Raw genomic sequence first — 124,846 nt, 5'->3', positions numbered from 1 at the left:
TTTACATTTCATTCAAAGTTCAAAGTTGCGTTGAGATTACGTTGATACAGTGTAACAATGTCCGTCGGCGCCGGTGTGCAACGTAGCCAAAATAAAAGGCATAATCATTTAAACACTGCTATCACAAGACTGGTATGAGGTAATAAAGTTGGCGCGAAAGTATTCAAAAAAACAGTTTCTGACTGTTGCCATGGTAGCTGTGGGCCAGGATTGTTTTTTCCAATTAGTGACGGTACAACCTGCCTGTCATGTATGAACAAAATTAGCTAAGAGAGGAGTTAGAAGCTGTTGCTGGTGAAAAGTTACCCCAACGTTGGGGTCCATTTTCTCGGTAATGAAAATAGACATAAAAAACAGTAAATTGTTGCCTACACTCAAGCTGAGTAGAATGAGCTATGTCCGTGCTTTTTAATTAAAGAAATGTAAGATGTGATACATTTGGCGTGAAGGTATTAAAAGAATCAGTTTTTGGATGTTGCCATGGAAACGGTGGTCAGAATTTGTTTTCGGATTTTACAAAAAGTAACTTTGTGCCCACACTCAAGCTAAGTAAAATAAGCTATGTCTGGGGTGTTGTATCCTAAATTTGTAGCAGGAGATAAGTTTAGTGAGAAGTTATCAACGGCTTGGACGTTTAGTTGTGAGACATGACAAAATAAACGGTGCCAGCGATAGATTTCGAGTATGAAAAAACAAAATAAACGCAATCAAAGGCGCCGACCACGCGCGTTGGAAATAAATAGAACGCGTTGCGACGAGTAATCTCGCCTGCATCTTTCACTCACGCAAACGCACACACATGCTATTTCCGTATATTGAATACGTTGGCAACGGAAGGGACAAGTTTAAATCATCTTTGTATTAACACAACTTGAAAGCAACAGTTTCACACTGAATATATGTTTATAAATTATCAAACTAAACATTCAATGAAGCGGACTGCGACGGTTAAGACGAAAAGACAAGGCTAAGACGAAAAACATGTGACAGTACGATTATGTTCGTCCACTACATGCCCCGGGACTACACGTTCAAGTATCCAACTTCCCAATACAAATTTTTTTTTAGTATCAGCAATAATTTCTAGTACTGCCTGGATTATTACGTATTATTAGTTTACATCAGACATAACCCTGTACAGGATTTCTTAACAATGTCTCAAATTTCCGAAAGAATATTCAAATAAGTTGAGTGAATATGAATTGAATGTCCATCTTTTACAAATCAGCTATTAAAACAGTTCACCACCACGATTATGGTGAATTGGCGAGTTATCAACGAAGACGACGGGACGTCTCCGATCATGAGCTGGCTGGTTCGAATTTATCCACTTTTACAGTGATGAATATTGCGTTCGAGTAGAGTTACTTGTAATTACAAGCTTGATTTACATTTTTCTTGGGGTGTTTTTTGTCAATGTATTAAATATAAGTGCGTTGGGAAATAGCATAATTATATTGCGTCAGTGAAAGAGGCTGGTGAGACTGTGTCACAACGCGTTCTATTTATTGCCAACGCGCGTGGTCGGCGCCTCTGATTGCGTTTATTTTGTATTTTTATTTTCAAAATGTATCACTGGCTGCGTTTTTTTTGTTACGTCTCGCAACTGAACGTCCAAGCTGACTTTGTATTGGCTGTAAGAGCAATCCCAGTGGAGCGGATCGCCAATACCATGTTCATTTGCATATCGACCGTGAAAATACCGAAAACATTATTGCATGGGTGATATGCAAATTTAATAGTTTTAGTCAAAATAAGTGACTGCCTAGAAGTACCATTATTCTTGTTCAAATTTCATTTCATTCGGCAAGTATATCCATGTCTCCAAGCGTAAAATATCGTACTTCTAAATATTGTTTATTTCTGCTATGTTTCGAAAAACGCTACTCTTGAAAGGACTAATTTGTTTGCTCCAAGACCTCATTTGCATATGTGGTGTGGAAATACCGATTTTGATTTCAGGGACGAATCAAAATAAACTGCAGTACATATGTAATAATGTGAAATACTTCATTTTCACTGTAAACATTTTTCCGCTAAAATAAATTCCAGTGAAAATGCCATTTCCTACATACCCCATTGAGACTTGACACAGCACAGTGAAAATTGGATTCACACGTGATGCTTGAAAACGAAAATAATTAAGTGAAATTCTATGTGACTTCATGAGAGTTGGAAATGAACAAATTATATGACACCCAACCCTGCCATTCCATACACAGTGTAAACTACACCCCCAAAACATCCATTCACCGATGTATTCTATTTGACTTCTCAGGAGAAATTGAAATAAACACATTATATGACAACGAACTTAATTATAATTTCAGCTTCTAGTTCAGCACTGGTTAAATAAACTATCTCGTCTCTATGCCAACTTGAAGTTATCCATTGCTTACACCATTGACTTCAAAGTCTACGTTTCAATCCGAGGATTAATTGCATTGGAGTGCCAGTCTTTTATTTTTCTATTGTAATGTCAATTTCTTGCGATTACTCGGAACATGAAGCTGTAACCACAGACTGTCTATGTTCTGTAGCTAAATCCTGGTATAAGTACCGGTTAGGCACACAGTCACTTGGGGGCTGAAAATCAATAAATACTAATTTAAAAAAAAAAAATCATCCGCTATACGTATATAAATAAACAAGTTGTGAAACACGGCACCTAGTAAATCGACACCCTGTCGGTTTCAAATGTCGATTTCTTACCTTAAAATGCGAAACAAAAAGTGCAGAGGGGGTCAGGTGTTACGTTAATAACAATTGTTCATAATCGCTAACTTGGTTTTATTCAAAACTGCACAAATCGCGAGTTTTCTGGTGATATCCGACAATTTCATGATCGAAAATGGCCAGCAGCCAGAATCAAGGGGGATTCGCACAGAGTTCTGGGTAAATCAAGTGCGCATACTCATTTTCAGCCAATCAGGCGTGCCGTAACAGCGAGTATTTCCTTGATTTACCCAGAACTCTATGCGAATCCCCCTTGATTCTGGCTGCTGGCCATTTTCGATCATGAAATCGTCGGATATCACCAGAAAACTCGCGATTTGTGCAGTTTTGAATAAAACCAAGTTAGCGATTATGAACAATGGTTATTAACGTAACACCTGACCCCCTCTGCACTTTTTGTTTCGCATTTTAAGGTAAGAAATCGACATTTGAAACCGACAGGGTGTCGATTTACTAGGTGCCGTGTTTCACAACTTGTTTATTTATATACGTATAGCGGATGATTTTTTAAAAAAAAATTAGTATTTATTGATTTTCAGCCCCCAAGTGACTGTGGTTAGGCAGGCTTGAACTATGTATTTGAAGTCAGCTGAGAGGTAAATCCAATCCAATAGATTTCTCATTGTTTGGTAACTATTTGCTGCAAATGCAGCAAAAATCAATATAACAATATTACCCACACAGCATTCTACAGGTTACTTGTATTTTATTGTAGTCGACGAGAAACAAATCACGCAACAAGTGATTAGTCATGGTTTACATGAAATGTGTTCGACGCGTCGTTGTTCGGCATCGTCGTGAAAAGTTCTTTTTCACCAAACTTAAAAATGGCATCCACATACTCTTTGAAAACTCTGTTCATATAGTTTGCCCTTGACGGAATCAATCTTTCGCAGAAGGCAACGTGACCACCATGTGACGTAATAGCTAATACAATATTTGAGTACTGGCTGGCTTCCTTTTTAGGGAAAGCTGAAAATGTAAATATTTAGATTAAATGTTATAGTGTGTCCGACGCTATTCGCCATTCTCAAAGACGGAGCTACGTTATGATCCCCCAAACGCTGACGGACCAATCACAAACAAGAATAGACATTGATTTTTCGGACTAACATCTCTGTTTTCCCCACGCTAACCAACTATCCCATACGCTAACGATAACATCTTTTGTCGTCAACTGACTTCCTGTTCCGATCCATCTTTTAAAATTGGAAACAACGCGTTCTGGAATTTCTGTTGTTAAATGTCATGAAACAAGTAGGCAAGGTATATGAGAACACAGTACTGAGATAGCAGCCGGCATTTGATATGGTACAAAATTAATCATATTCATGTGTTGGTTACGGCATATAAATCACGATTACGTAACCAAAACGTGACACGATATATCATATGCACATAAAATGTAGTCGTTTGGCGATTAAAGGGCCGCGGTGCTCAGTATGATAGAAGGCCAAGTTACGTGTAGAACGTTCCAAATTGTTCACGGACAATGACATGAGAAAACACGGTCAATAACCACCTCAGTTATGAATGAATGCGCCTCCGATTACGCTCAATCACGTGTCGACAGGTAATCAAAACAATAACGTTCTGCACCTTGTTCGCCGTGACTAAATAGGGCGGACAGATATTATGCTGATCCCGCACAATAAGTGAAATACAGTTTGCAATTTTAACAAGGGGAAACAAATAGTCTGATAAATGACGCAAAATTAAACATAATCATGATTGAATTGAATGCATCTATGATTCACGAGATGACGATTGACCAATCGTGCAGTTTCATTTACCGTATTACAATAATCAATATAGGCGCGTTCACATACCCCATAATGCCATGCGCTAGTGACGTCATTGTACAAGTGTGCTGAAATATCTTGCTCTATAGCATCACGATGCTTACCACATTTAGGTGATATGGGATCGTTATCTGCGTTCAAACACAAAACAGGAATCTTAACAGAAGATATCTTTTGATGTATACAGCAGTCGTTGTAATATTCCTCTACATTACAATATCCAAACATCTGCACAAGGACCCTCTCTTCAAACTCACGAATTGTGGCGGACTAAAATGACAATTACGAACTATTAATTAATTAGTGATTATTGCGTCGGAGTCCTGTATAACGAATAGATGTACGGCATTCATGCCGACGATATTGACCGACCGTCATTAAAAATAATGTGTTTAAGAGATACACTCCATTTTAAATGACGAACGAATACATGAGCATACATAGTTGACTTTTCAAACGAAAATGTTTATATCAGATGTGATTCACCCCTAGAGATTTTTGGCATTGAATTTTGAGAAGAATGTGCCGTATATAGAAAGTGAGGCACAATCACACAATTCTAAAGACACTATTATGCAGGAACGCAAATTTAAGGTCAAACTATGTTGTTTGTTTCACGATTGAGAGATTCATGTTTTAACGCCGTTTGATCTGAGTAAAATTGTTTGCTACTAAGCATGTTACTCATCGTGCATAATGAGAGAGAACTTTCCATGATATAAAATGGAAAACTGACTACATGATAAATGTATAAATAAATAGTTTAACAAAATAATGATTCTTATTAATTAATATATGACTTTTTTCATCTCATGTCACCGATAAAAATGTTGTTATAAGAAGAAATAAATTCACCATAAAAACACTGGGCGGAAAAATACAAATTTACTATGGTATTTCAAACACTTGCATCTCGAAAAATAGTCCGGTGACATCATCAATAGCAAGAGCCCGTACAATTCAAAGCAAGACAAACACTACATGTTCTCTTCAGTGCAACCCCCGACAACATTACTGACAATTAGTCTGCACATTCACAGTGAGTCACTCACCTTTAATATATATTCAACATCATAGTCCCTCTGCAATAAGTGAGAATTCCTGAAATAATAACAATGTTATGACTGTCATAATGTCATACACAGTTATCATAAATTATTTAACAATCTAGCTCTAGGACCTTTATAATGTGAACTTTACATACTTGTCAACTATATCTTTGAGTTTTCCAAGGATGTGTTTATTAAAAATAAATCTGCTGACAGTGTTCTCCAACACGTTGTTAACTGATATCATGTCCCAGGCTGTTGAAACTACCAGTGCTGCCTTAAACCAGCAATCATGCCCAGTTTTTGCCAGGTAGTTAAATAGTACGGTCCTGTAAGTAATCATTAAGGCGAGAAATTCCGGTCACCAGATGGTAGTTGTTCTCATGGCCCCGTGTTTGGTGAACCCCAAGTTAAATTGTGGATAAAAAACAACAAAGGTTTATTCACGAGCGGATAAATATTCGAGGATTAGATCGACTTGTTCATATTCAGTCGTAATTGGTTGACACCGGAATATATATCGCATTAAAGAAACATATGATATCAAAAATAGCAACCTTTCATATTCAAGCGATAGGAAAGCAGTTTTTTTTATTTTGTGTATTGCTACTCACGCTCCCATAGATACTGCCACGCAAACCATAACAGCATGTGGATGATTTGTTTTTAGATGTTCCATTACAAATTCAAGGTCACCAGTGTACGGAGGACAGTGACCCTTCGCAGTCTGCAATAATCAGCAAAGAACAAGTATATAAATATTCTTCAAGACAACAAGACAACAAGAATAAAATGAAAATTTGTTGCATAATGCATAATGTGTAATATAACGTCTTAGATAATTTGAGTGTTTTTGTGTGAAGAATAACACTTCGACAATTTCAAGGAAAATTGGTTAAACTGACATTTAAAGTGGGGGAGTCGTCACCTACGCATTCGTCGGGTCGCCATAGCGTGTCATTGTTTACAAACAAGCGTCTACCCATGAGTCTTTGCGTTCTAAGTATGTGTTGTTATCATCGCTTGAGACTCAATTCCCGCGCGTGCGCAGATGACGACCCTCCCGCTTTAAAATGGTATAGAATTGTGTTTTCAATATTCTGTTAAAATTGGGATCAGTAACATTGTACGACTGACAGCAGTGTATCTTGAATCTGAGTATTCAAATGTGTCTGCTATAATACAACTTACTTTAAAAATGGCCCCTCCTTTGCCTCTGTAGTTCATAACCACCGATCTATATCCAAGATTCGATGCAATATTTACTAGTTCCAAAATGTATCCATCATCAGAATTACCTGACAACAAAATAGAAGAAAAACAATAAACTTACAAGAAGTATTATCATAAAAATGGTAATTGTCTTTACTAATGCCACCCATTATTTGTCAAACTGAAAATGTTCATTGAACTGTTGGCATATTACAACAATTAATCGCAATCATTTGCGTCTCACGATTCATTTATAAACATGCACAGCTAAATGATTTAATTTGTAAATTTCTCCAATCAAATTAAAGATGTCTGAGCTCAATTCAAACCTACAACAATTTTCATACTTTTTTATAATCAGGGGTAAATACCATCAGTATATAGACTACAATAAAAATCAACATTTTCTGAGAGTGCGAAATGTCACGAAAAATAGTCGTAATTTGCATTTGTGCAAATGGTGAATGATTTCTGAAAACTTCAATTATAATTATTGAATCATAATATTGTTAAAAGACCAATTTTGTGTGATGATAGATGTGCAAATACGAATGGGAAGATATCTCCCATAATGTAATGCATATATTACACATTAACATGCTCATTTGGCTGCTAGACAACAACTTGAATTCGAACTTTTTAGTATTGACACAACCTGTTACGCCATATAAAAATAGAATGATGGGCTTCGGATTCATGTCCTTGGAGTCTCGTTGTTTATAACCGGTGTCCGCCCATTGTAGACAAATTTCACCCCCATCAGAAGCTGTCAACATTTCACTAGAAAACAAAAACATATTTCCAGGAATTAAACGAATTTATTGTATCGTTTACAATGCAAATTTACATACTTTTCACCATGGGTTTGGAATGAGAATTTACACACGATGGAGTTTATGGGAACAAATCTTCAGGTTGGCACACTGACAAAGATGTATTTGGCAAACCTTAGAGTACAAGAAGGCGCTTCACTGTTAAATCTACCATTCGGAATCAAATTGAAATCAAATGTGGTTGCAGAGATTCCAGAACAATTAAGTTTGAATATAATAGGTGCGTGGAATTATATAGTGATATAATGGTTTGCAAACACACTGTGGGACCATTTAAAAATGCACGCGACTATTTCCCAAGAGAGTTGCAATTTTAAAATATGCAGTTATGCAATGTTGAGGCTAGATCTAAAACACACGCATACCTTCAAATACAATTCCTAGCCATAACGTACATGTTATTAGAGGTTACAATAACGAAAAACGATTTATTTATTTTTTAATTATATTTTTGGAATTCAATATTGAAATATGTCAAATATAGACAATATATACACAACCTTGGCTGTTTGTCAAGAACAAATTCTTTTGAATGTGTGAATGTTACATGTATGACTAGATTTTACCTTATATAGTTAACCCCAGTTACACGAAATATAGTCGCATGAAGAAATACTCTCATTAACGACATCATTGTGCCTTCGATACACCAAAATGTTGGCCAGTATGTCTCATTTAAGACTGGACAGTGTTTATTGAGAAACAACTTGAATCTGGCATCTTTTCCGATGAGTACTGGTTTCTGTTCAAAATAATTAATAATTACGCATGGTTATGTTATTTATTCTATCGTATGTTCTGTTGTTACAGTATGTTATATGTTTAGCGGAGGTCGATTACTTAACCACCCGCAAACGCCTACACAAATACACAATATACGTATTAACATACAAATTTCCCTAATACTGACATAAATAGAACCAAAATACAACCATATTTTATGAGTCGGTCACAGTAATAAACAAATACTGAAAAATAAACTATTTTATAAAAAAGATGCAAAACAAGGACACAACCAGTGAAGTAAAAATGCTAGCTCTAGTGGGCTAAATACTATATGGTGTTGATACGTGTAATATGAATGAACACCGCGACAATCAAAACATAACATATATCAATGGTATTCGATATACATATTTATCACATACTTAATACGAAAAAACATAAATATTGTACACAGTACTGTAGTAAAATGGTTAATTATTCACTGGGTTTTATTTTGGCTTATTTCGCTGACTGGAAAATGCGCTAAATTAAAACCCAGTTAATATGTAAAATTTAACATAAAACATATTATCTAAATGATAAAACCGTGAATTTAAAACCCACTGAATATGCCTGAAATGGTAAATCAGTGAAATTTAAACCCAGTGAAAATTAGTCTTTTTAGTAATTCAAAAAGATATCATACTTACATTAACCACACAGTAGAAGTAGTTGATAGTATAAATGATTGAAAATAGCAGAAATATCAAGAACATTGAGTTATTGGAAAGATAATAACACAAATCCATTATATATATATGGGAATATAGAGAACTATTTAAGCAATTTCCAGGGGATGATATCTGTGCACTCCCTTCCCAGGGGATACCCGCTACTGACTGGACAGTGAAATTTAATTAAACATTCAAAATGGCGCACACCATGCGCTGATACGTAAACTGTGCTTATCCTCGAGAGACAGCGCCGCTTAGTGACCGTCCGATTAGGACGGGCCAACTATACAATTATAAAAAGCTGTCCTTGGATATATATATATTTATTCCTATCATGGCGGGTCATTGAAATAAAGCAGTGTAATCAATATAAACAGCATATCAATAGTTTAGGCGTCACAGTCTTCGTACCTTTGTGACGTATACAACGCCTGTAAAATGCAGAGTTTATCCGACGTATACTGACGGCGATTTAACTACGTCATACAGACATTATCACTCTGCGTTCAGCGGCATTTATGTTTTCAATTAGATCGGCGCCTCGTTTGTATTTTTTCAGTTAAAATAAAAAAAATAGGTTTATCCATATTTTTATTGTAGATTGCGCTGTAATATACAGTGACAATGTTTTTTTTTTATGGCGCTATCATTTATCGAATACCCGACCATATACCGGTTATACATTTATTACTATATATATACGCGTACTAAATGCGTCAAAATATTGCTGTGTTTAGTCTTCAATTATCACAATTATGGCAAGCCAATAGATGCACTATTATTTACATTTGTTTTCTATTTTCTAATTTGTATTTGTATTTCATTGATTTGTAAAAAAAAATATCTGTAAGGACAATAAAGTCGTTCAGTGGCTTGTTTACAATAAATGGTAAACTATTCATGTAATCTGTTTATTTCGATAAAAAGCATGGTGTTGCATCATTCCTGAAAATTAGCTAAAATGTATGCCGATGATCAGTTTTATGGACTTGGCTGCGGTCACGGTTGCAGACAAAATGAATTATAATAACCAATCAACCATTAACAAGAGTGTGATTCGTCAACTGGCGAATGTAAGATCCTGATGTCCGTTGGAATAAAGGACAAACTTGATGTGCCATCGTCGAAACGGAACGCAATGCGTGAGTTAACAATGCCGAGACTGTGCTCCTGACCAATTGATGAATATTGTCAATGGGTTTCTCCGAACATTGCTGGAAGCGTGCTGACTAATGACAATACAATGGCTGCTATAGGGATATGATATTGTTGCTGCTTTGTCAATTCAAAGGGCTGATTTCCGTATATATGTCTTTGGTTTGGCGTCACTGCAATAACGATAATTACGTGACACATTGTATCATATTAATGCATGTTTAAAGGAGAGTGAAGCAAAACCAAATGTGTATAGAGAGTTGGTTGAAGAATATCACATTCAATATAAATTGTGTTGCATGAGGTAGCAAACGTATTGTTCTATGTATATTCCCAGTGTGATTTCAACAGAAAGATACACAAATAGTTTTGTCTGTTTAGGCAAGTTAGAAAAAGACATCACTTATGTCAATACATATGGTCATTTAACTCGCGGGATTGCACTGTTCTGACACCCTGCATCAGTCGTATCAGTGTTGCACCATTTAGCTGACCAATTTAGTTAGATTTCAAACACGAAGTATATTTGACATCTGTCACCGTAACGCCATAGATTACAGCGCGCCGTAATTTTGCGGTATTTTACAGGGTATTTTCATTCTACCATATAAGGAAATGCGAATTCCAAATATGGAATGATAACGCGCGTAAGCGTCCTCTAATAATAATAACAAAAAACATGGCTGCCATTAGGGTTTGGCCGGACTCCACACAAAGAAGTTTGCTGATTCTGTTTTAAACTTTTTGGATTTCGGCATTCCCATGATGTATCATAGGAAGGAAAAATGTATAACAATAAGGTTATTACGAGAATACCTCAAAGTATGCACTCAGACAGTACGCCGCGCATCGACCGACGCGCACTCCAGCTGTACTGTCTTCGTGCATACTTTGAGGCATTCTCGTAATAGCCTCATATTATATTAATTGCAAAAACAGAGTATTTATTTATTTATTTATTTATTTGTACCGTCACATGCATGATGTATTTCTAATTATTTAGTTTGAAATCGTACTTTGTAAGTACGGCTTAAAGCGGAAATAGCTGTAATTATCGTTACGTTACGAACAAATTTCTACCCACCCGGTCATGAACAAAACACTTTCCAGGGGTGCTAAATTGATGCGTCCATGTATCTTTGAATCCAGGAGATTGGCAGATTATAATATTGTCAGTTAATAATTGTAAATATATAAACGATTAAGAATGTGGAGGTGAAATCGGGAAAACGAAGCCTAGGTAGAGTACAATGGTTGTCAAACAAGGACTGCTTGAGAGCGCCCGACTTATGAAAGGGGTCTATACAGTGTGGTAATAATTTTAATTGGTATAATGAAGGAAATAGTTAAAATGATCGCAGGTGGAATTATGTCCGGGCAGTTATAACAGCACCTACAAACGAATAATTGATATGAACGCGTATGAACGAACAATTCACAGAAATATGAGTATTTCATGCACTAGTAGGGTGCGGTGATACAAACAGCTTTGTCAACATTGGAAAAACCAAAGCCTGTAAGGTAGTCAACTCCTTTTTTTTGGCACTGGGTCATCAATAAATCACGTTCAGAAAGAGATGACATTCTGTAGTGATGCATCACGACACAAAGTCTGGCAATATGAGTATCAATCAACCACTCAAATATTCTGTTCTGTCGGAAGCAAGCTCGAAATAAGAGTCTGCCAACTACAATCGAATGTTTATCTGAACATAGCAACCGTGCAAACTACTAAATGTACAATTGACGACAGACGGTGGTAGCACAATTAACAATCCCATCACCAGTTGAACATAAATGGCACTAAAATAATGGTGAGTTCCAGCTCTTGTTACAAATGATTCAGCTCCACAGCCACTAATGCAACTTGTAACTTGTGGTTGTAGTAAATTAGCGTCGGGAAAATTGTATCTCATGTGCATGTATGTTCAGTGGAGTGTCAAAAAACATGAAATTAGTTCTCGTTTGAGTAATTCTGGCGAGAATATTATGTTTCGCGCATGTACATCGCTACAAAGGGCAATCTGAATATTAACATGATACTTACTGCAATTGCAGGCACTGATTACCAAACGCTTCAGCGTGGTATTAAGAGTTTGTTTTCAGGGGTGGGTGATACCAAGGTGGGAAATGGATGTACATATGGGGTTAATTCCTTGAATTGCAATATAGGGTTCAGGCTGAAATACAATATATAGTGTTTTCATGTTTCGTCTGATATTTCTGTGATATTCTGCTGCTGTAAGTGATGCACGATTTGTTCCGAAATTCAGTATATTGTATGTATTCCAGGGTTATTCGTTTTTTGCTGAAAACACCCCTATTTTTTAGTGGCAGAGTCGAACTAAGTTCACTCCCACTGGGAAATCTGCATTGTTTCTTGAATGTGAGCTAATTAAACACATTTTCCAGACCGGCGAAAAAGTATGCAACAGCCAATTTGAACAGCCTGTCACATGATTTTACTCTGAATGTCAACATGAAACAGGCTAGTCCATTTTACGCAGGAGTAATTGGGAGTAGAATATGTGAGGGATAGTATCAACAGAGATGTGTATAGTGAAAAGTAATATCTATCCTTCATTAGCATCTCTGAGCATTTCTGTTTTAGTATATTGGTTTGAAAATGTTGAACTTGCATGATTTGCAATGTGTTTTTTTTAATGGGACTCCCCTATTGATCGAATCCCGGATTTGAACGAGAACGGCACACCACGTGATTCGTTTGAATACAATGCTGATGGCAAACATGCCGTGTTACTGCGGTACTCCACTGACGGGATGACTTACTAGTGCTGCATGCTACAACTTTGCTTGTGATGTTGCTTGTTAGCCATGGATTACATGAATCTTGATTACCAGTCAAATGTTGCTCATTTTACGTTGGTAATCTTTATTTGGAACTGAGTAACTTCCTGGTACTTCGTACTATGATAAAAATCAGTCAACATACATCCAGAGTTAGCGGGACCAGCGCAATACAAACGTGACCTTGATAATAGGATTGTGTTCAAATAATAGAAGCTGACATTTTTGGACTAACATTATGTAATTGAAACACAAAATATAAGTATTAGAGGGATTACAAAAGAGGCTATAGTTAATATGGGCAGATGATTTGCTGGAGCTGTTGGTAAATTTATGTAATTGATTTTGCTGTGACAATGTATACATGTAATGTATGAACAATTATGTGAATATGGTGTTGTGTGTTATAGGAAGTAGGTGATGTCTTACGTCTTTTGGTTATGTCGCTTGAATTAAGAGGGTTAAAGTACTTGATCGGAAAGAATGATTATATTTGTTCTTTGACAGTGAATGGCTTATTTGTACTTGACTGTGACCCACCCACCACTCGATTGTAATTTGGCCAGCTGCTATTAGACATCACTCAGCATGACTAGTTGGAAGACAACCATGTAAAAATAGTGTGAATAAAATAAACGTCTGTAATGAACAAGGAAAAATTTTTTATTTTTATTTTTTATCTTAACCATCAATATACAACAAGTTTACAAAAAAATTCGAGTAAGAATAAAGTAAAAAGTTGAACCAATAGGAGATACAGGTGATGGTTGAATTATCTCGCCTGGAAGAAAATAATAAAACAAGTGGTAAGGATTATATATTGTAATGAATGATTTGAGTAAGGTGTTGAGTAGAGGAATGTTCAATAGGAAGAACATTGTTGAAATGCTTTGGATATGATTGGACTTTCCATAAATTAAATCTTGAGGCACATTGTAAATAACTAGTGAGAGGATGCTGAAAGCACTACCGTGCATTCAAGCATTCTCTCAATGAAAACACAGGTTATACACATTATAATGAGGTAAATTAGTGTTGTAAACAGAGTGTCATGATTAAATCTGGTATGATGTGCATGGAACGACTCATGGTGCAAAAGCAGATAAGTGTCGACGGAAGATCCAAATGATAGGTATCACCACCGACCAATTTGGTAGTAGTCATATTGCCGAAAATACTATATCTTGTTGTTTTCAATAAGTATATGTGTAGCAACAATAAACTGTACAAAACCAGTAGTTAACTGTTTACAAGACAGTATTATAGACCCATATCATGCAAAGTTACAGGGTGTTGTACAAATATACCCCCTTACTTTTAGGCTATTGTATGTTCATCCAACTGTCCATTCAGAATGAATAAGCAATAAAGTAGGTGCAAAGAGACTATATGGAATGTAATTGTACTTCATAGAGTTATCAATGATGATATCAATTCCATCAGACTGATAGAACCGGTAAAAGTAATGAATTTATCGCATGGCAATGGTAATGTGTCAACTGACATATAACCAGAGTGAATTGACCATGTGCAAAAACAGCATTGTTGGTTTGCATAAGACAGACCACACACATGCTATAAGGAGTAAACTTCTTGTATCACCAATGACAGGGCTGTAAATGAGTCAACATCAAACCAGAAACATAGAATGTAAATGCATGGACCTGTTTGTACAGAATCCCAGTTCATCCCTCATTATTTATGTGGATCATGTTAAAAAGATCTCAAACCATTATGAGGCCAATGAAAAACAAATTTGGTGTTTCCAGTATTAGGGTAAAAACTATTGGGTAGTTAGGCAGGGATTTTATTATTTTAGATTTATTTTTTCCCCAACATGTTCAGTCTATATATAACAATTTTTTTTATACATGATGATATTACTATCAAATTTTGTTTATTTTAGAAAAAGGTAACTCATTTCCATAGTAATAAAAATAATAACAAATGACAACACATGTCATTGTTTAAGGTTGAGATGAGTGGCATGAACTGTTGATCGGTGGCACCATTTCAAAAATGGCAGCTGGCAACAGAAAAACCTTCACTGATGTACATGTGTGTGTAGTGAGCACAAGGAATTGGCCCCTATCAGTTTCTGCCTAATAAATGACAGTTATGTACATTCCTGCTGTGGCCATTTACCTACAATAGCAACATCACAAGCATGATAAAAGCCCCCTGATGTACACATTGCAGCCTTCGCTGTTTCTTCCATGTGACAAAAATCCGCCTAAATCACAAGAAACTTGTAGTGAACCAAACAATGATCATGAAAAAGTAAGAATAAATACAGCCAGCCATGCCAATGTGATGAATCAAATGCAATTTCTTGCATGACTTTCTGCTCAATATTATAGTGTGTGGTAGCCGATGCCGAATAATCAATGGTGTGGTCACAAATGATCATGAAGATTAATCATGATCACATACTTCATATACATTATAACATTACATTAATGGGCAAAGACTATAAATCATATCCATGCCCCTAGACATGGCTACATCCGAGGTTATCATTTTGCCAATGCCATTCTTGCATGTCGTTATTGCTGGTTGCATAGACTAGACTATTAATGTACAAGTATTTACACATATCGGCCTTAATTGGTTTTAGATGCTATTTTATTGAGATGCATCGTGACAACTGTGGCCGTGCATGACCGGTAGGTTAGGTAATTGTTACTAGTCGCACCGTGCACACACATCATATGAGTTCACAGGCCATAGGCCTAGTAAATCGCTGTCATCATTTATATACAATGCAATATTTATTTTTGGTCAATGGTCATTAGTTTCTCTGATTCATGACATCATGTGCCAATAAATCCTGAAAATTGCCTTTGCTAAGCGATGAGTCGTTTAGTACAAAACACTGAATGATCATAGCATGGTGTGCAGAGTTTTAGAGGTAAAGCAATTGTTAAGAATATATTAAAATTTGTGGAAAAGGGCAAAGGCTCTTACCTTAGTACAATGTCTGTACGGCGTCCTAGGCAGGCTGGCAAAATAATCACGTCATCGAAAGATGCGTGTACGTGTACTGTAGACAATTTCCATGACGCTGCATTGCATGCGTAGAGTCAACGTCACGATTTCTGCGTATCAATTTTTCTCCGCCTTTTTCAACAAATAATTCACTTTTTTCTCATGGGAAAATGTCGTCAATCATATTTTATTAGCCTGAACTTTGTCTTGACAGCGCAAATTATACCCAAATAAACGTCTTTGGATGATTTCTGGCACCCAAAATTGATTCTCGACTCAGTCCTAATTACGCGTTTAGGAATGACCTGGTGATCCAAAATTGACCTCGAATGAAAATAATGCCGCCTACGGCGGGTCCCGGGACCATTGCGTCAAGTTCTCTCAATCGTAGTATTCCATGTGATGTACACCTAATATGCCAACAATGTTGCTGAACGATTTGAACTGAATAAAAATAGCAGACGAAAATTTGTTTACAAAATAAAAATACTTCGGTTGCCAATGAAAACCGATAAAAAACAAGCAATATGTTTTCGGCTGTTATCATGGAAGGGACATGAACGTGAAGCTAACGTCTGTTTATAACTAAAACCGGGCACCTTATACGAGGTTCGCAAAATAACATGGCAGTCATTAGAAGTCACTTTATTTTATTGTTAGGACGTATTCAGCCGTTAAATGTATTATTTCCAACCGTTTTGCGATAGTATTTTCTAGATTGGAGGCAGCATTTACATTTTATTCAAAGTTCAAAGCTGCGTTGGGATTACGTTGACAGTGGTAACAATGTCGGCGCCGGTGATCTCTTACCAGTGGGCAACGTAGCCAAAATAAAAGGCATGATCATGTGGGCACTGCTATTACAAGACTTTGGCTGTTGCCATGGTAGCGGTGGGTCAGGATTGTTTTTCCAATTAGTGATGGTACGACCTGCCTGTCAAGTATGAACAAAATCAGCCAAGCCAAAAAAAATCACAGAAGAGTTAAAAAGCCATTCCTGCTGAACAGTTACTTCTAACTTCGGGGTCAACTTTCTCATTAATGAAAAAAAATATAAAAAATTCAAATAGTAATTTTTTGCCCACACTCAAGCCGAGTACAATGAGCTATGTCTGAGGTGTTGTATCACAGGGAGTTGGACAAACTTATGTATTTTAATAAATTATTGAATAATAAAATGTTATATAACTTTTCTTTTACCCCCTCCCCTTCCTGGTATCTATTTCAAGTATTTTTGTCAGGTTCAAATCGTTCACCAGCATTTTTGGCATGTTCGATGCACATCACATAGAATACTAGGATTGGGAGAACTTAATGTTTGTTGACCACCTGGAATCTGAGTTTCATAAATCTTGAAGGGCTCTCGCAAGATCCACCCGCTGCCTGGACCCGCAGTAAAATCTCCGATTAATATGGAGCCGCAACCATCAACATCGATATATACCTAGAGGTTTCTGCTGGCGACGTTGCGGCGTTACTCAGTTCCAAATAAAGATTACCAACGCCAAATTAGCAAAATTTAACCGGTAACCAAGACTCAGTCTATCCACGACAAGCAAGCAACATCACAAACGAGGTTGTAGTGTGCAGCTCACGAGTCAGCGACGACCGATTTCAACGAAAGTCATTCCGTCAGTGGAGTACCGCAGTTGCATGGCATGTTTGCTAATGCACAGATCTGTGGAGGAACTTTTAACTTCAACATCAACCGTGTATTGTAGTCGCCCAGTTTAAGTTCTGGTTCTGTCGTGGTTCCAACTAAAGGGCGACAGTCGTCGTGTCGCGTCCTGTTCGATATGGGACTCATAGCGACGTATACAACGCGTGTAAAATACATTGTTTATTTACATGAAATTCGAACACGCGCTGCGCTACGACCACCACGCTTAAACATCCACGAGTTATTTATTCGGACAATGACTCAAATTAGACGTCTGATTATTTTATTTTCACACGTACAGCGACACGCGTTCTTCTGACACTGACAAGCGTTGCTAGGTCGCAGCACTGTCTTGGAGCATATTAATGGACAATTGGGTTCCCCGATCTAAATTTCTATCCCGGTTTGTTGCACGTTCTTTTTTTAATATGAAATAATCAAATATGGGACATATGTATAATAACAGAACCCCACACCCTCCCCGTGGCTTCGCTCGTGAAAGTACGGCAGCAGGATACACCGCATCACTCGTGAAAATAACTTCCATACGCAATGAAAGCCACGGGGAGGGTATCTGTCATAATACTTCATTATCACTGAAAACATTTTCCCCCTGAAATAAATTCCAGTGAATATGCCATTTCCCTCATACTCTATTGAGACACAGCGCAGTGAAAATTGGATTCACGTGTAATGCTTGAAAACATGTCAGCAAAAATAAATTAAGTGAAATTCTACGTGACTTCATAATAGTTGGAAATGAATACATCACACGCGACCCAATCTGATTAAAATAAGATCCTAGTTTGGGCTTTTTTTTTTTTTTTTTTTTTTTTTTTTTTTTTTTTTTTTTTTGTTAAAATAATATCATTCATATTTTTTTCATATATTCTATTATTTTTTTTTCAAAATTTATTTGCTGGTATTTTTTTAAAGTTTTGGTAATCGCGAAAGCCCACAAGGATCTGACCAACTACCTATACAAATCGCGTTCAAGTCTCATAGAATCAGCAACCAATCAGAACTCGTGTTACAAATCACTTTCTAGAGCAGGAGAAGCGACACAACAAACAAACACATGAACAATGGTGGACTTCTTTTTCTGCTGTATTTTTTCAGAAGACGTATACTATGCTACATTGAACAGTGCAAATACGTAAGTTATCGCTATCGATTTTCAGTAACCATTCACGTGCCTTGGTTTTTGAGCTGCCATTCACTAATTAGTTTAGCTTAGAAAATGATTAACGTTATGCATTATTGATTTGATTGTAAGATTTCCGTGCCGTAACGAAACAATCATAGGCGATTTTAGTATGTGGTTGGTTGCACAGGCGCTCGGAACGTTTCCTGGATAATAAAAAAATGACCTAAACTGGGATCGGCATAGTTAGTCAGTCGCCGGTTGGTTGCCGAAATCATTAGAACTAAAAAGACAAAAGGTCTCTGCTGAAATCTAGCAGGAAACAAGTAACCTGTAGAATGCTGTGTGGGTAATATTTTTATATTGATTTTTGCTGTATTTGCAGCAAATAGTTACCAAACAATGAGAAATCTATTGGATTGAATATACCTCTCAGGTGGCTTCACATGCATAGTTCAAGCCTGCCTAACCGATGCTTATACCAGGATTTAGTTACAGCTTCATGTTCCCAGTAATCGCAAGAAATTGACATGACAATAGAAATTCATGAAAGACTGGCACTCCCATGCAATTAACAGCGAGTTAAATTCTTAGGATTGAAACATATATTTTGAAGTCACTGATGTAGGCAATGAATAACTTAAAGTTGACATAAAGACGAGGTAGTTTATGATTTAATCAGTGCTCAACTAGAGGCTGAAATTATAATTAATTTGTTTATTTCAATTTCTCCTGAAGTCAAATAGAATACACTGGTGAAACACGATAGTACCCATGGGCGAAAGGGTGTTTTGGGGTGTAGTTTACATTGTGTATGGAGTGGTAGGGTCGGGTGTAATTTGTTCATTTCCAACTCTTATGAAGTACGTAAAATTTCACTTAATTAATTTTTGCTGACATGTTTTCAAGCATTACATGTGAATCCAATTTTCACTGTGCTGTGTCTCAATAGAGTGTAAGGGAAATGGCATTTTCACTGGAATTTATTTCAGGGGGAAAATGTTTTCAGTGATAATGAAGTATTATGACAGAACCCCATACCCTCCCCGTGGCTTTCATTGCGTATGGAAGTTATTTTCACGAGTGATGCGGTGTATCCTGCTGCCGTACTTTCACGAGCGAGGCCACTGGGAGGGTATGGGGTTCTGTTATTATTACATATGTCCCATATTTGATTATTTCATATTCGAAAGAACGTGCAACAAATCGGGATAGAAATTTAGGTCGGGGAACCCAATTGCCCATTAATATGCTCCAGACAGTGCTGCGACCTAGCAACGCGTGTCAGTGTAGAACGCGTGTCACTGTACGTGTGAAAATAAAATAATCAGACGTCTAAACTTGAGTCATTGTCCGAATAAATACTGCTCAAATTGACTAAGTGTTCAAAACGTCATAAAAAAGACGCCGCCGACGATGCGCGTCGCACAATCTTTTTGCTAGCTGTCAAACAACTTGTCAAGTCAAAAGATCTACGCGCCAAAGTGAAAAGGCTGATTTTACTGCGGGTCCAGGCTGCGGGTGGATGTTCAGAGAGCCCTTAAAGATTGATAAAACTCAGTTTCCAGGTGGTCAACATACATTAAGTTCTCCCAATCCTAGTATTCTATGTGATGTACATCTAACATGCCAAAAATGAACGATTGGTGAACGATTTGAACCTGACAAAAATAGCAGACGGAAATGTGTTTACAAAATAAAAATAGTGATTACTTGATTTAGATACCAGGAAGGGGAGGGGGGTAAAAGAAAAGTTATATAACATTTTATTATTCAATAATTTATTAAAATACATAAGTTTGTCCAACTCCCTGTGATACAGCACCTCAGACATAGCTCATTGTACTCGGTTTGAGTGTGGGTACAAAGTTACTATTTGAATTTTTTATATCTTTTTTCATTAATGAGAAATTTGACCCCAAAGTTAGAGTAACTGTTCACCAGGAATGGCTTTTTAACTCTTCTGTGATTTTTTTTGGCTTGGCTGATTTTGTTCAAACTTGATAGGCAGATCGTACCATCACTAATTGGAAAAACAATCCTGACCCACCGCTACCATGGCAACAGCCAAAATCTGTTTTTTGAATACTTTCGCCCCAAATTTATTACCTCCTACCAGTCTTGTAATAGCAGTGGCCAAATGATCATTCCTTTTATTCTGTCTACGTTGCGCACTGGTAAGAGATCACTGGCGCCGACATTGTTACACTGTCAACGTAATCCCAATTGAACTTTGAATAAAATCTAAATGCTGCCTCCAATCTAGAAAATACTATCGCAAAACGGTTGGAAATAATACATTTAACGGCTGAATACGTCCTAGCAATAAAATAAAGTGACTTCTAAAGACTGAATGTTATTTTGCGAACCTCGTATAAGGTGCCTGGTTTTAGTTATAAACCGACGTTAGCTTCACGTTCATGTCCTACCATGGTAACAGCCGAAAACATATTGCTTGTTTTTTACCGGCTTGTTTTCATTGGCAACCGAAGTATTTTTATTTTGTAAATAAATGTTCGTCTGCTATTTTTATCCAGTTTAGCAACATTTTTTGCATATTAAGTGTACATCACATGGAATACTACGATTGACAGAACTTGGTGTATGTTGACTGAGTTTTATCATAGTACGAAGTACCAGGAGGTTTCTGCTGGCAACGTTGCGGCGTTATCCAGTTCGAAATAAAGATTACCAACGCCAAATGAGCAACATTTTAACCGGTAATCAAGATTCATTCAATCCACGGCTAGCAAGCAACATCAAAAGCGAAGTTGTAGCATGCAGTACTAGTAAGTCATCCCGTCAGTGGCGTACCACAGTAGCACGGCATGCTTGCCTTCAGCATTGTATTCAAATGAATCACGTGGTGTGTCGTTCTCGTTCAAACCCTGAATTCGATCAATAGGGGAGTTTCAGTAAAAAAAACACATTGCAAATCATGCAAGTTCAACATTTTCAAACCAATATACCAGAACAGGAATGCTCAGAGTGCAAAAGTATGATAGTTATTACTTTCCAGTATACACATCTCTGTTAATACTATCCCTCACATATTCTACTCCCAATTACTCCTGCGTATAATGGACTAGCCTCTTTTCTTGTTGACTTTCAGACTAAAATCATGTGACAGGCTGTTAAAATTGGCTGTTGCATACTCTTTCGCCGGTCTGGGAAATGTGTTTAATTAGCTCTCATTCAAGCAACAATGCAGATTTCCCAGTGGGAGTGAGACTATTCGACTCTGCCATTAAAAAATAGGGGTGTTTTCAGCAAAAAACGAATAACCCTGGAATGCACACAAAATACTGAATTTCGGAACAAATCGTGCATTACTTACAGCAGCAGAATACCACAGAAATATCAGACGAAACATGAAAACACTATATATTGTATTTCGGCCTGAACCCTCTATATTGCAATTCAAGGAATTAACCCCTTATGTGCATCCATTTCCCACCTTGGTATCACCCAACCCTGAAAACAAACTCTTAATACCACGCTGAAGCGTTTGGTAATAATGCTTATAAATGACACTAGTTATACAGGGTCGGCTTAAAACGTAGTAGCGGCAATTTTGGGCGTCTTTTATCATTTATAAACAATATTTTCTACTAGACTTCGGCAACCAACCGCATACGTTAGATCGTCAACTTCACGTCCCAGTAACACGTTATACTACTAGTAATTGTGGAGATAATTGGTTTTGTATTTTTTCCACACAGATTAATCATGGCAACCCAAACAAACCTGTGTGCAGTTTGTGATTTAAAGTTCCACGATAATCCAGATATCTAATGGGATGTTTTACAAGATATACAATTACCATCATGGTCTCTATGTATACAGTTGTTGTTTTCATCGACCTAAAAAAGGCGTTTAACACTATAGATCACAAAATCCTAGTCCAAATATTATGTAATTATGGCATTCGAAGTGTTTGGATAACAGGTTACAGCAGGTCTGTATTGATGGTATTAACTCAGATCTAATGAGTATAATTCATGGCGTTCCGCAAGGTTCAACTTTATATTATTTATACTATATGTAAATGATATCTGTAATGTATCATAATTGTTAAAGGTTATTCTATATGCAGATGATACTAACATATTTTTATGTAGAAAATATGAAGAATTTACACTTATGGTTTATGGCTAACAAATTATCTTTAAATATTACTAAAACTAACTACATGATTTTCTATTGTAAAAATGTAAACAGTGTCCATCCAATCAATGATGTTTATATTGAAAGAGTGTATCATACTAAATTCTTATGTGTACACCTGGACTGTAAATTCCAGTGGAAAGAACATGTGAAAAATATTTAGTTAAAGTTGCTAAAAACTTAGGTATTCTTTAAAAATTAAAATACCTGTTAGACTCGTCTGTATTTAACCCTTATATTACCATATCTTGTGTATTGTTGTGAAATCTGAGGACATCCATATAAAACTACTCTAATTTGTTTATTTTTACTCCAAAAAAAGCTATAAGAATTGTTACAAAAGAGTGATACTTTAGCCATACAAAACCATTATTTTATAAACTAAATGTATTAAATCTAATTGAATTAAGAACCATGCTTGTAATGTATAATGTTTATCATAAAAAAGTCCCAGAAAACAACTTGAAGTACTTTACAAATACCCATGAAGTACACAGCCATAGTACAAAACATTTAGATTTCTGTATAAAATATAGAACTACTCAAGTCAATGTGTATGTCATGTTATGGAATCAAACTTTGGAATACTACCGGTAGTAATATCAAAAATTATATTAAATATTGCAATAGTCAAACAAAATTTAAACACCTCTATGTAAAGATTCTGTTAGATAAATAAAATATCTATTTAATGTTTAACTTATTTTGTCAATTATTTACCCCTTATATTATTTACCAGAACCTTGCCATGCCAAAATCATCACATCCCCTATAATCACAATGTATACAGGTAGCAATGCTTCTTGTTGCCCCTTTTCTATAGCTGTTATATCTATCTGCTTGTAATTTTAATTTATTTTTGTATGTCACATTTAGTGCTATAGAAATAAAAGGCTTTGTTATTTTGGTTATCATCCATATGTGTGATTTGTATGGGTTTTAATGACAAGCTTGTAAAAGCTCAGAATACAAATTGGAGGTGTTCATGATGTAAAACTAATTTGCACGAGTAAATTATCCCCAACAGTAATGCCATGTAGACACATCAATGTATAATATCCCTATCAAATTTGGTGCAAATCCTTTGATTTGTTCACAAAATAATTTTCTGGAACACGCCTTAAACTCACACTTGAGCCAAAAATGAATCATATAATTTGTAATAAACAATTATTTATTTACATTAATGATGTGTTTTTTTTACTCTGATTTTAAATGCATACATGATCAACAAAGTGATATGTTTATGTACATTGATTTATTCAGTTTGGTCTGCTTCCAAACTTTCATTAGAACATGAAGACTGTAATGAATCTGCCAGTACAGCATCCGATTCTAAACTGCACGTGACTCATCACTCTCTGTATTGGCACAGTAATGGACCATATATTTTTCTACACAGTTAGCATGAGAGTCGTAATTACTACAAGAACAGTTCCGTTCACATATATCACAGCAGTTGTGATGTGATTCCTTGTTTTTTAAAACACTTGAGTCTTTACTGGATGTAAAATCTTCAAATAATTTAACTCTCCTACAAAGAGTATCATTTTTGACATAACTTTTCAGTTCTGGACAAATGTCGCGTAACATTCCACCGTGATAAAATAACGCGGCATGAGATGGTTTACCATCTCTTCCAACTCTGCCAGATTCTTGTATATAGCTCTCGAGATCAAATGATGACCCATAGTGAAGTACATGGTATATTGATTTCATGTCAATGCCCAAGAGCTGTTGTACAAAAAATAATCTCAAAATTAGAAGTAGATAATTTAGTAAACTCTTTTAAGTGCGATTCCTGGACTGTATTATCCGTCTCGCTGTAATTGAGGGTATTCCTCCTTAAAAAAAATAATAAGTGTTTCTGTTGCATCAATAGATGAACAGTATACTATTGTCCTTTGGGATTCATGTAGATCTTCTCGTAGCTTGTCGACCATTCAATAAAATGATGATGGGATATCTCGTTGAATCTTCAAAACAGATAGTCTGATATTATCTCTGTTTGGGCAAACATTTACAACTTTGCAGTCTGCATAATTAAATTTTCTTTAATCTGATTTTGCAGACATTTTGATGCTGTTGCTGTTAATGCAAAAACTCCGACACCAGGAAAAAACTATCTCAGTTCCCTAGTTCGGAATGCCCCTTCTTGTGCCTTTCGTCTGCTTTTGTTACTTGCATCAGATTTTTCACCCCTGTTAAATTGATCAAAAAAATTATGCTAAATTTAGATGTTAAAGAGATTCATGTTGAATTCAAGATTAGGTCATGTTTGTCATAGTTTTATCATTATCGGTACTGGGCCATCAGGATACTCAAAATAAAATAAATAAAATCGAGATTACAAGAGTCCAAAATGTGGTACATGTATATGGTGATAATGGTTTTTTTTCACTTGTTTCTCAAAAAAATCTCTGACATAGGATGAAAAAATTGTATATTAATATAGTGATACAAATCCTAATATTGTTGAAAAATTTCATAAAATTTACATAAGAATTTAGTCAGTTTCCAGATTATATATACAATGGAAGTTCTTTCCCATGATGCAGTGAGTGGTTTAGAATTACAGATCGACTCAAAATGCCTCTAGTGTCAATTATGGAAATAACATGCATACAAATTTTACAAGCAAGCATACAACATACATATTAACTTCATCAACTACCAATAATTCAACATTATCACCATGATGTTGATGTAGCATGTCTATGAAGGTGTGCTTTGTTCCTTTGGGGTACCATATATATAGGTTGGCAACTTTCTATCAATCTGGATATCACATTTTTGCACTAAATCCCAACAAAGTCAAACTGTCTATCTGGAAGAATTACCAATTAATCAATCACTTAGAAACTAATCACCAAGATATTAAAATAATAACAGGAAGTATAGATTTCGAAATGAGATGAACCAGTCAAATTAAACAATTTCCAGTGACAGTAGAGGATAGAGGGACTGTGACTTGGTCTTTCATTAATGAGACAGGAGGCGACAATATTAAAACACAATCTCCTTGTATCCTTGTTAATGTGACTAACATGAGTGGTAGGCGACTGACTAATTATGTCGATTCTACTTTAGGTCGTTTTTTATTATCCAAGAAACGTTCCGAGCGCCTGTGAATAACACTGGTGTTTTTATTTATATCCACACAAGTACGCATTTTCGCGTATATAAATATTGTTACTTGACTAACCGTCCACCAAATACCCGACATAGTTCAATCATAATAGGAAACATGTCATATTCAACAAATACTCACCTCATGGTCAATTATTTGTTCCGAGTTTCTCGCTCGATTGGCCGGTAAGCGCCGCCATTTTTTTCATTTTTTGTGTGACCACTTCATGCGCACGCGCAAAGTGCATCACCATGTTTTCGTAAGGCGCTCTGTGATTGATTGACTAATCCCGTCAGCGGAGAGGTACTTGAACGCGATTTGTACAGGTACTTGGTCAGATCCTTGTGGGCTTTCGCGATTACCAAAACTTCAAAAAAATACCAGCAAATAAATTTTGAAAAAAATAAATAATAGAATATATGAAAAAAATATGAATGATATTATTTAAAAAAAAAAAAAAAAAAGCCCAAACCAGGATCTTATTTTAATCAGATTGCACCCAACCCTACCACTCCATATACAATGTAAACTACACCCCAAAACATCCTTTCACCCACAATTACTACCGTGTTTCACCAGTGTATTCTATTTGACGTCAGGAGAAATTGAAATAAACAAATTAATTATAATTTCAGCCTCTAGTTGACCACTGATTAAATAAACTACCTCGTCTTTATGTCAACTTGCAGTTATTCGTTGCCTATATCAGTGACTTCAAAATATATGTTTCAATCCCAGGAATTTCACTCGCTGTTAATTGCATGGGAGTGCCAGTCTTTAATGAATTTCTATTGTCATGTCAATTTCGTGCGATTACTCGGAACATTAAGCTGTAACCACATACCGCCTAGGTGCTGTAATTAAATCCTGGTGTAAGCACCATATGAACTATGAACAATGCATGTGAAGCCAGTTGTGGGGTATATTCAATCCTATAGATTTCTCATTGTTTGGTAACTATTTGCTGCAAATGCAACAAAAATCAATATAAAAAATATTACCCACACGGTATTCTACAGGTTACTTGTTTGAAGTAGTGCTAGATATGAATAACATTGTAAAATAGGTTACACACTTTACATAAGTTGCAACTAGAAAAATAAACATCGACTGCAAATCAGAGGAATGATTGACAGATATTGCCCACAATGTTTTCTATTTTTGCTACAAAGTCCGATGCCCCAGACTTTGCGGCGCGTCTGTCTTCAGTCACTTTTGGTCATCGTGTTGATTGCGTGTCTACAAATCGGCATTTGTCCAAGTTGTTTAAACACCACGACGGAGAAGCAAGGAGTCGAAAAACCAGTTGAAGTGAGAACAAGAGTTGTCAATTTGTATTTACTGATTTACTCATTTACTGAGACTGAAGATCGAAGTGGCGTTTCAAAGCAGACAGCTTATAATATCATCAAACAGTTTGTTACCATCGAGAGTATCCTGCCGCGATCAAAAAACTGACAACGTATAGACTATGTCGAATATTATAAAACGTTGAGACTGAGCATTTACGGACGGGAAATTCGACAAAACTACTCGAAGACGATTTATGTACGGCGGCAACCCTCCCCGGACGTGTGATCGTGTGTTGCTAGTCATAAGCTGTTTGCGGATACGGTAGAGTTATAATTCTCTAAAATGTAAAAATATTTCTCAAGGGAAAAAGTGTTTTGAAGCATGGCAAAATATATATTTTCTTGAAACCCTTGTTTTTGGCTTTTTGAAAAAAATGGTCTGCGATATGTACCACGAATTAGTCACGTGATTACTAAATAAACATGGGTGTTATTTTGAATAATAATGAGTTATGTAAAAACAGCGGGGGTTTTGTAAAAAAAGAAAGCTTGAAAAATCAAAGCAGCAGCATTATTTGGTGACAACCTTTTGGTTCTCATCGTAGAGAACTAATAATCGAATAACACCCATTCTACTTATGTATTCAATTTCATTATTGATATACTGGACGAAGTTGCAGGCAGCTTTCAGTTATATAGATAGGCGTGATATGGATATTTTCATAGTAGGAATACTGCACTTTGATCAACAATTCTGCCATGATCAGTCGGTCAGCTAGTTCTGTCAAATAACTCTAACTAGCGTTCTTTACAGTGCCACCACTTTATGCGCCCCTCTCCCTGAAATAACATGAGACGCAAATTGAAGTAGAAAAACTAAGTTGAGATCTTCGATCGTTTATTGGAGGAGAAATTCAAAACAAATGTACAGCCACTTTTATGGGCGGAGCTTCCTTCCGGGGCGCTTCAAATTGCTGACATGCTGTCTGCATTATTTGTAACAACTTCTGTAATTGTGAAAACAAAGTGTGTAACCTATTGTAGTAACTTATCAACATCTAGCACCACTTCGGCATCAAATCAGTACCTTGAATTGCTGTAATTATGTTTATTAAATACGGACACTTATACCTATATAGTATATGTCCTATAAACGTGAAAAGAAATTAATTAGTCTTACAATACACTCATTAGGCCTGATGGATTGTGTTAGTGATTTGTATCCTGCCGTATATAACTCATACAAATATATATACAAACTTTGTGTTCACTGTTTGCGATTTTTCTAACAATTAACATGTATTAAGCGTTGCATGCACGGTGCAGCGATTCTGCGCATTCATGATATTTGCCAGAAGTTTTTCTTAATTTCAGTAATTTTCTCAGCGACTGAATAAACACACGAGGTTTCCAATATAAAGAATATTTTATACCATGATCCGTAGTTATGATATGTATTTTATATGAACCGATAATCTGTTGATTACACTATAAAATATTTAAATTTAAATTATGATGCAATTTTGTTTTTTAAAACCACTTAAGTGTTTTATAATTAAACACATTACAGTTTTTTGCTTAAAATCGCAAATGGATTATATTGCAACACTACTGTTTTAAAATAAAACATTTGTTCTGTTTTGGGGTAAAACATTCAAACTGTTTATAAGCTTGTTCCCACTTTAAAAAACACGCGTTTATAATCTGCAAAGTATTTATGATGAAAACCCTTGTAAGTCAGTGTTTTTGATTGTAACATTTCGGGGATAGTTTTGTATACAACACATTATGTTCCCACCTGAAACACGTATTGAAAAATGCTCAATATCACAACACTTTCAAAAGTGCTTTAACTATGCAATAAAAAATACACGACTTCACTTGAAACATAAAGTTGGAAAGTGTTAATGTGCAAAATATATCAAATGATACGTTTCGCGATCGAGCATTTTTGTACGATTGCACAATAATCATATCATATAATTAACACATTACATAATCATGTAAATATTTATTAATCAATATGAGTATTAACAAGATAAGTTTGTGTATAACATGGACAATTCAAATGAATAATAAACTAAAACAAACGAAAACATCTTTAAACTTGTTCTTTGATATGAATTAACGTGCCCAATCTCTTTCCCTGTGGTATTGTTGTCTCGAATGCAGCCTTTTCGAGCACATCCTAGTCATAGTCGGACAAATAAAATAAACCACTTGTTCACTTGCTATAATTTGACTTTATTCCAATCCCATTCTCACCAAATCCACAAATCTGCACTACATCCATTTAATCTCATTTACCTTTCATTTTAATAATTAACAAATTAACAGGACAAAACTAATTCCCAATATTAGCAAAATCATCTCGTCCGCTCTTACCAAACCTTTATTTTTTCTATTCAGTGTGAAAAAAATACAACATCAAAATTCAGTAAGTAATGTAAAATTAATTATCATTATTGTTGTTTCGTAGAATGTGATATTTGAATCAGAAATATAACTGTTATAAATTATGTAGAAACAAAAATATTACTACGCACAAGTAACACTTATAGAACTGCGTTTTCCTGAAATCTGTTCTGTAATTTTATTTGGTAATTAAGATCATGATCATGGGTTGTCGGCATAGAAATGTATACAGTATGCAATTCTCTGGTCTTGTAAATGCATGAATTTGTGTTACGTCATGTACCGTACCAGCCCGCACGCAATTAAATGATTGGAGGCCGTGTCATGGGGAATTATTCTCGTCTCTATCAAGTCTGCTTGAGGTACCGGACCGGGAAAGTCACTTAAGTTTTACAGTCAAATAGACTCACACAACGAAATACGTTTCAATAGCCAGTATTTAGCCACATCGAGAACGCCTCCTCGGAGACTCGGTCCAGGACTGACCAAGACTCTCTGGCCTCGTGGAGCTCCCTTTGGGACCAAGGACTTCGACCGTTTATTACGTATCAAAACTTAACCAATTACAAAGAAGTTTAATGACTCTAGGGCGTCACCTTCAATCATACAGCCAATCACACTAAGTACTGGACACGCATATCGTTTGATTAATCCTTCACTATATTAATAACTGCAAATACCAAAAGTCAGAAATAGTAGTCCGGTTGGCAACGGTTATATCGTAATTAGTTCCAAATCACTGAGTCAAGTTCCGTCCAGGACCTCGCATGAGCCGAAATGATGACAGTAACCAGCTAATCAAGTCGGACAACAGATACGCAAAAACAAATTCATGACAGCCGCTGCAAATGACTATGTCGATATTGGTTCTATAAATTATATTTTCCACACATATTTATAACAATACCACCACATCTTCAATTTGATTTAGGATATCTGCTGGTTCCCGTCTTTCTCAGTAAATCTAAAAGGCAATCGGTCCAAATTGTTGTTGCTGCTTTAACAACGATGCCTCCTGTCCACATGCTCCTGATTGTTGAATGATCGTACACGCGACATGAGTACCCAGTTACCTGAACACGCAAATAGTGTTCATTTTAAACACCTAGTTTACGAAAGTGTCACACAAAAAAAGTAGCAACCTAAATTATCGTTTTATATTAGTTTTCATATCAGTATTGTATTTATGAAATTTCTAAATCGTGAAATATTTATATTATAAGAAACTTAGAGGTGCGAAAATTCGCACAGGTATGTAGTAATGCCATTATTATACATCTGTCACTGTAACGCCATAAGTTACAGCGTCTGGTATTTTCGGTTGAAACATCGTTGGCGATTGTGCTTTTAGAAGTGTTTCAAATAGGTGATTTTCCGTACAATTGCGAGATCTCGCGAGATGCATGAAAGACGCGCGTCGAACGTCTGTTGTAAAAATCGAACGATTTGATTTTCAACTCGAATTTCTTTATTTCGTAGCTCACATCGACCGGCCGATCTTCGACAGAGGAATATTGCTTCCGAATACCCTTACTTAATCAAAATTGCCTATCATCAAATGTGTACAGCACATTATTAAGCATGGAAATGTCCCCCAAAATACTTTCGCGTTTGTTGAATCCCACGCCATGTTTGACGCCACTACGACGCTATGACCTTTGTTTGTCCTGTTTTTATGTTCGATTTCACGCATAACGCGTGATTCTCGTAGTGAACGGAAAATGGTCTATTGAGCAGTTTTCGAAAACAATGTTTAAATCACATGTGTGAATGTTCCGATGTGATTCGAACCACCGCCACAGCTCACAAAATATCAAACTCCATTAGGCAACAAATTAGTGTCTTGATTTCCAGTTGAAGTATTTAACACACAACATAATTCCCTGGATAATGTAATGTCCATCTCAGCCTCCAGTTCGAGTCTCATACCTTATTTCTGTTTCACTCAATAGTACTGCTGCCATAACATTGTTGCATTATTCCATAAATGTCATATCAATAAACACTTTAATGACACATTTATGTCCTCGTAAAACATTGTTTTATTTTGAAAAGGTGTATTTTTGAGTGTCCACAATGTGATTAATTTTAAACAAAAAGTGATATAATTACCCCAGTTAACACCTTTCCAAAAAATACTAAAACACTAATGGTTTGATAGAAAATGCAGATATTTTATAATTTAATGTTTTGATAGAAAATGCAGATATTTTATAATTTAATGTTTTCAATTTAAACACTGTGTTTTCATGAAAAACACAAAAGAGCTCCGACGATTTACAGTGTAGAGTTCGCACACATCGAAGGATCGGTTATTCTGTGTTAGTAAGTACCACTTAGCATTCTGTTAACAGATACAATACTTAATCTCCTAGACTGGCGCAGTCTATTAATCTTCATGCAACAATATGTTACCAAACGTGTACGAGTGTCGACTATCACTTTGCATTCTTTTAACAGATACAATGCTTAATCTCCATGCTAAACTAATCGTCCTGTATTAATACACAGCGAGAGTGAATGTACGCAAATCTAGTCATACGCGAGCTGTGCCATTCAACGATTTTCATGTATGGACGCCGACATCGAAATAGGGGTTTGAATGATGTTTAAATACGGAAAATTCAAAACTAACTTAGTATTTATGTCTTACATACTGATACTAATCGGTATTTTTCTATATTTGTCGCGACGTGAGCGACAAAGTCACTGGACATTTCATATAGATTGTTGCAGACCGGAGAATGAACAGATGAATAATACAGACCACACTGCGAACCTAGATGGAAAAGCACTACCAAGTACAGTTTTAGGATTAAATGACGAACAGCGATCATTAATATTCACTAACGCAACCATTTCAGGTATATTTCCAAATTTAGCAGATATATACATGTCCATGTTCCATACAGTGTATTATATACAGATATTGTCAAAACGATTATACTATTATTAGATTATGGATAATTTGCATATATGATAATACTATTGTAAGCATACGATAACTGCCCTTAAAAATCACTTTTGTGTGTGGGTGTGTGTCTTCACGTGTTAATTCTTCTGTGTTAGTTCTTCTGCAGGTCACACCTTCATTCTAGTTAGACGGTAAAAATCAGAAACAAATTCTGGCCCACCGTCGCCATAGTTAAAAAAAATGATTTTTTAATAGCTTCGCGTCAAATGTAAAAACCTCCTACATAGCTCATACTACTTAGCTTGAGTGTGAGCACAAATTTACTATGTATTTTTTTTTCATTTCCGAGAAAATTGACCTCATAGTTGGGGCTACGTTTCACCAGAATGGCTTTTCATACTTGGTAGGCATGTCATACCGTCTTTCTAATTGTGTGGTAAAATCTAACAATTTCCTGGCCCTTTGTTTACATGGCAACAGCCAAACTGATTTTTGAGTAGTGGTTTCGCGCCAAATGTATCTCCTTCCATAATATATACTCAGGTTGAGTATGGGCACAAATTTACTATGATTTTTGATATCATTTTTCATCACCAAGAAATTAGACCTCAAAGTTAGGGTAATCTTTCACCGGCAACGGCTTTTTAACTTTTCTGTGATTTATCTGGCTGGACAATTTCGGTGGGCAGGTAATACCTTCACTGTAGTTGGATGGTAAAATCTGAAAACAAAATTATATATATATATATATATATTATTTTAATTTTATTTTTTTAAGAACATAATAACATTTCAAAAACGTTTACAGAAAACAGTAGTTGTGAGCTACGTTTCTCAGAGAATCTTCCCGTTGTCGCCTTAGCAAGTCCACCAGGTGCAGGGAATACGTGGGTTCGTCATCTTTTACAACAAGCTACTGGTATATACACGGGATCAGTGTTCCATGATGGCCAGTTGTTCAATAAAGGTGATAACCAGACTATTTAAAGCGGGGGAATTGTCACCTGCACATGCGTCAAATGGACATAGCGTGTCATTGTTTACAAACAAGCGACTACCCATTAGTCTTTGCGTTTTTAGTGTGTGTTGTTATCGTCGCTTGGGACTCAATTCCCGCGCGTGCGCAGGTGACGACCCTCCCGCTTTAATATCATGTCAAGAGTATACAAGACATTGGATATTAGGACCACTGTTTTCTTCAGTTGTTATTGTTCTAATAACAATTCTGAATATTCCTACCAGTAGAACCAACCACCGCCTAATCGATAGTAGACTAACTTGTACCCCGACAAGTACAGTGAATCTTTCTCATCTTTTCCACAATTAATTGTGAATTTTAAGACCTGCTGATCTTAGTTAACATGGAATAGTGGCACATATTGGTAAATACATACATATAACCCCCAATCACTCGGTTTTAGTAAATACATAGTAAATACATACATATAGTTCACAATTACTAGTTATTATACATAACATTTTATTTTACGTTTGTAAAAAAAGGATTCAGAGGTGAACGTGATAACCCAACATCAGGAAGAACGGTTGTTGTCAAAATTCATGAAGGAAGTAACCAAGTAAATACAACCTTCAATGCGGCAATATTGTTGATGAGAAATGTACTTGACTGCTGTATATCAGAAATTAACAGACGCAAGAGTCGGAGCCACACCGGAGTAGCACACGCAAGAAGTATGTGATTCAGGAAATACACAATTAGCATGGCTTTTTAAATATCAAGGGCCTTCCTGCCAATAAGTCACGTGCTCTAGCCATTGAACTCTAGGTCAAAATGCTTGGTTGGGTAATCGTTAGTTAATTAGAATACGGTGAATCTCTCAACAGTATGTCATTGTTGGACGATTATAGATCAAAACAGTATCGACTCTGAATAGAGTCGCTTACTTCTATTTATGTTATGAAGCGCTTCGACGCTAGATCACTTAACATTCATAAACAGAGCATTTGAATTGCTAATATTATCTCTTCCCTCACAGGTGTTAAGTCACGGGATATAGCGAGACAAATCTCCAGGCTGCATAACGTCGTCACTTTCTGGTTAACACGATACAATGGATCATTGTTAATAGTACACTATGAGGATGTCATGAAAGATACAATAGGTGAAGTTACCCGTATGTTGGATTTTCTCAATATTAGCGAGAAGGAACGTCGAATGCATTGTGTGAAAAAAGACATGGAAGGACAATTTCACAGACAAGCGAAAAACAACATTACCATGAATGGACTGGACAATAAAACGATAGAAATATTAAAAATAGAATCCAGTTATATATCTGAGCTAATATCAAAACAAAAACAACGTTATGATTCATTTACTACATGAACAAAACGACACGGATGAGTATCACGGTGGAAGTATGCACATTTAATCGTAGTCTAGGCGAATACATGGATGTAGTCTAAATCTCAATATAAATACAGTTTGTGTGATTGGCATATGCATGGAATAACAGTGCGATTGTCAAGATTGTACATTAATCATGAACACGGAGCCACATATTAAAGCGGGGGAGTCGTCAACTGCGCATGCGTCAGATGGCCATAGAATGTCACTTTTGCATTGTTTACAAACGCGCGTCTACCCACGAGCCTTTGCGTTTTTAGCGTGTGTTATCGTCGCTTGGGACTCAATTCCAGCGCGTGCGCAGGTGATGACCCCCCCCCCGCTTTAAATATAAAGTATTTGATGATAACTGGAACGGGGTCTGTTATTGGCCTGATGAAAGCACGTTGCGGATGCAGTAAAACACGTTATATAAAGTAATCAATAGCTCAAATATCAATTCGCATTGTTTCGAGGCACGCAGAAGTCGTGGAAGAACATGAGAGCGTGCAATGCTTCAATTATGTACATGAAACCCAATATGATTCATGAATAGTGTGAAAGACGATGCAGTCCGTCCATGTTGGGCATTTTTAATATTAGTTTAAGTCACTGTTTCATGATCAATATTTAAAAACAATTAGTTCACTTTCAAATGTTATTACGAGAGGCAGGCAATTGTCCAATAAAAAAATGGATTGCAATATCGTAGATACAGGACAGAAACAGACATGTATCCTGTTCGCATATGTCAGAAATTTGTATATTAGTTCTCGCTCATATACACCAAGTAATTACAGATCTCGCGAGATTATGTGGGGCTTCAAACATATCACGTGACAATGAAAGCAGCAAATATTTTGTTAAGAACACGAAAAGTCGTCAGTGTTCGAGATTTGTGTAAATAATCAATTTATAGTACATGTGATATATACATTGCATGGGACACTGACATGTGAAACTTTAACATAGGTTTGGGCACGGTTCTAGAAGCCGTACCTGTAAACTATAAATAACTCAGACAAGATGGTGTCCGGTTGGAGAAGTGTCTTTATTGCGCATGTACCAAAAACGAATACATATAAATTACAAGTATAAACTGTAGCTGGCGCTATAACACTATGACATCCCCTTTTGTTTGAAGATAAATAAAAAGTGACTGACAGTTTAAGAGTCTTGTTGTTTGATGTGTCATATAAAGTTTTCATATAGTTTTGGAATTCTTTATATTTAAACTTGAACTCAAAATTTATAATTTTGGAAACATCTTAATTCTATCAACTTAATAATAAACTAGTAACACGTAATATGTTTAAACATGACTTGGAGATAAGGGTAGACTGCCTTATGACTCCACGTGACTCAGTAAGGGATTATTCTGCCCTGTTATGACTAAGTCAACTTCTATTTTACAAAATCGTGATATTTTCTGTTTGGTTTCACAATTCTACCAGACTTAGTTATAATTGCCGGTTTTGCAATTTCTCTAGGACTGTGCTCCTGAGCATTTGTAGTGTTTCGATTGGGTTCAATATTTTCTTCTATGGGAACTGGTGGTAATTGTTCACTGCTGGTTTTCTCACTACTGTCTGGAATTTTCTTAATGTGACTTCTGTTTCTCCTGAGTACTTTTCCATTGGGTGTTAGGATCTGGTATGATCTGGGTTGTTCTGCTGCTGCTACTACCTCTCCCGGTGTCCAGATTTTGTCATTTTGGACACGAACTTGGTCACCTGGTTTCAAGGGTTGGTATGGCAACTGCCTGGAATGACGGTCATGCATTTTCTTCATAATGTTTTTGCGATCTAGTAGTTTCTTGTGCACTATATCGCTATTTGGGTGTTTTGGTTGTAATTTCTCAGCGAGTATGGGTAGTTGTGATCTCAACCGGCGACCTAGGAGTAGTTGTGCTGGTGACTCTAAATCACTCTCACGAGGTGTGTCGCGGTATGTTAATAAAGCAAGATAGGGGTCCTGACCAGCCTCCTTAGCTTTCTTTAACAAATTCTTAACTGTTTGAACGGTTCTTTCAGCAAGACCGTTTGATCTTGGGTAGTTGGGACTTGACGTTTTATGGGTAAATGTCCACTTTCTACTAAAATCCTTGAATTTACGACTTGTAAATTGTGGACCGTTGTCTGTTAGGAGTGTTTCCGGGATACCATGACGGGCAAATGATCGTTTAATGTGTTTTATGACGGTTTCTGAGCTTGTGTCTTCTAACATGTCGACTTCGAAAAAGCCTGAGTATGCATCTACTATTAACAAATAGTCTTTGCAATGGAAATAGAACAAATTACTGGCTGTATGTTTCCATGGTCTAGTTGGTGTTTTTTGGGGTTTCAACGGCTCTTTCTGTTGTTTTCGTGAGTATTTTTGACAAACTCCACATTTTGTTATCTTGTCGGTAAGATCAGACAGCATGCCTGGCCAAAATAACAAACTTTTCGCTCGACGTTTGCACATTTCGATACCTAAGTGTCCCTGATGAACAATATCTATCATTTCAGATCTGCGAGATCATGGTATGACGATGCGGTTTCCTTTGAATATTAGTCCCTCTGACTCATGGTATTCGTCTTGATCTTGCCAGTATGGTCCTAGCAAACTATCAAGGTTTCGTCTGTGTGATGGAAATCTGTTTCTAATTACATCCTTGAGTTTCTGTAGTTCAGTGTCTTGTTTTGTTGCGGTCTGAAGTTCTTTTAATTTCGCTTCAGATACTGCAAGTGAGCTTGTGAGCAAGTGTACTTGGCAGTTCACTTCCTTTTCCATGTCTCTTTCCTCTTGGCTTGGAAGATTAGCTCTGGATAGCGCATCGGCAACAATGAGCTGTTTCCCTGGCACATGCACTAGTGTATATCTGTACTTCTGTAGACGAAGTAGAAAGCGTTGTATGCGTGGTGGCGCTTTGAAAAGTGGTTTCTTAGCAATTGTTTCTAATGGTTTGTGGTCTGATTCCAATCTGAAATCTCTCCCATACACGTACATATGAAATTTTTCACATGCAAAAGTGGCCGCCAAAGCTTCCTTTTCTATTTGCGCATAGTTTTGTTCACATGGGGTCAATGCCCTTGAAGCAAATGCAATCGGGTGATTTTCTTGAATTAATGCTGCTCCGATTCCGTCTTTGGACGCATCAGCTGTAACTCCTTGTGTGGATCATAATAACTAAGCACTGGTGTTTCTGTTAATTTTGTCTTGAGAATTTCTGTTGCTTTCTTTTGCGGTTCATCCCAATGCCAACTCGTGTCTTTCTGTAGTAGTTCACGTAGTGGTGCGCTTATTTGAGACAGGTTTGGTATAAATTTGCCAAAATACTGTATCATGCCCATGAATCTCATTAGCGAATGTTTGTCTTGTGGGTGTGGCATTTTGATAATCGCCTCCACCTTCGCTGGGTTGGGTTTGACGCCTTGTTGTGTTAGCAGTAGACCCACATACACTACTTCTGTTGCACCAACGACGCATTTCGTTCGTTTTAGACGTAATCCAATTTTACGAAGACGATCAAGAACTTTCCAAAGTCTTTTATTGTGTTCTTCCTTTGTTTTTGCATATACTAAGATATCATCTACTGAGATGCAGCAACCTTCTAAATTTTGTGCTAAAATTTTCTGGAAGACTTCTGAGCCAAATGGTAATCTGTTGAATCTATAACGACCAAAACAGGTGTTGAACGTAGTAAGCTTGGAACTTTCTATGTCCAGTTTTATTTGCCAAAATGAACTAGAGGCATCCAACACAGAGAAATATTGTGCACCTGCTAACTTTGCACTGATTTCATCTGCTGTTGGTAATTCGTAGTGTTCACGTTTTATTGCTTGATTAAGTTCTTTAGGATCTAGGCATATCCGTATACTGCCATCTGATTTTTCCACACACACGATTGGATTTACCCAGTCAGTGGGTTCATCCACACTACTAATGATGTCCTGTTGTTGTAATCTGGACAACTCATCCTTGAGATGCGGTTTCAGTGATTCTGGCATTTTTCTAGGAGGATATATGATTGGTACTGCATTTTCTCTCAAGTTAATATGATGATCTGGTGTTTTGAGACATCCAATCCCGTGAAATAGATCTTTATATTCATCAAGAATTGATTGTGATTCACTAGTGGGCTTTGTTTTACACCTAGGTTGTATGTCGTCATTTATGTTGTAAATACGCTTCGGTAGGCCTAAATCTACGCTAGATTTTGCACCTATAATAGCTTCTGTTTTCACATTGGCCACTATGAATTCTACTTGGTAGTCATGTGATTTATACATAACTTGCAGCATACATTTTCCACAGACTTTGATTTCTGATCCATTATATGTTGATAACTTGATGTTGGCCTTGGACAGTGGAGGAGTTTTACGTATTTTACGAAACATGTAGTATGGTATCACATTTGCTTGGGCTCCCGAATCTATTTTAAAAGAGATTTTGTCATGTTTGGGACCAATTGGTAATGTAACATTCCACTGTGAGTCTCCTACATTCATCGGTTCGGACTGTATTGTTCCAATAAAGAGTTGCTCTAGTTGTTGTATTTCATCATATTCGTCATCTTGTTCTACTGTGTGTACTTGCTTTTCACGTTTGGTCGTACTACTGCATTGTTTGCGGTTTGATGATCGGCAAACACGTTGATAATGATTCATTTTTCCACATCCGTGACATTTTTTTCCATACGCTGGACATTGTTTTGCTGGGTGTTGCATCCCAAAATTTCCACAGTCATTATGCTGATCAGAATTTGATGTATGTTTAGACCCTGTCGATTTCTTGGGCCTGACTGCACGGTGACTGTTGACCCGATTCACATTTACAACACTAGCACTGGCGCCTGTATTTATCATTGTCTCAAGATGCGACTTTGATAGCTCTGATGCACGGCAAATATCAATAGCTTTGTCTAAATCCAGGTTTCTTTCTCTCAACAGTCTCTCTCTTATCTGATTTGACCTAATACCTTGTACTATACGGTCTTTGATCAACGAGTTAGACAGTGGCCCATATTCACATGTTTTCACTTTATTCCGTAGATCAGTCAAGAAATTGTCGAAAGTTTCACCTTCTAGCTGTGTTCTTGAATTAAACACATGGCGTTCGAATGTCACATTCTTCTGGGGAGAACAGAATGCTTCAAATTTGCTTACCAGCGGATCATATTTATCTTTTTCTGCTTGTGTGAATGTGAAGGTTTGGTAAATTTCCACGGCTTCCTCGCCAATACAGTGGAGTAGCGTGGCGCACTGTAGGTCCTCGCCCTTTGACTTGAGATCTGTGGCCGTTCGATACCATTAGAATTGCTGCCGCCACTTTCTCCAGTTCTCAGCAACATTACCTTCTAATTTAAGAGGTTTAGGTGGACGGAGGCCTTTCATATTCGCAGTAATCAGCGACTTCTGACACCATGTAAACTATAAATAACTCAGACAAGATGGTGTCCGGTTGGAGAAGTGTCTTTATTGCGCATGTACCAAAAACGAATACATATAAATTACAAGTATAAACTGTAACTGGCGCTATAACACTATGACAGTACCTACACACGAATTGGTGACGTCACACAATACATTACCTTCAATCGGGGTCGTTTCCTCATAAGGTAAAACAAATCACGTGACAATATAATAACAGTAATAAACCCTAGCTTAACAGTTGAACAGAACGATCATATAGTCAGTCGGGTCACGCCAAAGGTCACGCACTTCGTTGCAAAATGGCCGTGTGGTTGAAACTGGGTCATGGCGTGACGGGCGAGAAAGACATCATTAAACACACAATAAAACGGGGAAGTGGTTGCATATTACGGCGTAGCACTGGCCACAGCCGGAACGCAACCCACTGTCACAGAGGGCGCTTCTTAGACATAGGTCACGTGACAATGTTCAAATGTCGGCTATAGAATTACGTATTTCCGATAGGCCAGCAAAACTGTTATTTTGAACACCATAGTCTTTGAAAATTTGAAATTTTCTGCCATATATAATGAAATCGAGTTCATATGTGCCAAATAGTGCGCTTGATTCGTGCCAGGAGTATTTTTAGAATCGCCACACATAATTTTTCCTCGTCGTTAGCGAGGGAAAAATGGGCCATCGGAGCGAGTTTTTATTATTCATAGTATCTTCGCATGTAGACGAAATAGCACGATAAATAAGATATCGTTAGAAAGCTGAATATGTCGACTTTAAGCTCAGTGATTTTTGCTCTGCTTATAACAAAATGCGACACTTCCGAATCTTCGAGAGTAAAATGGTGCCGTGCGTTCGGGCAAACCGTTAATTATTCGTAAATGGAGTCAATTTGTCTAGTTTTCTTGATTTATTCTGCGAATATAGGTAACATATAGGTAAGGCTTTGGCGAAATTTGAAAGAGCAACTAATATTCTTCAACCTGGTTATTTTTTTTATAGATTTTATTTTTCATTCTGTTAGTCTGTTTTTTTCCAGTTTAAAAAATATGAGCTGGCTTGGCTGGCTGGAGCCTTCATCCCTTGTCTATTTCTTACACTAGATACCAGCCGATACCCCCTTCCCGCTCATAGGGAGTGCGTACAGTTATTGATTATATATTTCCTGGGCTCCCTGATATATTGTATATATTGTTGCTACTTTACAGAACATGCCCATTCCTCAATCGTAATATGCGTTTCAGCCATGACATATATGCTAACATAATAATGCGGTCAGTAAATTGATCATAAAGCCAAACTTTTTAGAATTCATGATATCAAAAACTGAAATCACAAACCATCAGTATAATGTTATGATATAGCATGTGCATATAAATTGGGCTTTGTGATAAAGAATCCTATTTTTTCATACACTTTCAATGTATCCGTATGACAGAAGACTTATTGTTATTTCATTCTATTTTACAGCAATTCCACGCCTGATTTGACGCTGAAGTAGTGCTAGATGTTGATAACTTACTACAGTACGTTACACACTTTGTTTTCAAATTTACAGAAGTTGTAACTAGAAATTTAAACATTGACTGCAAATCAGAGGAATGATTGACAGATATTGCCCACAATGTTTTCTATTTTTGTTACAAAGTCAGGTACACCTAGACTTTGAGGCGCGTATGTCTTTCATTCGCTTTTGGTCGGTCATCGTGTTTGCGTCTACAAATCGGCATTCGTCCAAGTTGTTTAAGCACCACGATGGAGAAGCAAGGAGTCAAAAAACCAGTTGAAGTGAGAACAAGAGTTGTCGATTTGTATTTCCGTGGACTGTCATTTGCTGAGATTAGAGATCGAAATGGTGTTTCAGAGCAGACAGCTTATATTATCGTCAAACTGTTTGTTACCACCGAGAGTATCCTGCCAGGAATCTGACAACGTTATAGACTATGTCGAATATTATAAAACATTGCACCACGCATTTACGGACGGGAAATTCGACAAAAACTACTTGTGTACGGCGGCAACCCTCCCCGACGTGTGATCGTGTGTTGCCAGAGTGATAAGCTTTTTAAAGCGATTATTTGGTGGCACATCAACCTTTTGGTTCTCATTGTCGAGAACTAATCATCGAATAACACCCATTCTACTTACGTATTCAATTTCATTATTGATATACTGGATGCAGTCTTTATAGGACGTTTGTTGCAGGCAGTTTTCAGTTATATACATCGACGTGATACGGATATTTCCATAGTAATAGTGAATGCACTTTGATCAATAATTCTGTCATGATCAGTCGGTCAGCTGGTTCTGTAAAATAACGTTCTTTACAGTACCACCACTGTATGCGCCCTCTCACTGAAATAACATGTGACGCAAATTGAAGTACAAAACTAAGTTGAGAGCCTCGATCGTTTATTGGAGGAGAAATTCAAAACTAATGTACTGCCACTTTTATGGGCGGAGCTTTCATCCAGGGCGCTTCAAATTGCAGACATGCTGTCTGCATTATTTGTAACAACTTATGTAAATGTGAAAACAAAGTGTGTAACCTATTGTAGTAAGTTATCAACATCTAGCACTACTTCAGCGTCAAATCAGTGCCTGGAATTGATGTAAATCCTTTTTATGACAATGGCTGTTTTGGTAATTCTAAATACGTATATAACTTTATATTAGCCAGACATTAGAAATATTTCTGTCTCAAGCTCGACACTCCAGAAAAAAGCGCCGAGTAGTCAGAGCTAACGCAAACATTTTTTGAAGTTTACAACATACTCAACAAGAATTCGAGATTAAGAAACTCCGTGTACCATGCACGGTACACATCACCATGTATGTTAACCCATAGATGAGGACGAATAAAACAAAATACACTGAAACCCCCAACTTGACCTGAAAACATCACAATACTATTAGTAAGCAATCCTTTTGTAAAAGCTTCGAATTAAATTTAGCAAAAAGACAGCCAAACACTAAAAGATCCAGAGACCGCTCGAGAAACATGTCATGCTACGCCATCAGTAGACCGAAAGTCACACACGCTTGTGCAAAGGTCAAAATTGCAACGCCCGCTGAGTGTAGCACTGATATTTTTATATTAAATTATGGATTCAAACATTTTTGTCCTAGTCAAAACAGAAAATGAAAAAAAGTGTTTTCATAAAAAAAAATGCGACACTTACAAAAACGCCAAACTAATGATTTGATTTTGAAAGGTGAATACGAAGGTCATTGTAAATTGCATGATGTTTTAATAAATTCGTTGATTTTTGATCGAAAACCTGTAGGACAACGTTGGATTTGAGACCTGCATACTAGTTCATTTTAAACTTATTATTGCCCAAGATTCTAAAATAACACAAAAAGAAAACCCACGGTAAATTACCACATCACTTCCGCCTTTATATAAAAAACAGGATTACGTGCCGCAGGTGGCGCAACTCAAATCTAATAATCGCGCCCAATAACTGTCAACACGCTGGGCTGTGTTCCGGCTGCCAGAACCGAAGCAATCAGAAACCAGCAATCGTTATGGCTTTCCCGTTCAACTCATCGGAAAACTGGAGTAGTTAGAAAAATAAACACTCAACGACCAACGTCGTGGCGTGGTACACAAGCGTGCCATCGGGATAAAAACTAAATTAGCTTGGAAAGACGGTGGGTTCGAGTCCCGCTCAGAGCTGTAAAAACTTAAACCTTAAACTTGTAATTGGTGGAAATCCCTCAAAAATATAATATAATAAAATAACTTGCGTCTTAAATTGGACGACTTGCAATTTGTTCAACAGTTTCCAGATTGAGACGAGAGATAAACAAGACCCAAGGCAAGTTTTGTTAAAGTGTCGATGGTGTTCCCTATATTACGAAAACAATTCAGGCAACAGACTAATATCTTCTGGTGTTGTGGAATTTATACTGTGTCTGCGGAATTGTTGATTGAGGGTTCGAAGCCAGCAGTTAACATGTTAGAAAGTTTCACAATTAAATCAAATATCCAATAATACCAGTATATTTCATTATTTTAACAACTTGCAATGGTGGAAGTTGACCAAACACAAGTTCTTACACCTAAACAAGTACCAAATATTTGTTGACAAATTTATTCTCTCAATTTAACAACCTTGTAGAGGTGGAAATTAATTAAACGACAGGTATTTACTCACAAATATAACGGTCAATATTTGTCCACACATTTATTCTCTCAATTTAACAACTTGTAATGGTGTAAAATTATTAAATGAAAGTTGTCTACACCAAAATAAGTATTAAATATTTGTTGAGACACTTATTCTCACAATTTAACAACTTGTTAATAGTGGAAATTAATTAAACCCGACTTTATTGAGCAATTATCAACAGGAACGCGTCTTGGCATTAGGGTTAGGGTCGGGTCAGGTATGGGCATCGGAATTATTAACAGGAACGTGTCTTGGCATTAGGGTTAGGGTCGGGTCAGGTATGGGCAACGGAATTATTAACAGGAACGTGTCTTGGCATTAGGGTTAGGGTCGGGTCAGGTATGGGCAACGGAATTATTAACAGGAACGTGTCTTGGCATTAGGGTTAGGGTCGGGTCAGGTATGGGCAACGGAATTATTAACAGGAACGCGTCTTGGCATTAGGGTTAGGGTCGGGCCAGGTATGGGCAACGCAAATGGCAAACACCCAATTTGCAAGATGTACACTAACTGGTTATGGCATGCATATAGTTTACACAAGTAAAACCACAAAATTGGCAATTTTTTGGACAATTGTAACTCAATAATAGAAATATGTTGTATTTCTATATATATACACACTATATACTCTTATCAAATGCACACAACCGGGTTCAATTCCCATGCCTGCCACTCTTTTCTCGCAAACACTAATTTGCAATAAAGCTAAATATGAAAACGAATCATTCATTTGCATGACTACCCATATTGTTCAGTGGATATGTACAATGCCAACAATGCGAGAGACTGCTTGTTCTAATCTAGTACGGTTAGTACGATTTTTGAATGCTAGTGAAAACAGTGCTCCTATAAGTAGGACTTAAATCCCATATGACTATATGAGTATTGTTATTTCACTATTACTCATATTACAGTATTGTTATTTCACTATCATTCAATTTACAGTATTGTTATTTCACTATTACTCATATTACAGTATTGTTATTTCTCTATCATTCAATTAGCAGTATTGTTATTTCACTATTACTCATATTACAGTATTGTTATTTCTCTATCATTCAATTTACAGTATTATTTCACTATTACTCATATTATAGTATTGTTATTTCTCTATCATTCAATTTACAGTATTGTTATTTCACTATTACTCATATTACAGTATTGTTATTTCTCTATCATTCAATTTACAGTATTGTTATTTCACTATTACTCATATTACAGTATTGTTATTTCTCTATCATTCAATTTACAGTATTGTTATTTCACTATTACTCATATTACAGTATTGTTATTTCTCTATCATTCAATTAGCAGTATTGTTATTTCACTATTACTCATATTACAGCATTGTTATTTCTCTATCATTCAATTTACAGTATTGTTATTTCACTATTACTCATATTACAGTATTGTTATTTCTCTATCATTCAATTTACAGTATTATTTCACTATTACTCATATTATAGTATTGTTATTTCTCTATCATTCAATTTACAGTATTGTTATTTCACTATTACTCATATTACAGTATTGTTATTTCTCTATCATTCAATTTACAGTATTGTTATTTCACTATTACTCATATTACAGTATTGTTATTTCTCTATCATTCAATTTACAGTATTGTTATTTCACTATTACTCATATTACAGTATTGTTATTTCTCTATCATTCAATTAGCAGTATTGTTATTTCACTATTACTCATATTACAGCATTGTTATTTCTCTATCATTCAATTTACAGTATTGTTATTTCACTATTACTCATATTACAGTATTGTTATTTCTCTATCATTCAATTTACATTATTGTTATTTCACTATTACTCATATTACAGTATTGTTATTTCTCTATCATTCAATTTACATTATTGTTATTTCACTATTACTCATATTACAGTATTGTTATTTCTCTATCATTCAATTTACAGTATTGTTATTTTACTATTACTCATATTACAGTATTGTTATTTCTCTATCATTCAATTTACAGTATTGTTATTTCACTATTACTCATATTACAGTATTGTTATTTCTCTATCATTCAATTAGCAGTATTGTTATTTCACTATTACTCATATTACAGTATTGTTATTTCTCTATCATTCAATTTACAGTATTGTTATTTCACTATTACTCATATTACAGTATTGTTATTTCTCTATCATTCAATTTACAGTATTGTTATTTCACTATTACTCATATTACAGTATTGTTATTTCTCTATCATTCAATTAGCAGTATTGTTATTTCACTATTACTCATATTACAGCATTGTTATTTCTCTATCATTCAATTTACAGTATTGTTATTTCACTATTACTCATATTACAGTATTGTTATTTCTCTATCATTCAATTTACATTATTGTTATTTCACTATTACTCATATTACAGTATTGTTATTTCTCTATCATTCAATTTACAGTATTGTTATTTCACTATTACTCATATTACAGCATTGTTATTTCTCTATCATTCAATTTACAGTATTGTTATTTCACTATTACTCATATTACAGTATTGTTATTTCTCTATCATTCAATTAGCAGTATTGTTATTTCACTATTACTCGTATTACAGTATTGTTATTTCACTATCATTCAATTTACAGTATTGTTATTTCACTATTACTCATATTACAGTATTATTTCTCTATCATTCAATTTACAGTATTGTTATTTCACTATTAATCATATTACAGCATTGTTATTTTTCTATCATTCAATTTACAGTATTGTTATTTCACTATTACTCATATTACAGTATTGTTATTTCTCTATCATTCAATTAGCAGTATTGTTATTTCACTATTACTCATATTACAGCATTGTTATTTCTCTATCATTCAATTTACAGTATTGTTATTTCACTATTACTCATATTACAGTATTGTTATTTCTCTATCATTCAATTTACATTGTTATTTCACTATTACTCATATTACAGTATTGTTATTTCTTTATCATTCAATTTACAGTATTGTTATTTCACTATTACTCATAATACAGCATTGTTATTTCTCTATCATTCAATTTACAGTATTGTTATTTCACTATTACTCATATTACAGTATTATTTCTCTATCATTCAATTTACAGTATTGTTATTTCACTATTACTCATATTACAGCATTGTTATTTCTCTATCATTCAATTTACAGTATTGTTATTTCACTATTACTCATATTACAGTATTGTTATTTCTCTATCATTCAATTTACATTGTTATTTCACTATTACTCATATTACAGTATTGTTATTTCTCTATCATTCAATTTACAGTATTGTTATTTCACTATTACTCATAATACAGCATTGTTATTTCTCTATCATTCAATTTACAGTATTGTTATTTCACTATTACTCATATTACAGTATTATTTCTCTATCATTCAATTTACAGTATTGTTATTTCACTATTACTCATATTACAGTATTGTTATTTCTCTATCATTCAATTTACAGTATTGTTATTTCACTATTACTCATATTACAGCATTGTTATTTCTCTATCATTCAATTTACAGTATTGTTTCACTATTACTCATATTACAGTATTGTTATTTCTCTATCATTCAATTTACAGTATTGTTATTTCACTATTACTCATAATACAGCATTGTTATTTCTCTATCATTCAATTTACAGTATTGTTATTTCACTATTACTCATATTACAGTATTATTTCTCTATCATTCAATTTACAGTATTGTTATTTCACTATTACTCATATTACAGTATTGTTATTTCTCTATCATTCAATTTACAGTATTGTTATTTCACTATTACTCATATTACAGCATTGTTATTTCGCTATCATTCAATTTACAGTATTGTTATTTCACTATTACTCATATTACAGTATTGTTATTTCACTATCATTCAATTTACAGTATTGTTATTTCACTATTACTCATATTACAGTATTGTTATTTCACTATTACTCATATTACAGTATTGTTATTTCACTATTACTCATATTACAGCATTGTTATTTCTCTATCATTCAATTTACAGTATTGTTATTTCACTATTACTCATATTACAGTATTGTTATTTCACTATTACTCGTATTACAGTATTGTTATTTCACTATCATTCAATTTACAGTATTGTTATTTCACTATTACTCATATTACAGTATTGTTATTTCACTATTACTCATATTACAGTATTGTTATTTCACTATTACTCATATTACAGTATTGTTATTTCACTATTACTCATATTACAGCATTGTTATTTCTCTATCATTCAATTTACAGTATTGTCATTTCACTATTACCAGCATATTTCATATAATTTTTCTCCTTATGTATTATGTACTCTTAAACAATATATTAATATGATTTATGAATTCACTGTTCTTATCAGTTTTTGTTCTGCTATCAGTGAATATGAGAGGGCTAGAAACTAGATTAGTTCTACTAGAACTACCTCTCTTGTGAAGACACTCGTGGTACAGTGGACAAGACAGTGCGCTTGGAACTCAAAGATTGCAAGTTCAAATCACGGTCAAGACAAAATATGAAAGATTTTAAAAAACATAAACGGCAATTTCTGTATATCAAGAAGTCGAGTCGGAAAAACAGAACACAAGAATCCTACCTCACATGGAAGCCAGTCGAAGTACGAACGCAGTTGACAGCTGCAAGTCAACAACAGACACGTGGAGCATTGCTGCTCTCCAAATGGATCCCATTTGGATTGCTAAGGATTGATAATCCCCCTTTCTAACTCTTCCCCCCAAAATAATATATCGCCCCTTTTAGAATGTATTGATCCACACATTAATGAATATTCATGAGCACAGAAACTGCTACGTCATGAATAAATTAGCATAATTTAAACAAAATGCATAAAGTGTAGGTACATCTTCTGTAGTCCTGCCTAGGTTTGTTTGCAATAATCAAAGCTTTTGTGTTTACAACGTGCGAATTTTACTCGTATACATGAAAAATAGTCGAACGATAAGAGCAGAATTAACGACCCGGATGTACCACACGCAAGTATTACAGTGCATGTGCATTTACAGGCCATTGACATTTTCACTCACCTGCTTATTTAAGTTGACAAGCTGTAGCATTTTTACAGCTTGGCTGATCAGAAAAACTTTATTTTGGTCTTTACACCATAAAATTTCTTTTATAAAAACTTTAGGAGAAAATTGCACTCCCATGGACATTAATCACGGGAAAACAACCTTCGTCTGAAACTACCAGATTAACTAGTAAACACAGACAGTTTGCAACAAAAAAACTATCCGATGTACAGTAAACCCGGACAATTTGACACTTACAAACTGACCGATTCTGGAGAGCAAATACAGTTACCAGTTTGTTACGAGCGGGAATACGAGATAGTCTCCCGCGGAACTGGCCGCTAATTTCCCGCACTTCAGGACGCAACACTAAAGGTCAAACAAAGGCACACAACCAGAATATGTCAAAACATACTATTTTAATAATACAATAAACATAAACCATTAACAAGAGTGATATAAATCACAAACCGGTCACCAATAACAATAATAACCCAGCTTTGAATTGCCTACCCTACTAAGGTGCAGAACTCGTGCTGCGTAGTTTCAGCGATAGTACAGTCATTCACAGCAACGTCGACGACGATATCAGTTCTACAGCTCTAAACTACGAGGTCTCAAGGAATGCAAACTACACGACACTGACCGTAGGTAGTGTTACGTGACTCCCATACCGTGCGTACAGGGAAAGCACAAAGATCAGCAAATCACGCTTTTTGGCGAAACACAGGTCTTTGAATAATGTTGGTTTTACAGCACAGAATCACAGCACGTTGTCTCGCATCTATCAGTCTCGCATTCCGAATTGGACAGGCATTATTTGGGACATGCGTCGGAGCGGAGCGGAGCTGCACTATACTATACTATACTATACTACACTGGCCGGGAGCTGGGTGACAACTGACTAACTTGTGTTCACGTTCGTCTTGCACAATCACGAACAAAAGAATATTAATTAGCAATGACAATGCATGCTGTCTATTCTAATTCTGAAGCTGGGCAAGACTCGCTAGCTAACTGGTAATTATCAAAATACATTTATATTACAGCAAAAATAAAAGGAAGCATGGTTAAACAATTACTGGAATTCATAAAAACGAGCATCTTCAATATTGCATAGTATTATTGTAAGGTAGGCAAAAATAATACCTTTCCATGCTTTCTATTTGGCCCGAATTCAGAATTATCGACGTCACTGTAACCGTTTCCAGTGAGTCCCTGCTGAACTTTAAGGCCTGCATTTATCTGTAACAATTTAGGTTAATAATAGCATATTTAATAGTATGGAGATGTACAGCAGGACGTGGGTAACTAAGGAACAGCTGTGCTTTGCCACATCATCAACTTACCTCGATAGATTATAGGTAAAGCCAGATACATGGCTGTAATCATGTTTACATACATGAAACTGAAACTATTTCTTCCAGTTTTGTGTCTGATGGTCGTATGTGGCATTTCATTATTTTCATCACGTGGAATGAGATTAGGTATCAGAGTTGTTACTCCTTGTCCAATGCTGGCCCATCAGACGCAAAGAAATGGCAAACTCAACACAGAAGACGGCATATTGGTTAAATCAGTTATGGATACTAAGAAGGAACACAAAGGGATATCGAACAACATGAACATGTCAGGTAACATTACGAACAGTGGTCATTAATATTTACTAATACAACTATTTCCAGGTATATTCTCAGATTTGGCAGTATGTGTTTTAAGTAAGTATGACAACACGTATTATGACAATTACATTCATTACTAATGTGTAGTGGCATATCACAATCACAAGGGAATATAATGTATGTGAAGAAGTCTAATGATCTATGTAACCATTGTAATTGTCAACAGTTTGTATACTGATATTTTTTAATATTAGTAAAATTATTCTCCCATAAACCGCCGTGCTCTTTTAACATAACCTCGAACTGGCATGTAAACTCTAACAGAACAAGTTTTGTTCATTGCTGTTATCAATAATGCACAACGAACTATCATATTCGCGGCTCTATGGGGTACGATATCCGTGAACAAACGATCTAATATACCAAAGAGGGATATGATAGACGACATCATTAATCTGTTGGACATGTGAAAATATTTCACACCATATCCTTTGATGTAAACCTCAATCATTGTTACTTAATTTGTTATCAATATATTTATTTTAGCTTTATTATTATTATGAACTACAAAATAACATTTCCAAAACGTTTACAGAAAACAGTAGTTGTGAGCTACGTTTCTCAGAAAATCTTCCCGTTGTCGCCTTAGCAAGTCCACCGGGTGCAGGGAATACATGGGTTCGCCATCTATTACAACGAACTACTGGTATATACACGGGATCAGTGTTCAATGATCATCGGATATTCATTAGAGGTGATAATCAAACTATTTAATTTCATGTCAAGAGTATTCAAGGCATTGGATATTAGAACCACTCTGATTCTTATTGTTTTGATACCAATTGATGGATTCTGACAATTCTGATTATACCTACCAGTAGAACCTCGTATCTTATCGACAATGAATTTTTAGACTTGCTGGTCTTAGTTCACATGTAGTAATAACACAGACCACATGTAGTAATAACACAGACCAGTAAATCCATATATATGGTCCACAATCACTAGCTATTACTCAATTTATTCCTGAATTATATCTTTATGAACTGAATTAATAGTATAGTCTGAGAATAAGACTCCAGCCTTGTCGGTTGTTAGACAAGATATATCACATTATTGTTCACATTTATGCTGAATTTGATAACAATAACAGTGTTGTTTCTTTCCTTAAATTGTTACTATCTTTTTGTAAAAAAAGGATTTATGGGTGAACGTGACGACCCAGCATCAGGAAGAACTCTGGTGGTAAAAATTCATGGTGGAAATGACCAGGTAAATGCAACGTTTAGTTCAGCAATTTTCCTGATAAGAAATGTGCTTGACTGCTGTATATCAGAAATTAACAGACGCAAGACTCGGAGCCACACCGGAGTAGCAGAGGCAAAAGGTAAGAGATTCAATGAACACAAATACGAACATGGCTTTTTGTATTTCAAATGCCTTTCTGCCAATAAGTCACGTGCTCTAGCCATTAAACTAATATGCAAAGTCACAACATCGTTCAATTAGACTGTTTGGTGGTGTAATCATTAGTTATTTAGAATACAGTTAATCTCTCAAAAAAGTGTTGTCATGCGATCTAGCCACAACAGTCGTATATAACGTGGTTGAGTAAAAGAATGTTAAAATACTGTTGTCAAAAACGGTATGTGTTATTTACTGAACGACCACAGTCACTTGCATTTCTTTGGCAGTGAATCCCGTCGACACTAGAGGATTCGACTCGTGCCTTTTGAACTGCTAATAATATGTCTTTCATACAGATTTTCGGCCACGGGCTATACAAATTCAAGCCTCCAATCTGCATAATGTCGTCACTTTCTGGTTAACACGATACAATGGATCATTGTTAATAGTACACTATGAGGATGTCATGAAAGATACAATAGGTGAAGTTACCCGTATGTTGGATTTTCTCAATATCAGCGAGAAGGAACGTCGAATGCATTGTGTCAAAGAAGACTTGGAAGGACAATTTCACAGACAAGCGAAAAACAAAATTACCATGAATGAACTGGACAATAAAACAATAGAAATATTAAAAAGAGAATCCAGTTATATATCTGAGCTATTATCAAAACAAAACCCGCGTTATAACACATTTCAAGGAAGAAAATCACACAGAAGTTTGCAATGACCATTTCGGTAGAAGTTGTAGTCTATGCAACTAAACTGGAGAAAAAATTGGATTACAAAATTGACAAAATTAGTTTAATCTTCAAGTATTTAGTGTAAATCTTAATATAAATACGGTTGTGATTTGAATCTGCATAAAATACAAGTGTGAGGTTCAAAGGAGTAAAAATACACATTAATCTTTGGGCACGTAGCAAAGTATTAAATATAAAATATTTGACAATAACCAGAATGAAGTCCGTTATTGACTAGATGATAAAATGTTGACAAAAACTAAAGTCATCAATTGTAGCTGAAATAGCATTTCACATCTTTTCGAGGCATGTAGTATTCGTGGAGGAACACTGTTAGGATGCAACACCTCTGTTATGTATATATGACGTAAGTGTGAAAGGCATATTTCAAAGACAATACAGTCTTATTATATTACAGTAACGTAACTGTTGCATGATCATTATAAAACACTTAGCTGTGACAGTTTTGTTATTAGTACTTCACTTTAACAAGTTATTACAGTAGGCGGGCAATTGCCATTGTCCAATAATACATGGGATTTAATGTCATATTCATGACATCACGGAATAACAAAACACAAAACATAATAACTGGCTGACAAAAATACACACGAATGGCATTGCTGAATGATGCAATGTATTGTTACACCACTGATTGCGACGCAGACAGTTTGCAACAACACAATTATCCGATCTACGAGTAAACCTGGACAATTAGAAACGCAAAAAGTGCCGATTATGGAGAAAAATTCCTTTACTTCAGTCATATAATTATATATATCAATATCAGACATGTCCATACAAAATAAAAACGACGTATATACTAACTACGACAGAGTCGACACAAGCTTTAATCCGTAATTAATTAATCAGTATATGATAATTCCACTGACGTCATCATACATCACCTCGTGTAGGGTTAACATATCTTTCTCTTACTGATTTCTCTATGTATGCAATGTCGTTGCTGATTGTTTGCCAGTCAATTGTTTTGTGTTCTTAGATTCCTTTTTCTTTGAATAAAGATTTGTATAATGTTGTCTTTTACTCCTACAATCATTGATAGGAAGTGTGCTGTTTCAACTCGGATAACTAAAATTTAATATTAATAAATATATTGTAATCGGATTTGACGTAAGTTCATCTCAAATTGCCCCCGGATTAGTCAATGTGTCTCTATTTAAGATGTTTCATAACACTCGTGTGTAGCAATCAGTTTCTAATCCGCAGTAAATTTGTCGCAGTTTTCGTCTTTTAAGCGTGTTAGAACTGAAATGCCGAATAGTGAGAACAGAATGTTTTTATCATTGAAAAGTATTAAAAAACATTAACATCAGTAATATTCTTCATAATATACAAGTATTTCAAAAGAGCCGCACACACTTTCGTCCACATATATCACAACTACAGGCATGACACTTTTTAATTATAACAGAATTTTGAGTATAATTGCAATACATCTTTTTTATTATGAGCATCATCATATTATAATTAGTAATTTGTCAATTATAACCTATTTCAGGCCAAGGTATTTTTTTCAGTTTGACCCGTGAACCACCTACAATGAACTGGAATTATACAATTTCAAAACTATCATTGTAATTATTTATGCAAAAAAACGAACCAAAAAAGACGCTGACGTGGAATGGCTCTGATTTGCCACGTTAAAAAATTTAATCTCGCATTACATGGTTTTGTTCATCTTATTATGTTGTCAAGCAGTCATGTCTTTGAAAATAATCCCGTTCCGAGAATGCTTGGATAACTTGCATGATTGTTCAAAACGTGTTTTGATTACGTCAGCAACTGTTTGTGGAATTATTCACAGAGCTGAACTTGACATGATTGACTCAACTAGGCAGTACTCCGATGACGAAACATCTCGTTCAACCAGAGCGCCTGCTATTTCTGTCACTAGAAGTTCAAATTTAAACTACTGACCGTACACAATCTACATGAGTGGTCTATCGAGGATAATTGCAACAATTTATAACAAACCCACCACGATTCTTTCATATTAAAAACTCCTCGTTATTTTAATCTAAAACGTATCTATCAGTGTATTTTTGTATGTGGTTTAATTGCTCATGAATATTCGATGCGCAACTTTTTCTAAATGCATTCCTTCTTAATTTATATTACCATTCACATTATTACGCATATCCTCCCCGTCGTCTATCATTATCTGCGCAGCGAAAGAACGGATACACAAGAAGTAGTTGAAACAGATAACTGAAGATTTTTCGACCTAGCAACATCAATTCGTTCAAAGTGGATTTTTTATATTGGTTGCATTACGGTGGAATATTTTAACTGTTTTTTTTACAGATGACCTGGAAATGGATGTCTCACTATTATACAACATTTCATATACATTGCACAAAGTCTTTTAAAAAAACAGTGCTATATTGGTTGGTGTAACCGTATCCTGTAGTAGCTGTCAAATGAAAAATCCACACAGCTTCGATTCTATTACAATTAAAATAATCCTACAATCCCAATTTTCCGCGAAGTGAAATCTATTGGAACCGCTGTTGTGTCATTAAATAGCGAGGCAAGATGAGACGATGATGGCGCAAAATGACGTCATTTGATTAGATTTTTGACGGTCAGCATGCACATGTCATACAGTCTCGCACTGATAACTACCTCGCAAACGTTGTCAATAAGCTGTATTATTCAATTAAATATAACAGCTACAATGACTGTTTTATTGTCATTCATTCAGTGCCCAGGCGCAAACAAAAACATGAATGTACTGTTAAAGAGTATGGAACATGAAAGACGGTCAATTGGGCTAAATTGTATACAGTTGGAGTTGAAAAGTAATTGTACCATGACTAATAATTTGGACCGCGGATATACTTATAGTAGTATGTAGTGAAGTGTACTTTGCGAATTTGTGAATAGTTGGAGGCGTGGCATGTAAACAACCTATCATAAGACTGGTTACGAACCACGCCGAGGTTACGACTCTGTTAGCCTCGCTCAACTGTTTCGTAACCAGTCTTGTGATTGGTTCTTGACAAATTCTGAATTGGCCACTGTGCCGTGCGTTCGGGCCAACCGTTAATTATTCATAAATTTCATGTAGTTTTCTTGATTTATACTGCAGATATAGGTAACATATGGGTAAGGCTTTGGCGAAATTTGAAAAAGCAACTAATATTCTTCAACCTGGTATTTTTTATAGATTTTATTTTTCATTATGTTCGTCTGTTTTTTCCAGTTAAAAAAATATGAGCTTGCTGGAGCCTTCATCCCCTGTTTATTTCTTACACAATATACCAGCCGATACCTCACCTCTCGCTCACAGGGAGTGCGTATGGTTAATCATAATTCCTGGGCTCCGTTTGATTTAACATGGTATACTGAGTAAAGCTGATAGAAAATGTTATATAACATTTTTAATCTAATCGCGAAATAAAGCAATGTACCACAATAAAATTGGTTCTTAAATAATGAGAAATGGTATAATTACACGCACACACACACACACACACACACGCACACACACGTACGTCAAGTCATTCATCTATCCATCCAACAGTCCAATTACTCACGTGCCAAAGTAAATATATCAGCTTTCTTACATGCAGCCACAATACATAAATTGCATTTCATTTATATTATGGAATAGTTCTGACACATCAAAAACGTACATCAAATGAGTGGAATCCTACGGAATTGGGTCACACTACATCAAATGCTAGGCAAAATACTGCTATATCGTCGTGAAGGCAGTCATGTCGTGTTATGGAGTAAGTACCTGAATGGTAAATGACCACAATATAATACGAATACCAAAGACGTTGATGAAAAAATGTGTCATTACATCAGCTTTTACTGAATTGTTTTCATTCAGTGAGCAAATCGTGATCGCCTTTCATTTGTAGTCGACTATATTTGTGTATATTTTCCCAATTGTAACCAATTTACTGAAACTCATAACGGCGAGTCTATTTAATATTGAAGACTTTTAAGATAACGTTGTCGATATTAAATACGTTCGTACGACTTTTGTTAAACCAAATTCGACATGATTTACGATATGTCACCACACCACGTGTAACGACGGAAGTTAATTATTACCATGGTTTACCTGTGTCGCAAAGGGGTTGTGGCTTGTGACAATATTCGTTATTATACTGTGGTTATGTACAGCAGGACGAGTCAAATCCTAACTGGGAACAGCTGTTAATATTAAAAGCATCAATTGCCACATTGAATGTTATATCGACTATATTTAATCATGTGTACATATGCCAAACCAAAAATACTTCTTCCAGTTGTTTGTCTGATGGTCGCATGCGGAATTTTATTATTTCCATTACGTGCCTTGCAACCAGGTACAAGAGTCGTTTCACCCAGTCCCTTGATAATCTACCAGAAACAAACACGAGGACCAGAAGACGCTATGTTGGAAAAACCGGATATGAATACCATGAAAGAACACAGTGGAACATTTACACATACAATGAACACACCAGGTAGATTTTCTCAGTCATATTGTTAATATCAGATATTTTCATACCAAAAAACTTCTAAGTAAATTAATTATAACGAGACAACATCAGCGTCAACTTAGCATTAATGTCTGTTAATTTGTGCAGGCGTGTATGCATTTTTTATAACCTTGGCTAATTGAAGAACTATATAATTATATATTGTGGTTGTCATAAATCTGCCTCACTACCTCACGACCAGTCTAAGAATTAATTATCTTTTCAGTGTGGTGTACACCACAGTAATGCAGTTTTAACTGTGGATAAACAGTTACTTGTAACTACACTCACATACAAAATCGCTCTAATTAATGAACACACATACTGCAGTATTCAAATGAGATGACGTAAAGTTATAATGAATTCAGACAATCATCACACAATACAAAAACAGCTGTGAACATAATCCGCTTTTATTGGACGAGGCAGACTACCTCGGTACCCATTTATTGTGTATGTATATATGTGGCGATTGCATGTTGGAAGGCAATAGTCATTTTCTTTATCTCCCAGAAAACACAAACTGCAGCCTTCGCTTTTCGGAGAAGAGGCTTCCTATTGTCGCACTAGCAAGTCCACCTGGTGCAGGGAATTCGTGGATTCGTCATTTATTACAACAAATTACTGGTATATATACAGGATCAATATACCATGATGGGCAGATAATCAATAAAGGTAAACATTGAATAATATGTTTCTGTTCAAATTGATATTTGGTTCAAAGTACACATTAATTTCTTTTCTTGCTTTTAATTGTAATTCGCATTTTCACAAAGGATTCCTGGGTGAACGCGAAAATCCGAACTCGGGAAGAACTCTCGTGGTGAAAATTCACAGAGGGAATTCTGAAGTAAACAACATTTTTACTGCTGCCATCTTGTTACTTAGAAATATACTTGCTTGCTGCAACTCGGAATATCATAGACGCGGAAGTGGGACTCACACAGGAATTGTACAAACTAAAGGTAGAAAATTAAATAAATCTAAACTATATATATATGACTGTGAATCTGGGATTAATGTAAGGTTATTACGAAGATACCTCAAAGTATGCACGAAGACAGCACAGCGGCAGTATCGACCGACGTTGTATTGTATTTAACAAATGTGTCTACTAACACACCACTGTTCTATATCTTCGTAATAACCTTATTATTATACATCATGTCAATGCCGAAATCTAATTGTTGATACTTACAATTGTTTAAGAAAATATAGGTGTTAAACAATTACGAGCAAACAATTGAGGTTACAATTGGTCGCACTAGTTCCGACCTAACATGACCCGACAGCAGATGACCTGACAATTGATTTTTGTCTAAATACACATCTTGTACACCTGTGTTAGACACCGATGAGTCAAGCATTGGTCTACGAGGGATAGTATTTAGCAAAACTGGTTGCACGCTACACAGAACACCACTGTTGAAAACCGACCAACACTATAGTCATATTAAGACCGAACGCTACCAGTAAATGTTATTGTTGAAATCAACATAGTAATACACAGTCCGCTAGCCTGATAGCCTATCCTTCGTTCTGCATTTACTAGGAGTGTACTTTCCTTAGTTCCAAACAGTACTCGTTTACTACTTTTTCTATGACCGTTTACTGGAAAAGTACTTCCTTGTGTTTCATGCAGTCCCCATGTACTAGTTTCCTTGTTCGCAAAAATACCCGTTCACTACAAGAGAACAGTTTTTCATAACGAGCTTGATCTCACATACTGTTTTTAAAAAATGAACCATTTTTAAATTTCGGTAACACCGCGTGATAATTTACATGACTTATTATGTTATTTCTACGGGTTATTGACCCATTATCGTTTTATACAAAAGGAGTTACGTAACACACGTACACTGTGGGATGCAGAACAACTACCTACTTCAACTAGAACATTCAACATTCTTTAATTGTATGGTACGAGTGTTCTTCTTAATTGTTGCAAAATTTAAATGATATTTATTAGGAAACTTTTATATAGAAATTGTTCTTATATAATTGTGTTTTTGAATGTGGTTGTTACAGTGCTCACCCTGGTCGAGCGACAAAAACAATGAGGTGTTTAGAGTACAATTCTACGGCCCCAGCATTTATGATGTACAGATAATATACATTCAACTAACTTGTAGCTGCATCACCAAAAAATTTACAAAACAACCACAAAGTTAATATCAATCATAAACATAATGAACATTTATTTATTTATTATGTATTATTCATCGGTTGCCTTACTACATTGCGCGGGCAATTAATATATTTAACATAATCTGATTTAATGTCAAGGTAACAAATATTGAACATAAATAAGTATCTAGGGCTTAATAAATTGTCTCTTTAAATCACGATGTATTCATGGCTCTGATATAATTATTACTTTTTCTACAGTTTTTAAACCTCGAACCATACTGAAAGGAGTTCATAGGCTACATGACGTTGTTACATTCTGGTTAACACGATACAATGGATCATTGTTAATAGTACACTATGAGGATGTCATGAAAGATACAATAGGTGAAGTTACCCGCATGCTGGATTTTCTCAATATCAGCAAGAAAGATCGGAGATTGCATTGCTTAAAGAAAGACCCCGTTGGACCATTTCAGCGGCCAACACATGAAACAATTACATTGGATAGCCTGGACAATAACACGATTGAAGTGATTAACAAAGAATCTAATTATATAGCCGATCTAATATCAAAACGAAAACTTTATGACGCATTTTAAGGGACACAAACAGCAAGACCAGTAAGAGTTGAAGTACATACATTTATTCACGGGAAAAGTAATGTTTATTTATGTGCAGAATTATATACTGTATATCTTGTTTATGACGTCACAGATTCGAATTACGCATTCACCAAATGTCATTTTAAGGTGTCCTTTTTTTTTGCTTTGCGACGTAGTGGGAAGTACATTTGCCGATCTGTATGTTCGAATCACATGTTTTATGTGCCTGTAGTGTCGAGTACATCGTATGTGTGATTAACAATCTCGTATCCAGTGTACAAAAACAGTATTCAAGAATTCATACAAGTAACAGTACAAAATTAAACAAATGTGTAGATGTTCCGTCCAAAATGTCGAGGCAGGTAGCACTTAAAATCCGTCATATTTAAGAGTTGTATATATTTTGTGATTAATCTCCTGTTCATCTAGATGCTTTCAATAGATGCATTTCGTTCCCGAGTGACTTTTATTGTAGAAGAAGCTCAATACTCCAATTTGAACATATATTCAATATATGTACATAACACTCAATCCAGGAAATGATTGCTGCTATGCAATCAATCTTTATGATGCACCGTTGCTACTGTGTGCGTAGCTGCTGGCCTGAATATATTTAGAATTGGCTAACTAATTCTAACAAGGCCTTGTAGAATAGACTCAATTAAGATAATTTTTAGTTGTGTACATGGAAAATTTCAGCGGACTGTCAGCAGAGTGCCTCAGATGTGTTATGCAGGTAGATGAAACCCTTATAAACGTCACACACATGATGAGCTTTCAGACTTTACTAAATCTTTGTGAGCTCTTGGGATTGGACTAAACCATGAGACCACAGGGAACTTACCAATGATCTAACAAAACTGAGCAAATTGGATGTTGTTATTGCCACATAGCAGAATAAACTCAAACACTGAAGATTACAGGGGCGAAATTAAAAAGGATTCAGAGACCTTAAAGGTTGGCGATCTGCTTGCCTGGACCAAGACAAATATAAAAGATCACAGGTTGTAAAATGACGAGGACACTAAGCTGTGCATCTGCACACTCTCCCGGGAGCGAGGCATAACAGCTGGTCGGACTTTACAAAAGGTGACTGCTCACAGATGCAATACAGTGTCAATAGTTAATGAACGTCGGCCACCAATTCTATTATAATAGCCGAGCGCATTTTTTGCTTTGGTAACATTGTAGCACGAGTTCTACAATGAACAAATTGAATACTTGTGTATGAATTCATTGACCTTTGTAATGAAAACCTAGAGAATCTTTGTATAAAACAGTTTTTGGCAAAATATTATTGCTACTCAGGGTATACAGAAACGGGAATGACCAATGTTGGGGGCCCTCATAGTACAACATTGTAGACAGTGGCCAGCAAGCATATGTGCTAAACGAAGGGAAAGGCTGAAATGGTGTTCCTGAGTCCCGATGCTGAAGCTGGAATGCAATTCACTTTGGGCTCAATTGGATCAATAACCAGTGGCAACCTATAATTCGTTGAAACATTTACATAGGTACTATTACTCTCGAATGTCTCGTCCGTCCTGATTAGCATAAAATCAAATTTCAATTTGGACAGAATGAGAAGACTGATAAAATAGAATCGTGACAGGCTTTAATAATACAATGATTTAAAAAGGTTTCAACTAAAGCCAGCCAATCGTCGACCTATCATGCCATCACTGCAATATGCTATCCGTGAATGACCAACTTTGAGCATGCCATAAAACATTCCCGGGAATACATGTACACTCAAACAGTTGTCAATAACTGATAGGCTACTTACTAACAGGCTCCTATCATTAATGAACATACTAATTTCGGGTCGAGATAAGAGTCCAAAGTGTGAAGTGCTTGAACAAGTGTATTCATCGAACTTATACTGCAACTGCTTTTGTATAGAACGACAATCTTCAAATGTATTGTAGAAATCACACCTGATGTATATACGTATTACCTGCTAACCTCATTCAGAGGAGCGAGTATGCATGCAAGAATATTGCGGGGAAGGGTGTATGTTCCACTTGTATCATATGATAATATACTAGCCCCGGAACACAACCTGCTTACTAGTAAATACAAACAAAAACTAATCCTTTCTTAGTAAGCAGGCAAACAAAATCCAGTGAATGCAGATTCATCATAACACAGAAAGGGTACTTTCCCAATAAATGATGTCGAATGGTGCTGGGTGAAAACTACATACATAATAAACACAAAAGGCAAAGAGTGGTTTAAATTGTGACGGAGTCAGAAGACTTTCTTTTACAGCAAACAATAACATGGGATGAGTATGGTCTGACACTGCACGATTATAATTGAAATCCGCAAATACTTTTCAACACCATTAGTGTCATTACCAGCTGTCATAAACAATTGAACAATGGAGTAGAAAACGCCATATATACACGAGCCGCCCATTGCATTTCCTAGTCTATCACCTGCTGAACGTCAATGCTTGGCTAAAGAAGAAACTTTATTCGTGCCTCATATCTTGCCACTAGAAAAAAATACTTAAAACGTAAGGAGTAAGTTGCATTATCAGGTAAAGACTTGGCTCATAATTGGAAATATGAATATTTGAAACCCCTTGTTTAAATGTGTTTAAGTGCCACAGATTATGAATGTTTAATCAAATTAAATGATTTTACACTCAGTATTGATCAGATTATTTGATGCATTTCATCTCTAGTCAGTGACAGATGGCTGAAATTATGGCTATATTAATGCTTGTACATTTGTACATTTTTAGGATATTGTAGCAAGGTTTCTGCTGCTGACATATCAACAGCGTGACTACGCAACTTTGATAAAACGCTGGATCGGTTTTACAAATATTCGCATCTGTATTTATATTACAGCACAAGAATGACTCATAGTCATAAAAAAGGTGGTAGAGATGTAGCTTTCATAGTAATTAGCCTACTAGGGGCAAGTACTTATACATCACCGTCAGAAAAAGTCAGGAAACACTATCACATAACTGAAATAGAGTAACTATTATAAACGTAAAAAAGGGTTCACTGACATGTAGCATACAACATACACTGGAATTGTTAACAAATAACTACTCGATATAATTTATCACAGAAAACTGTTTACTAAATATGAATAAAATAGAACCCAGTAGTGGTAGAAATAACAGCAAATAACTACATTGATCTAATTTGCATATTTTTGGGAGGGCGTGGTCATTACTTCCAAAGGCACATCTACTTGTTTCAAAGTGTGATCCTACTACATATGAACTGAATTGTCCCAATGATTGCTCGGATAAGAGCAAATAACTTGCATTGATCTAATTTGTATATTTTTCGGAGAGTGTGGTCATTACTGCCAAAAGCACATTTACTCATTCCAAGGTGTAATCATACTGTCACGCCCATAAGTTGCCTAAAACAAGATAAGCTCAAATTACAGGTCGACAGATAGGGAAAATTTGTATGAAGGGCTAATATCAACTAATATCTCTGCGATGACAAACAGGGATCTCTTAATACGGTCGAGATAATGCGATAGTTCGTAATGACGTACATCAACCTACTATAATCAAGGAGAGACATTCACATCATTAATTAATGACTCGGACAGGTCAAATAAACAACAAGGGTGAATCCAGGTCAACAGTGGGCACATACAATTGTTCGTACACAGCAAAATAATTGTCACATCACTCGATGGGGTATAAACTAACAATAGTATGACAATAAGCACTACAATTACAGGAATTGGCAATAATGTTCACCACAATAATTACTAAAGTTGTAGGATTCAATAGTGAAATACACAATGTATATGTGTAGCGGAAACATCAATAATTATAAGGGTATGAAAAGTCTTGTTTGATACACCAACACCAACATGTTAACAGGTACAGCAACTCAATAAAATTCTACATGAACTATAGTACAATGTAAAGCCTTAAAGTGAAAACTATACATGCCATGAATGTACCAACAGTAAAAGCCCTCTATCAACTATCAACAGGTGGCATAATTGTCTCGTCCTGTGGTCGAACAGTCTCTTTACTGCTACTATTAGACATTGACTCTGGCGCAGGCAAACCACCTTCACTATATCTCTTGCTCGTGTTTTCACTATTAATATCTGGTCATCAGATGAACTCTCTGGCTCTGGCTTCAGTACATGAACAGGAATGTCAGGATTCACTCTCTACAATGCATATCAAAACACGGTCGTCAGGTTCCAAGTCGGCTTCTTTCGCCTTTTTATCATAAAGATATTTGTTCCTCCTCGCTCTGTTAGTCATCTTGCTCCCAGCTATCTTATACGCTGCCTGCAGGTCCCTATGTACTCACTGTAATAGGTCTCTTTGTCTTTGTCACTAGGTTTCAAACCTAGATAGATATCAATTGGAAATTTAGGATGCTGTTCATGCATCAAATACCATGGTGAGTAGCCGTTAACTTCATGAGCCGTGCAGTTGTATGGATGTGTTAATGCATTGACTTGTTGAGCCCAGTTCTGTTTCTGTTGAGGTTGTAACATACCCAGCATACCCAAAAGGTTTTATGTAATGTTCCACGATCCCTGCATCATGAATGTGACTTCTTTACTCAGTGTACAAAAGTGAGCAATCAAGCGACTCTCAAAATGTTTTCCTTGATCCGAATGGATCCTAGTTGGAATGCCTATTTTCTGCAAGAAATTATCCACCAATACATTTGCTGTCACCCTTGCTGTCTGGTTTTTGGTTGGCACTGCTTTGGCGTTCTTGATGAAATGGTCTGTAATGACCAGAATATCTTGGTATCCACCATTTGAAGGTTCAAGGGATAATAAGTCTATACACAATTACTCTAATGGCATGGTTGCCAATATGGGCACCAGTGGAGAAACTGCTCAACCTATTGCATGAAACTGTCGAGTACACCTCTAACATCAACGAATTATGTTCATGACGTCATCTGTCATACCTGGCCAATGGAAGCATGCACGCACCAGTTCCACACTGCGTTCCTGGCTTAGATGACCCATCTCATTATGCCAATCATACATTGCTGTCTCTCTGTTACTAGGCAGTAAGTACAACTGGTTCACCGTATTGCTTTTCGTGTCAGTCTTCCGCCTGTACAACACGTATTTTTCTACTCCTTCAATGCAGTGGATACTTGTTTGTTGTCTGCGTACAGGTGGTGTACCACTCAAAATATAGCTATACACCGTAATAATTCTAGGATCCGCCATGGGCCAATTGTAAGTTTTTCCACTCGGCATGACTGACTGAGCCTTTAGGAGTATTATCATTTACAGACAGCATACAATATCTTGGAATGTTGCTAACTATTTCCACTGCTGGTACCATAAGAGTAAGTTTGCTTTCAAGGATTGCTACTACGGCTTGACTGCTGATCACCATCAATTCTTCAGGTTTAGGGGAACCAAATCCCGAACCAGTGGGAACGTCCTTTCTCACCTGTGGAGTATCCCACTTGTGGCCTCCTCGAGAGAGCATCTGCATCTCCATTGAGCGCCCCACTGCAATATGATATCCGAAAATAATAATCCGCCAACCTTGCCATCCACAGATGACAAGTTGCGTTCAGTTTGGCGCTAGTGGCGACGTACACCAACGGGTTGTTGTCAGTTAATAACCTGGAAGTGGAGACCTAACAGCAGATCAGGAAACTTGTTTGTCACCACCCGCTTCAAGGCTAAGAATTCCAATTTGTGTGCAGGATACAGTCTCCTACTCTTTGAGAGCTAGCGACTGGCATAAGCTATCACTCTTCACATTCTTATCCTGTATCTGGTACAACGCTGCTCCGAGTCCCAGCAGATTGGTATCCGTGTGAAGCTCAAACGGCAGTGAATAATCTGGATACCCGAGTATTGGTGGATTCGTGAGTCGTTCAACTAATGTATCAAATGGCACCTGGCACCTTTCACTCCCTTTGAAATCAAGAGGTTTTTCACGTACGATTTTTCCTCCCTTTGTACGATGTTTCGAATATAATCCAATAGTCGAGTTGTTCAGGGGCTTTTCTATTTTAGAAAAGCCTTCCACAAATCTACGGTAATATCCAAATGGCACCTGGCACCTTTCACTCCCCTTGATATTAAGAGGTTTTTCACGTACGATTTTCCTCCCTTTGTGCGATGTTTCGAATATAATCCAATAGTCGAGTTGTTCGGGGGCTTTGCTATTTTAGAAAAGCCTTCCACAAATCTACGGTAATATTCACATACTCCCAAGAACAATTTAGTCTCCTTAGCACTGCAAGGTACAGGCGAAGTCCTAATCACTTCTGTCAAGGCAGGATCAGTCTTAATGCCTTCACGCGATAATAATAGAAGTGACCGTATACTGAGAGGCTTTCAATTATCTGTGATCCCACTATTTCCTTTTGACATCTACATGTCACGCATTTGCTGATCAACTTTCGTGCTGCTGCATTAGCATTAATACCCATGTGCCGACTCCTAACGTGCATCTATGGCAAAATAAGCTCAGACACTTTAGAAAGATTATTTTGGCAAGATTATTGGTAGCTTGTATCGTCTGGAATTGCTGTAACGTTGAGGCGCCCTCCTCGATGCAGGACATTGTTTTTATCAATAATTGGGGTAATAAAAATACTACAGTTGAGGGCACTCTCAGGGTATTACATTAATTGAAACTGACAGTACTTTTATTGTGATTATAATTGACAACAAAGCAAGGTCAGGAAAAAGATGTGTAAATTAACTGACATTTATTATAGATTGAGATCATTTGTTACACATTTCCTTTGGTCTGATGGGGGCATTTTTAAATCATATCTGAATGAAATATTTTGGATTCTGAAAAATCTAGTCCGTCTTAAATCCTCCAGTAAATATGTTTGCACATTGTACTCATTTATTTAAAACAATTCTTGAAATATATAAATAAAATAGTCTGGCAACTCTCTTCAATTAGGATGTACAGTCGTTTTTGATTTGTAGCCATAATGAACACTTTTTATTTTATTTTTAAAAAAACATCCTAATTTACTTTTAAGATTGCGCTCCATTTACAAGTTCGTTTTTTATCCAACCATTATCCCATTGTGCATATGTACAAAGGGAGTTATATTCAGACGTTTTCATTTAAAACGAATTGTTTTTGTTAAACTGTTCGGCCTTTCGGATTTTACTGAAAACAATACGATTTATTCCTTACAGCCGTTGGTTAATTCCCAGTAAAGCCACACCTGCTGGTGGTGTTTCTAAAACTTATTGTGTACATTCTTGTTTCGAAAACTTCACATGAATGGTGAAAACTCAGCGGCGTTGCTTTGTACGATAAATACCGTGTAGTGCATGTTAAAGATTATTTGTTGGTCATTTATTTATAAATCTCGTATCTCCTATGCCGAGTGTCTTTATAGATTATTTTGTTAGTCATTTACGCCACTCTATGTATATTTTCAATATAATAATATTCCTGAAAATCGGCTAAACAAATTCCTAAACAGGTATCACAATTAGGTGTATCATAATTCACGTTATACATATTCGTGCACATCATGTTCTCCAAAATGCCAATTGTTAGGCATTTTCTGCAAATCAGCTCATTATATTCAACTTCCTTGTTGAAACGATGATCAAAATGAAGACTTGGAAAGACAAAGGAATTTCTGATAGCGCGTAAAGAAATATTTAGGTTTATTGATGTTTTGGTGATGTATCATCTTACATTGCCGATACGCTCGTACAGCACGTGATAAAACAGTGACGTAACTACCGCCAGACATGTATATGTATACATACAACGTCAGGGTTTTGAGTATAGCTACAACATAGCATATTTTCAAACAATGAAAGTAGTTATAGCGGGAGGGTCGTCACCTGCGCACGCGCGGGAATTGACTCCCAAGCGACGATAACAACACACGCTAAAACACACAAAGGCTCATGGATAGACTATTGTTTGTAAACATTACAACAATGACACGCTATGACCAACTGACGCATGCGTAGGTGACGACTCCCCCACTTTATGCACTAATTTATTGGAAAGTTATTGTTAAACCATTGTGGTACATTATTTAACATAATGCGTAACCTTATTGCATATAATGCCATGCGCTTACATATATTGAAAATGCGCATTTTCATTGGTTGCTCAATACCATGTACACGATGGTCATACGTTAAAGACAGTGATTGGAAAGATCGAATCACAATAAAACGAATATGTGCAATATTTCCCTGATGTGAACTGAACAAATCCAAAATTCCTTCAGTTTAAGGTAGCGAGACTATTATTTGTGTTGAAAATTACGATTTTCACATTTATTTATTAATTGATGAAATGCACTATAAACGTTCATGTGATAAAGTCAACATAACATAGAATGTCATGTAAGTTGGTTAAAATGTAGATTTTCTGAAGGGAAGCAAGGCAGCCTCAGTAGTGTTTCCAAAATCAAGAACACAGGTTTAATCTGTGTGCCTTTAAGTTTCAAAGATAAACTCAAGACAAAGCAATGTTAGGATGTGTTATCAGTAGCTATCTGACACACAATGAGTGTTTCCAAACATTTGAGTGGTTTGTCTCCGCCCCTGTTTGTTTCACAGATTAGTCATTTGCATATGAATGTTTCAGACACAAGGTCACACAGCCACTGAAAAAAAAATCATTGATTTTGGTGTTTTCATATGCCGAATTTATCCAATTATAGCTATCCCATTCCTATATTTTTTTGGTTTCCAATAGCCTTACACATTTGGATGTCCATACACATGTTAAAGCAGACCTTGATGGGAAAACAAATTGATTGTGCCGATAAACAAGCTTGAAAATCTTTGCTGTTACTTCATGGACGTTTTCTAGGAGTTTATGTTTTTCAAAATACAAGGTTTTAACAAAAAATAACGTATACTTATTGTCGTCGGATTAACACCAAATTTTCACGGCTTTGAGGTTACAGTGAGAGGAACTTGAATGTGTCCAGACAAACTATTTCATCGATTATTTACCAACGAGTTGTGGTTTGAGTTGGGGGCAATGCGACTAAAACAGTAATTGAAATTCAGCACACTGTTTTTTAAAACGCGTTGCTTGCATAAAACTGACCAGACACATTCAATTTACCAGACTGTTGAACAACTAGAAAAAGTGAAAAAAATACTTCTTATCGCCAGCATAAATGCGTAATTATTTTTTTACACCTTTGATTAAGTAACGGGTCATGGAATGCAGATACGGGCATGGCAAACACACCTTTGTAAAGCTTGAAGTCTGGCGATTCTAAAAATATATACTTTCCTGGGTCTATTTGTAGTCATTTGGTCACAATTAGAAGATGAAAACAAGTATGCTACCTTAAGGATTCATTGTCATTTGTATACTACATTTTCGTAACTTTATATCACCCACAAATAAAAACCATAAATGTAATGAAATTTAATACACGCCACAATTGTAATCACCACAAATACTATAATTGTACGATAATAACTTTTGTGAAGTAAATTACTTTTATGACAAAGCAGTTTTATTGGTCCAAGCACAAGACTCTTATTGTTATTGTCTTGTCTTGAACGACAGTTGTGTTGAACTTGTACTAGAGGGTTATAACATCTGTGGTTGAAATTATATTTCATTATAGTTACAAATGTCAGGGTTATTACATTTATAGTTGAAGTTATTACATCTGTGGTAACATTTTATTATATTTGTGGTTGATATTGTTTTTATTTAATTTTCGTTTCAAGTTTATTGCATCGTATTTGATATTACACTCTTACATTTGTGGTTGAGGGTTATTTCGTTCACTACATGTAATTAACATCAGTGTACTACGTTATTCATTTTGCCAAACAAACTATGAGTTGTAAGCTGTTATTAGTTGTCAGCATCCTTTATTTTGTTTTTGTCAAATTACCGCAAACCCTGCAAATAGAAGTGTGCATAGAATTATGGGAAGAAATGATGTGCATTGCCGTGTGAAAACTGTCATAAAGGTGATTGACAGGTCATACTTGTTTACAACTTTGGAAGGAGAATTGAAATCTACCAAGTGTTATTTAAATAACAAAAGATGTTTATTATCTACTGAGTTGCCTGCGTGGCACAGCTACTGCGATATTGTGAGACAAGTGATACAGGATTCAGCCATCATTCTGTGAGATTTGTATGAACTGCTCTGCAAGCAATATCCTTCCATACTCTTCTTCGTTGTGTTGCAGTAGCTGTCATCCATTTCTACATCCTTGAAGTGTGTGTTATCACCAATGCACACTTCCCTAAGCAACCTCTATTTTAGTGACTTTATTCATTGTATTTTACTGAGCTTTGTTGCTTGTAACTATTTTGAAGTTATTAAAACCAGGAGCTTGGTATTGATATTTTGGTTTATGTGTATTTCATTTCCAGTACTATTGTCTTGTCTACCCCCATATTAGCAGTGAAAGAACCCCCCCCCGTCCAGTGTGAGTTCTGTGAGTGGGTGCCCTCTCCTTAGCAGGCCTTACACTGTGACATTAGTATGCAATTAATTATATACGAAGATTAATGAGGAACTTGACATATCAAAAATTTATCATTACTGCTTCCAATAAACTTACAAAATTACGAATAATTATCCTGCACAACTATCCATGTGTATACCTTTGAGACTTCTTTTACGTCAACATTACTAGGACTCGAACCCAGAATCCCCATTCCATTACAAGTGTGCTCCATTTACACTGCAAGTTACGCAGTAGTTCACTTGAATGCAGACCAGACTAGTAACGCAAGGTACACGTCAGCTTCTACCTGCTACTCAAGTAGTCTTTGTTGACACTGTTGACACCACTATTCCAAAACGTGCTCCACACAATATGGTTGTCTATGGTCAAATTAATTCACTACCCTATGAAATTAGGTGCATTCGAGGCGTATAATATCATGTACGCAACTAACAATTGTCAAGTTCTCAACTCGCTCGTGTGGCGACCGTTGACACGAGGCAAAGACTTTATTTGTCAATGACTTCAAACCACAGTTTTTATTATGACTCGACCCACAGTCAACATGAACACAGTAAGCTCAAACAGACAACAGCGACCAACATAAAATGTTGTGCTCTCTCTAAAAACCTTTGGCAAAGCGACTGACTACACATGTGCACTGATTAATTATGTTAATTAATTCAATAGATCCAGATGCCCTAGTAGCAACACGCTGCCATATGTTTATCGCTTAATCACGTTTCACGATATTATGTGCTTAACACTTGCGACCACCGCCACTATAAAATAAATACCAAATGGTGACAGTATCACATATTATTATACATCTGTCACCGTAACGCCATAATTACAGCGTGTCATAATTTTGCGGTATTTTACGAGGAATTTTCATCGTCCCAATATTGGGAAATATGGAATGATTACGCGCGTAAGCGTCCTCTAATACTAAAAACAAACGTGGCTGCGCAGCCACCAGAGTTTGATCGACTTAAACATAAAGAAGTTCGCTGATTCTGTTCTAAATATTTTTGATTTCGGCATTCCCATGATGCATCCTTGGAAGTAAAAGATGTATAACAATAAGGTTATTAAGAGGATACCTCAAAGTATGCATGAAGACAGCGGGAGTATCGACTGACGCGCAGCAACTCATCTTATTACAATTGTGGATCTTCTCCAAAACTATCAGGGATATTTTGTTAGGAAAATCCATCTATAACACTACCTTGCCACCCTGTTTATATATCATTTCAACACTATTATACCTCAACTGATTGTAAAGAAATAAGCTTTCCAGAACTAATTGGAAAATTTCCACATTTTCACAGCTAAAAGACAGTATTCAACTAGGCTGTGGTTGTTTTTATTCCGTTTTGTTTTTATTGTTCATAACAAAGTGAAACTAACTTAAAGCTGAACTTAACTTTATAGATGATACTGGCGGCAGGTTTTATTAAGTTGGCTAATCCGCTAATGCGCTGTCTTTGTTGCATATAAGAAATCCACCCACAGGTTAAATGAGATTGCGTGGAAGTTTTAATATTAGTTTGAAAGGTATTATGTTGTATCGTATCCCTTATTGAAAGGAACAGAAGGCTTTTGTGAGTTTGTAGAATACGTCTGTAGAACGAGTTTGTAGAACTATCCAAGCTGCACGCACAAAAAGCATGTTTGTGAAAGATTCGCGAGTTTGATTTTATGTGCACGTAATGTACCAGGACAAAGGCGTGCCTGTGTTGAATAATAATGACCAGAAATTCATTACTACAGGCATGTGCTATGCATGTATTGATTCGAGACGTTTGACAATGTTCTCCCGCAAGCACAACACTAAGTACAAAACATTTGTCTCGTAACCACTCATGCACACGGCTACATGTAACAACAGTCAGTTGAGATATACTGTACACTCAATTCATGAATAAATAGCATAAGTTGAAACTTGGGCCTGTTGCAGTAATCATATAAAATATACAAGATATACGTAGCATGTATGCCAATGCCTGCACGTCAAATCACCCAGAGCTTAAATCAATGTTGTTCAAAGGTCATGGGAATAATATGGTATGCCTGCCGATGGTAGTGGGATTAAACTAATTATTCATAAATCGATGGTTCAATAGCTAGTTACAATATGTTACCGTAGTGCCAGACGTAAACATTGATATAACAAAGTTGTAATCCACATACTTGCAAAAGGCATACGACTACTAGCATACAGATAACTTAGGTTACTTTTTACATCATGGCAACTAGAATTACTCCAATTGAAGGGGTAAGTTTTGTTCGTGCATTATTTCTACCGGTGAGAGCTATTCATCCTATGCAACATTGTTACATATTTTTGCTTGATTTAAAGAATTTACATCACATTTAATTTAATGGTTTATTTGGTTTGATTGTTACGTGAATCATATATCATACAGAAAGGTGATGGTGGTTCCATGTTTACCTTGAGACGGGTGGTAAGTGCAGGCACGGCGCTACTAACAACTGCTTTAGTGGTCGCTATACCAAGTAGTATTCTTATCCCCGATGACAGTGCAACTAAGGGTGAGTATCAAAATTATAAATTGCATTCAGATAAACTGTCTGTTAAACGAGCAATATCTTCAATCGCATGGATGACAACATAACATGCTGAATAGTCGCTAATATAACCTGCGTTTGTTTTTAGGTTATATCAATGAAACCGATGTTGCGAATACGACAGGTAAAACATTTTGTTTACGCTACGTACGTGAAACAGCAGCATACTGATGTGTTGACTCGATAAAGAGATATCAATATTCAATATCGTGAAATGCCATTAAACATGTATTAGTTTTTGTTTCCTTTGCTAGACTTTGGCTAATTTGTATATTCATTACAGCTGATCTATTCACCACTGGACTTCCAATTACAACAGGTAGGGCGATGTCACCGATTTGTCGTGTAGTAACATTTTCATTATGTTGTCTATAACGTGGTTGTATTACATAACTTTACATTGAGGTTTAGAACAATTGAGTTCAGAATCCCAATTTGCATTTAAATAATGTCAATGGTATAAATGTGTGTGGCCTATTGCATGGTTTGCAGCAACGTGTTAGACGGATAACAGATTTAATGCGACACAAAATTGATTTATTAATTTTGGTGGGCTTCCAATAAATAAACATGAAGGGATCATTTTAGCTCGGACCATGCGACAATTAAAATTACCAGATAGCATCTAGTTTACAACGAGACGCATTTCAGAAATGTTTAAAAAAAATAATAGTAATTTCGACCTGTTTATGTCCAGTATTCATTAAATATCACACTTAATATGAACGTATAACTAAAATAAATTCTAGGATTGCTAGGTTGCCTTCATATAATCATGGCAAGTATCACCTGCATAATGAACACGTCACATATGAACGGTATATTCCCAAGTAAATTTAAAGTAGCATCCTCTACTGACTAACCGCCAAATCTAGGTATCACTTTTTTGGCGACGAGTTGTACAATTAGGGGAGACATATGCATATTTGGTGCTAGGTCGCCTGTGCTCTTTGAAACTCGTTCATGATTTGCGTTCAACAAAAGGTGATTAAGTATTATATTGAATATCCATTTTAACGATTGGATACTCATGAGGGCAAGGGAGTTCCGTTACACTAAATTTGCAAATTGACAAATTCAGTAATCACAACACGAGTTTACGCAGTAAGTCGACCAATACCATCTCTTGTTTTACTTCAGATCGTGACTTCTGTTCAGTTGAGCCGTGTGAGAATGGTGTATGTATTGATTTCGTTCATGGATACACGTGTAACTGTTACCTGGGATTTACTGGAGCAAACTGCGATTTCAGTGAGTAGCTATTTGTACGAGACACAATTCACTCTATAATTAGCATGGCAACAGAGAATATGCAATATTGTAGTAGATAAAAACTAATACATCTAACCATGCATGATAATACCGATTAAGGAGTGAAGGGTTGTTAATTTTGATTAAAGCAATATTGATAATGACCATCGTTTCTGATTTTCTGTGATGACATTGGAACTAATTTTCGAATCAGGTTTTCGTGGTATATTGTCTAATTTACATGTACTTTTGTTACTGTTGAACATAGATGTAAACGAGTGTGACTCGAATCCGTGTCAGAACGGCGGCACATGTGTTGATGGAGTAAACGGCTACATTTGTTCATGTAATGGAGGTTTTATTGGCACACACTGCGATACAAGTAAGTCTTCATTTATGGAGCCTGGTCTTATTTTACGAGTTGTACTTATATTTTGGAAAAAAAACATCGCATGCGATCTGTTTTCACTGTTTATTGACGTCATGAAAACAAATGTAGCGAATGCCCTTGTTGTGTTTGTATTTGTTGTATAGATGCTTTCAATGTAGAAGTACTGGTATTGACATCTGACATACATAAACTGCATGGAATGCCTTAATCGTCAACTGCAACATATAATATATTCAATGCACCATATAATATAACGAATTCATCACACAGCATGACCATTGCATCTCATATCATCAATGCATCACATAATATAACTAGCGATGCATTCATATTCAGCACTGAATATTAGTATACAAATATGTAACTGTATGTTATAGCTCACCAGTGTGGCACGCCTGTACATGCACGATTGTGAGTAGCTGAAAGTTTTAATTCATGCAAGCCGATCTAAAATAAAGCAATAAACCACCGTCGAATGCAGGCGGGTATACCTCGAGTTTGTTGTGCAAAATTGAGTAGTATACCTAATAACTTCGGCAGTGGTTTATTGCTATTATATTATACCAACTTCAGTTTAAATGCAATTCTGAGACATGGCAACAACCTTAAATAATCTAATATACATATGTGAAGCAGCGGTCGAAAGGTTGTACTAGCAGCCGTGATGAAATATGCCCTGGAACTAGCGTACATCGAGTATAGATGAATCAAGTGGTGGAACAAACTCACACCTGTATATTAATGCAGCTAAGTTTATTCAAATAGTTTCTTGTTAGCGATACACAACACACATAAACTAAACGAATAAACCCAGCCGCGAGGTATCTCAATAGTTTCAATAGGTTTTCCATAGTTTCACAATAGTTAGCGGCAACGTTGATGTATGATATACATGAGAATAACCACCTCTAGAGGAGAAGAAATGCGATATGACAATAATTTAATTCGATTACATCATATATTCACAGGTCCCGAACCTATACTTACGACCCGAGTCTCTGCTATATCGGGCACCAATAACGACGACACTACTTATGTGACATGCGCAGATGGAGAGGTTATGCTTGACTGTGCCTCCTATTTACCCACTACTGGTGGTAAACTTGATGGAGAATATATTTTGGTGGAGGACGATGTTCCTCGCTGCTATGCCGCTAATGGTTACATAGCAAATGGTGGGTGGCTGATATAAGAATAGTGTGCTTCAAAAAAATAATATATTTTATAATATGCAACTGAATTGATTGCTATGTCATTCAAACGTTTCATTCACACTTGGATTATTTTATCCCAAAAAATACAAATACAGCAGAAAACTAATTATACTAATTATATTTAATATTATTATACATCTGTAACCGTAACGCCATAAGTTACAGCGTACCGTGATTTTGCGGTATTTTACGGGGTATTTTAAACCTACCATATGATCGATGAGGAAATGCGAATTCCAAATATGGAATGATTACGCGCATAAGCGTCCTCTAATAATAAAAACAAACATGGCTGCCACCAGGGTTTGACCGGACTCCACACAAAGAAGTTCGCTGATTCTGTTCTAAACTTTTTGGATTTTGGCATTCCCATGATGTATCATTGGAAGGAAAAGGTATAGCGTCGGTCGATACTCCAGCTGTTCTCTCTTCGTGGATACTATGAAGTATTCACGTTATAACCTCATATTATCACGAATGACAATTACTATGATGCTGTAATAGAAATTTCGCTGTCTCAAGGTTAAATGAAACGTTACCACACACGTGGTCTACTGATGAAATACGTTACGCTCTATAAATATGACTAAAGTCCAACATTGTATCGCATATAATAAACAAATATGAAAACAAATCAATTAGTTATATGCTGATGACCTTGTCTCTGTGTCAGAAACTGAAGAAGGTTTACAATATTGTTTAAATAAGTTAGCATCCTACTGCAGTATGTGGAACCTAAAAGTGAACACATCAAAAACAAAAATTATGATTTTTAATAAAAATGGCAAATTACTAAATCATAAGTATAGTGTTTATTTACGGCGCGCCAAGTGTTGCAAAAATATCCTGTCATACAGAATAATGAAAAACTGAATTTCATGGCCTTTTTCTCAAAATGCGGAAAATAGAAAATAAGAATATAAGGCAGGAGCAACGACAAGATAAATAAAAAAAAAAACACATACATACAAAAATAAACATACGAGCAGATTAGAAATAATTATAACTTAATTCAAGAAAGAATTTAATACAGAGCAGTACTTGACAAAAAATATATATGCAAACTCAGAATTAGTGATCATAATTTATGATCAAAACAAAAGCGGATGATAGAATGTGCGAAAGGTGTGGTACTAATAAAGTTGAGGATGAATTTCACTTTCTTATTGATTGTCCACAACACAAAAAAGCAAGAATGAGGCTATTTAAATCAGCACAAACCTCAAATCATTTTTTCAATATGTTAGATAATGAAGCAAAGTTTATATATATTATGGGCAACATACATATAGAACTGGCAGTTTATATTAACGAAAGTGCTATTTTCTAATCCAGTGTTATCAGTATATTTATATTCATCATTTCTTTTTTTGTTTCTTAGAATAACATTTGACTATGTTCTATTCAAAATGCATAATGACAATGAAGTTATTATTATTATGATTATTATTATTGTGTTGGTATATTTTGCAATTGCCAGCCATAATATCAAATGTTGAATCTAATAAATTGACCTATCAAAATAATAATACCATTACATGGTATGGAGCCATAGCACAATACTACTCTACTTTATTATGAAATATGAAATAAATTTCTTCAACGATCATAAAAAACAAAAGTTTGCACCAAAAATATACACGGTTATAAGTGACGACATACATAATTCATTGCATTGTTATTGCATTGTTCGTTAGTGTATTTGCATATTGCAGGTGCTGTGGCATATGCAAGGTGCGCTACCTGGCATTTAATGGAATGTGAATACATAGCTGGGCCGCATACCAACCATGCTGATGATGCAACAAGTACAGTTATGTGCAGTGAATATATCAACGGAATACCATCATTTCCAACTGGTAATGATAACACAAACCAACAATACACAATTTAATGTGTTCACCTCAGCCTGTTCGGACATTTGGTCGAACAATACTACTTATCAGACTAATGAATTACATCAATGTAATTACCACCATACTTGGTATTTTTTGAACACAATCTCAATATATTTGTAGATATATACCATGTGAAAGACAACATCTTACTCAATACAAATACTATTTGTCGACAACTCCTCTTATCAACATTCTTTGTACCAGGATGCATGGCATACTCACGCTGGGACTTAGATGGAGGTTACCCTGCATCCCAAAGACTGGAAGGAGTGTTCCAAGAACTTCAAACACGAGGATGCGTTGCTCAAAACGGTTCTCGTAAGTATGACGTAATCTTAAATCAATTAGTCTTAGCATGTAGATATTTATCCCCATCTTTGTACTGGTATAATGTGATACCACATCTTTGAATGAAATAATTGGTGTATTTGATAATTTCTTTTATGTAGCTGTTGGTTACGCCCAACCATACGCTGCTTGTTGTGCCGCACCGGGTCTTTACTGTAAGATAAAATGGAGTGAAGGTAGTGGAAGTACTCAAGGTTCAATGGCTGAGGTTTCGTGTGAAGACGGGTGGATCATGACTGGATGTTCTGCAATCAATAATTGGAATCAGAATGATGGAAGTTATATAAGTGAAGGTAAACAGACAATTGACGTATGCCGTAAATTACTCTCGAGATGATAGTACAACTGTGGTATATGATTGTCATGACTACATTAGTTTATGTTTGGCTTTACTGTATACTGCGTATAAACCAACAATCTATTAGCAGTGCACATGTAAGCTATTTGTGCCAAGAGATTATGGTTATGAATTAGGCCAGTTGGTTCTTAACATCCGTTCACTGAAATATTACTGCACTGCACTGCTACCCACAAACGCAAACAACTTAATAGTTAGTCATGGATTCTATCTCGGAAGGATCATCTCATGTGATTATTGGTGAACATGACATATCTCATTAAGATTTCTGTTTAATTCAACAGATGATATTTGCCGTGCTAGAAATGGTGGTGGAAATGACCAATGGGCAATTGCGACATGTTGTAAACAACTTTAGAGTGATTTAGTTCCAGCCCGATCAAACCTTATAATGATGCAGATATATTTGTCCAGCATATATTGCTTTGCCTGGCATGATAGGCATAAGCTCTCGTCGACTGATTCTCCCATTTATCAGCCAATCTTTAAGAAAATGCGTAGTATCTAATGAAGATATTGTGTTAGTTTGGTTTAAACAAGTTACGTTTCAAAGTAATCGCACCATTTAAAGGAATTGTATTTTTGAAAATGATGATAAGCAAAATCTAAATTCACGCAAAAATACCTATAACCAAATTCTGTCGAGTTAATTTTAGTTCATAAAAAGAAATGTGCTTTAAAAACAGCATTCCACTGCAGTAATTCTATGAAAATATGGCACCTCTTATAGTTTTGAAATTAAGGCTCTTGAAATAGATTGTTAAATTGCAATCGAGACTGAATACTGAACTGAAATTAGGTTGACTACGAAAGACACTGGGTATTTTTCTCACATTTAATGGAATATTTTAAACCTCTGTCATAGGCAAAACGAGCGATGATTGGCAGGCATTACAGTCAAAACTTACAGATGACGTTTTTAGTGTGGCCACATTTACCAACTAAACCTTTTTCATTTCAACGTATGGTTTACAATTTTGAGAAATAATTATTATGATGTTGTTGATAAATAGTATATCCCTTACATAAATAATTAATTCATTATTTGTCTGAAGTAACTTCCTTCTAGTCCTCGATATCCTACAACTTTCCGTTGCTGGTTTGCCATTTTATTGAACTGTGTACGTAAATTTGTCTGTTTATAAATTGGCCTAGATGACCCATCTCATTATGTCAATCATACATTGCTGTCTCTCTGTTACTAGGCAGTAAGTACAACTGGTTCACCGTATTGCTTTTCGTGTCAGTCTTCCGCCTGTACAACACGTATTTTTCTACTCCTTCAATGCAGTGTATACTTGATGTTTGTTGTCTGCGTACAGGTGGTGTACCACTCAAAATATAGCTATACACCGTAATAATTGTAGGATCCGCCATGGGCCAATTGTAAGTTTTTCCACTCGGCATGACTGACTGAGCCTTTAGGAGTATTATCATTTACAGACAGCGCACAATATCTGGGAGTGTTGCTAACTATTTCCACTGCTGGTACCATAAGAGTACGTTTGCTTTCAAGGATTGCTACTACGGCTTGACTGCTGATCACCATCAATTCTTCAGGTTTAGGGGAACCAAATCCAACCAGTGGGAACGTCCTTTCTCACCTGTGGAGTATCCCACTTGTGGCCTCCTCGAGAGAGCATCTGCATCTCCATTGAGCGCCCCACTGCAATATGATATCCGAAAATAATAATCCGCCAACCTTGCCATCCACCGATGACCAGTTGCGTTCAGTTTGGCGCTAGTGGCGACGTACACCAACGGGTTGTCGTCAGTTAATAATCTGGAAGTGGAGACCTAACAGCAGATCAGGAAACTTGTTTGTCACCACCCGCTTCAAGGCTAAGAACTCCAATTTGTGTGCAGGATACAGTCTCCCACTCTTTGAGAGCTAGCGACTGGCATAAGCTATCACTCTTCACATTCTTATCCTGTATCTGGTACAACGCTGCTCCGAGTCCCAGCAGATTGGTATCCGTGTGAAGCTCAAACGGCAGTGAATAATCTGGATACCCGAGTACTGGTGGATTCGTGAGTCGTTCAACTAAGGTATCAAATGGCACCTGGCACCTTTCACTCCCTTTGAAATCAAGAGGTTTTTCACGTACGATTTTTCCTCCCTTTGTGCGATGTTTCGAATATAATCCAATAGTCGAGTTGTTCAGGGGCTTTGCTATTTTAGAAAAGCCTTCCACAAATCTACGGTAATATCCACATACTCCCAAGAACAATTTAGTCTCCTTAGCACTGCGAGGTACAGGCGAAGTCCTAATCGCTTCTGTCAAGGCAGGATCAGTCTTAATGCCTTCACGCGATAATAATAGAAGTGACCGTCTACTGAGAGGTTTTCAATTATCTGTGATCCACTATTTCCTGTTGACATCTACATGTCACGCATTTGCTAATCAACTTTCGTGCTGCTGCATTAGCATTAATAATCCAGTATTTTTCGCTCAGTTTTGAAATCATGTGCATTCTACCCATGTGCCGACTCCTAACGTGCATCTATGGCAAAATAAGCTCAGACACTTTAGAAAGATTATTTTGGCAAGATTATTGGTAGCTTGTATCGTCTGGAATTGCTGTAACGTTGAGGCGCCCTCCTCGATGCAGGACATTGTTTTTATCAATAATTGGGGTAATAAAAATACTACAGTTGAGGGCACTCTCAGGGTATTACATTAATTGAAACTGACAGTACTTTTATTGTGATTATAATTGACAACAAAGCAAGGTCAGGAAAAAGATGTGTAAATTAACTGACATTTATTATAGATTGAGATCATTTGTTACACATTTCCTTTGGTCTGATGGGGGCATTTTTAAATCATATCTGAATGAAATATTTTGGATTCTGGAAAATCTAGTCCGTCTTAAATCCTCCAGTAAATATGTTTGCACATTGTACTCATTTATTTAAAACAATTCTTGAAATATATAAATAAAATAGTCTGGCAACTCTCTTCAATTAGGATGTACAGTCGTTTTTGATTTGTAGCCATAATGAACACTTTTTATTTTATTTTTAAAAAAACATCCTAATATACTTTTAAGATTGCGCTCCATTTACAAGTTCGTTTTTTATCCAACCATTATCCCATTGTGCATATGTACAAAGGGAGTTATATTCAGACGTTTTCATTTAAAACGAATTGTTTTTGTTAAACTGTTCGGCCTTTCGGATTTTACTGAAAACAATACGATTTATTCCTTACAGCCGTTGGTTAATTCCCAGTAAAGCCACACCTGCTGGTGGTGTTTCTAAAACTTATTGTGTACATTCTTGTTTCGAAAACTTCACATGAATGGTGAAAACTCAGCGGCGTTGCTTTGTACGATAAATACCGTGTAGTGCATGTTAAAGATTATTTTTTGGTCATTTATTTATAAATCTCGTATCTCCTATGCCGAGTGTCTTTAAAGATTATTTTGTTAGTCATTTACGCCACTCAATGTATATTTTCAATATAATAATATTCCTGAAAATCGGCTAAACAAATTCCTAAACAGGTATCACAATTAGGTGTATCATAATTCACGTTATACATATTCGTGCACATCATGTTCTCCAAAATGCCAATTGTTAGGCATTTTCTGCAAATCAGCTCATTATATTCATTGTGTGTAGTTTTTATCTTGACATAAAAAGTAACACTTTCTTGTTGAAACGATGATCAAAATGAAGACTTGGAAAGACAAAGGAATTTCTGATAGCGCGTAAAGAAATATTTAGGTTTATTGAAGTTTTGGTGATGTATCATCTTACATTGCCGATACGCTCGTACAGCACGTGATAAAACAGTGACGTAACTACCGCCAGACATGTATATGTATACATACAACGTCAGGGTTTTGAGTATAGCTACAACATAGCATATTTTCAAACAATGAAAGTAGTTATAGCGGGAGGGTCGTCACCTGCGCACGCGCGGGAATTGACTCCCAAGCGACGATAACAACACACGCTAAAACACACAAAGGCTCATGGATAGACTATTGTTTGTAAACATTACAACAATGACACGCTATGACCAACTGACGCATGCGTAGGTGACGACTCCCCCACTTTATGCACTAATTTATTGGAAAGTTATTGTTAAACCATTGTGGTACATTATTTAACATAATGCGTAACCTTATTGCATATAATGCCATGCGCTTACATATATTGACAATGCGCATTTACATTGGTTGCTCTATACCATGTACACGATGGTCATACGTTAAAGACAGTGATTGGAAAGATCGAATCACAATAAAACGAATATGTGCAATATTTCCCTGATGTGAACTGAACAAATCCAAAATTCCTTCAGTTTAAGGTAGCGAGACTATTATTTGTGTTGAAAATTACGATTTTTACAATTATTTATTAATTGATGAAATGCACTATAAACTTTCATGTGATAAAGTCAACATAACATAGAATGTCATGTAAGTTGGTTAAAATGTAGATTTTCTGAAGGGAAGCAAGGCAGCCTCAGTAGTGTTTCCAAAATCAAGAACACAGGTTTAATCTGTGTGCCTTTAAGTTTCAAAGATAAACTCAAGACAAAGCAATGTTAGGATGTGTTATCAGTAGCTATCTGACACACAATGAGTGTTTCCAAACATTTGAGTGGTTTGTCTCCGCCCCTGTTTGTTTCACAGATTAGTCATTTGCATATGAATGTTTCAGACACAAGGTCACACAGCCACTGAAAAAAAATCATTGATTTTGGTGTTTTCATATGCCGAATTTATCCAATTATAGCTATCCCATTCCTATATTTTTTTGGTTTCCAATAGCCTTACACATTTGGATGTCCCTACACATGTTAAAGCAGACCTTGATGAGAAAACAAATTGATTGTGCCGATAAACAAGCTTGAAAATCTTTGCTGTTACTTCATGGACGTTTTCTAGGAGTTTATGTTTTTCAAAATACAAGGTCTTTAACAAAAAATAACGTATACTTATTGTCGTCGGATTAACACCAAATTTTCACGGCTTTGAGGTGACAGTGAGAGGAACTTGAATGTGTCCAGACAAACTATTTCATCGATTATTTACCAACGAGTTGTGGTTTGAGTTGGGGGCAATGCGACTAAAACAGTAATTGAAATTCAGCACACTGTTTTTTAAAACGCGTTGCTTGCATAAAACTGACCAGACACATTCAATTTACCAGACTGTTGAACAACTAGAAAAAGTGAAAAAAAATACTTCTTATCGCCAGCATAAATGCGTAATTATTTTTTTTACAGAAAAAGTAATTTTTCACCTTTGATTAAGTAACGGATCATGGAATGCAGATACGGGCATGGCAAACACACCTTTGTAAAGCTTGAAGTCTGGCGATTCTAAAAATATATACTTTCCTGGGTCTATTTGTAGTCATTTGGTCACAATTAGAAGATGAAAACAAGTATGCTACCTTAAGGATTCATTGTCATTGGTATACTACATTTTCGTAACTTTATATCACCTACAAATAAAAACCATAAATGTAATGAAATTTAATACACGCCACAATTGTAATCACCACAAATACTATAATTGTACGATAATAACTTTTGTGAAGTAAATTACTTTTATGACAAAGCAGTTTTATTGGTCCAAGCACAAGACTCTTATTGTTATTGTCTTGTCTTGAACGACAGTTGTGTTAACCTTGTAGTAGAGGGTTATAACATCTGTGGTTGAAATTATATTTCATTATAGGTACAAATGTCAGGGTTATTACATTTATAGTTGAAGTTATTACATCTGTGGTAACATTTTATTATATTTGTGGTTGCTATTGTTTTTATTTAATTTTCGTTTCAAGTTTATTGCATCGTATTTGATATTACACTCTTACATTTGTGGTTGAGGGTTATTTCGTTCACTACATGGAATTAACATCAGTGTACTACGTTATTCATTTTGCCAAACAAACTATGAGTTGTAAGCTGTTATTAGTTGTCAGCATCCTTTATTCTGTTTCCGTCAAATTACCGCAAACCCTGCAAATAGAAGTGTGCATAGAATCATGGGAAGAAATGATGTGCATTGCCGTGTGAAAACTGTCATAAAGGTGATTGACAGGTCATACTTGTTTACAACTTTGGAAGGAGAATTGGAATCTACCTAGTGTTATTTAAATAACAAAAGATGTTTATGATCTACTGAGTTGCCTGCGTGGCACAGCTACTGCGATATTGTGAGACAAGTGATACAGGATTCAGCCATCATTCTGTGAGATTTGTATGAACTGCTCTGCAAGCAATATCCCTCCATACTCTTCTTCGCTGTTGTGTTGCAGCAGCTGTCATCCATTTCTACATCCTGGAACTGTGAGTTATCACCAATGCACACTTCCCTAAGCAACCTCTATTTTAGTGACTTTATTCATTGTATTTTACTGAGCTTTGTTGCTTGTAACTATTTTGAAGTTATTAAAGCCAGGAGCTTTAACTTGATATTTTGGTTTATGTGTATTTCATTTCCAGTACTATTGTCTTGTATACCCCCATATTAGCAGTGAAAGAACCCCCCCCCCCCGTCCAGTGTGAGTTCTGTGAGTGGGTGCCCTCTCCTTAGCAGGCCTTACACTGTGACATTAGTATGAAATTAATTATATACGAAGATTAATGAGAAACTTGACATATCAAAAATTTATCATTACTGTTTCCAATAAACTTACAAAATTACGAATAATTATCCTGCACAACTATCCATGTGTATACCTTTGAGACTTCTTTTACGTCAACATTACTAGGACTCGAACCCAGAATCCCCATTCCATTACAAGTGTGCTCCATTTACACTGCAAGTTACGCAGTAGTTCACTTGAATGCAGACCAGACTAGTAACGCAAGGTACACGTCAGCTTCTACCTGCTACTCAAGTAGTCTTTGTTGACACTGTTGACACCACTATTCCAAAACGTGCTCCACACAATATGGTTGTCTATGGTCAAATTAATTCACTACCCTATGAAATTAGGTGCATTCGAGGCGTATAATATCATGTACGCAACTAACAATTGTCAAGTTCTCAACTCGCTCGTGTGGCGACCGTTGACACAAGGCAAAGACTTTATTTGTCAATGACTTCAAACCACAGTTTTTATTATGACTCGACCCACAGTCAACATGAACACAGTCAGCTCAAACAGACAACAGCGACCAACATAAAATGTTGTGCTCTCTCTAAAAACCTTTGGCAAAGCGACTGACTACACATGTGCACTGATTAATTATGTTAATTAATTCAATAGATCCAGATGCCCTAGTAGCAACACGCTGCCATATGTTTATCGCTTAATCACGTTTCACGATATTATGTGCTTAACACTTGCGACCACCGCCACTATAAAATAAATACCAAATGGTGACAGTATCACATATTATTATACATCTGTCACCGTAACGCCATAATTACAGCGTGTCATAATTTTGCGGTATTTTACGAGGTATTTTCATCGTCCCAATATTGGGAAATATGGAATGATTACGCGCGTAAGCGTCCTCTAATACTAAAAACAAACGTGGCTGCGCAGCCACATGAGTTTGACCGACTTAAACATAAAGAAGTTCGCTGATTCTGTTCTAAATATTTTTGATTTCGGCATTCCCATGATGTATCCTTGGAAGTAAAAGATCTATAACAATAAGGTTATTACGAGGATACCTCAAAGTATGCATGAAGACAGCGGGAGTATCGACTGACGCGCAGCAACTCATCTTATTACAATTGTGGATCTTCTCCAAAACTATCAGGGATATTTTGTTAGCGAAATCCATCTATAACACTACCTTGCCACCCTGTTTATATATCATTTCAACACTATTATACCTCAACTGATTGTAAAGAAATAAGCTTTCCAGAACTAATTGGAAAATTTCCACATTTTCACAGCTAAAAGACAGTATTCAACTAGGCTGTGGTTGTTTTTATTCCGACATGACGTCATTATCCTTAACTTAATATTGTGTGTATATGAGCAGTTTAATTCGAGTGGTATGTTGCAAGCTAAGCGGTGTTGTTTTTTGTACATCGATGCTCGTTAACGTGCATTATGATTATTTACTTTGTACATAGTTTTCGGTTTAAACCATGTTCATAACAAAGTGAAACTAACTTAAAGCTGAACTTAACTTTATAGATGATACTGGCGGCAGGTTTTAAGTTGGCTAATCCGCTAGTTTGAAAGGTATTATGTTGTATCGTATCCCTTATTGAAAGGAACAGAAGGCTTTTGTGAGTTTGTAGAATACGTCTGTAGAACGAGTTTGTAGAACTATACAAGCTGCACGCACAAAAAGCATGTTTGTGAAAGATTCGCGAGTTTGATTTTATGTGCACGATGTACCAAGTCATACACATGAAACTGTAATGTACCAGGACAAAGGCGTGCCTGTGTTGAATAATAATGACCAGAAATTCATTACTACAGGCATGTGCTATGCATGTATTGATTCGAGAAGTTTGACAATGTTCTCCCGCAAGCACAACACTAAGTACAAAACATTCGTCTCGTAACCACTCATGCACACGGCTACATCTAACAACAGTCAGTTGAGATATACTGTACACTCAATTCATGAGTAAATAGCATAAGTTGAAACTTGGGCCTGTTGCAGTAATCATATAAAATATACAAGATATACGTAGCATGTATGCCAATGCCTGCACGTCAAATCATCCAGAGCTTAAATCAATGTTGTTCAAAGGTCATGGGAATAATATGGTATGCCTGCCGATGGTAGTGGGATTAAACTAATTATTCATAAATCGATGGTTCAATAGCTAGTTACAATCTGTTACCGTAGTGCCAGACGTAAACATTGATATAACAAAGTTGTAATCCACATACTTGCAAAAGGCATACGACTACTAGCATACAGATAACTTAGGTTACTTTTTACATCATGGCACCTAGAATTACTCCAATTGAAGGGGTAAGTTTCGTTCGTGCATTATTTCTACCGGTGAGAGCTATTTATCCTATGCAACATTGTTACATATTTTTGCTTGATTTAAAGAATTTACATCACATATTTAATTTAATGGTTTATTTGGTTTGATTGTTACGTGAATCATATATCATACAGAAAGGTGATGGTGGTTCCATGTTTACCTTGAGACGGGTGGTAAGTGCAGGCACGGCGCTACTAACAACTGCTTTAGTGGTCGCTATACCAAGTAGTATTCTTATCCCCGATGACAGTGCAACTAAGGGTGAGTATCAAAATTATAAATTGCATTCAGATAAACTGTCTGTTAAACGAGCAATATCTTCAATCGCATGGATGACAACGTAACATGCTGAATAGTCGCTAATATAACCTGCGTTTGTTTTTAGGTTATATCAATGAAACCGATGTTGCGAATACGACAGGTAAAACATTTTGTTTACGCTACGTACGTGAAACAGCAGCATACTGATGTGTTGACTCGATAAAGAGATATCAATATTCAATATCGTGAAATGCCATTAAACATGTATTAGTTTTTGTTTCCTTTGCTAGACTTTGGCTAATTTGTATATTCATTACAGCTGATCTATTCACCACTGGACTTCCAATTACAACAGGTAGGGCGATGTCACTGATTTGTCGTGTAGTAACATTTTCATTATGTTGTCTATAACGTGGTTGTATTACATAACTTTACATTGAGGTTTAGAACAATTGAGTTCAGAATCCCAATTTGCATTTAAATAATGTCAATGGTATAAATGTGTGTGGCCTATTGCATGGTTTGCAGCAACGTGTTAGACGGATAACAGATTTAATGCGACACAAAATTGATTTATTAATTTTGGTGGGCTTCCAATAAATAAACATGAAGGGATCATTTTAGCTCGGACCATGCGACAATTAAAATTACCAGATAGCATCTAGTTTACAACGAGACGCATTTCAGAAATGTTTAAAAAAATAATAGTAATTTCGACCTGTTTAGGTCCAGTATTCATTAAATATCACACTTAATATGAACGTATAACTAAAATAAATTCTAGGATTGCTAGGTTGCCTTCATATAATCATGGCAAGTATCACCTGCATAATGAACACGTCACATATGAACGGTATATTCCCAAGTAAATTTAAAGTAGCATCCTCTACTGACTAACCGCCAAATCTAGGTATCACTTTTTTGGCGACGAGTTGTACAATTAGGGGAGACATATGCATATTTGGTGCTAGGTCGCCTGTGCTCTTTGAAACTCGTTCATGATTTGCGTTCAACAAAAGGTGATTAAGTATTATATTGAATATCCATTTTAACGATTGGATACTCATATGAGGGCAAGGGAGTTCCGTTACACTAAATTTGCAAATTGACAAATTCAGTAATCACAACACGAGTTTACGCAGTAAGTCGACCAATACCATCTCTTGTTTTACTTCAGATCGTGACTTCTGTTCAGTTGAGCCGTGTGAGAATGGTGTATGTATTGATTTCGTTCATGGATACACGTGTAACTGTTACCTGGGATTTACTTGAGCAAACTGCGATTTCAGTGAGTAGCTATTTGTACGAGACACAATTCACTCTATAATTGTAGTAGATAAAAATATTGTAGTAGATAAAAACTAATACATCTAACCATGCATGATAATACCGATTAAGGAGTGAAGGGTTGTTAATTTTGATCAAAGCAATATTGATAATGTCCATCGTTTCTGATTTTCTGTGATGACATTGGAACTCATTTTCGAATCAGGTTTTCGTGGTATATTGTCTAATTAACATGTACTTTTGTTACTGTTGAACATAGATGTAAACGAGTGTGACTCGAATCCGTGTCAGAACGGCGGCACATGTGTTGATGGAGTAAACGGCTACATTTGTTCATGTAATGGAGGTTTTATTGGCACACACTGCGATACAAGTAAGTCTTCATTTATGGAGCCTGGTCTTATTTTACGACTTGTGCTTATATTTTGGAAAAAAACGTCGCATACGATCCGTTTTCACTGTTTATTGAGAATATACAATATTGTAGTAGATAGAAAGAGAATATACAATATTGTAGTAGGTAAAAACTAATACATCTAACCATACATGATAATAACAATTAAGGGGTGAAGGTTGCTAATTTTGATCAAAGCAATATTGTACCCCGATAATGACCATAGTTTCTGATTTTCTGTGATGACATTGGAACTAATTTTCGAATCAGGTTTTCGTGGTATATTGTCTAATTAACATGTACTTTTGTTACTGTTGAACATAGATGTGAACGAGTGTGACTCGAATCCGTGTCAGAACGGCGGCACATGTGTTGATGGAGTAAACGGCTACATTTGTTCATGTAATGGAGGTTTTATTGGCACACACTGCGATACAAGTAAGTCTTCATTTATGGAGCCTGGTCTTATTTTACGAGTTGTACTTATATTTTGGAAAAAAACATCGCATGCGATCTGTTTTCACTGTTTATTGACGTCATGAAAACAAATGTAGCGAATGCCCTTGTTGTGTTTGTATTTGTTGTATAGATGCTTTCAATGTAGAAGTACTGGTATTGACATCTGACATACATAAACTGCATGGAATGCCTTAATCGTCAACTGCAACATATAATATATTCAATGCACCATATAATATAACGAATTCATCACACAACATGACCATTGCATCTCATATCATCAATACATCACATAATATAACTAGCGATGCATTCATATTCAGCACTGAATATTAGTATACAAATATGTAACTGTATGTTATAGCTCACCAGTGTGGCACGCCTGTACATGCACGATTGTGAGTAGCTGAAAGTTTTAATTCATGCAAGCCGATCTAAAATAAAGCAATAAACCACCGTCGAATGCAGGCGGGTATACCTCGAGTTTGTTGTGCAAAATTGAGTAGTATACCTAATAACTTCAGCAGTGGTTTATTGCTATTATATTATACCAACTTCAGTTTAAATGCAATTCTGAGACATGGCAACAACCTTAAATAATCTAATATACATATGTGAAGCAACGGTCGAAAGGTTGTACTAGCAGCCGTGATGAAATATGCCCTGGAACTAGCGTACATCGAGTATAGATGAATCAAGTGGTGGAACAAACTCACACCTGTATATTAACGCAGCTAAGTTTATTCAAATAGTTTCTTGTTAGCGATACACAACACACATAAACTAAACGAATAAACCCAGCCGCGAGGTATCTCAATAGTTTCAATAGGTTTTCCATAGTTTCACAATAGTTACAGGCAACGTTGATGTATGATATACATGAGAATAACCACCTCTAGAGGAGAAGAAATGCGATATGACAATAATTTAATTCGATTACATCATATATTCACAGGTCCCGAACCTATACTTACGACCCGAGTCTCTGCTATATCGGGCACCAATAACGACGACACTACTTATGTGACATGCGCAGATGGAGAGGTTATGCTTGACTGTGCCTCCTATTTACCCACTACTGGTGGTAAACTTGATGGAGAATATATTTTGGTGGAGGACGAAGTTCCTCGCTGCTATGCCGCTAATGGTTACATAGCAAATGGTGGGTGGCTGATATAAGAATAGTGTGCTTCAAAAAAAAAATATATTTTATAATATGCAACTGAATTGATTGCTATGTCATTCAAACGTTTCATTCACACTTGGATTATTTTATCCCAAAAAATACAAATACAGCAGAAAACTAATTATACTAATTATATTTAATATTATTATACATCTGTAACCGTAACGCCATAAGTTACAGCGTACCGTGATTTTGCGGTATTTTACGGGGTATTTTAAACCTACCATATGAGGAAATGCGAATTCCAAATATGGAATGATTACGCGCATAAGCGTCCTCTAATAATAAAAACAAACATGGCTGCCACCAGGGTTTGACCGGACTCCACACAAAGAAGTTCGCTGATTCTGTTCTAAACTTTTTGGATTTTGGCATTCCCATGATGTATCATTGGAAGGAAAAGGTATAGCGTCGGTCGATACTCCAGCTGTTCTCTCTTCGTGGATACTATGAAGTATTCACGTTATAACCTCATATTATCACGAATGACAATTACTATGATGCTGTAATAGAAATTTCGCTGTCTCAAGGTTAAATGAAACGTTACCACACACGTGGTCTACTGATGAAATACGTTACGCTCTATAAATATGACTAAAGTCCAACATTGTATCGCATATAATAAACAAATATGAAAACAAATCAATTAGTTATATGCTGATGACCTTGTCTCTGTGTCAGAAACTGAAGAAGGTTTACAATATTGTTTAAATAAGTTAGCATCCTACTGCAGTATGTGGAACCTAAAAGTGAACACATCAAAAACAAAAATTATGATTTTTAATAAAAATGGCAAATTACTAAATCATAAGTATAGTGTTTATTTACGGCGCGCCAAGTGTTGCAAAAATATCCTGTCATACAGAATAATGAAAAACTGAATTTCATAGCCTTTTTCTCAAAATGCGGAAAATAGAAAATAAGAATATAAGGCAGGAGCAACGACAAGATAAATAAAAAAAAACAAAAACACATACATACAAAAATAAACATACGAGCAGATTAGAAATAATTATAACTTAATTCAAGAAAGAATTTAATACAGAGCAGTACTTGACAAAAAATATATATGCAAACTCAGAATTAGTGATCATAATTTATGATCAAAACAAAAGCGGATGATAGAATGTGTGAAAGGTGTGGTACTAATAAAGTTGAGGATGAATTTCACTTTCTTATTGATTGTCCACAACACAAAAAAGCAAGAATGAGGCTATTTAAATCAGCACAAACCTCAAATCATTTTTTCAATATGTTAGATAATGAAGCAAAGTTTATATATATTATGGGCAACATACATATAGAACCGGCAGTTTATATTAACGAAAGTGCTATTTTCTTATCCAGTGTTATCAGTATATTTATATTCATCATTTCTTTTTTTGTTTCTTAGAATAACATTTGACTATGTTCTATTCAAAATGCATAATGTCAATGAAGTTATTATTATTATGATTATTATTATTGTGTTGGTATATTTTGCAATTGCCAGCCATAATATCAAGTGTTGAATCTAATAAATTGACCTATCAAAATAATAATACCATTACATGGTATGGAGCCATAGCACAATACTACTCTACTTTATTATGAAATATGAAATAAATTTCTTCAACGATCATAAAAAACAAAAGTTTGCACCAAAAATATACACGGTTATAAGTGACGACATACATAATTCATTGCATTGTTATTGCATTGTTCGTTAGTGTATTTGCATATTGCAGGTGCTGTGGCATATGCAAGGTGCGCTACCTGGCATTTAATGGAATGTGAATACATAGCTGGGCCGCATACCAACCATGCTGATGATGCAACAAGTACAGTTATGTGCAGTGAATATATCAACGGAATACCATCATTTCCAACTGGTAATGATAACACAAACCAACAATACACAATTTAATGTGTTCACCTCAGCCTGTTCGGACATTTGGTCGAACAATACTACTTATCAGACTAATGAATTACATCAATGTCTGTAATTACCACCATACTTGGTATTTTTTGAACACAATCTCAATATATTTGTAGATATATACCATGTGAAAGACAACATCTTACTCAATACAAATACTATTTGTCGACAACTTCTCTTCTCAACATTCTTTGTACCAGGATGCATGGCATACTCACGCTGGGACTTAGATGGAGGTTACCCTGCATCCCAAAGACTGGAAGAAGTGTTCCAAGAACTTCAAACACGAGGATGCGTTGCTCAAAACGGTTCTCGTAAGTATGACGTAATCTTAAATCAATTAGTCCTAGCATGTAGATATTTATCCCCATCTTTGTACTGGTATAATGTGATACCACATCTTTGAATGAAATAATTGGTGTATTTGATAATTTCTTTTATGTAGCTGTTGGTTACGCCCAACCATACGCTGCTTGTTGTGCCGCACCGGGTCTTTACTGTAAGATAAAATGGAGTGAAGGTAGTGGAAGTACTCAAGGTTCAATGGCTGAGGTTTCGTGTGAAGACGGGTGGATCATGACCGGCTGTTCTGCAATCAATAATTGGAATCAGAATGATGGAAGTTATATAAGTGAAGGTAAACAGACAATTGACGTATGCCGTAAATTACTCTCGAGATGATAGTACAACTGTGGTATATGATTGTCATGACTACAATTGTTTATGTTTGGCTTTACTGTATACTGCGTATCAACCAACAATCTATTAGCAGTGCACATGTAAGCTATTTGTGCCAAGAGATTATGGTTATGAATTAGGCCAGTTGGTTCTTAAAATCCGTTCACTGAAATATTACTGCACTGTACTGCTACCCACAAACGCAAACAACTTAATGGTTAGTCATGGATTCTATCTCGGAAGGATCATCTCATGTGATTATTGGTGAACATGACATATCTCATTAAGATTTCTGTTTAATTCAACAGATGATATTTGCCGTGCTAGAAATGGTGGTGGAAATGACCAATGGGCAATTGCGACATGTTGTAAACAACTTTAGAGTGATTTACTTCCAGCCCGATCAAACCTTATAATGATGCAGATATATTTGTCCAGCATATATTGCTTTGCCTGGCATGATAGGCATAAGCTCTCGTCGACTGATTCTCCCATTTATCAGCCAATCTTTAAGAAAATGCGTAGTATCTAATGAAGATATTGTGTTAGTTTGGTTTAAACAAGTTACGTTTCAAAGTAATCGCACCATTTAAAGGAATTGTATTTTTGAAAATGATGATAAGCAAAATCTAAATTCACGCAAAAATACCTATAACCAAATTCTGTCGAGTTAATTTTAGTTCATAAAAAGAAATGTGCTTTAAAAACAGCATTCCACTGCAGTAATTCTATGAAAATATGGCACCTCTTATAGTTTTGAAATTAAGGCTCTTGAAATAAATTGTTAAATTGCAATCGAGACTGAATACTGAACTGAAATTAGGTTGACTACGAAAGACACTGGGTATTTTTCTCACATTTAATGGAATATTTTAAACCTCTGTCATAGGCAAAACGAGCGATGATTGGCAGGCATTACAGTCAAAACTTACAGATGACGTTTTTAGTGTGGCCACATTTACCAACTAAACCTTCTTCATTTCAACGTATGGTTTACAATTTTGAGAAATAATTATTATGATGTTGTTGATAAATAGTATATCCCTTACATAAATAATTAATTCATTATTTGTCTGAAGTAACTTCCTTCTAGTCCTCGATATCCTACAACTTTCCGTTGCTGGTTTGCCATTTTATTGAACTTGTGTACGTAAATTTGTCTGTTTATAAATTGGCCTAGATGACCCATCTCATTATGTCAATCATACATTGCTGTCTCTCTGTTACTAGGCAGTAAGTACAACTGGTTCACCGTATTGCTTTTCGTGTCAGTCTTCCGCCTGTACAACACGTATTTTTCTACTCCTTCAATGCAGTGGATACTTGATGTTTGTTGTCTGCGTACAGGTGGTGTACCACTCAAAATATAGCTATACACCGTAATAATTGTAGGATCCGCCATGGGCCAATTGTAAGTTTTTCCACTCGGCATGACTGACTGAGCCTTTAGGAGTATTATCATTTACAGACAGCGCACAATATCTTGGAGTGTTGCTAACTATTTCCACTGCTGGTACCATAAGAGTAAGTTTGCTTTCAAGGATTGCTACTACGGATTGACTGCTGATCACCATCAATTCTTCAGGTTTAGGGGAACCAAATCCAACCAGTGGGAACGTCCTTTCTCACCTGTGGAGTATCCCACTTGTGGTCTCCTCGAGAGAGCATCTGCATCTCCATTGAGCGCCCCACTGCAATATGATATCCGAAAATAATAATCCGCCAACCTTGCCATCCACCGATGACCAGTTGCGTTCAGTTTGGCGCTAGTGGCGACGTACACCAACGCGTTGTCGTCAGTTAATCTGGAAGTGGAGACCTAACAGCAGATCAGGAAACTTGTTTGTCACCACCCGCTTCAAGGCTAAGAACTCCAATTTGTGTGCAGGATACAGTCTCCCACTCTTTGAGAGCTAGCGACTGGCATAAGCTATCACTCTTCACATTCTTATCCTGTATCTGGTACAACGCTGCTCCGAGTCCCAGCAGATTGGTATCCGTGTGAAGCTCAAACGGCAGTGAATAATCTGGATACCCGAGTACTGGTGGATTCGTGAGTCGTTCAACTAAGGTATCAAATGGCACCTGGCACCTTTCACTCCCTTTGAAATCAAGAGGTTTTTCACGTACGATTTTTCCTCCCTTTGGGCGATGTTTCGAATATAATCCAATAGTCGAGTTGTTCAGGGGCTTTGCTATTTTAGAAAAGCCTTCCACAAATCTACGGTAATATCCACATACTCCCAAGAACAATTTAGTCTCCTTAGCACTGCGAGGTACAGGTGAAGTCCTAATCGCTTCTGTCAAGGCAGGATCAGTCTTAATGCCTTCACGCGATAATAATAGAAGTGACCGTCTACTGAGAGGCTTTCAATTATCTGTGATCCACTATTTCCTTTTGACATCTACATGTCACGCATTTGCTAATCAACTTTCGTGCTGCTGCATTAGCAATAATAATCCAGTATTTTTCGCTCAGTTTTGAAATCATGTGCATTCTACCCATGTGCCGACTCCTAACGTGCATCTATGGCAAAATAAGCTCAGACACTTTAGAAAGATTATTTTGGCAAGATTATTGGTAGCTTGTATCGTCTGGAATTGCTGTAACGTTGAGGCGCCCTCCTCGATGCAGGACATTGTTTTTATCAATAATTGGGGTAATAAAAATACTACAGTTGAGGGCACTCTCAGGGTATTACATTAATTGAAACTGACAGTACTTTTATTGTGATTATAATTGACAACAAAGCAAGGTCAGGAAAAAGATGTGTAAATTAACTGACATTTATTATAGATTGAGATCATTTGTTACACATTTCCTTTGGTCTGATGGGGGCATTTTTAAATCATATCTGAATGAAATATTTTGGATTCTGAAAAATCTAGTCCGTCTTAAATCCTCCAGTAAATATGTTTGCACATTGTACTCATTTATTTAAAACAATTCTTGAAATATATAAATAAAATAGTCTGGCAACTCTCTTCAATTAGGATGTACAGTCGTTTTTGATTTGTAGCCATAATGAACACTTTTTATTTTATTTTTAAAAAAACATCCTAATTTACTTTTAAGATTGCGCTCCATTTACAAGTTCGTTTTTTATCCAACCATTATCCCATTGTGCATATGTACAAAGGGAGTTATATTCAGACGTTTTCATTTAAAACGAATTGTTTTTGTTAAACTGTTCGGCCTTTCGGATTTTACTGAAAACAATACGATTTATTCCTTACAGCCGTTGGTTAATTCCCAGTAAAGCCACACCTGCTGGTGGTGTTTCTAAAACTTATTGTGTACATTCTTGTTTCGAAAACTTCACATGAATGGTGAAAACTCAGCAGCGTTGCTTTGTACGATAAATACCGTGTAGTGCATGTTAAAGATTATTTGTTGGTCATTTATTTATAAATCTCGTATCTCCTATGCCGAGTGTCTTTATAGATTATTTTGTTAGTCATTTACGCCACTCTATGTATATTTTCAATATAATAATATTCCTGAAAATCGGCTAAACAAATTCCTAAACAGGTATCACAATTAGGTGTATCATAATTCACGTTATACATATTCGTGCACATCATGTTCTCCAAAATGCCAATTGTTAGGCATTTTCTGCAAATCAGCTCATTATATTCAACTTCCTTGTTGAAACGATGATCAAAATGAAGACTTGGAAAGACAAAGGAATTTCTGATAGCGCGTAAAGAAATATTTAGGTTTATTGATGTTTTGGTGATGTATCATCTTACATTGCCGATACGCTCGTACAGCACGTGATAAAACAGTGACGTAACTACCGCCAGACATGTATATGTATACATACAACGTCAGGGTTATGAGTATAGCTACAACATAGCATATTTTCAAACAATGAAAGTAGTTATAGCGGGAGGGTCGTCACCTGCGCACGCGCGGGAATTGACTCCCAAGCGACGATAACAACACACGCTAAAACACACAAAGGCTCATGGATAGACTATTGTTTGTAAACATTACAACAATGACACGCTATGACCAACTGACGCATGCGTAGGTGACGACTCCCCCACTTTATGCACTAATTTATTGGAAAGTTATTGTTAAACCATTGTGGTACATTATTTAACATAATGCGTAACCTTATTGCATATAATGCCATGCGCTTACATATATTGAAAATGCGCATTTTCATTGGTTGCTCAATACCATGTACACGATGGTCATACGTTAAAGACAGTGATTGGAAAGATCGAATCACAATAAAACGAATATGTGCAATATTTCCCTGATGTGAACTGAACAAATCCAAAATTCCTTCAGTTTAAGGTAGCGAGACTATTATTTGTGTTGAAAATTACGATTTTCACATTTATTTATTAATTGATGAAATGCACTATAAAATTTCATGTGATAAAGTCAACATAACATAGAATGTCATGTAAGTTGGTTAAAATGTAGATTTTCTGAAGGGAAGCAAGGCAGCCTCAGTAGTGTTTCCAAAATCAAGAACACAGGTTTAATCTGTGTGCCTTTAAGTTTCAAAGATAAACTCAAGACAAAGCAATGTTAGGATGTGTTATCAGTAGCTATCTGACACACAATGAGTGTTTCCAAACATTTGAGTGGTTTGTCTCCGCCCCTGTTTGTTTCACAGATTAGTCATTTGCATATGAATGTTTCAGACACAAGGTCACACAGCCACTGAAAAAAAAATCATTGATTTTGGTGTTTTCATATGCCGAATTTATCCAATTATAGCTATCCCATTCCTATATTTTTTTGGTTTCCAATAGCCTTACACATTTGGATGTCCATACACATGTTAAAGCAGACCTTGATGGGAAAACAAATTGATTGTGCCGATAAACAAGCTTGAAAATCTTTGCTGTTACTTCATGGACGTTTTCTAGGAGTTTATGTTTTTCAAAATACAAGGTTTTAACAAAAAATAACGTATACTTATTGTCGTCGGATTAACACCAAATTTTCACGGCTTTGAGGTGACAGTGAGAGGAACTTGAATGTGTCCAGACAAACTATTTCATCGATTATTTACCAACGAGTTGTGGTTTGAGTTGGGGGCAATGCGACTAAAACAGTAATTGAAATTCAGCACACTGTTTTTTAAAACGCGTTGCTTGCATAAAACTGACCAGACACATTCAATTTACCAGACTGTTGAACAACTAGAAAAAGTGAAAAAAATACTTCTTATCGCCAGCATAAATGCGTAATTATTTTTTTACACCTTTGATTAAGTAACGGGTCATGGAATGCAGATACGGGCATGGCAAACACACCTTTGTAAAGCTTGAAGTCTGGCGATTCTAAAAATATATACTTTCCTGGGTCTATTTGTAGTCATTTGGTCACAATTAGAAGATGAAAACAAGTATGCTACCTTAAGGATTCATTGTCATTTGTATACTACATTTTCGTAACTTTATATCACCCACAAATAAAAACCATAAATGTAATGAAATTTAATACACGCCACAATTGTAATCACCACAAATACTATAATTGTACGATAATAACTTTTGTGAAGTAAATTACTTTTATGACAAAGCAGTTTTATTGGTCCAAGCACAAGACTCTTATTGTTATTGTCTTGTCTTGAACGACAGTTGTGTTGAACTTGTACTAGAGGGTTATAACATCTGTGGTTGAAATTATATTTCATTATAGTTACAAATGTCAGGGTTATTACATTTATAGTTGAAGTTATTACATCTGTGGTAACATTTTATTATATTTGTGGTTGATATTGTTTTTATTTAATTTTCGTTTCAAGTTTATTGCATCGTATTTGATATTACACTCTTACATTTGTGGTTGAGGGTTATTTCGTTCACTACATGTAATTAACATCAGTGTACTACGTTATTCATTTTGCCAAACAAACTATGAGTTGTAAGCTGTTATTAGTTGTCAGCATCCTTTATTTTGTTTTTGTCAAATTACCGCAAACCCTGCAAATAGAAGTGTGCATAGAATCATGGGAAGAAATGATGTGCATTGCCGTGTGAAAACTGTCATAAAGGTGATTGACAGGTCATACTTGTTTACAACTTTGGAAGGAGAATTGAAATCTACCAAGTGTTATTTAAATAACAAAAGATGTTTATGATCTACTGAGTTGCCTGCGTGGCACAGCTACTGCGATATTGTGAGACAAGTGATACAGGATTCAGCCATCATTCTGTGAGATTTGTATGAACTGCTCTGCAAGCAATATCCTTCCATACTCTTCTTCGTTGTGTTGCAGTAGCTGTCATCCATTTCTACATCCTTGAAGTGTGTGTTATCACCAATGCACACTTCCCTAAGCAACCTCTATTTTAGTGACTTTATTCATTGTATTTTACTGAGCTTTGTTGCTTGTAACTATTTTGAAGTTATTAAAGCCAGGAGCTTGGTATTGATATTTTGGTTTATGTGTATTTCATTTCCAGTACTATTGTCTTGTCTACCCCCATATTAGCAGTGAAAGAACCCCCCCCCGTCCAGTGTGAGTTCTGTGAGTGGGTGCCCTCTCCTTAGCAGGCCTTACACTGTGACATTAGTATGCAATTAATTATATACGAAGATTAATGAGGAACTTGACATATCAAAAATTTATCATTACTGCTTCCAATAAACTTACAAAATTACGAATAATTATCCTGCACAACTATCCATGTGTATACCTTTGAGACTTCTTTTACGTCAACATTACTAGGACTCGAACCCAGAATCCCCATTCCATTACAAGTGTGCTCCATTTACACTGCAAGTTACGCAGTAGTTCACTTGAATGCAGACCAGACTAGTAACGCAAGGTACACGTCAGCTTCTACCTGCTACTCAAGTAGTCTTTGTTGACACTGTTGACACCACTATTCCAAAACGTGCTCCACACAATATGGTTGTCTATGGTCAAATTAATTCACTACCCTATGAAATTAGGTGCATTCGAGGCGTATAATATCATGTACGCAACTAACAATTGTCAAGTTCTCAACTCGCTCGTGTGGCGACCGTTGACACGAGGCAAAGACTTTATTTGTCAATGACTTCAAACCACAGTTTTTATTATGACTCGACCCACAGTCAACATGAACACAGTAAGCTCAAACAGACAACAGCGACCAACATAAAATGTTGTGCTCTCTCTAAAAACCTTTGGCAAAGCGACTGACTACACATGTGCACTGATTAATTATGTTAATTAATTCAATAGATCCAGATGCCCTAGTAGCAACACGCTGCCATATGTTTATCGCTTAATCACGTTTCACGATATTATGTGCTTAACACTTGCGACCACCGCCACTATAAAATAAATACCAAATGGTGACAGTATCACATATTATTATACATCTGTCACCGTAACGCCATAATTACAGCGTGTCATAATTTTGCGGTATTTTACGAGGAATTTTCATCGTCCCAATATTGGGAAATATGGAATGATTACGCGCGTAAGCGTCCTCTAATACTAAAAACAAACGTGGCTGCGCAGCCACCAGAGTTTGATCGACTTAAACATAAAGAAGTTCGCTGATTCTGTTCTAAATATTTTTGATTTCGGCATTCCCATGATGCATCCTTGGAAGTAAAAGATGTATAACAATAAGGTTATTAAGAGGATACCTCAAAGTATGCATGAAGACAGCGGGAGTATCGACTGACGCGCAGCAACTCATCTTATTACAATTGTGGATCTTCTCCAAAACTATCAGGGATATTTTGTTAGGAAAATCCATCTATAACACTACCTTGCCACCCTGTTTATATATCATTTCAACACTATTATACCTCAACTGATTGTAAAGAAATAAGCTTTCCAGAACTAATTGGAAAATTTCCACATTTTCACAGCTAAAAGACAGTATTCAACTAGGTTGTGGTTGTTTTTATTCCGTTTTGTTTTTATTGTTCATAACAAAGTGAAACTAACTTAAAGCTGAACTTAACTTTATAGATGATACTGGCGGCAGGTTTTATTAAGTTGGCTAATCCGCTAATGCGCTGTCTTTGTTGCATATAAGAAATCCACCCACAGGTTAAATGAGATTGCGTGGAAGTTTTAATATTAGTTTGAAAGGTATTATGTTGTATCGTATCCCTTATTGAAAGGAACAGAAGGCTTTTGTGAGTTTGTAGAATACGTCTGTAGAACGAGTTTGTAGAACTATCCAAGCTGCACGCACAAAAAGCATGTTTGTGAAAGATTCGCGAGTTTGATTTTATGTGCACGTAATGTACCAGGACAAAGGCGTGCCTGTGTTGAATAATAATGACCAGAAATTCATTACTACAGGCATGTGCTATGCATGTATTGATTCGAGACGTTTGACAATGTTCTCCCGCAAGCACAACACTAAGTACAAAACATTTGTCTCGTAACCACTCATGCACACGGCTACATGTAACAACAGTCAGTTGAGATATACTGTACACTCAATTCATGAATAAATAGCATAAGTTGAAACTTGGGCCTGTTGCAGTAATCATATAAAATATACAAGATATACGTAGCATGTATGCCAATGCCTGCACGTCAAATCACCCAGAGCTTAAATCAATGTTGTTCAAAGGTCATGGGAATAATATGGTATGCCTGCCGATGGTAGTGGGATTAAACTAATTATTCATAAATCGATGGTTCAATAGCTAGTTACAATATGTTACCGTAGTGCCAGACGTAAACATTGATATAACAAAGTTGTAATCCACATACTTGCAAAAGGCATACGACTACTAGCATACAGATAACTTAGGTTACTTTTTACATCATGGCAACTAGAATTACTCCAATTGAAGGGGTAAGTTTTGTTCGTGCATTATTTCTACCGGTGAGAGCTATTCATCCTATGCAACATTGTTACATATTTTTGCTTGATTTAAAGAATTTACATCACATTTAATTTAATGGTTTATTTGGTTTGATTGTTACGTGAATCATATATCATACAGAAAGGTGATGGTGGTTCCATGTTTACCTTGAGACGGGTGGTAAGTGCAGGCACGGCGCTACTAACAACTGCTTTAGTGGTCGCTATACCAAGTAGTATTCTTATCCCCGATGACAGTGCAACTAAGGGTGAGTATCAAAATTATAAATTGCATTCAGATAAACTGTCTGTTAAACGAGCAATATCTTCAATCGCATGGATGACAACATAACATGCTGAATAGTCGCTAATATAACCTGCGTTTGTTTTTAGGTTATATCAATGAAACCGATGTTGCGAATACGACAGGTAAAACATTTTGTTTACGCTACGTACGTGAAACAGCAGCATACTGATGTGTTGACTCGATAAAGAGATATCAATATTCAATATCGTGAAATGCCATTAAACATGTATTAGTTTTTGTTTCCTTTGCTAGACTTTGGCTAATTTGTATATTCATTACAGCTGATCTATTCACCACTGGACTTCCAATTACAACAGGTAGGGCGTGTCACTGATTTGTCGTGTAGTAACATTTTCATTATGTTGTCTATAACGTGGTTGTATTACATAACTTTACATTGAGGTTTAGAAGAATTGAGTTCAGAATCCCAATTTGCATTTAAATAATATCAATGGTATAAATGTGTGTGGCCTATTGCATGGTTTGCAGCAACGTGTTAGACGGATAACAGATTTAATGCGACACAAAATTGATTTATTAATTTTGGTGGGCTTCCAATAAATAAACATGAAGGGATCATTTTAGCTCGGACCATGCGACAATTAAAATTACCAGATAGCATCTAGTTTACAACGAGACGCATTTCAGAAATGTTTAAAAAAAATAATAGTAATTTCGACCTGTTTATGTCCAGTATTCATTAAATATCACACTTAATATGAACGTATAACTAAAATAAATTCTAGGATTGCTAGGTTGCCTTCATATAATCATGGCAAGTATCACCTGCATAATGAACACGTCACATATGAACGGTATATTCCCAAGTAAATTTAAAGTAGCATCCTCTACTGACTAACCGCCAAATCTAGGTATCACTTTTTTGGCGACGAGTTGTACAATTAAGGGAGACATATGCATATTTGGTGCTAGGTCGCCTGTGCTCTTTGAAACTCGTTCATGATTTGCGTTCAACAAAAGGTGATTAAGTATTATATTGAATATCCATTTTAACGATTGGATACTCATGAGGGCAAGGGAGTTCCGTTACACTAAATTTGCAAATTGACAAATTCAGTAATCACAACACGAGTTTACGCAGTAAGTCGACCAATACCATCTCTTGTTTTACTTCAGATCGTGACTTCTGTTCAGTTGAGCCGTGTGAGAATGGTGTATGTATTGATTTCGTTCATGGATACACGTGTAACTGTTACCTGGGATTTACTGGAGCAAACTGCGATTTCAGTGAATAGCTATTTGTACGAGACACAATTCACTCTATAATTAGCATGGCAACAGAGAATATGCAATATTGTAGTACATAAAAACTAATACATCTAACCATGCATGATAATACCGATTAAGGAGTGACGGGCTGTTAATTTTGATCAAAGCAATATTGATAATGACCATCGTTTCTGATTTTCTGTGATGACATTGGAACTCATTTTCGAATCAGGTTTTCGTGGTATATTGTCTAATTAACATGTACTTTTGTTACTGTTGAACATAGATGTGAACGAGTGTGACTCGAATCCGTGTCAGAACGGCGGCACATGTGTTGATGGAGTAAACGGCTACATTTGTTCATGTAATGGAGGTTTTATAAGCACACACTGCGATACAAGTAAGTCTTCATTTATGGAGCCTGGTCTTATTTTACGACTTGTGCTTATATTTTGGAAAAAAAACGTCGCATACGATCCGTTTTCACTGTTTATTGAGAATATACAATATTGTAGTAGATAGAAAGAGAATATACAATATTGTAGTAGATAAAAACTAATACATCTAACCATACATGATAATAACAATTAAGGGGTGAAGGTTGTTAATTTTGATCAAAGCAATATTGTACCCCGATAATGACCATAGTTTCTGATTTTCTGTGATGACATTGGAACTAATTTTCGAATCAGGTTTTCGTGGTATATTGTCTAATTTACATGTACTTTTGTTACTGTTGAACATAGATGTGAACGAGTGTGACTCGAATCCGTGTCAGAACGGCGGCACATGTGTTGATTGAGTAAACGGCTACATTTGTTCATGTAATGGAGGTTTTATTGGCACACACTGCGATACAAGTAAGTCTTCATTTATGGAGCCTGGTCTTATTTTACGAGTTGTACTTATATTTTGGAAAAAAATATCGCATGCGATATGTTTTCACTGTTTATTGACGTCATGAAAACAAATGTAGCGAATGCCCTTGTTGTGTTTGTATTTGTTGTATAGATGCTTTCAATGTAAAAGTACTGGTATTGACATCTGATATACATAAACTGCATGGAATGCCTTAATCGTCAACTGCAACATATAATATATTCAATGCACCATATAATATAACGAATTCATCACACAGCATGACCATTGCATCTCATACCATCAATGCATCACATAATATAACTAGCGATGCATTCATATTCAGCACTGAATATTAGTATACAAATATGTAACTGTATGTTATAGCTCACCGGTGTGGCACGCCTGTACATGCACGATTGTGAGTAGCTGAAAGTTTTAATTCATGCAAGCCGATCTAAAATGAAGCAATAAACCACCGTCGAATGCAGGCGGGTATACCTCGAGTTTGTTGTGCAAAATTGAGTAGTATACCTAATAACTTCGGCAGTGGTTTATTGCTATTATATTATACCAACTTCAGTTTAAATGCAATTCTGAGACATGGCAACAACCTTAAATAATCTAATATACATATGTGAAGCAGCGGTCGAAACGTTGTACTAGCAGCCGTGATGAAATATGCCCTGGAACTAGCGTACATCGAGTATAGATGAATCAAGTGGTGGAACAAACTCACACCTGTATATTAACGCAGCTAAGTTTATTCAAATAGTTTCTTGTTAGCGATACACAACACACATAAACTAAACGAATAAACCCAGCCGCGAGGTATCTCAATAGTTTCAATAGGTTTTCCATAGTTTCACAATAGTTAGCGGCAACGTTGATGTATGATATACATGAGAATAACCACCTCTAGAGGAGAAGAAATGCGATATGACAATAATTTAATTCGATTACATCATATACTCACAGGTCCCGAACCTATACTTACGACCCGAGTCTCTGCTATATCGGGCACTAATAACGACGACACTACTTATGTGACATGCGCAGATGGAGAGGTTATGCTTGACTGTGCCTCCTATTTACCCACTACTGGTGGTAAACTTGATGGAGAATATATTTTGGTGGAGGACGAAGTTCCTCGCTGCTATGCCGCTAATGGTTACATAGCAAATGGTGGGTGGCTGATATAAGAATAGTGTGCTTCAAAAAAATAATATATTTTATAATATGCAACTGAATTGATTGCTATGTCATTCAAACGTTTCATTCACACTTGGATTATTTTATCCCAAAAAATACAAATACAGCAGAAAACTAATTATACTAATTATATTTAATATTATTATACATCTGTAACCGTAACGCCATAAGTTACAGCGTACCGTGATTTTGCGGTATTTTACGGGGTATTTTAAACCTACCATATGAGGAAATGCGAATTCCAAATATGGAATGATTACGCGCATAAGCGTCCTCTAATAATAAAAACAAACATGGCTGCCACCAGGGTTTGACCGGACTCCACACAAAGAAGTTCGCTGATTCTGTTCTAAACTTTTTGGATTTTGGCATTCCCATGATGTATCATTGGAAGGAAAAGGTATAGCGTCGGTCGATACTCCAGCTGTTCTCTCTTCGTGGATACTATGAAGTATTCACGTTATAACCTCATATTATCACGAATGACAATTACTATGATGCTGTAATAGAAATTTCGCTGTCTCAAGGTTAAATGAAACGTTACCACACACGTGGTCTACTGATGAAATACGTTACGCTCTATAAATATGACTAAAGTCCAACATTGTATCGCATATAATAAACAAATATGAAAACAAATCAATTAGTTATATGCTGATGACCTTGTCTCTGTGTCAGAAACTGAAGGTTTACAATATTGTTTAAATAAGTTAGCATCCTACTGCAGTATGTGGAACCTAAAAGTGAACACATCAAAAACAAAAATTATGATTTTTAATAAAAATGGCAAATTACTAAATCATAAGTATAGTGTTTATTTACGGCGCGCCAAGTGTTGCAAAAATATCCTGTCATACAGAATAATGAAAAACTGAATTTCATAGCCTTTTTCTCAAAATGCGGAAAATAGAAAATAAGAATATAAGGCAGGAGCAACGACAAGATAAATAAAAAAAAAAAAAAACACATACATACAAAAATAAACATACGAGCAGATTAGAAATAATTATAACTTAATTCAAGAAAGAATTTAATACAGAGCAGTACTTGACAAAAAATATATATGCAAACTCAGAATTAGTGATCATAATTTATGATCAAAACAAAAGCGGATGATAGAATGTGTGAAAGGTGTGGTACTAATAAAGTTGAGGATGAATTTCACTTTCTTATTGATTGTCCACAACACAAAAAAGCAAGAATGAGGCTATTTAAATCAGCACAAACCTCAAATCATTTTTTCAATATGTTAGATAATGAAGCAAAGTTTATATATATTATGGGCAACATACATATAGAACTGGCAGTTTATATTAACGAAAGTGCTATTTTCTAATCCAGTGTTATCAGTATATTTATATTCATCATTTCTTTTTTTGTTTCTTAGAATAACATTTGACTATGTTCTATTCAAAATGCATAATGTCAATGAAGTTATTATTATTATGATTATTATTATTGTGTTGGTATATTTTGCAATTGCCAGCCATAATATCAAATGTTGAATCTAATAAATTGACCTATCAAAATAATAATACCATTACATGGTATGGAGCCATAGCACAATACTACTCTACTTTATTATGAAATATGAAATAAATTTCTTCAACGATCATAAAAAACAAAAGTTTGCACCAAAAATATACACGGTTATAAGTGACGACATACATAATTCATTGCATTGTTATTGCATTGTTCGTTAGTGTATTTGCATATTGCAGGTGCTGTGGCATATGCAAGGTGCGCTACCTGGCATTTAATGGAATGTGAATACATAGCTGGGCCGCATACCAACCATGCTGATGATGCAACAAGTACAGTTATGTGCAGTGAATATATCAACGGAATACCATCATTTCCAACTGGTAATGATAACACAAACCAACAATACACAATTTAATGTGTTCACCTCAGCCTGTTCGGACATTTGGTCGAACAATACTACTTATCAGACTAATGAATTACATCAATGTCTGTAATTACCACCATACTTGGTATTTTTTGAACACAATCTCAATATATTTGTAGATATATACCATGTGAAAGACAACATCTTACTCAATACAAATACTATTTGTCGACAACTTCTCTTCTCAACATTCTTTGTACCAGGATGCATGGCATACTCACGCTGGGACTTAGATGGAGGTTACCCTGCATCCCAAAGACTGGAAGGAGTGTTCCAAGAACTTCAAACACGAGGATGCGTTGCTCAAAACGGTTCTCGTAAGTATGACGTAATCTTAAATCAATTAGTCCTAGCATGTAGATATTTATCCCCATCTTTGTACTGGTATAATGTGATACCACATCTTTGAATGAAATAATTGGTGTATTTGATAATTTCTTTTATGTAGCTGCTGGTTACGCCCAACCATACGCTGCTTGTTGTGCCGCACCGGGTCTTTACTGTAAGATAAAATGGAGTGAAGGTAGTGGAAGTACTCAAGGTTCAATGGCTGAGGTTTCGTGTGAAGACGGGTGGATCATGACCGGCTGTTCTGCAATCAATAATTGGAATCAGAATGATGGAAGTTATATAAGTGAAGGTAAACAGACAATTGACGTATGCCGTAAATTACTCTTGAGATGATAGTACAACTGTGGTATATGATTGTCATGACTACAATAGTTTATGTTTGGCTTTACTGTATACTGCGTATCAACCAACAATCTATTAGCAGTGCACATGTAAGCTATTTGTGCCAAGAGATTATGGTTATGAATTAGGCCAGTTGGTTCTTAACATCCGTTCACTGAAATATTACTGCACTGCACTGCGCAAACGCAAACAACTTAATGGTTAGTCATGGATTCTATCTCGGAAGGATCATCTCATGTGATTATTGGTGAACATGACATATCTCATTAAGATTTCTGTTTAATTCAACAGATGATATTTGCCGTGCTAAAAATGGTGGTGGAAATAACCAATGGGCAATTGCGACATGTTGTAAACAACTTTAGAGTGATTTACTTCCAGCCCGTGCTGCCGAGCAAACCTGATATTGATGCAGATATGTTTGTCCAGCATACACTGCTTAGCCTGACATGATAGGCATAAGCTCTCGTCGATGGATTCTCTCATTTATCATTTAGGTGTAGACAGCCAATCTTTATGAAAATTCTATAAATGCGTAGTATCGAATGAAGATATTGTGTTAGTTTGGTTTCAACAAGTTACGTTTCAAAGTAATAGTAGCATTTAAAGGAATTGTATTTTTGAAAATGATGATAAGCAAAATCTAAATTCATGCAAAAATACCTATAACCAAATTTTGTCAAGTTAATTTTAGTTCATAAAAAGAAATGTGCTTTAAAAATAGCATTCCACTGCAGTAATTTTATGAAAATATGGCACCTCTTATAGTTTTGAAATCAAGGCTCTTGAAATAGATTGTTAAATTGCAATCGAGACTGAATACTGAACTGAAATTAGGTTGACTGTGAAAGACACTGGGTATTTTTCTCACACTTAATGTAATATTATTTCGAATTTACAGATTGTCCTTCACGCACTAAATATTTTAAACCTCTGTCATAGGCAAAACGAGCGATGATTGGCAGGCATTACAGTCAAAACCTACAGATTACGTTTTTAGTGGTCACATTTACCAACTAAACCTTCTTCATTTCAACGTATGGTTTACAATTTTGAGAAATAATTATCATGATGTTGTTGATAAATGGTATATCCATTACATAATTAATTAATTAATTCATTATTTGTCTGAAGGAACTACCTTCTAGTCCTCTAGATCCTACAACTTTCTGTTGCTGGTTTGCCATTTTATTGAACTGTGTACGTAAATTTGTCTGTTTATAAATTGTACTGCGGTGTTGAATTTGAATTGAAGCACATAAAATTTGGATTTGTATGTACGTTAAAAGCCACATTTAGTTCGATACTTATGTTGAGTTGTAATTGTGGGACTTTAAAATGTGTTAATTATAGGATAATAAATGTTCATCATTTTGTTAATATTACTACAATGTATTACTAAATATACACTAAAAATGAATCTTACATCGTAATTGCCTTTGATTAAAATAGCTCATCGCTCCAGCTTTTGCATTTTTGTGTGAATGCATGATGTTACCAGTCAGTTTGGTGTGTTTTATTGATTAGTTCATGGACGACTATTAAAAGCTTCATCTTCTGTTGTTGGTGGATATTACAAATATTTTATTCAAATGATGTGTTTAAAATTATTTTGATGCAATTTAGATGCGGTGTATGGACAAAGAGTGAACGAATGCATTTCGACGATCGTGACGACCGACGCGTAGCGGAAATCAATGCGTTCCTGTACTGTCTAGAACATGTTTTTCGGTATTATTAGAACATCCTTATCATTATACATTTATTCTTGCTTGTATCCATGGTATAGTGACTTGCACGATCGTTTGCTGACGTGATTGAATTTCAGTCAGCGACCGATGAAAACAAAAGAATGTGTTTCAATGTGATGTAAATATGACGCATATTTATCATGACAATACTTTCGAATACGTCCGAACGGCCTTTGTATGCCATTTGCATAATTCAATAATGCACTAAAGACATTCTGGTGACTGTATGCAGCACATATAATTAAGAATGCGGCATTTTTCAAGGTAATTTCTCCCAACGTATATGGTACTCCCGTCACGAAATTCAGTTTCATTTGACATACACTAGATCAGTATAATAAATGAAATCTTTGAATGTGTTGACGAGTTGGCTGATAACCCAAAAAATTTGATTGGTAAATAATAATTGGTATAAACCATGTTTTATCACGAGGGACTACAAAATAGTGAAAATATCCCAAAGCGGGACTTTATAGATGATACTAGCGACAGGTTTTAAAAGTTGGCAGACAGATTAATGCTCTGCTTTTGTGGCTCATATGAAATCCACCCACAAGTTAAATGTGCAGACTATAATATAATTGAACGGACTAACTGAACATTTACACTTGGTTCAGCTGTACTTAATTTTTCAAACATGTTAGATATACATTTTGAGGCAAGGTCTGTAAACCAACTTACTATATCTACTGTTTAGTAGAGATTGCATGCAACTTTTAGCCCCCACCCGGACAAAGTCCGGGAGGGGGCTTGTAGTTTCGCCTTCGTCAGTCCGTCGGTCCGTCCGGAGTGATTTCTCTGAGATGGCTGGACAGATTTTTTGAAAATTAGTACAAAGACATAGGAGTCAACTATACATGTGCAGGTCAATTTATTTTCCGATTCGATCAAATATGGCCGACTGGCGGCCATTTTTAATGCCAAAATTCAGTTCAATTCCGTCCTTGTGTGTTCATCGTCATTTCTCGGAGATGGCTTGACCGATTTTGTTAAGACTTGTTACAAAGACAAAGGGACCACCCATAAAGATGCACGTTGTTTCACTTTTTTGAAATGATCCAATATGGCCGACTGGCAGCCATTTTAATTGTTAATCATGGCTTCTGTCTGTCAATGATACTAGGTACAAAGACACAGTGAGGAGGTATACATAATCACATGGATTTATTTCCTGATTTGATCAAATATGGCTGCCTGGTGGCCATTTTGAATGTCCTGTAAAATCCATTTTTTTGGGTGTGTCCATCATTATTTCTCTGAGATGCCTGGACAAATTTTGCTGAGACTTGATACAAAGACAGAGTGATCAATTAATGAGCTCATTTGCATATTTAATTATTGATTTGAATTCTTGTTTATATCTCAGACCAAAATCAGACTCAACTTGGTAGAGACTTGATTTGTCAATATAAGATATATGCGATGCAATATTGAGTTTCATTTTAATTAATGAGCTCATTTGCATATTTAATGAATTTTGAATTTTTGTTGATATCTTTCAAACTAATAGTCCAAATGAGACCAAAGTTGGTATAGACTTACTTGATCTGTCAATATACGATATGTGCTATTTAATATTGAGTTTCAACTTAATTAATGGCTCATTTGCTTAATTAAGTTTTAATTTTTGTTAATATCTTGTGAATTATTAGTCCAAATAAGACCACACTTGGTATAGACTTACTTGATATGTCGATATAGGGTATGTGCCTTGTAATGTTGATTTTCAACATAACTTTCCTACCCGATTGTATACATATGCATTCAAACTTTATAATTCATAGCCAACTGTATCATCTTCAGATGACTTGTTAATATTATCATAATAAGTATCTTATCGTATCTTATCCCTTATTGAAAGGATTGCGGAGGCTTTTGTGAGTTTGTGGATAGGGTTTGTAGAACGAATTTTCAGAACTGTCCAAGCTACACAGACAGAAAAGTATGTTTGTGAATGATTCGCGCGTCCGATTTTATGTGCACGATGTACGAAGTTATGCAATGAAAAAAAGTATCGCGCAATGTACAATTTCGCAGCTTCACCATTCCGTACTTTTCTGTGCAGATGGAGACAGAACGTTCAACCTTTCTGGTAGCGCGTGAACTAGAAAAATGTTGAATTTATACATCACTATCCCGATATATAGTATTGAAAACATGAATGGGCCAGGGCAAAGACGTGTCTGTGTTCAATAGTAACAGTATTCATGTTAAATATACAAGATATCCGGCATATATGTCCATGCCTGTACGTCAAATCACCCAGAGCTTGAATCAAAGTTGTTCACAGGTCTTCAGAATTATAAGCTATGCCTGCCGATGGTAGTGGGATTAAACATATTATTCATATAGCGAAGGTTGAACAGCCAGTTACAATATGTTGCCTAGGTGCCCGAGTGTAAACATTGATATAACAATGTTGTAATCCACATACTTGCAAAAAGCATATAACTACTAGCATACAGACTACTTAGGTTGCTTCCTACGTCATGGAGGATAAAGTTACTCCAATTAAGGGGGTAAGTATCGTTCGTGCATTATTTCTATTGGTGAGAGCTATTTACATATTTTTGTCTGATTTAAAGAATATACATCACACATTTAATTTAATGCTTTGTTTGGTTTGATTGTTATGTGAATCATATTATATCATACAGAAAAGCGATGGTGGTTCCATGTTTACCTTGAGACGGGTCGTAAGTGCAGGCACGGCACTACTAACAACTGTTTTAGTGGTCGCTGTACCAAGTAGTTTACTACTCCCCAATGTCAGTGCGACTACAGGTGAGATAAACTGTCTGTTAAACGAGCAATATGTTCGCATTGATCACATGACAACGTAACATGCTGAATAATCGCTAATCTAACCTGCGTTTGTTTTTAGGTTATACCAATGAAACCGATGTAGCGAATACGACAGGTAAAACATTTTATTTACGCTATGTATGTGAAACAGCAGCATACTGATGTGTTGACTCGATAAAGGAATATCAATATCGTGAAATGCCATTAAACATTAGTTTTTTTCCTTTGCTAGACCTTGGCTAATTTGTATATTCATTACAGCTGATTTATTCACCACTGGACTTCCAATTACAACAGGTAGGGCGATAACACTGATTTGTCGTGTAGTAATATTTCATTATGTTGTCTATATCATGGCTGTATTACATAACTTGCATTGAGGCTTATAACAATTGAGTTCAGAATCAAAGAATCCTATGAATTAATTGAAATGTCATTACTCCTGTATTATATCGTACGTCTTACTCTTTTAAATATAGAACTACTTTTGATAAATTATTATGCACTTTTTGACACATGTGTTTAAGATCTTCCAATTTGCATTTAAATAATATCAATGGTAGAAATATGTGTGTGACCTATTGCATGGTTTGCAGCAACGTGTTAGACGGATAACAGAATTAATGGGCCATACAATTGATTTACTAATTTTGGCAGGCTTCCAATATATTAACATTGGGTCCTCTATAAAGGGACTATTTAGCTTGAACCATGCGGCAATTCTGTATAATTTAGAATTACCAGATAGCATTTAGTTCACAACGAGACGGATTTGAGAAATGTTAAAAAATTAATAATAACTTGTTTTGGACCAGTATTCATTAAATATCACACCTAACGTATGGCTAAAATAAACTCATATTCAACTTAACTCGGCCATATTTGATCGAATCGGAAAATAAATTGACCTGCACATGTATGATTGACCCCTATGTTTTTGTACCAATTTTCAAAAAAATCTGTCCAGCCATCTTAAAGAAATCACTCCGGACGGACCGACGGACTGACGAAGGCGAAACTACAAGCCCCCTCCCGTTTGTGCGGGTGGGGGCTAAAGATTGCATGCAATCTCTACTAAACAGTAGATATAGTAAGTTGGTTTACAGACGTTGCCTCAAAATGTATATCTAACATGTTTGAAAAATTAAGTACAGTTGAACCAAGTGTAAATGTTCAGTTAGTCCGTTCAATTATATTATAGTCTGCACATTTAACCTGTGGGTGGATTTCATAAGAGCCACAAACGCAGAGCATTAATCTGTCTGCCAACTTTTAAAACCTGCCACTAGTATCATCTATAAAGTCCCGCTTTAGGATATTTTCACTACTTTGTAGTTCCTCGTGATAAAACATGGTTTATACTAATCTTAAACTTATGCCAAGTATCACCTGCATAATGAACACGTCACTTAGGAACGGTATATTCCCAAGTAAATTTAAAGTAGCAATCTGTACTGACTTAATGTTTATAACCGCCAAATCGGTCATGAAATGTAGACTCGAAATGCAATTATCCAGGTATCACTTTCTTGGCGACGAGTTGTACAATTAGGGGAGACATATGCATATTTAATGTTGGGTCGCATGTGCTCTTTGAGACTTGTTCCAGATTTGTATAATGCGTTCAACAAAACGTGATTAAGTTTATCCATGAACTAGCATATGGCGAGTATAGATACATCGAGAGCTAAAGCAAACTCATACCTGTATATTGGCGTTGCGAGGTTATTTGAAATAGTTTTACATATATCAACGTTGCTAACAAGAAACTTCACGAATAAACCTAGCCACGCCGAAACATTGATGCGAATTTGCGTCACTGCTTTATGTATATATAATCGTTTTATACACGTTTTATGTAACCACGCTTGCATATAGATGCTATATTACATTTGAAGTTATTTTCGCACTTTATCTTTAAAATAAATTTTAATATAATGGGAATAATCACCTCCAGAGAAGAAGAAATGCGATATGACAATAATTTAATTCGAATACATCATATATTCACAGGTCCCGAACCTATACTTAAGACTCGAGTCTCTGCAATATCGGGCACCAATGACGAGGATACTACTAATGTGACATGCGCAGATGGAGAGGTTATGCTTGACTGTTCCTCCTATTTACCCGCTTCACGTGGGAAACTTGATGGAGAATATATTTTGGTGGAAGAGGGAGTTCCTCGTTGCTATGCCAATAATGGTTACAGAGCGAAAGGTGGGTGGCTAATATAAGGATAGTCTGTTCTCATAAAATGCACTCCGTAGTCGACTACAGTAAATATAAAATATTTTATAATATGCAACTAAATTGACTACTATGTCATTCATACGTTTCATTCACACTTTGATTATTTTAGCCCTAAAAATACAAATACAAAGGGAAATTATTTAATATAATCACGAATGCCAATTACTATGATGCTGTAATAGAAATGTCACTGTCTCAAGTTTAAATGAAACATTACCATACACGCGGTCTGCTGGTGAAATACCTTATGCTACTAGTATATAAAAATGACTAAAGTCCCAAGTCATAATTTGGTTGTCCAATATTGTATTGTATATATGATACCAACACTGATTTAGGAACAAACCTTGTTTAAAGTGGGCTGATTGCGTGCGTAATTTTCGTGGTGAAATGTGCGTTACCCGACAAACGTTGGTATATTTTGCGATTGCCAGCCATAATATTAAATGTTGAATGTAATAAATTAACCTATCAGAATAATAAGATACTAAATGATATTAAATGGTATGGAGCCATAGCACAATATTACTCTACTTTATTATGAAATATGAAATAAATTTCTTCAACGATCATAAAAAGCAACAGTTTGCAGCAAAAAATAGGCACAGTTATAAGTGACGATATAACATCACAATTCATTGCATTGTTATTGCATTGTTATTTAGTGTATTTGTATATTGCAGGTGCTGTGGCATATGCAAGGTGTGCTACCTGGCATTTAATGGAATGTGAATACATAACTGGGCCGCATACCAACCATGCTGATGATGCAACAAGTACAGCTATGTGTAGTGAACATATCAACGGAGTACCATCATTTCCAACCGGTAATGATAACACAAACCAACAATTTAATGTGTTCACCTCAGCCAGTTCGGCCAATTGGTCAAACAATACTACTTATTGGACTAATGAATTACATCAATTTCCACCGTACTTTGTACTTTTCGAACACAATCTCAATATATTTGTTGATGTATACGATGTGAAAGACAAAATCCTACTTCACTCTAATTAACAAACAACTTCTTCTTAACATTCTTTGTACCAGGATGCATGGCACACTCATTGTGGGACTTAGATGGAGGTTTCCCTGCATCCGAAAGACTAGAAGGAGTGTTCCAAGAATTTCACACACGGGGATGCGTTGCTCAAAATGGTTCACGTAAGTATGGCGTCCTCTAAAATCTTATTTTGAACAAAAGCCTTTATTTCTAGCACAAGGCACTCACATTTAAAGAATGTTTTTACATACACTGTGTACGTCACATAAGACCACAGTGCGTTGTGGAGTTTTATCATAGTTTTTTAATGATGATATTTATCCCCATCTTTGTACTGGTATATTGTGATTGATACCACATATTTGAATGAAATAATTAGTTTGTTTGATAATTTCTTTTATGTAGCTGTTAGTTACGCCCAACCATACGCTGCTTGTTGTGCCGCACCGGGTCTTTACTGTAAGATAAAATGGAGTGAAGGTAGTGGAAGTACTCATGGTGCAATGGCCGAGGTTTCGTGTGAAGACGAGTGGATCATGACCGGCTGTTCTGCAATTAACAATGATTGGAAACAGAATGATGGAAGTTATATCAGTGAAGGTAAACAGACAGTTGACGTATGTCGTGAAATTACTATTGAGATGATCGTACAACTGTGGTATATGTCATGACTGCAATAGTTTATGTTTGGCTTTACTGTATACTGCGTATCAACCAACAATCTATAGCAGTGCACATGTAAGCTATTTGTGGAAAGAAATTATGGTTATAATCAGATTCTTGATATACGTTTACTGGTATATTACTGCACTTCTTCTCGCAAACTCAAACTACTTACTAATTGGTCCTGGTTTATATCTGAGAAGTATCATCATTATTGGTGAACATAACACATCTCATTAAGATTTCTGTTTAATTCAACAGATGATATTTGCCGTGCTAAAAATGGTGGTGGAAATAACCAATGGGCAATTGCGACATGTTGTAAACAAACTTAGAATGATTTAGTTCCAGCCCGTGCTGCCGAATAAACCTGATATTGACGTAGATATATTTGTCCAGCATATATTACTTAGCCTGACATTATAGGCATAAGCTCTCGCCGACGCATTTTTCCATTTATCATTGTAGGTGTAGACAGTCAATCTTTATGAAAATACTAAAAAATACTTAGTATTCAGTGAAGATATTGTGTTAGTTTGGTTCCAACAATTTACGTTTCAAAGTAATCGCACTTTTTAAAAAAAATTGTATTTTTCAAAATGATGATAAGCAAAATCTAAATTCATGCAAAAATATCTATAACCAAATTCTGTCAAGTTAATTTTAGTTCATAAAAAGAAATGTGCTTTAAAAACAGCATTCCACTGCAGTGATTTTATGAAAATATTGCACCTCTTATAGTTTTGAAATCAAGGCTACTGCAATAGATTGTTAAATTTTCAAATCCGTACAATATTTTTACTGCCACTTCACCTTGCCATCTAGACTGAAAACTGAGGTTGACTGTGAAGTATACTAGTATTTTTCTCACAAGTTAGTGGAATATTATTTCGAATTTACAATTTCTCCTTCACGCACTAAATATTTAAAACCTCGGTCATAGACAAAACGAGCGAAGATTGGCAGGTATTTCAGTCAAACCTACAGAATACGTTTTTAGTGGCAACGTTTACTAACTAAACCTTTTCTTTTCGTTCTTCATTTCAACACATTGTTTACAATTTTGAGAAATAATGCAATATAAAAGTTTAGCCGCAGTTACTATGATGTTGTTGATACAGATGGTATATCAATTACATTATTAATTCATTATTTGTCTGAAGGAAGTCCTGGAGATTCCTACAACTTTCTGTTGCTGGTTTGCCATTTTTTTTGTACTGTGTACATAAATTGTGTTTATAAACTTTTACTGCAATGTTGAATTTGAATTGGAGCACATTCCAACATTATCTGTAATACCATCAAATTTGTACTCAATAAAAACGTCATTAACTTCAATAGAAATTCTTTTCTTCAGACCAAAGGTACGGCCATGGGAACACGTATGGCCCCCAGCTAGGCCAATATCTTCATGGGGAAATTAGAACAATATCTTCTAGACATTAAGCCACGTGTATGGTACCGTTACATTGATGATTGCTTCTTTATTTGGCAAAATGCTCCAGCACAACTCGCTCAAATTCAAGAACACATGAATTCTATCCACCTCACTATCAAGTTCACATTTGAGATATCAACCAATTCAGTTTCATTTCTCGATACCACTGTTACTTTAAAAGATGGTCTCATCATAACAGACCTGTACACCAAACCCACCGATAGTCACCAGTACCTCAGAACATCAGAACATCCAAGTCATTGTTTCAAGTCCATACCATATAGCCAGGCACTTCGTCTTCGTCGAATTTGTTCTTCCGATGCACTTTTTGACAGCAGATCTATAAAACTCAGTAAACACCTCATGAAGAGAATATACAACAGTCAACTCATTGGACAATATATAGCCAGAGAAAAATGCCGGAATTCACTTCTACACAAAAATTTCAAGACCATTAACACTCGCATACCTCTTATTGTCACATATAATAGAGGCCTTTCAGATATCCATCAAATTCTTCATAAAAACTTGCCTATCAGCCCGCTGCAAAGAGATTTCCAGCTTACCTCCTATAATTGCTTTCAAACGGAACAAAAACATTAGAGACAACCTGGTTACTGCAAGATTTCAATCATCCACTACTTCAGATTTCACTGGCTTCACATCATGTAATGTAACTCGCTGTAAAACCTGTAAGCACGTCAGTTTTTGTACCATATTCAAAAGTTCTAATACTACAAAACAATACACAATCCATAAAAACCATACCTGTGAGTCTACAAATGTTATATACCTCCTTACCTGTTCAGTACCTGGATGTGGTATCCAGTTGGTATGTTGGTCAGACTGGCCAGACCCTACGTAACAGATTTGACAACCACAGATTCAAAACAAACCACAATCACCAAGATCATACAGTTCCAATTCACTTCAATAAACCTAATAATTCTATTCATAATATTAAAGTTCAAGCTATTATCCAGTCCCATGAGCCCTTACAACGCCTTATCAGGGAAATGTACTGGATAAGAGAACTTAAAACAACTGATCTATATGGCTTAAACATTAAAGAAAATGTGAGATGAAGTATGCCCTCTTCACTTTACTTCACTTCTCTTGTTTTTATTGCATAAACAAAAGTAGCCATATCTTCTTTCTTGAGTTGAGAACTACCAAACAACCTTCCATCAGCTGTCAGCTCCTGTTGCCATTATTTTTACACCTGATGAAGGATAGGCTTTGCCATCCGAAACGTTGTGCTGTTTTTTTAATAGTAGTTTTTAGCTTGGATTTTTATTAATTTTATCAGCTACGGCTACTATTTTATCGTCTTTTTAACCTGGTTTCCGGTGTTTGTCTTGTTTTTATGATATTTCATTCCGGCTTCTTCAAGACATTGTATCCTACGTGGATCCACTTGGGACTATGTGTCATTAGTGTTTGGAGTCGCTTGTATTTGATATAAGAATTTATTGTATGAAACAAATGTATAAGTTTTTCTCAGCAATGAAATAAAAAAATATTATATATAATTACTATATATATTACTAATGTATTGCCATACAACTAATTAAATTTGAAAGAAATTGCAATATAAGATATTCCATCAGTGACACTTCTCGGGGGCGTATTTTGCGGTCAGTGTTATTTACGAAAATATTTGTTCACAGTTTCATAAACTGGCTTGGCAATCCCCCCCCCCAATTCGATATAATGTGTACATATTTTAATACATACAGGTACACTAACAACAATATTTTGTTTAAATAGACTTTTTTTATATATAACCTGGACAAATGTAAAAAACATAAATGTTTGAAAAGGTTATATCCCTGTGTGTCCCTCTCTAGATATACGACTTTCTGGGCTTCCACAACTCAGAAATTGTAACCACTAGTAGATGAAAGGTTCCATGAATGTTTAGTCAATGCAGTGAAGAAATTCCAAAGAGGTGACTAGAATACAAAAGAAGTGGTGAGTGAAAACAACTTGTGTTAACCTTATACAAGACAATACAAAGACAATATACAGGATACAATCCATTCGGCACCTCAGGTTATTCCCAGTTATCTTCAAGATAATCCAGTTAGAAGTAAAATTAAGAAGATCTGCTATGCCTAGTATGCAGTTGCGAAGGGCAGAAAAACTGGTATATTCAAAAGCTGGCTGGAAGCAGGTAGGCAAGTTGATGGTTACAGCCATTGTTTGCATAAAGGTTTCCACTTACTAGCTGATGCTAAGTTATATTAGAACAACATGGAGTAGAGGTGTTAATACATAATACAGTAAAGTTGACATATGAATCAGATAAGCCTAATGAACCTTCAGACTACAGTCCATGTCTTAAGAGAATAGTGCAACCACAAAAACGTTATGGGGATTTTATTTGTCACAGTAATGCACAGGATGACCCGATACAAATTAACCATCTGAACAAACGAAAAAAGACAGAAGTTAGTGTGAAATACAATGGAGGTGATAACTTCAACCATCAACACCCAATTCAACACCTAAAGCAGTGCCTAACACTAAACATTCAGCAATTAGTATAACATTAGATTCAACCATAGATTGTGCAGTGAGTGAGAATAATGAGGAATGTACACGCAAGTCACTAGCGGGTATACAACAAACGATGAATGCAAAATGGAAAAATAGGAAAGAAAATGAACTATAAATATAGGCTGAGATCAAGAAAGTCCAGGAAGACATTAAAAATATGTGTGTAATTTGTAAGTAAATATTGAAACATCAAACACTAAACGACAAGACAATTCTACTATCAATGTCAACAAAAAGGCACAAGCCCAACTTCATCATTTCAAACACGAAATATCTACAATGTACTTCTAATAGAAAAGCATCCACAACCACATCAACATAATCTGATGCAGCCACCACCTCCCATCCCATCACAACAACTGTATCATGACTTACAGCAGCAGCACAGGTCTGTAGGTCAACAACTGCCCCACATACATATTCCATCACAAGTATCATCACTTGGTACTCAGTAATATCCACCACAAACAGAGGTGAGAATGAAACAGTCTTCTAATAATACCAATTACTCTAACTCGAGCATAATTATGGAAAAATATTCCTGCAGTATCTTTTGATAGGAGACTTGCTATTATAGGATATAGTATATTACGGGACATTGATGCACATCGATTAAACAACACCTTTGTCCAATCTTGTAGTGGTGCAATGATTCCTGATGTTAGGGATTAAATCAACAAATACAAAGATGTCATCAAAAGCTCTGATGATATTATCATACATGTGGGTACAAATGATATTACAACATAACTAAAGAATACAAGGAAGCTATTAAACAAGTTAAGGACATTCATTTATACATATAATCTCCTTTGAAATTTTTCCGAACATGTACCAATCTTCACGAAACGACTTAGAGCCACCTTTGCAGGGTCCAAAGGATTTACAACTGCGGTGAAAGTAGCCATGTTGATCGGGTATGCAGACATGGAATGGGAATAAAATGCCATTCATGTGGTAAAGAAGGTCACAAGGAGAAATACTGTTCAATCAGAAGAGCTTAATGTTATGGCGAAGAAGATAGTGCCATCTCAGAAACAAAAGACTGTTCTTTTAACGCTGAGAAAAAAAGTACTAATGATGATAAAGAGTGTATACTAAACACTGCCAGTAAATCAACGAATAGGAAAAAGATATACACAGTCAGACAAAAATCAGAACTTATATAAGACTGCTTAATCACTGTCAAATATTAGTGTTTTACCATTCGGGTGTGTTAAAAGTAAGAAGAACATTACCAAAATTGGGTATAATAACATTGGGGGACTCAAATCCAAAAGACGTAAAGAAGTATCTAGTTTATTACACAGTGAAAATATTTTGATTTTTGGTATTTTCTAAAAGTAGATTATGTAGTGCACATTCCAGATTACAACTTTGTACATAAAACACATGAAGCTAAAGGTGGGTTTGGATTGCCAATCCATAATTCAGTTGTTATTCAAGATGAGGAGTATCTTGACACTCATAGTGATGATTGGGAAGGATTGCGGGTTAAAGTCCGATTTAAGGGTGCAAAGGAATGTGTTTGTATTTGTATTTGTATAGTTTATTTTCCTGTTGAGGATAAAAATAAGAATTTAGTTGATGAGCTATATCACCAGTTATTAGTAGATGTATTTACCATTGGAAATCAAGGTAATGAAAACATTCTGTTGATGGGCGACTACAATGGTAGAGTAGGGGATTTTATTCAAAATGGTGATATTACAAGGAATTACAATGGTAGAAAATTAATCAACTTTTGTGAGGCCTAACCTTAGCTAACAAATTAGTGTGCTGAAGGTAAATTTATCTGGTTTAGAAAAAAACAACAATATATTATTGATTCCCTCTTGATTTCTAAAACTATTGATATTTCACAAAAATTCATAATAGACGATAACTCAAACTACCATCTAGGGAGTGATCACAATGTTATGATTTTACATTTAGACCTGGGTTCAGGAGAATCACTAACCCAAAAGAATAAGAAAACATGGAATTAAATTATAACTAGGATTTTAAACCATTTTAACTCGAGTTATTAGATTCATTCTAGAAATGGGGGAAAAGATAAGGTGAAAAACTCAAATGATCTGCAGGATGAATGGAAAACTAGTTTACTTCAAGTTGCGAACAAATGTATCAGCAAAAAGGTTGGGGTATGAGAGGTAAAGGATGGTGGGATAAAGAAATTAATGGTGCCATTAATGAGAGAAGGGATGCATGCAGAAAATACAGACACTGGGCAAAATTATCTGTAGATACAAGGAAAGCAGCAGACGGAGATCAACTCTGGTCCACCTATATTGACCTAAAAAGTAAAACATACAATTTAATAATTAATACAAGATTGGAGTTTAAAGTAAAACGTAGTGTAGATATAGCTAAAAAGCGGGGAATGTCTTTAAAAATGTTTTGGCAAGAGTTAAAGGGGCCAACGAAAATTAATAAACCAAAAAGATCCAAATAACTATAGAGGCATTACTCAGTCGTATCCAAAGTTTATGCAAAATAAAAATAATAAAGGAATTTGTTGAGGAAAATAATATACTAGGTGAGATTCAGGGTGGTTTTTGACCTGAAAAGTATTGTGTCACATCGTAAATCAATCAAAAAATCTACATATGTTGCTTTCCTTGATTTTCGAAAACTTTGATAGAGTTTGGAGAGATGGGTTGAGAGTTGCAGTATGAAATGTAGGAATTAGGGGAAAAGTTTGGGACATCATTGACGATATGTACGGATATGTTTTTAACAAAGTTAATTTTAATGAAATCTTTACTTTGAAACAACCGAAGGGGTTAAGCAAGGATGTGTACTAAGCCCCTCATTGTTTTCAATATATATCAATGAATTTACAAAAAATGCTGCATGATTCAGACCTAGGTGTGAAAATTGGTAAGTAATCCAGGACTTTTCTGGGCAGATGACGTTGTTCTCATTGATAACAATACAGTGTAATTAAAAACATGTTGAATATAGCAGATAAATTTGCAAAGCGATGGAAACTAAGTTTCAA

General features: G+C 35.8%; 10 protein-coding genes and 2 long non-coding RNA genes across 16 annotated transcripts; 9 read left to right on the top strand and 3 right to left on the bottom strand.

Annotated features, from left to right (window-relative positions):
* Positions 1-3,422: 3,422 nt before the first annotated feature.
* LOC100375619 (phospholipase ABHD3-like) lies at positions 3,423-9,218 on the bottom strand. 2 transcript variants are annotated; one of them, XM_085507624.1, is made up of 9 exons: positions 9,048-9,218; positions 8,199-8,374; positions 7,455-7,579; positions 6,779-6,885; positions 6,202-6,314; positions 5,743-5,916; positions 5,591-5,639; positions 4,566-4,808; positions 3,423-3,708 (listed from the first exon to the last, which is right to left on the bottom strand). In XM_085507624.1, the coding sequence occupies exons 1-9, from the start codon at positions 9,144-9,146 to the stop codon at positions 3,664-3,666; spliced, it is 1,131 nt and encodes a 376-aa protein (XP_085363750.1). In that variant the 5' UTR covers positions 9,147-9,218; the 3' UTR covers positions 3,423-3,663. The 2 variants fall into 2 exon arrangements, with proteins under 2 accessions (XP_085363750.1, XP_085363749.1); XM_085507623.1 differs by having other exon boundaries at positions 4,643-4,808.
* Positions 9,219-25,783: 16,565 nt separating this feature from the next.
* LOC146734402 (uncharacterized) lies at positions 25,784-26,474 on the bottom strand. The gene is made up of 2 exons (XR_014931480.1): positions 26,265-26,474; positions 25,784-25,820 (listed from the first exon to the last, which is right to left on the bottom strand). It is a non-coding gene; the product is annotated as an uncharacterized LOC146734402 (long non-coding RNA).
* A 6,108-nt stretch (positions 26,475-32,582) lies between these two features.
* Positions 32,583-35,091, top strand: LOC102810007 (sialate:O-sulfotransferase 1-like). Its single transcript, XM_006814339.2, has 4 exons — positions 32,583-32,694; positions 33,553-33,711; positions 34,248-34,436; positions 34,742-35,091. Exons 1-4 carry the CDS (start codon positions 32,583-32,585, stop codon positions 35,089-35,091), a joined length of 810 nt encoding a protein of 269 aa, XP_006814402.2.
* A 2,520-nt stretch (positions 35,092-37,611) lies between these two features.
* LOC144356122 (uncharacterized) lies at positions 37,612-38,082 on the bottom strand. The gene has a single exon (XM_078011008.1). It carries the CDS (start codon positions 38,080-38,082, stop codon positions 37,612-37,614), a length of 471 nt encoding a protein of 156 aa, XP_077867134.1.
* Positions 38,083-42,257: 4,175 nt separating this feature from the next.
* Positions 42,258-53,920, top strand: LOC146734401 (sialate:O-sulfotransferase 2-like). The gene is made up of 4 exons (XM_085508236.1): positions 42,258-42,411; positions 51,150-51,356; positions 52,543-52,731; positions 53,108-53,920. Exons 1-4 carry the CDS (start codon positions 42,258-42,260, stop codon positions 53,479-53,481), a joined length of 924 nt encoding a protein of 307 aa, XP_085364362.1. The 3' UTR covers positions 53,482-53,920.
* Positions 53,921-57,746: 3,826 nt separating this feature from the next.
* On the top strand, positions 57,747-60,871 carry LOC146734400 (sialate:O-sulfotransferase 1-like). The gene is made up of 4 exons (XM_085508235.1): positions 57,747-57,984; positions 58,513-58,674; positions 58,776-58,964; positions 60,388-60,871. Exons 1-4 carry the CDS (start codon positions 57,747-57,749, stop codon positions 60,726-60,728), a joined length of 930 nt encoding a protein of 309 aa, XP_085364361.1. The 3' UTR covers positions 60,729-60,871.
* A 12,525-nt stretch (positions 60,872-73,396) lies between these two features.
* Positions 73,397-80,406, top strand: LOC146734399 (proprotein convertase subtilisin/kexin type 9-like). Of its 2 annotated transcripts, none has more exons than XM_085507825.1 (11): positions 73,397-73,452; positions 73,604-73,730; positions 73,855-73,890; positions 74,050-74,085; positions 74,907-75,017; positions 75,286-75,399; positions 76,377-76,583; positions 78,338-78,481; positions 78,725-78,838; positions 78,970-79,161; positions 79,511-80,406. In XM_085507825.1, the coding sequence occupies exons 1-11, from the start codon at positions 73,423-73,425 to the stop codon at positions 79,582-79,584; spliced, it is 1,185 nt and encodes a 394-aa protein (XP_085363951.1). In that variant the 5' UTR covers positions 73,397-73,422; the 3' UTR covers positions 79,585-80,406. The 2 variants fall into 2 exon arrangements, with proteins under 2 accessions (XP_085363951.1, XP_085363950.1); XM_085507824.1 differs by having other exon boundaries at positions 78,641-78,838.
* Positions 80,407-88,342: 7,936 nt separating this feature from the next.
* On the top strand, positions 88,343-90,089 carry LOC146734398 (uncharacterized). The gene is made up of 5 exons (XR_014931593.1): positions 88,343-88,433; positions 88,558-88,593; positions 88,753-88,788; positions 89,611-89,721; positions 89,980-90,089. It is a non-coding gene; the product is annotated as an uncharacterized LOC146734398 (long non-coding RNA).
* Positions 90,090-90,107: 18 nt separating this feature from the next.
* On the top strand, positions 90,108-95,437 carry LOC144347298 (proprotein convertase subtilisin/kexin type 9-like). The gene is made up of 7 exons (XM_085508234.1): positions 90,108-90,240; positions 90,439-90,552; positions 91,529-91,735; positions 93,487-93,630; positions 93,878-93,991; positions 94,123-94,314; positions 94,664-95,437. Exons 1-7 carry the CDS (start codon positions 90,108-90,110, stop codon positions 94,735-94,737), a joined length of 978 nt encoding a protein of 325 aa, XP_085364360.1. The 3' UTR covers positions 94,738-95,437.
* Positions 95,438-103,092: 7,655 nt separating this feature from the next.
* On the top strand, positions 103,093-106,231 carry LOC146734397 (uncharacterized). 3 transcript variants are annotated; one of them, XR_014931592.1, is made up of 7 exons: positions 103,093-103,148; positions 103,300-103,426; positions 103,551-103,586; positions 103,746-103,781; positions 104,981-105,094; positions 105,441-105,554; positions 106,196-106,231. XR_014931592.1 is itself a non-coding variant. In XM_085507827.1 (6 exons), the coding sequence occupies exons 1-6, from the start codon at positions 103,119-103,121 to the stop codon at positions 105,494-105,496; spliced, it is 399 nt and encodes a 132-aa protein (XP_085363953.1). In that variant the 5' UTR covers positions 103,093-103,118; the 3' UTR covers positions 105,497-105,760. The 3 variants fall into 3 exon arrangements, 2 of the variants coding, with proteins under 2 accessions (XP_085363953.1, XP_085363954.1); XM_085507827.1 differs by lacking the exon at positions 106,196-106,231 and having other exon boundaries at positions 105,441-105,760; XM_085507828.1 differs by lacking the exons at positions 105,441-105,554; positions 106,196-106,231 and adding an exon at positions 104,602-104,726 and having other exon boundaries at positions 104,981-105,073.
* On the top strand, positions 106,225-110,786 carry LOC146734396 (proprotein convertase subtilisin/kexin type 9-like). The gene is made up of 5 exons (XM_085507826.1): positions 106,225-106,737; positions 108,486-108,629; positions 108,877-108,990; positions 109,122-109,313; positions 109,658-110,786. The coding sequence occupies exons 1-5, from the start codon at positions 106,446-106,448 to the stop codon at positions 109,729-109,731; spliced, it is 816 nt and encodes a 271-aa protein (XP_085363952.1). The 5' UTR covers positions 106,225-106,445; the 3' UTR covers positions 109,732-110,786.
* A 3,000-nt stretch (positions 110,787-113,786) lies between these two features.
* LOC146734395 (proprotein convertase subtilisin/kexin type 9-like) lies at positions 113,787-118,541 on the top strand. The gene is made up of 8 exons (XM_085507622.1): positions 113,787-113,901; positions 114,002-114,037; positions 114,184-114,219; positions 115,936-116,142; positions 116,859-117,002; positions 117,227-117,340; positions 117,585-117,779; positions 118,104-118,541. The coding sequence occupies exons 1-8, from the start codon at positions 113,793-113,795 to the stop codon at positions 118,175-118,177; spliced, it is 915 nt and encodes a 304-aa protein (XP_085363748.1). The 5' UTR covers positions 113,787-113,792; the 3' UTR covers positions 118,178-118,541.
* The last annotated feature ends 6,305 nt before the right edge of the window (positions 118,542-124,846 follow it).

This window comes from Saccoglossus kowalevskii, chromosome 14 (assembly GCF_978046115.1).
Source record: "Saccoglossus kowalevskii chromosome 14, keSacKowa6.1, whole genome shotgun sequence".
Lineage (NCBI taxonomy): Eukaryota > Metazoa > Hemichordata > Enteropneusta > Harrimaniidae > Saccoglossus > Saccoglossus kowalevskii.
This window is presented reverse-complemented; position numbering and strand designations above follow the sequence as displayed.

Bases quoted from the DNA above. Each gene is read 5' to 3' on its own strand.
- LOC100375619 (XM_085507623.1), bottom strand. From the start codon at position 9,146: ATGGATTTGTGTTATTATCTTTCCAATAACTCAATGTTCTTGATATTT. The intron at 6,315-6,778 runs GTAAGTTGTATT...TGATTATTGCAG, and splicing joins AAGGAGGGGCCATTTTTAAA to ACTGCGAAGGGTCACTGTCC. The intron at 4,809-5,590 runs GTGAGTGACTCA...TTGTCATTTTAG, and splicing joins ATGTTGAATATATATTAAAG to TCCGCCACAATTCGTGAGTT.
- LOC102810007 (XM_006814339.2), top strand. From the start codon at position 32,583: ATGAATAATACAGACCACACTGCGAACCTAGATGGAAAAGCACTACCA. The intron at 32,695-33,552 runs GTATATTTCCAA...AAACGTTTACAG, and splicing joins CACTAACGCAACCATTTCAG to AAAACAGTAGTTGTGAGCTA. The intron at 33,712-34,247 runs GTGATAACCAGA...TTGTAAAAAAAG, and splicing joins TGGCCAGTTGTTCAATAAAG to GATTCAGAGGTGAACGTGAT.
- LOC144356122 (XM_078011008.1), bottom strand. From the start codon at position 38,082: ATGTACGTGTATGGGAGAGATTTCAGATTGGAATCAGACCACAAACCA.
- LOC146734401 (XM_085508236.1), top strand. From the start codon at position 42,258: ATGGAGAAGCAAGGAGTCAAAAAACCAGTTGAAGTGAGAACAAGAGTT. The intron at 42,412-51,149 runs GTATCCTGCCAG...TATTTCTTCCAG, and splicing joins ACTGTTTGTTACCACCGAGA to TTTTGTGTCTGATGGTCGTA. The intron at 51,357-52,542 runs GTAACATTACGA...TTGTAAAAAAAG, and splicing joins GAACAACATGAACATGTCAG to GATTTATGGGTGAACGTGAC.
- LOC146734400 (XM_085508235.1), top strand. From the start codon at position 57,747: ATGTGTACATATGCCAAACCAAAAATACTTCTTCCAGTTGTTTGTCTG. The intron at 57,985-58,512 runs GTAGATTTTCTC...TTTATCTCCCAG, and splicing joins ACATACAATGAACACACCAG to AAAACACAAACTGCAGCCTT. The intron at 58,675-58,775 runs GTAAACATTGAA...ATTTTCACAAAG, and splicing joins TGGGCAGATAATCAATAAAG to GATTCCTGGGTGAACGCGAA.
- LOC146734399 (XM_085507824.1), top strand. From the start codon at position 73,423: ATGGCAACTAGAATTACTCCAATTGAAGGG. The intron at 73,453-73,603 runs GTAAGTTTTGTT...TATATCATACAG, and splicing joins GAATTACTCCAATTGAAGGG to AAAGGTGATGGTGGTTCCAT. The intron at 75,400-76,376 runs GTAAGTCTTCAT...ATATATTCACAG, and splicing joins TGGCACACACTGCGATACAA to GTCCCGAACCTATACTTACG.
- LOC144347298 (XM_085508234.1), top strand. From the start codon at position 90,108: ATGGAGCCTGGTCTTATTTTACGACTTGTGCTTATATTTTGGAAAAAA. The intron at 90,553-91,528 runs GTAAGTCTTCAT...ATATATTCACAG, and splicing joins TGGCACACACTGCGATACAA to GTCCCGAACCTATACTTACG. The intron at 93,992-94,122 runs GTAAGTATGACG...TCTTTTATGTAG, and splicing joins CGTTGCTCAAAACGGTTCTC to CTGTTGGTTACGCCCAACCA.
- LOC146734397 (XM_085507827.1), top strand. From the start codon at position 103,119: ATGGCAACTAGAATTACTCCAATTGAAGGG. The intron at 103,149-103,299 runs GTAAGTTTTGTT...TATATCATACAG, and splicing joins GAATTACTCCAATTGAAGGG to AAAGGTGATGGTGGTTCCAT. The intron at 103,587-103,745 runs GTAAAACATTTT...TATTCATTACAG, and splicing joins CGATGTTGCGAATACGACAG to CTGATCTATTCACCACTGGA.
- LOC146734396 (XM_085507826.1), top strand. From the start codon at position 106,446: ATGATATACATGAGAATAACCACCTCTAGAGGAGAAGAAATGCGATAT. The intron at 106,738-108,485 runs GTGGGTGGCTGA...TGCATATTGCAG, and splicing joins TAATGGTTACATAGCAAATG to GTGCTGTGGCATATGCAAGG. The intron at 109,314-109,657 runs GTAAACAGACAA...TTAATTCAACAG, and splicing joins TGGAAGTTATATAAGTGAAG to ATGATATTTGCCGTGCTAAA.
- LOC146734395 (XM_085507622.1), top strand. From the start codon at position 113,793: ATGTTTACCTTGAGACGGGTCGTAAGTGCAGGCACGGCACTACTAACA. The intron at 114,220-115,935 runs GTAGGGCGATAA...ATATATTCACAG, and splicing joins TGGACTTCCAATTACAACAG to GTCCCGAACCTATACTTAAG. The intron at 116,143-116,858 runs GTGGGTGGCTAA...TGTATATTGCAG, and splicing joins TAATGGTTACAGAGCGAAAG to GTGCTGTGGCATATGCAAGG.